At 35.3% G+C, this 116,214-nt stretch overlaps 2 protein-coding genes and 1 pseudogene across 4 annotated transcripts; all 3 read left to right on the top strand.

Annotated features, from left to right (window-relative positions):
* Window positions 1-15,701: 15,701 nt before the first annotated feature.
* LOC121241906 (ubiquitin-conjugating enzyme E2 10-like) lies at window positions 15,702-16,385 on the top strand. Its single transcript, XM_041139761.1, has one exon. It carries the CDS (start codon window positions 15,773-15,775, stop codon window positions 16,193-16,195), a length of 423 nt encoding a protein of 140 aa, XP_040995695.1. The 5' UTR covers window positions 15,702-15,772; the 3' UTR covers window positions 16,196-16,385.
* Window positions 16,386-21,459: 5,074 nt separating this feature from the next.
* Window positions 21,460-80,644, top strand: LOC121242723 (lupeol synthase-like). 3 transcript variants are annotated; one of them, XM_041140666.1, is made up of 19 exons: window positions 21,460-21,616; window positions 21,930-22,130; window positions 32,892-33,077; window positions 33,287-33,376; window positions 33,498-33,695; window positions 33,975-34,059; window positions 34,174-34,340; window positions 34,479-34,667; window positions 34,774-34,887; window positions 35,026-35,145; window positions 35,246-35,368; window positions 35,467-35,565; window positions 35,704-35,760; window positions 35,866-35,912; window positions 35,999-36,142; window positions 36,307-36,484; window positions 36,603-36,683; window positions 37,043-37,126; window positions 80,239-80,644. In XM_041140666.1, the coding sequence occupies exons 2-19, from the start codon at window positions 21,936-21,938 to the stop codon at window positions 80,347-80,349; spliced, it is 2,268 nt and encodes a 755-aa protein (XP_040996600.1). In that variant the 5' UTR covers window positions 21,460-21,616; window positions 21,930-21,935; the 3' UTR covers window positions 80,350-80,644. The 3 variants fall into 3 exon arrangements, with proteins under 3 accessions (XP_040996600.1, XP_040996601.1, XP_040996599.1); XM_041140667.1 differs by lacking the exon at window positions 80,239-80,644 and adding an exon at window positions 37,300-37,534 and having other exon boundaries at window positions 34,590-34,667; XM_041140665.1 differs by lacking the exon at window positions 80,239-80,644 and adding an exon at window positions 37,300-37,534.
* On the top strand, window positions 74,249-79,754 carry LOC121242725 (annotated as a pseudogene).
* Window positions 80,645-116,214: the final 35,570 nt, after the last annotated feature.

The following is a 116,214-nucleotide window of genomic DNA, read 5'->3' as shown; positions in this document are numbered from 1 at the left end:
GCACCCTATGGTGTTGGTTATGTGAAGCCTGATTTGTGAGTTGAGAAAATGCCAAACAGAGAGTTTGCTCGACAATTGCGCGATGAGTCGCTCAAGCGAAACTCAGGTAGAGAGTTTGTCTGAGGATCGTGCAATACGTAGCTAGGGCAAAGCTCAGGCAGAGAGTTTGCTTGAATCTCGTTCGACAGGCCACTCGAGCGAATGTCAGACAGAGAGTTCGATCGATAAGCGTTCAACATTCTGCTAGAACAAATAACCCAAAAATATGTTTTTCTAGGGTTTTTGTCGTATGGCTATATATATGTTATTATATGTGTTTTGTGTGTAGGTTGAGAAACGTGAAACATATAGAAAAAGTGAGAGAGGTAGCCCTTGTCTTAGAGGGAGAGAGAAAGTGAGGGAGAGACATTGTATTGCTCCACAATGGTCATACTTTTCTCTGAATAAAATCTTTTACAACTCTGTGAATGTAAGCACATTGCCGAACCACATTAATTTTGTATTATGTGATTGCTTGTTTACTTTCTTGTTGCCTGTTACATGTCTGTAGCATTGTTGGTGTGAACTTGGGGTGTATAAATTTCCCAACGTGTGGTGGCTAGACCCCACCTGAAAGACGATCGTCATGCCAGCCACCCATGGGTGAGGCTTTTAGGGTTTTGAGTCACCTCTCTTTTATACATTTTTCAGAAAAAAAATATAAAATTTAAAGTTGACGTATTATCTAGATGAGTAATGTTAAGTACAAATTTTATGTGTACAATTCTCGTGCTAGTCCTTTGTAAAAAGGTGGATCCTACTTGAATAAAATGACTTTTTTTTAATACTTTTTCACAATGGAGTCCACTTTCTTTTGTAAGCCTCGCACAGGCCCCTTTGTAAAACAGTGAATCCCATCATAAACTTTATTTATTTTTATACTTTTTCATGGTGGGATCCACTGTTTTACAAAGAGACTGTGTGAGGCTTGTATATTTGGATTTTGTACAAATCATTACTCATTATATATTATTAAGGTATGGACTTGATTGAATTATTTTAGCTTACCCAATTGTGGTGCATCGTGTATTATTAATAGGAATCATTTACGGTGTTTGAGAAGTTAAAAAGTATTTTAAAAACATACCCAATTGGCATGTTTGGACATAATGAGAATTCTCAGAATTCTCAAAACTTCTCATGATTTCATTTCAAAATATTACTAAAATATAAAATACTTTTCAATTTCGAATTTTCATCATTATCTAATCATTATTCAAATACAAATAGCAATAAAACTTTTATAATTTTAAAACAACATACAAAAATCAATAAAACTATTACAAACTTAAAAATTAAAATTATATTAAAAAATGATATTCAAACAATTTTTTAACTTTTTAATATTTTTATCCAACTTTTTCGCTCTCCTTTCTCAAAATCTAATAAAATATTTTCACTCAAACCATTTCACTACTATTCACAAAGTTCTGAGATACTCCAAGTGTCCAAACATGCCTAAGAGATACTAATAAGATAGTTAATGTATAGCTATACAAGATTAGTATCTAAGTCTGACTATGATAGATTTGGTAAATCGTCTTATTGGACTTTATATTGTAGAGTTGTAGTGTCGTGCTTGACAGGACCTTTAAGAGAGTCCTTAACAAGCCTCTGCAATCCCAAGTTTGGAGAAATGACACTGAGCTTGGTTCTGATTAATTAAAAACGAGCTTAAGACAATGGTTTTGTGAAAATGTCTACTAGTTGGTCTTTGGTGGACAGAATCTGAATGTCAATGATCTTTCGAGCTACCATGTCACGAACAAAATAAAAGTCTACTTCCACATATTTTGTATGCTGTGAAACACCAAATTAACTGAGAGATAAGTACCACTATTGTTGTCAGACCACATAATTTATGGTTTAGTGATTGAGATGAAAAGCTCTTTGAGCAATGAGAGTAGCCATTGAAGTTCCGTTGCAGTGTTAGCTGCAATCTTATACTATGCTTCCGTTCTTGAGCGTAAGACTGCTCATCCAGATCGAATTTTTTTCCAGCCTGGTCCGGAACCTGGAAAACCTGATTCTTATTTCAAGTTTTGGCTCGGTTTCGAGTTCCGGCTCGGATTGCCAAAACTCGGATTTGTCCGGTCTGGGTAGGGTTTGAAATCCAGGTGTCGGATTTTAAACCCGGTTCTTGGATTCCATCTTATTCATCTAAAGGCCCTACCATCACTTTCTATTCATTTTTCCCTCTCTCTCTCTCATCTAAACACTGCCCCTACTCTAGCCAAAACCCTCATTTTCTCCATCTTCTCGTTCTCCAATCGAAACCTAGAGTCCAAACCGAAACCTCTTGATATCTCTCTTTGAAACCCTTGCTCTTGATCTTGATCTTGATCTCTCTCTCTCTCGCCCAAAGTTCAAACCAAAACCTTAGCTCTCTCTCTAGCTGTATCTTCTACTCTCTGTCTCTGTCTCTGTCTCTGTCTGTCTCTCTCTCCCTCTCCAAAGCCATAGCCTTCGACTTTTTGAAGTATTTTCCCTCGCTGGAGTTTCTGACACTATATCAGAAGGCTTGAGCCAAGAAGACTTTGGGACTGAATCGTGGGTAAGTTGCTGCCCTTTTTTTTTGGAAAAAAAAATCTTTTTGAGGTACTTAGATGTTTTCAAAACTAATCTGCACTTTATTGATAAGAATCGACACTCTAGTTTCGTTAAGCTCTAGACCCACAAACAAAGGATTTTGTTTTGATGCAGAGAGATTTGTTAGTATTTGGAAGAATTGGGTTTTAGGATGTTGTATCTTTGAGTTTTCTAGATTTTTTTTTTAAAAAAAATCAATTGTGTTTCTGGGTGGAGTGTAAAATAAGAGCAACGAATTTATGGTGAAGGGGTTTCATGTCTTAGAAAAATGAGAATCCATTTGTGTGCTTGGATTGTGGGTAATAGTTGAACATACATGTTGCAGTTGGCCAAAGTTGCGCTTTATGCTTGTAATTCAATGGAACTAAGTACTGATGATTATATTTTTAAAGTGATAAACATTTTGGATTTCTATGTTGTTTCTTTCAAGGTTTTTGACGATGGTGTTATCTGGAAATGCAGGTAATGGAATTTCTCAAGTCACTGGTGACATTGAAAAAGTGAAGTGCTTTATAAATATATATATATATATATATATATATATATATATCTTGTTATTGGCTCTAAGGATGCCTTCATATCAATGATTCATTACTTAGAAACATTTGTTAATTCTTTTCAATATTAATATTTGAATGTTCATAAGATTTTCATGTATTATTATTAATGGGTTGTTAAGATATAAGTTTATGATTAAACAGTCCTTCATTTTGATTTGTCCTTATTTTCAAATAATTTATTTTTTGTTGTTTATGATACTGGTCCTATTCCCTAATGTCATTTTCCTCTGCAATTTGATTTGGTGGGGGATATTGGTTTTGCTTCAGATCTTGATGGTAAGTCTTTACAAAAGCACTTTATGTTTGTTTAGAAAATTACACTAATTAGCACCAAACTTAATTGCACTCATTTTTGTTTAATTAATTGCAAACATCCTTCAAAACTTATTCAGTTCTTTCTTCTGGTGCTGTTGCTAATTAAATGTCACCATGCATTGAGCAAGTGATTTTTGAGGTATGCATGCATGTCTAGCCCGATTGATTTGCTACAAGCAGGGGTCTGGGTCTGTTTGGTTCTATCCCTCCATGAGTCATTAATTAGTTGATTGCTAGCCCTAATTTCTAGAAGGATTAATTATACATCATCCCTAATTTCTTGCATACAAACAGTAATATTGTGAAATATTATGAGTAATTTTGCATAAACCAGTAATATTGTTTGTGCTTTTTTCGTTTTTGCTCAAAGGTCACATTAAGGAAGAAGATTTCATATTGCTTAAGCTTTTTGCTTTGTTTTTCTCTATGGGAGTCTTTTCAGAGTGGATTGAGATGGAGTTTGTTGGATGTTGAGGAGTTACAAGCTATTTATTTTTACTGATTTCCATGTCAATACTTGGTCATTGAGCTGCTTTTATATATTGTGTCTACTATCAATACTTGGTCAATGCATTTTAGAAACCTCTTCTTTGGAATGTATGCATGGAGAATTTGGTGTTCCTTTCCATGGTTTGTGTTTTTCTTTATTGAAGTACATTCTTACTCTTCAGTTTGGGTCGCTGTAGAGAATATACTAGGAATTCAATGTAGCGGTTGTCTTCAGTTGGGTGGCTACATCGAATAGGCTTGAAGTTTTATTTGGTGTGATAAATTACATGGAAGACTATGTTATTGATATGTAACTCATATATTGTAATTTTATATTTTGGTAATGTAAGTTTACTATAAGTTTCTTGTCCATTGTTCAAGTTATCATTTTGTATTTTGTAATAATGTAATATGTAGTGGATTGTATGCATTTTAGTTTTTGATTTTTATATATTTTATTATTCTGGACAATGTTAGTATTATGCTTTTTAACATTACCTCTTAGAAAAAAATTTCACATAATATAGGCTTTTATATATAAAAAAACAATTATGATTTTCAACATGGATTATTCTTGAAAAGTCTTTAATATGGTATAGGTTTTTATTAAACTAAAATTATGCTTTTAAAAAATTATGAAAAAAAGACTTCTTTAAAAAAAAAAAGAAAAGAAAAACGGGTTCAACCCGGAACCTGGAATCTGGGTTTTAAAAAACTCGAGTTCAACCAAGTTTCAGCTCGAGTCTGACCTGGCCTGACCCGGTCCAGGTTCTGGCCCAGGTTTGAAACCTGGGTTCTGGTTTGGGTATATCCGAGTTCCCTGGTTGGAACCCAGATAAACAGTCCTACTTAAGCGAGCTAGCTTGGCCCTACTTCTTTCAACTCCAAGAAATAAGATTGCACCTAAAGAAAATACAACAACCACTAGTTGGGCATCGGTTGTCTTAGGATCCAGCCCAATCTACATTTGAAAATGTTTGCAACTATGAGCATGATGATTTTTGTAATAGAAGACCAAGGTGAATGGTTTGCTTGAGGTAGTGCAGTAGGCAGTTTATAGCTTTCCGACGAGTGTGTTTTGGATTATGCATGAATTGAGAAAGTTTGTTCATTGTGAATCAAATATTTGGTTAGGTAAGTGAAAGATATCCTAGGGCACCTAAAGTGCTTCTGAAAAGACTAGGATCTATAAAAGCCTTACCATCAAAGGCTGTGAGACTCATGGATGTGGCCATTAGAGTCTGAATCGACATGGCCTTAGCCATTTTAGTTCGTTGGAGAATATCCAAAATATAACGTTGCTATGATAAAAGTATACAACCCTGTCCATGAATTAGCCTCAATACCCATGAAGAAACTCAATGATCCTAAATCTTTAATTGCAAATTCAGAATGTAAGGCTTGCTACCACTCTAGTGATTTAGTCATTATCGTGTAGCGATTTGGTTCGATATTGGTAGGTTCAATCTCTGCAATGAGGGTTGTGGGTAATGGGTATTAGACAGAGCCATTAATATAGTTTTTGGTCAAGATATGGTGTTCCTAAAATGAGTGATCATGGGATGTTAGGAAGATGAATAGTTTTCAATTGGGCTGGGGAGGGGTTTGAGTCTTATGTGGGTGGAGTGAGATCAGTGGGAGTAATGGGAGCTATTGATTGGTTGGAGGATTCACTTGCATAGAGTCACGTACTGCATAGGATGAACATAGTTGCATGGGCTGGATTAGTGGAATGGAGATGGGATATGGATTAAGAATTGGGTTAGATTTAGATTTGGGTTTAAGTTGGAAAGGAGAATCGGACTCTTGAAAGACTATGTATCTGGAAATGATTTGTTTTCCTATTTGAAGATTGTAACATTTATAGCCTTTGTATTTCAAACTATACCTAAGAAAAACACAGCGAGTGGAACTAGGCTAGAGTTTGTTGTGTTTATTGTACGGATGGAGGCTAGGTCAGCACGTGGAACTAAAGATCTTAAGAAAAGAGTAGTCTAGAGAAGCACTTGAACAAAAGTTGAAATGGAGAGACATGGTTCAAAAGAGGTGAAGGCATACGATTAATGAGATAACATGCAGTGTGAAAGGCCTAATCCCAAAACTCAAGATGAGTATGGCTATGATAAAGAAGAGCAAGTTCTATCTCAACAATGTGAGTATTTGCGCTCGACAAAACCATTTTGGTGAAGTGTATGTGGACAAGAAAGGCGATGGAAAATGCCGAGGGAGGCAAGTATTTTGGATAGAGGACGAAATTCACCACCTCAATCTGATTGAAGTGATTTGATTTTGCAGTTAAAAAAGCATTCACATAAATATTGGAATTGGAGGAAAATATTGGTGACTTCTTTTTTGTAAGAAATAGGGTAGAACCATGTGTAACAACTATAGAAATCCAAAAAGTAGCATAATAATAACGGAATTCAGTTTTTGAAGTAATAGGAGACGAACTTCAAACATCACTCAAAATTAATTCAACTGGGGTAGAGGCTCGATTACATGACTCAAGAAAATGAAGTTGTTTACTCTTAGAACTAAGAAATGCTGGACACAAAAAAGTGTGACAATCTGATAAGGTTGGAAGAGAAAATTGAGACAAGACATAATGAAGAACTCTAAACGTTGGATATCCCATTCTTGAGTGCCATTGTGAAAGAGAAGTATGCTCCCCAACAAAGGCAACATGTGGACAATCTTTATTGGAGGTAGATAATGTATGAAGCCCATGCTTACTCTACCCACACAACAGTGTCATTTTTTGTTGGTTTGGTCCTTCACAAAAAAAAAGTGGGGATGAAATTCAAAATAGGTGTTAGTATCGGCAATAAATTTTTGAATAGAAAATAAGTTTTTCTTAATGTAAGGCACATGAAGAACATTATGGAGAAGGAAAGAAATATTATGTGTGGTTAGTCGGGTTGTGCCAAAGTGTTTTATTGGTAAACCAGTACCATTACCTATATAGATTTGCTTAGATCCATTGTACTCTTCGGAGTTCACATTCGAATTGGTCAAATCTAATGTAAGGTGATGAGATGCATCCGAGTTAGGGTGCCAATTTGTTTTTTGATTGTTACGATGGAGCTTTAAAATGGGCCTGGACGTTGGAAGGAGAATCACTTTGATATGATTCATCGAAGTGGTGATAGCACTGAAGGGCATTGTGCCTTGTTTGACTGCACACCTAACATACAAGTTTTGGACTAGAGGATGAGGGTGGTCCACAACCACACCTCCGGCCTCGAGAAGAACAGTTGGAACCAGAACTAGAGCTAGAGCCACGACCATCACGAGAACCACCGGTCTGGGAACAACGTTAGCACCAACAACCAAGCAAAGCTCATGAGTGAGCATATGGCCATAAAGATCTTTCAATGAAATCAGATTAACTTTGGTGGTGATGAACGTAACAAACAAGTCATATTCGGGTCCAAGACCTGCCAACAAGAAGGAAACAAATTTGAGATCATCTAAGGGCTCATCTACAACGGCTACAGTATCTACCAAACTGGTAAATTTATGAAAATAGTCTGAGATAAAGGTGTTTCCTTTCTTGAGGGTTGCGAGTTGGTAGTGTAAATTCACGGAGCATGGGGAAGAGAAGGAGATATATATGCATTCATGGGTGCTCCTTACTTGCCTTGACATTGTGCATTTTGTAACATGTATGAGAATGATTTTCAACAAGGAGGAGTTTAGGGCATTGAGAATAAGTTGATCTTGTATAGTCCATGTGGTAAAGGCTTGATTAGGAATAGGGTGTGGGTAGAAGAGGAGGAGGGTAGGGTGTGGTTCCGTCGACGTAGCCAAAGAGATCAAGACCCTTGAGTTAGGGGTGACCTATGCCTTCCATAGAAGATAGTTGTCACGAGTAAGTTTTATGAAAGTGAAATTTGAAAGGGGTTGATAGAGGGAGGGAAGGTGTTTGATGATATGACTGGCTGAGAGAAGAGATGATGAAAGATGTGATTTAGAGTATCAAGAGGCTTGGTCCTCCATAGGAAAGAAAATAACATGCGTCAATTGGCTCTTGATACCATATCAAGGTATGAATTAGATTGAATAATTTTAGCTCACTCAATTGTGGTGCATTATGTATTATTAATAAGAATTATTTACAGTGTTTGACTAGGAGTCCCTATGATACATTTGATTTTGATTGAATTTGATCTTGTAGAGGTGTAGTGTCATGCTTGACACGATCTTTGAGAGAATCCTTGACATATATAGTATTTTTGATCTTGTCAACATATATATAATGTATAATTCGTAGGTGTTGTAACCTTGTTTACTTCTTAAAACAAGTGCTATTTAGCTAGAATGGGATGATCGAGAAGTTAAGCATGTACTATTTAGCTAGAATGGGATCAAGCTTTCTTCTATTATTGTTAGGGACTAAATTGATAGGTCCAACCCTCTGAAAACCTATAGCTAATAATAAGAGAAGAGATAAAACCAATAGATAAGGTATGGAAGAGATAAGTCAGAAGAAGTTCACTCAGACTCTTAAAAGGAAAGAGATTCAAACTCCTAAAAGAAAAATGGTTCACAAGCCAAATTATACTTAAATCACTTTAAGGAAATAGACCTCTTATAAGGAGGGACTCTCCACATGCTCAAGATGACTTTCGTACGCCTAGACTAAATTCATCCATTGTATTGAGCGATATGTGAGGCCATGATAGATTGTAAAATATCAATCATGGTGAATTTTACTCTTAAACAACCCATGGACGTAGGATTTTATGCCGAACCACATAAATCTTTGTGTCTCTCTTTATTTATTTATTTTTTCTTATTTGCTATTTATTTCATTGAACGCGAAGATCATTGTATTGAAGTCTGAATCACCATTGTGGGTTGAGGAAAATTCTTGCCTCCATTCCAGTCTATCATGAGAATTTAGGCATTAGGAATTGGCGCCGTCTGTGTAATCGATTTATTATCTAGACCGAAAATGGGAGAATGATGATTCCTTGGTTCACGAGTTCTTCTCCAGAAAATATCAGATAAATTCCTCTATCTTTCATTTATTATTTTATTTTTTTTTTTAAGGCGTAAGTCTTGGGAAAACTCTAAACCCAGGCAGGAGTCGGGCCTGTTTACGAAACGACATCCAACGTAGAGACAAATGCCATGTTTTGGAATAAATAAAACGGGGCGTTAAAGTCTAGTTGAAATGGGGTTCGGCTTCGACGCAAACAAAGCGTTGCTTTTTACATTTCACCCTGCTCGATCTCTCTCCCAAGCACTCTCTCTGTGCTACGACATTCACCACCTAACCTTTCTTCTTCGTTTCTCTCCCGTGCTCGATCTCTGTCCCACGCATTCTTATAGATGCGACTCCATCTTTTGTTCTCAACCCCATTCTATTCACAACCCCATTCTTTTACATTTTCTAAATTGGTTTCTCTCCCCTTGTTGAAAATTCCAAGATGATCATAGGTGTTCCCAGCCTACCTTTTGCATGCAGCGCCATCTTTCACAAATAATCAATACTTGCCTGATTAACATCTCTAATCACTGATCACATGTTAATTCCATGCATGGAATTATAATAAAATCAGTAATTTTCATAGTATATGCTCAGAATTAAGGATAGTACCCTACCAATTTAGTCCTAATTAATTTTCATAATTTGTGCTTCAAGCAGACCCACAAACATATATAAGTTTGTAATTAATATGATCATCAATTTCCAAATTAATTATTTCATCCTCCATTCACTTATAATTTGCAGCTTGTGATGACACATGCATGCCATAAGATATATATCTATATAATTCCATTACAGTTTAATAAATAATCTGATCTGACTATGAGAGATTGATCACCCTAACAACTTTACCTTCGAGTGTCTCCTAATGGCTAGAGGCACAATGATGTTGTAGGTGAGAACCCTTAACTTCTCAGTACTATCTATAAACTTCTGGCCATCAAGAAATCTAGAAACTTTGCGTCTCACTGTAATTAGATATAGAGTTAATCTTATTTCATTGGAGTTAATCTTATCCCATTATGACTCATCAATTAAGTGATAACTATTGAGCTATTTTAAACCCATCAGGATATAGATATGTGGTATGTGGGACATAGTGTTTAAATAAAACTCTTACATTTTCCTACTTGGCCCATAAGCCCATAAAATAGTATTTTTTGTTCATGGGTTTATTACAGGAAATTAACCATACTGCGCAAATTCATTTCCAGAAAACTTTCATAACTCAAAATACATTACATGAGTTCCAGAATATCAATGTTAAACCAGCTACCAATGTGAGTCATGACAGTCCTCTGTTATATGACTAACAAATTTCTTTCCATATACCACAACACTAATAACTTAATTTAATACGATATTTAATTGAGACAATTAAAACTAATATTGTAATGCCTTGGGTTTCAATTCATGTCTATTGTAGATATTATCTTGTCAGCATTCATCTACACCATTTAATGTACATATAAAATGGAAAGATAAAGAAACAGAAACAATCATAATAGATATCTTTTAATGTCCAATAACAAAATACTTAGCATATCAATGATCTCTTTAATATGTTCACATAATGGGTATAAGCATATGATACATCATTTCAACATGTCATTTAAAGTATAATCATTAACACACTATTATTATGGACATATTTATTTCTATACTTTCTGCTTAACATTTAGGCATTTAAATTTTCATTAAATACTTATCATTCGGAGAAGAATATTATGAGAAATTCTTGCAATACTTTCTTAGCAGCTTGGCTATAGGTCGACAATTCCAAATCCTAAAATACATTTCCTCAATCAGATACCATACATTGTGGCCTCAAAATATACCACAAACTTAATCACTGTTGCACATGAAGTAGTAAGAGATTTACCTTATACTTTTTCATAAAATAACTCTACTAGATAGCAAAATATATAACCATAACTGTATTTTTCATCGTTAGAATAATCTCACAAAATAGGACCTGAATTTCTAGTTACCTTAAGAGTATCAGTTTTTCTTAAAGCAACAATATAATCTTTAATTTCTTACAAATAACCTTGCATTTTTTTCACAGCTTTTGGGTCAAACATCTTTGGGTTACTTTGACAACAACCAAGAATGCCAACTGAAAAATTGATATTCAACCTTATACAAGTTTGTGCAGCATCAGATTTATTATAACAATCATATACAGAATTTCCTTAACAACATAATCAATTTGAGGATACTGTAAAATACTGAACATGTCACATTTTATTTTTAAAGCATATATTGAACAACAATTTTTCATGTAAAATCTTCCAAAACTTTATGCATCTATACTGAAACAATCCTAATAATCATCGTCTTGTTATTACAATTCAATCTCAATTACAAATGATGTCTCATTCATAAATTTCATTTTCAAAGCTATTTAGAGACATAACTTTAATGTACTACAAACCACGGTTTATATTGGCCAAAAAGTCATATATATGCATGACCATAAATATAAATCTACTCCCATTGATCTTAGGGTATATACATTAACAATAAATGTAACACCCGGGTCTAGCAACAAGTCGGTTTCTAAAATTTTTATTTTTGGATTTATACGTAGAAAGAGCCTAGTTAATTTTTTTCAAGTATTAATTTTAGAGATTGAATCGAAGCCTTTTTTTCTCTGAAAAAACCCAAACCTCGTACGCCCAAAAACCCAAGGCCTACACCTGTTTGTTTTAAACTATGAAAACCAACTATCGTTTATGATCAGTTTTCCCCATACCGCATGACTCTACTCCTATGCACGTGCACGTCTTCTTTTGTTTTTTTTTCGTTTTCGCTTGGTCCTTAATCACATATATAAATACACCTTATACGCTTTCATGCACTGTTGCCTCCTTTAAGTCCTAGGGTTACAACAACCCATGCTTTAACTTTAGAAAGCTGTAGCACCTCCTCATAGTCACACAAGGGAACCCAGACCAACCATCATTTTTCTTGCCATACGCAGATCTGCCTTGCACCACCACTAGCCACCGAGACTACCTCCCCAAATGACCTGGCCATGAATCAGTAACTCTCCACGCATGCCCAACGGTTTTAGCCACCACGTCGCAATCGCCTCTACCTTACAATGTCAAGATCCTCCACAAACCATCGTCCACCACAAGCTTCCACCCTCCACAACCTCCATGCAGTCACCGACGCTGCCTTTACACCTCCACACCCACCACGTTAGACCTCGCCTGCAGCCCAGTTGTACGATCGCACCATCACAAAAACCCAAGCCCGTGTGCGTTCAGCCGAACGGAAACCACCCTTGTGCGAGTTTCCCCCCTGCACGACGAAAGCCTCTGGCCATTGCCCAGCCCCTTGTGAAACCGTAAGCCACCGTAGCCCAGCCGTGTATCATCCCCAACCCCTTGGAATACTCTGTTTTCTATACCAAAAACAAAGCATCCCAAACGCCTCCTCCCTCTGCCACCATGCACCACCAAGCAACGCCATCGGGTACAAGCTCCTTTCACCACCTAGAACCTCTCTCGTGACCACTACTGGAAGCCACCATGGCCCTGTTTATAGGAAGCGAAGCGGAGTGATTTTTCTTGCTCCTTCACACTGTACTGCACCAATCACAACCCAGGCCACGAGGATTCATGTAGAAGCCACCGCATGTGGGGCCAACCACCATGCTCGGTCCTTCACCCCTCTCAGTTCCCCTCCCCTCTCGGTTCCCCTCTCATGCTCTACCGCTCGGGACAACCGCAGTCACTCAACTATGTCGGAGATTCATGGCCGAACCCACAACGCACGTCGCATACATACACTGCTCATGAGTAAGTCACTCTCCTCCATTTCACTTGTTGAGACGTTAAGCCCTTTGTAAGTAAATTACATGTATGCCCCTCTTAGTAAGTGATCTAGTAGTTGTTATTTATAATATTTTTGTAATAAGACGAGAAGTTAGATGTTGGACGTTGCAGGTATTTTAGGTGTTTTTAAAGTATTTCGGAGAGTGATGATATTTTATGATTTGGAGGATTTGTAGACAATAGGAAAATTTAGATTTTGTAGAACTCGGGTGTTGATTTTGAAATATGTGTTCAATTGAAAATTTACGAAAGTTATGTGTAACTGTCTTATACGTGATGATCAATTTTCTTTTCCATTGGCACTGTTGTAAGAAAATTCAAAGAATTTAAAAAGTCCATGTAAGCGGGATTCCTATGCTAGACTTTGCACAAAAGTCAAATGGGCTGATGTTGATTTAAAAAGTATTCATGTTTTGTTATGAAAAGAAATTTGAACTACCTCAGTTATTTGTTTTGCATTACTCATGAGATTCTATTTAAGGATAAAGTATTTTTCTGGCATGACTTGTGTAGACATGAGCTTATTTTTGACATTTTGTTTCTGAACTGTGCAAAAGAGAGCGAATAAGAAATTTTGTGCAAAAATTATGTTTTTGTGATGTGATTTTGTTCTGTTCTAAAGATGTTCTATACTCTGATATGATATGATATGATTTCTGAAAATCTCTGGCATAACATTCTGTTTTTGTTCCGTTCTAACCATACCACGGGTATAAAACTGTGATTTCTGTTCGGGTTAGTACCAACTTTTTTGTTTTCGGTGCACCCACTTTGGAAGCAAAGTGGTTTTCTGCGTGGTCTTTCCTGTGTGCACTCTTGGGGCTCCGAGAATAATAAGGGAGAGATTCACATTTTGTTTTTGCTATGTTGGCCGCCAGGGTTTGCACAACCCTACCACGGGGGTTAAACATGGTATCTATTCTGTTATGATACGATAAGATGTAATGTTTCAGTTTTTACTATGCCAAAGAGATTTTGATTATGAAGATTTTTAAATTTTCGCTCTGATATTTTTTATAATATTCTGATTATGCATTCTAAAAGAAAATGTTTCGTTTTGTATTCTGAATGAAAGTATTTTATTTTGCATTTTGAACTCTGTAAATGCTCATATTTATATATTAGTATATGTTCTTTGCTTACTGAGTTGTTGATAATTCACCCCTTATCTCCAGATATTTTTCAAATGAGTTTGAAAATTCAGTTGAAAAACAAGAGTATGAAGTTTTAGCAAGGTGTGATGATCGTAGAGGAATAAGTGCTCGAGAGTACAAGTACTTATTTGAGAGTAATAGTTAGTAAATTGGTTATTTTTGGATATTTTGATATGTTGGTTAAGGATATTTTCGAGTCTTTAGGAAGTTGCTAATTTATTTTATTGAGAATTTTTTTGTTGTTTCAGTGAAGAAACATGAATATTTTGGTTGAGCAAATGAATTAAGATTTTGTTGAGTTTTCTAGATTTTATAGTTGTGGTATTGGAATTGATATTAAGTATTAAGAGCTAACTCTCCGGACCTCTGGGATTGGAGCGTTACAATAAATATTTTTCTTAAATCCAAAAACAGTATTGGTATTATCAAATTTCATATACAATTTTTTTAAAAAAATCTGTTACCCTTTTCTAAGTAATCATTATTCGTTTCTTGTAGATTTCCTTAATGAGTTCTTTCGAATTTATTAGAAATTTCTTTTTAATCAATATTCATTTCTGAGTGAAATCTTTAATTACAAGTTTAACTTTATATTGTTCAACATTACCTTTAAAGTTAGTATTTTGTCTCCAACACCTATTTACATTCGACTTTTTGTACATTTTAGACAATTTAGACGAAATTACATACTTTACATTGATTCATGAATTTCAATTACTCTTTTATTTATCAGTCTTTTATAAAATCACTTATTTCTATAATTTGTGAAAACATATGTGAACCTTTATTTATTTCTATGTCAAATTCAAATTTTGAAAATACACCACGTAACCTAACCAAAAATCCAATCAAGAAGATTACATGAAGTTACCTGTTCTGATGTCACCATGGTCAATTCTTCAGCGGTGTTTCTCTTATGAGGTAGATGATTATTTACTTGTTATTCCATGTTATCATTAAGATAATCATAAAATAAACTATGAGTATTTTTAAAGTACAAGAATGCACTTCACAACAATCACATCTCTAGTTTCTATACTCCCACCGATTTTGCCAATCATAAGGAATTTGACATTTCAATTTTCTCAAAATTCAAATATGAATAGAGACAAGACAACATAAATCATTCGGATCTCCCTGAGTAATTAATAATGTATCAATTAACTATTATACGATCCAACTTTCTTTCATTTGGATTGTAAAGTCTTACTTTAGATTGACTATTCATACATTTATATGTTTTAAATCAAGTATCCTTTCACTCCACAACTCAAAATAAGTCTTTGAGACTACTTACTAAGAACACAATTTAAGATATATACCATTGTCTTTAATAATCTTCCTACACATCTTTTCAAGAAGTTAACAAAATAGGTCAGGATTATGACTTGACTCATAATACTTTTCCTGGCACTCATTACTTCAATCCAATTAAAACATTTTTACCTTTCTACCTACTTGCATTTCCTCCCTATGAGAATTACCTCAAGAATTACTAATGGTTTAAGACTTCTCATGTAGCATATAGATACATCCATACCATGAAAATTATCTATGAAAATAATGAAATACTTATATCTATCAAACATTATAGAGAAATTGTTTACATGCACCTATATGCATTATCTTAAAAAACTCTTTAATCCTTATATCATCTTTTCTTAATATGTTTGACTTGTTTTCCTTTTATACAAATCAACACACATCCACTTTCCTCTCTCTCTCTCTCTCTCTCTCTCTCTCCATTTCCTCTCCCTGTCCATCTCTCTAGGGCTTTTATCCATGGCTTCGAAGCGGATCTTGAAGGAACTCAAGGATTTGCAGAAAGATCCTATTGCTGAAGACATGTTTCACTGGCAAGCAGCAATTATGGGTTCTCCAGACAGTCCTTATGCTAGAGGTGTTTTCCTAGTGACTATCCATTTCCCTCCAGACTATCCCTTCAAGCCACCCAAGGCAACATTCAGAACGACGGTGTTTCACCCTAATATAAACAGTAATGGGAGCATTTGCCTTGACATCTTGAAGGAGCAATGGAGTCTTGCTTTAACCATCTCCAAGGTGTTGCTTTCAATCTATTCTCTATTTATGGACCCAAATCCCAACGATCCTTTGGTTCCGGAGATTGCTCACATGTATAAGATGAATATGAATAAATATGAAACAACTGCTCTGAGCTGGACCCAGAAGTATGCTATGGGCTAAACAAGTTAGGGTATGCGAGGGGGAGGGCACTTTTCCTTTTACTGAATTTCAGCCTATGTATCAATGTTTGTTGTCTCTTCTATCCTAAACTGAACCAAAGATGAGGTTCAGAACATGTCCGCAGTTAAAGAAGAAAGAAACACATGGTCCTGTCTTGTTGTTTGTATGGATAATTTGATCTTTAGAACAATGGAATGTGTCTGTATTAACGTTGTGGCCAAAAAATAAAAAATAAAAAATCAACACACATCTTGAGATTAGAAAATCTAAATGCAAAAAATATTTTATTTACTAACCTCTATAACTTTTCTTGAAAATATTTTCCAAACTTTTATATCACAAATTATATTTCAAATTCTATGCCACAAATAAATTGTAAAAAAATTTTCATAAATCATTTTTCATTTGATTCCAATTCCTCATGAGTGGAAAGGAAAAACTTTTAACAAAATCACTATTATGAAGGCATGAAAAATAAAATTTTATGGGAATGAAAACTAGAACAGACATAAATGGCAATTTGAAACAATTTAAAAATTTGAACATTTGAGCACGAGTTCAACCACTAAAATAATTATAAACATTTATAAAGTTTGATTTAAAACTTATACAGACAAAATAAATATGAACATTTACACTCAAGTTTAATCTAAAAAGAATGTATAAACATGTATAAGATCATATTCGAAACTTATACTGAAAATGATTTACCCTTCCTTTCGAATCATGTTTTATGCTTAGGGTACCTAAACGTTCATGTATCATTGTTTCTTTCAAAATTCAATTGATACAATTCTTATATTTTCATGACCATCATTTCCTTTCTTTCTCAAAAGATACAATTGATTTTCAATACAAATTAACAAAAGCAATCTAACAATTATGCTACCAACTCGTTCATATCTCGTTACTTTAATAAAATAATAATGCATCTGAAGTAAATCATTATGTACAAAACAAGAAGATTTCATCATTTCCATTTCTAAAGTTCAAAGTTTGATATGTAATAATTAATTTTATCTTCTTAAACATCATGTATTTCTTACTCTTACCACTATTCTCAATAATGATTGATTTTAGAGTTAAAATAAGTAAAAGAGGGTCTAGAACTATAGTCATTCCCAAGTGAGACCTTAGTGAAAATCTTACATACTCATATTTCTCTAAACTAGAGTACATTCTGTACAGAAAATATTGTAAATATATTTATATACTTACTGCAAGAAAAACATTTTAATCAAATTAATGTTTTGAGTTTGACACTCATAAACAATAACATAATTTAAACCATTATAGATGAACTAATAGTGTTATCGAGATCCCTCCTTTGGGAGTGAACCCCAACATACAAAATGTTCCCTCTAATTTTAAGTTATGTGAATGAATTAGTTCTATCATTAAAATTCTTCTTTGAGAGTAAATTCTAACATACAAAATGTTCATTCCAACCTTAAATTATTTTATTTTATTTAGTGATTAAGAATATATTTTTAATGATGTTGTGAATTTTTTTAAAAAAAATATTTATGATGATTAAAAAAATACATGAAAAAAAAGAAAAGAAAAATAAAAAATTAAAATATACTATTCAGTGACTTATTTGGGACCCAAATTTGGTGACTGTAGCACTGCTCAATATATATTGATATTCACCCTAAATTTGATACAATATTAATTATTAGTTAAAGTAATTAGTACTTGAAGTGCTATATTTTAAGTGATTTTTCATTTAATTGATTGAAATTATAAAGAATATTTGGCTGCATTCAGTTTCAGAAATAGTAACAATAATTATATCGAATCCATTTTCTATTTTGGAATTAACAACGACCAACACACACTTTTACTTTACTTTATAACTCATGATTAGACTCAGTAGTAGCTAGATAGGTTCATTAATTGCACATAATATCTCGGATGTGGCTCCTTAATAATAATGCTCATGAGTATGATCTTGATGATCTTCTCATTGACTTGAGGGTTATTATATGTGTTAGACATTTCTTTTGTGATATGATTCTTTTTTTTTTTTTTTTTTTTTCTGGATAGAGAGAGATCAGGGGTTAGGGTTTTTTGCCGGAGATCGAACTGCGGTTTCGTCTGCTAAAAAGCGCACAGGTTAGATGATGTCCAACCTGCATCTAATTTCAATTCGACTTTATCAGAGCTGGTCGGATAGATTTTATTAGGTGGGTTGGATCTATTGTGTTTTTGCACAAGCCAAGGATTAGCAAGCGTGATTAAAATTAAAATTATATATTAATGATTTAAGCTTGTGATCATGCTCAAAAAAATGTGCTCGTGCAATTGTCGATCCCCTAAATTATATAATGTATCTATCTTCAAGTGCACGCAAGACACGATCAACTCAAATTGGCTACACCAGTTTTTGTTGTTTCTTTTTTCCTAATTAACTACCTCATGTTGACTACCCAATAATATCAAGACAACTCCCTCGTGACACTTTAATATTATAAAAGATCAGGAATTCACAGTCTAATTAACCGATTATTAGCAACCACAAGTACTACCAATATTCTCACCCCAAAGTACTAACATTCAATAGATCACATGATGATATCAGTGCTCGTCCATTAATTCTAGCTCAAGCATATATGTATAATCACTACAAAAAATATGAGTCTTTGTAACGAGTTATTTGCGGTGAGAATATATTCATTTTAACAAGAAACAGTCGTTTTGATAGAAAATAACTAACAACAAATTAAGAATTTTCTTGTAGTGATTTTCCAACTCGATTGATCATTTTTTTCAAAGCAAGCATGGTAATTGTGTGCAAGCAATATTTCTAGGAGCTAGCTGATCTCAAGCTAGCGGGCATTAGTTCATGTAATTGCTTGGTGATCAAGTATATCCTCATAAACTAGGGCTCTCTCTCTCTCTCTCTCTCTCTCTCTCTCTCTCTCTCTCTCTCTCTCTATATAAATGCATCTCAAAATAAATGCATCTGCAAAGTGGCAATTTTTTGTAGTTGAAATGCGTACGTATTTCTATAACTTCGATCGTTAAGAATGTGAAGTGCAAAACTCATGATTACAATTTGGGGATGTAAATTAGAATTCTTTAATATATTTTACTTAAAACACTAAACGTAAATAATAACTAATTAAGACCAGCTTGCTGCATGTTGCTGGAACTATATAATATATATATATATATATATATATATAATTAGTCCAATTAAAACTATAATGGAATGAATAGAACTCATCATATTCAAATTAGTAGGTCGATCATATGAAGGGTCTAGCTACAGCTAACCAACTCCAGTATATAGCCTCCTTCTATATATACATACATGATGATCTGTGAGCCCTAAATTACTGTTAATTAATTAGGCAGTACATATATATTAATGTTAGTCAAGGATGTTGCATGCCTAGCTCAGTACGTACTGTAATAAAAATCTTCGGTCTCTGCACCATTAATGGCAATGAATCTCTTCATGCAACGTTGATCATAAGTACTATTAATTAGAGATATATTAATGTTTTTTGTAATTTCCGTGAAGAACTTACATCTATATAAATGTATATAGGCCGGCTCATTTAGAATATCTTAGAATTATGTAAATAGTATGCAGTAAAATAGTTTGTGAATATATATATATATAGTAGTCAAATGGTTAGAGTTAAAATATTTTATTGAATTTTAAAAAATGATAGAGAAAAAGTTGAATAAAAATATTATAAAATTATAAAATTTTTTAATATTGTTTTTCTTTTAAAATTTGAAAAAGTTGTATTGCTCTTTCTGTTGTGTTTGGAAGTTTGAGAAGTTATATTGGATTTTGTATTTAGATAATGATTAGGTAATAATGATTAAATGAAAAAAAAGTTGAACTAGATTTAAAATTGAAAAGTATTTTTTATTTAAGTGATATTTGAAAAAAAAAATTAAGAGAAGTTTTAAAAATAAATGTCATCTAACTTCCCAAACAATCTTTAAGATTAACAGCTGCTAAAAATAGAATATATATCTAAAGGAAAATTCCAAGAGTATAGTCTCCGGCCTCTTTCTGCAAGCTGGCTGGCCAATTATATGTTTGGGGCATGGAATGAGAAATAAAATTTCTGTCTCATCTCATCTTATTTCATTATTACAATTTTTTTAAATTTTTACATAAAATATAATAAATAATTCAATTTTTTCAAATAATAATTCAACTTTTTTTAAATTCTAAAATAATAATAATATTTTAAAATAATATTTTAAACTTTAATATAAAACCAAAAATTTCCATCTTACTCCCCAAACCTATCAAAAGGGCACAAACAGAGATAGATAGTTCTACTCTTAATACATTTTAAGGTACTCAAGAAGAATACCACTCTGCCAGTACTTTTTGTTGATCATTTTCACTCTCCAATTCTCTCAAGAAAATTATCATCAACTCATTCTTGTATTACCAGATTAGCTATTTTGGCAGCAAATTAACAAATTAGTCGACTTATTTTTGTCATTTAATTGATTGAAATTATAAAGAATATTTGGCTGCAATCTGTTTCAGAAATAGTACTAAAAATAATTATATCAAATGCATTTTCTATTTGTGAACGAACAACGACCAACTAACACTTAGACTTTACTTTAACTCATTAAATTCAGTAGTACCAGGTTCATTAATGGCACATAATATTTCGAATGTGACTCTTAGCTGTCGTTTAGATTTGAAGATGAGTTGAGATAAGTTATAAATAGTAATGAGATTAGTTGTGAATAATAGTAAGATTTATGAATTAAAATTATTGAATAATAATAAATAGTAATGAGATGAATTGAAATAAATTAAGATAAATTGAGATAGATTATGAATACAAACGAATCGTTAATGCTCATGGGTATGATAGTATTGTCTCCGGCCTCTTTCTGCAGGCCGGCTGGCCAATTAGTAGTAGTTGGTAAAATTAAGCCCCGCTGGATAGAAAAATAATTTTATCTCATATTATTTTATTTTATTATTATAATTTTTTTTAATTTTTTATAAAATATAATAAATAATTTAAATATTTTATATTTTTTAAATATCAAAATAATATTTTAATAATATTTTATTTAACTTTTAATCTTCATTTAAAATCATTTCGTTTCATTTCTAATCTGTTTAAACGGTTCATAAATTGGACTACTGTCCACCCAAATTTAGGGAACTGCATTCAAGAATGCATTAAGTGTGCGTCACAACAAATAGGGCCGGGGCTCCATTGATCGCTGACACATGTACAGACCGATCGATCACCACCCCCTCTCCCTCCCTCCCTCCCTCCCTTATAAATGGGAGGGAAAGCTAGCTACCATTATATTTCATTCCATTAAGTGATCTTTAAACTCGATAGGCGCCTCTTAGTCTGAGTCTGAGGGCACAAACAGAGATCGATCGTCTTCTAAACACATTTTAAGGTACTCAAGAAGAAGAGTACCACTCTGTCACTACTTCTTGTTCATCATTTTTTATCTCCAATTCTCTCGGGAAAATTATCATGAACTAATTGGCTATTTTGGCAGCAAACAAATTGGTCAACTTGATCCTTTTGCATGTAGTAGTTAAAGTTGCAATCATATATCGATATTTGAAAAGTTCAAAGTGTATTATATTTTCTCTTTCCATGTACGCTTGATCTCTGATCAACTTGTATATACGTACATATTTCAATAGCTTGCTAGTGATCATCTTGTATGCATGCATGTAGTAATTTATTTGTTTCACATGCAGAAGATCATGTGGAAGTTGAAGATAGCCGAAGGAGGTCCAGGATTGGTGAGCCTCAACAATTTCGTTGGACGACAACATTGGGAGTTCGACCCTGATGCCGGCACACCTGAAGAACGTGCTGAAGTTGAAAGGCTCCGCGAGGAGTTTAAGAGGAATCGGCTTCGGACGAAACAAAGTGCTGATCTTTTGATGAGGATGCAGGTTCCAGATCTCTCTCTCTCTCTCTCTCTCTCTCTCTCACTCACTCATATATACATGCTGTCATACATACATACATATTACATATATGGACATCTTCTATAATATAGACATCTTGATGAATTTTACTTAGGCATGAGAACATAGCATAAAAAGAGATAGCTTAAAGTATGTAGTATGTATGTGTTTCTATATATATATATACATACATATAATAGGGAACGGTCTCAGGTGCGTTAGCTCCGGAGTGCACCTGACATAATTTTTTAAATAAATAAAAAGTGAAAAAGTCAATAACTTATTTGTCTAGAAAAATAAAATACAAGGTTAAAGAAAGATAAAAAATCAAGATTAAAAAAAATCTAAATTTCAGTAAAGTATGAGCATTGGTCTGCATTCATATTGGATTATATATTTACTCTATATAATAATAAAATATTATTAATTTTTTATTTAAAAAAATTGAATAAAAAAAAAATTGAAACAAAAAGAAAGGAAAATGAGTACCCTGTCAGAACAAAAAGGACATGAATTATAACAAAAAGGACATGAAAAAGAGACGTCAATTTATGTGCGCCGCGGGGCTATTAAGAGTCTTTTAGTAAAACATAATCTTTCATTAAATTCTACAAGGGAGCTACACATCAAATGGTCAAAGGTCTTAAGGACCTTTTGGTAAAACATGATCCTTCATTAAATTCTATAAGAGAGGTACACGTCAAATGGTCAAGGATTTTAAGAGCCTTTTGGTAAAATATGATTTAATGGAAAAACAAACAAAGTTAACGGAAAAATAACAAAAATTACTATTCACAGTTAGATAGCACTTATTATAATAGAGTAAATTTATTTGTATGTATGTATGTATGTATTTTGATTTATAGGATGGAGTAGAGTAGCAAAGAAATTGTGTTTTAAGGTTACTAAATTTGACATTTTAATTAATGGAATGATGGTTCGCATAAAAAAAACAAATAATTAAGCACGGAATTAGACAATTAAAAGTCTTAGAGCATTGAGTTGTTTTCGGAGAATGATCTATATAGAAGATTATAAGAAAAAAGATTTTCTCAAATTCTTGTTCGAATTTGAAAGTCTAAAATTCATGTGAAAAAGGTCATACAATATTTATTATTGTCAATATAAATATTTTAGATATTATTAATTAAATGAGCTGTAAATATTGTAGGACCAACTTAATCAATATGTTAATTTATTTCTTGATCTCTCAGTACATGAGAGGAACCTTGATCGCTAACCATATTTTTTCCACCTTTTCCTAATTTCTTCCATACACTACAAGAAAAACAGATTTTTGTGGCCATTTAATTGCGGCGAAAAGACCATTTGTGACCAAAACAGACTCATTTTGTCTGTAAATAGTCATTTCGCTGGAATTAACTGACCACAAATAAGCAATTTTCTTGTAGTGATATTTTGTTATACGTATAATCAGATTCTCATCCAACAATAGAATTAATGGTTTATTCCTCCTTAAAGATTTAAATATGCTTCATTTTCTATTGATCTTGTTAAAAATACTAGATCAAAGTATACACAGCTTAGCGATATTACCTCATTGGAAATATCTTAGTTAGTGCAGTTGTTCCACAGATTCTTCGTCATTGTTGTTGTTCATCTATTATCTTCCTGGTGATGGTAGAGTGTGTTACGTGGAAATATACTAGAGCAACACTCAATATTCCATAGCCTAGATGTCGGGATTGGAGAGAACTATTTGAGAGTGAGCATTTGTTTGTGATGCAAGTGTCTAATCCACGAGGGGAGAGAGGTTATTTACATAGCCCCTCTAACTGTAACCTCTAACTAGCCATTAAGGGCCAGCTATCAAGGCTCATGAAGTAGTTTAAGAACCACTTCATAACTTCCTAGATAAGGGGAAGGGGTGCCCACTATGGGTGCCCATTTCTTACATCTCCCACTCGCACATAGTGGGAAAGCTAGACCCCAGGTTTGCTTCTTTCAATATGTTTTCAATCTTGTTCATATTGGCAAATAGGTTGTGCGACCATCGAGCACAGTTGTAAAAGAAAAATTGGAGCACTATACCAAATCTCTATAAGATAAGACTAACATAGCAACATCCCTAAAAGTGTCTCGTTATGCCCTGACTCATTTGGTCACATGAGACTAAGCGTCCTTAATCCCTTTCGAGTTTGAATGACTTAGAGCAATGCTCAATCTCTCTAAAACATGATGTACTCACAGCCATGTTACAACTCCCAAGAAGCAACATAACTTGCCGGCAGTGAGTACACACCATTATCGATAGGTTATCAAATAGTCTTCCCTTTAACCTCATGTCATTTAGTTTCAGTTTAGTCGTTTTCCCAGCAATGTCTCTTTAGACCGTATCACCCATGGTTATAAATAACATACCAAAGTAGTAGACACTAAAACACCAACCTCATGACATAGTCAAAAGTCTCCTAAGGGCATAATAAGTTAAAGTCATCAATTATGACCTGCAGGACTTACACAGTGAGAAAGCAGGGATCCATTCACCCACATCTATTGTTTGTCGCAAAAGCACATGTAGTATGAAATACAAGCTACGATGGAGTTCTCTTTACAAAGAAAGAGCGTATATATAATCTCAATTCACCATACAGATCTTATTCGAATCGTTATCTCAGCGCCTAACCTGAGTCCCTCCATTTGCTTACTATCTGAAGTGCCAAAGAGGTTCTCGCATCTAGATAAACCACATGCTACATGGATTGTGCGTAATCATCCACAGTCCTTTTAAACACGATGGATCTCATCATAGCTCACACTAAGACAACATATCTTTGTCTTTTACAACTTATCCTTCTTTGTATAAGTACCGAGTGACACATTGTCTCATCTTTGATCACTACATTTTTGTAGCGCCAAATACTATAGCTCGTGTGAGTGAGCCGATCTAAGGCTGTCGATATACCGTTTCCACCATAACTCCTAAATTTTGGGTGAATGTGTGTGTTTTCCAAAAATGTTTCCAATCACGCCACATGATCATAGAACACATCAGTATCATGTGCACAACGAGCAATACCATGAGGTAGAGAGAAATCATATGGTCAACTACAATTATTAAACCACAACTCTCAAGTGGTGTTTAATGACCATTTCTTTCCATGTGCATTCTAATGTATAGTAACTTTTCAAAATATGCTCCTACCAAAAGATTCTACTCTTACATATAAAAGGTCTTTGCACAACCAAGAAGTCGGCAATGACTCATCGTGAATCTCATTTAAGTCAAACTTACAATATAAACCTTAGATTCTTGCCAGCAAGTCTAACTGCAATTTTTAAGAATTTACAGGGTGACCACTAATGTCATTTAGCAAATTTAATTTGCAACTTTAAGGTTTTATATAAATCTCTGGTACTTAACAAAAGTATATTAGATAACCATAATTTATTTTTCATGAAAAGTAAAGCGATTAGGACCTTTGCCCTCAAAGACAATCATTATAGTCAAGTCATTACCTTCAACGATAATCACATCACAAACTCACTTAATCAAGTATGCCATATTTACCTTCTAACAAAATCTAAACCTCTAACTCCCATGAGCAAATCATAATAGAAACACCAAATAGTATAGATAAAACTAGATTCTTTGGTATTGTTTATCTCATTAATTGTCTATGGGTTTTGAACAAAAGCTCCTAAAAACTGATTTTCTTATATACAGTCTCACAAGAGGTGAAGTCTTAGCTACTTTTTACAAACCCATGTTCATCACCTCGTAGTATGGTAAACCTCTTATTAGGCGATAATTAATTATCTAAGACAACCAGTTCGCCATATCTCTTAGGATGACACTTTTCTAAGATTGTCAATAGCATTCGAGAAATCCCATTTTATTCAATAGGTCGTTAATAAAAATGACTAGGTACATTAGGCATTTTTTAATATGGTTTGTTTAGACTGCCTGTAAACAGCACAAACGACATTCATTTGCATTTTGTACCAAAATAGTACTAGCAACAATCATGTGCTTAAAGTACTTCATGCCTAAACATCACAAAAGCTAACCATCTAATTCTCCTAAGAGAATCAGCTATTTAACTTCTTCAAGAAAAGTTTCAATAAATATGCGATCAATAGCTATTTAAAGACAACTCAATTAGTGTTAATAGATAGATTTATACCTCTATCAACTTTACTTTTATTGTGTCAATCAGATTAACAACCCAAGTTGGATCATATAAGTGAAGTGAATTTAAAATTCTATATTGAGATTTCTACTATGTGAATTCAATACATTTAATGGAGCCATATTATAAATATTCTCTTCTAGTCTCTAAACGACGGGATATAATATTGATATATCGCTATCACGCAATTTATGAGGAACTTTGCATTCTATAACTTTTGGGAGTCACTGTCACTAGTGGTACACCATCACTCAAATGTATACTCACACTAGTTGTTAAATCACTCTCACTATTTTTGGCGATCTTTTATAAAAAAATTTGAAAATATTAATATTAAGGTAATGTGGAATGAAACTAAAGTAATGTGAAATGAAACATTCTTTCCAAAAAATAAGTGTCACTCAAATCCACAATTTCTCACCCTCGTCGAAAATACGAGCCTGACTCAACCAAAAAATGATCAACCAAGTTTTTAATAGAATTCACGTTTGCACAAAATAGTTATTCAACCTTTCTCAAAGGCACACGAACTTGATCAAAGGATGACAAATCAGAATTAAGGCTGCAACCCTATATTACATCAACCCAAGTGTGATGTAACAACTAATTTGTGCCATAATTAATTTATAATTCCATTTTAGCAAGTTATTAAACTACGAGACAATTGTTCTCATCATATAATTCATACGATTATGATTTTGAAAAAAAATATTTAAATTGAAAATATATATATATTTTCCTTCAAAAAAATTTGGAATTGCATTTATATAATGAAACTTCATGTCCTTAGTGTGCATGTATAGGAACTTTCACATAGAAAATGTTCACATTGCATTTTCTTTGTTGACTCTGCTAAATAAAGGAGAGGGATCTCATTAGCAAGCGAGAAAAACTTCAATTTCTCAAACTTCACACCTATCATCCTATGCCTCAACGACATATTTTAGCATATCATCTCTCCACTCAAGAAATAATATCACTGAGTCAACGAGTGACCATCCAATTCCCAAACCTCTAAGAATTCTCACTAACACTACTACCTTCAATGAGTTTTAAATTAAATTAGGTCTAAACTTCTCTAATATCGCATTAAAAGTGTTAATAAAAAATATTACTTTGTGCAACAAATACAGTATGTGACGTTTTATCCGTTAACTAGCGATATATCCCAATTTCTTATTTACTCAATATTTTTTATATTCTTCAATCCACAATATGAGAGAAAAGAAAAACTTTGTAAGAAATCATCATAGCCTAAAATCTATCTTGTATCAGTACAACCACGAGTAAAAGTTTTAGGCTTAATTAAGTCATTCTTAATTATTACTTTTGCTACAGTTACCATGCAAACCTCCAATGTGCTTGGCATTATGTTACTCTCAAGAGTGCTCCTAGGTTCATATATATGCAAGAATCTATTCGTTCTCACTAGAGAGAAATAAAACTTGAGCAAGATTTTCAGTGCTAATACTACATAGAGGTGCACTGATAAAAATTTTTTAAAAAATGAATTTGACAATCAAGAATGTCCTAAACACTCTTACACACTCAGATTTTAATATCCTTATTTGCATATATACTAGTAAGTTTTAGAAAGTATGTACTTATTTGTGAATTAATCTAAATTGTTTTAAGATTATAATGCTCAACCTCAAATATAGGAGCAATTAATTTTTGCGTTACAAAAACAACGCGCAACTTCTGTTATTACTCACAAGTTCTCATAAACAAAATAGTGGTTTAGCTCTATCTGATAGTTGATCTCATCAATTTCTATGAAAACTTGTAATGCATGTGTGCCACGCGCACTTTCAATTTTACTCTAGACCTTTCAGAGGTTTATACAATAATGATAGTTTAAGACTCTCTGACATTAATAATAATCTTCATTCATTTCTAACTACTGCTCATGGAGGAGATTAATGAGACAACTAAGTTGCATAAATAATCTTCACGCTTTCTTTTCGGTTATCTCAAAGTTACTAACCTATGCGCATCTAATTGTACACACAAATAAGAAATTTGCCACGTTAATCTAAGTTATAACAAAAATAATTAATACAAGTCGCAAGATCAAAAATTCGTTAAGTTTCCTAATCATCTCTTGCGCCTCAATGCCTAATTATTAATTTCTAATTTAATTTTTACGTAAATCTATATCATATAGGAGATTAATTCTAAATCAATCACAACTATACTCTCACTCGATAAGTAATCTACCGAGTTAGTCACATGCAAAAATGATTATCTCCTAGATCGGAGAAACCGATTTTAGCCAATCATAAGCATGGACTAATCAAACTCGAGCTACTTAATTATTTATTTTATCACATTCTAAAAAAGATCTAAAAACTAACTCCTAAAATTAGCCTAGCAAATACTAGTGATTAAATAAAATTCTACTTTGAAATGTACAAAAAATTATCACATTTCTTCCAAATATTATTCACAAAAATAATAATCTAAACAATTTAGAGCATAGAATAAAATGCCTAACAAATGCGATAAAATATCTTATAATATCATGGCATGTATGTATTAAATAACCATGATCACATGAAAAATAATTTTAAATAAATATTTTGTGCCACAGTGACATACTGATTTAAATCAAATCAACAAACACATCAACAATAACTTCTACGCCAATGGTTAAGCTCATTGCCCTTAAAAAGTGAACTTGGTAGGGTGTGCGCACTGGGCTGCAACCATTATGCACAATGGAGGTCTTTGGGCTACTAGCGGATCATGGGCCCTCTTGTTTGTTCGGCCGAAAATAAGCATGATGGGCCAAGCCCGAAAACCTGTGGGCTACCCTACTAGGCGCCCTGCGCCTAGCCCTTACGGGAACTTTGCTTAGCCCAGTTGTCTAAAATAACATATATAAATTTTTTAAACAAATGGGTTCTGTTAAGAAAAACATATGGGTCGGGTTCAAAGCTTGATTTAAAAACATACCCATCTACATTTAAGTCCAAAACCAGATTATGCAGCCCACAATCCATATATATATATCACCCAAAAAAGAAACGCACTGTTCATCTTCCCCACCCCTTCCAACTACTGTTCATGTAACGAAAGAGCAAACTTAGCATATAACCGCCGCCACCACCCTTTCAGCGTCACTCAGTGGGGCTCCTGCCTTCCTCCTTCGCTCTCTGGTGCGCGCAGCACTTGGACCTCGCTGTCCTTGGTGCGCGCAGCACCTGGCGAGCAGTAGTCCTCCTCTATGAGCACGCCATCAACGGCACCTCTCTGCCCCCGGAAGAGCTGGCTCGCAGATCCGGCATGGTGCGCGCTGTTCGAAGATAGCGCAGTGCACCGCATATTACTCGCTGCTCTTGGCAAAGCATATCTCTCTGCGCACGGTAGAGCAGCATCAGTGGCCACTATAGACAGATCAACGCAGCAGCCAATGACTTCTTGTAACCGCCTGCTGCCATGATTTCAGCCACTGCGCCACCTTTGAAAGCAACCAAACTGTGCATGGTTCCGAAATCTGCTGCTTCACGGCAGCTGTTTAGCACCGGCCTGGTGGTTGGCTCTGCGCGCGGCAGAGTTATTTCACCGGCCTGGTGCGCCGCTCTGCTCCTACCAGAGAATTTTGCATTGGCCTGGGGTGCAACTCTGTCCGTAGCAGTGCAGTGTCTCCATCGTCTGCGAGGTTCGCTTATGACACCAGTAGCCGCAGCGCCGAAGGTTGCGGAGGTGCAGGTCGCACCGTGATTTCTTACCCTGCAACGGTGCCGCCACCTGCAAGAGAGCATGTAGCTCTGCGTGCGGCCCTACACGAGGACCTGCCCGCAGCAGAGCAGCCTGCTGCACTACCATGGTGCATGGCTTTGCGCCAGGTGCGCTTTTGATGTTCAAGCACCTTACGCGTGCACTGTAGGCCACCTGCTTGCACAAAACAAAATTTGGCTGCTACACCATTTTCTGCAGCACCAAGACGGACACAACACCACTGTTGTGCACAGTTGCTGGGCACTGTGCAACACCCAGCAGGTGTGTATAACGACCTCGTCAGCGCATCACTAGTGGGCATAGTGCCATGGGCAGCACTGCCACCGTCATCTCTTGCCCAAGGCATTGCCTGCGGCACTAGTGCCGACACCTGCAACAGCCCGCCGCACCTAGGAGCTTCCTTCACCTCCCGTGAACACTACAACCTCATATGGCACAACGTCGAGACCTGGAGCATCTCCATGTGTTGGGGGCCCGCGCTGCTTTGCGTGGGTGGTTACAACCATTGCTTGTGCAGCACCGCAACGACCAACCTTGGCAGCTCGTGTTTACAGATAAATAGAATAAAAATTCGCATCACAGAAACATATTCCGTAAAAGAAATCACTTCATGCACGACAAAATACAAATCGGGAACAACCGATAATTTTCTCATGCTAATGTTAGAAATATTAGATCAAAGTATATATCAAAAGCGATATTACCTTATCAGAAATATCTTAAATCTAGTGCAATTGTTCTATAGATTCTTTGTCGTCGTTATGTTCATCCGTAATCTTCTCGACAATGGTGGAGTGTGCTATGTGGTAATACACCAGAGCAATACTCACATATTTCACAGCCTAAATGTCAGGACTAGAGAGAAATATTTGAGAGTGAGAACTTGTTTGTGATGTAAGTGTCTAATCCACAAGGGAGAATGGCTATGTAAATAGCTCTTCTAAGTGTAACTCTTGGCTGACTATTAAGAGATAACCATCAAAACTCATGAAGTGGTTTAAGAGCCACTTCACAGCCCCAACTGAAGTGAAGGGGTGCCCACTATGCAGGGTGCCCCTTTCTTACAGTTCTTCTTGTCCATTTTCCGTAGTTGAGAACATCAAATAAAAAGTTTGAAAAAAAAAACCAATTTCCCTTGCATGAATGCATTTGAAGTTTGAATATTTAAAAAAAAAAAAAAAAAACAATCGCGGTAATTGCAATGAATAATGATATTCATGCATTTATAATTCAACTCATTTTTAGGAATGTAATCGGTCCGGTTTGGTTCGATTTTGAACAAAATTTAGGACCGAATCAGTATACACCGGTTTTACATTTTCAAGAACCAATTCCGCATCAGTTACCGCCCTAAACCGGTACTTTCGGTCTGGTTCAATCCGGTTTTTCAGTTTTAATATACTATATTATATATTATATAATATATATAATTGTATATTATAGTATATAATACTATTGTAATAATATAGTGTAGTATATTATAATATATATTATAATTGTATTATAGACTATAGTGATATATTATATTATAGACTATAATGATATATTATAATATATAATATAGTGATATATTATAGTATATTATAATATATAGTGATATAGTATTAGTATAACTATTAAAACAATAGACTATAGTGATATAAGATTTTAAAATTTAATATTATATTAATTAGTAATTTATCATATAATACTAAACTATTTTATATATAATTATATATAAAAATTATATACAATATAAAAAATTATAATATATATATGAACCAGTCTGGTTGTGTCCGATCCGGGTTTAGAAAAGAAAATCTAAACCAGATCAATTTTGACCGATTTTAAGAAAAATAAAACTGATACCGAACTGAACCAAACTTGGTACCGGACCAAACCCATCGGTTTGATCCTGTCCGGTTTGGTTCACCGGTTCATCGGTTTTTTTTTTTACACCCCTACTCATTTTACAATCAATTAATGTAAAAAAAAATTAAAAAAAAAATCTATTCACAATTCATTTTCTTATCATCCTCTCATCATCCTATGATGTAGCATTAGATAATAGGTTCATAAGTAAAATATAATTAATAGTATCCAATTATCTAATGTCATTTCATGGGATAATGAGAGAATGATGAGAATTTGGATGATAAGTAGCATTACTCTTAATGTAAAATGTCACTAAATGAAAAATTCTAATATTTTAAAGAGAAATGCTACTCTTACGTACAGGGGCTCCCTTCAATTTTTTTTTAAATGGTTAAAAAAGTGATTTTTAATGATGCTGTGAATTTTTTAAAATATTTTAAAGAGTTACAAAATGCATGAAAAAAAGCATTGTCGAGAGCCCCCATGTGTGGCTGTAGAGCCACTCTATTTTAAAATTGAATTTCAAATTTTACACAATCATCCTCTATTTAAAACAGTGTTATAAAATATATTTTTAAAAAAATTTGTATGTTTATCATTTAATGACAAATTCTATATCCACAAAGAGATCTAAACAAAACCTATAAATTGACGTGACTTCGTATAATACATCAAATTTACTTTAAACGAAAAGTAAGCTTACAATTATATGATATATCATATCAAGTTACGTTAGTTTGTAAGTTTACTTTTATGAGATCTTTTTGTTGATGAAGTATTTCTCTTTTCAATTGTGATTAGAATTATGTTATTGATCATGGACCTAACTCGTAGATATTAATAACCACCCAAAAATGCTAACAAAATATCTTAGGATCATGTTAAATTGTTCATGTGCTTTGTTTTGGAATCTAGAAAATTTTTATTGAGGGCTTTGAATTAGTTTTCACTAGCAAGGATATTCATCTCACTAACTGATATGAAAATCTCACAGCTTAGGAAGGAGAACCCATGTGGGCCAATTCCACCACCAATCCAAGTGAAGGAAACTGAGGTGATTACAGAGGAAGCAGTCATCACAACATTGAGAAGAGCCCTAACCTTTTATTCGTCCATTCAAGCCCACGATGGCCACTGGCCTGCTGAATCTGCTGGCCCCTTGTTTTTCCTCCAACCCTTTGTATGTATTTTTTGCACCAAACTTATATATATATATATATATATATATATATATATATATAATTTTTTTTAACTTCTCTCTCCCTAAAATATAAAATGTTGACAATAAATGTTTAAATTTTTTTTAACTATGATATGTATTAGCATTTAAGACTAATGCTCTACCATTGAACTAATTCTAACATAATTTCATATTTTTACAATATGCAGGTAATGGCATTATACATCACTGGAGCTCTGAATGCCATTTTTTCACCAGCACATCAGAAAGAAATTATTCGATACTTGTATAATCATCAGGTATTCAAACAGCTAAAAATGCCCTCAAAAACTAAAAACTTGGCAAAATTTAACCTTATGTACAAACAAATACACTTATCTATATGTAAATTTGTATATTGACTTTTTATTTGTTGGACAGAATGAAGATGGAGGTTGGGGCTTCCACATAGAGGGTCATAGCACAATGTTTGGTTCAGCTTTGAGCTATATTGCCTTGAGGATACTTGGAGAGGGTCCTGAAGATGGTGAGGACAAGGCTATGGCCAGAGGACGAAAATGGATCCTTGACCATGGTGGTTTAGTGGCAATTCCATCTTGGGGAAAGTTTTGGGTCACGGTATGTATAACCGGTTGGAATATGAAATATTTTGGTTGTCAAGAATTCATGGTAATATTACATGTATATGCCAAGAAAAAAGAAATATAAAGTAGCATATTCTAGTGTCCAACTAGAAGTATCACCATATTGAAGTGTATATACTTGAGTTTGAGAGGTGAGATTGTAGCTCAAAAGTCCATTTGCCTTAAAAAATGATGAAAGCATTTTAATTTATCATTCAACCGTATATAATCTTTACTATATTGTGAAAACTTAGAGTCTTACTAACATGGATAGGTACTGGGATTATATGAGTGGTCTGGATGCAATCCATTGCCCCCAGAGTTCTGGCTTCTTCCACAAATCTCTCCAATTCATCCAGGTTCTTTCGTTTCACACCTTTTTGTTGAAAAGCACAATTGTAATTTATATGAGATGCGGGCAAAATGCAATGATATTGTCTCATACTTGAGGTTGTTATTTATATGAGATGCAGGCAAAATGATGTGCTATTGTCGCTTGGTTTATATGCCAATGTCTTATTTATATGGGAAAAGGTTTGTTGGTCCAATCACTGAGTTGATTCAATCACTAAGGCAAGAGTTGTACAACGAGCCTTACCATCAAATTAATTGGAACAAAACCCGAAATACAGTTGCAAAGGTTGGTTAAATCCTTAGTCTCTATATCTTGCATTTGATTTTTATGTCATAAACCTCCATCTTAGATCCCACTTAAGCAAATATAAAGATTTATGACGAAATAATGTATACATGAAACTTATACAATGTGCTAATTTAGGAGGATCTCTACCATCCACATCCGCTTATACAAGATTTGCTATGGGGATTTCTTCACCATGCAGTAGAGCCTCTTCTGACCCGCTGGCCCTTTTCATTGTTGAGAGAGAAGGCACTTAGAGTTGCAATTGATCATGTTCATTATGAGGACGAGAACACCAGATACCTTTGCATTGGAAGCGTGGAAAAGGTTGTCACTAATTAGTGTTACAACTATAATCAAAATGCAATCATCTAGATCATACCAGTTGATGTGTGCTCTATGAACTAATTTGTCAAGGTCATATGTATTATAGGTGCTATGTTTGATTGCCTGTTGGGCTGAAGATCCGAATGGGGAAGCATACAAGCTTCATCTAGCTAGAATTCCCGACAACTATTGGGTTGCTGAAGATGGGTTAAAAATTCAGGTGAAGTGAGCATGTCAGTGCAAATCACATATACCTAAAGCATGTACTCGTGCCTAAAGAATTGCCAAATTTTGATCCATTTGAAATCTTATCTTTTGTCTAGAAATGCAGTAATGATTCCAACCTTATGTCATGCAGAGTTTTGGCAGTCAGATGTGGGATGCGGGTTTCGCAATCCAAGCGATTCTCTCATGTAATTTGAATGAAGAGTACGGACTAACATTGCGTAAATCACACGACTTTGTGAAAGCTTCACAGGTCAGAATACATGTCAAATACCCCTTACAAGGTTTGATGGTAGATAATGCTTGAACATAATCATGATATTTGGCTTTAACAAAATTGTGTCATTTTCTAGGTTCAAGAAAACCCTTCTGGTGACTTCAAAGCTATGTACCGACACATAAGTAAAGGAGCATGGACATTCTCAATTCAAGATCATGGTTGGCAAGTCTCTGACTGCACAGCAGAAGGGTTGAAGGTAATGCCTCACGTCTACTGAAATATGTGCATTCTAAAGTCTTAAATTCTCATGGTTCGTTTAAAGGAAAAAATTTAGCAAAACATTTACTTTTGTAGGTTGCTCTGTTGTTGTCACAAATGTCACCGGACCTAGTTGGGGAAAAGATAGAGACAGGGCGATTTTATGATGCTGTTAATGTCATTCTCTCTCTACAAGTAAGGATTCTACAATACATATTCAATTTTTGAATTTAACAAAGAACATTACTTGTTTCTTGTCAGATTTTCCAATTCACTTTTTCCATTTATTATGCTGCTTGACTTGAATAATTGACCTTATATTTGCCAATGCAGAGTAGAAATGGTGGTTTCCCAGCTTGGGAGCCTCAAAGAGCATTTGGATGGTTGGAGGTAACTTATCTAACAAGCCAATTGATTTGGTCTATTCATGATTAGTACGAGAAAACATCGTGTCAACCCAATACTCACTACTACAAAATTTGTATCTATTTGCAGAAGTTCAACCCGACAGAATTTTTTGAAGATACTCTTATTGAGCGAGAGTAAGATATCTTCATAATAAAAACAATGGCCACATAATTGGTCGCTCTTTGCTTCCTAACATCAAAATTGTGTCACCTTATAATAGGTATGTAGAGTGCACTTCATCAGCTATTCAAGGGTTAGCGCTCTTTCGGAAATTCTATCCCAAACACCGTAGAATAGAGATAGACAACAGCATTTACAAGGCAATTCAATACATTGAAGATGTTCAAGAACCTGATGGATCTTGGTAGTTTGTTTTTTCAACATGACATTCATGAAAATGGAAAAAAAAAATGTTCTACATATTCCTGCAGATTGTAATTTTTTTATTTTTACTTTTCTTTTGGCTGATGTTCTTGTTATTAAAGGAGATTACATAAAAAGATCTAAGCAAGTTTAGCACTAATACAGGTATGGATATTGGGGAATTTGCTACACCTATGGTACATGGTTTGCTGTAGGGGGACTGGTAGCTTGTGGCAGAAACTACAAAAATTGTCCAGCATTGCGCAAAGCTTGTGAATTTCTACTATCAAAGCAGCTACCCAATGGTGGATGGGGAGAGAGTTACCTTTCAAGCCAAAACAAGGTACATAGGCAATTGATTTTCCAATTTGAATGTGAATTACTAAAAAACAAGAGAAAAGAAAAAGAAAACGAGGGTGAAGTGAAAAGGGACAACTAAAGTAACTTGCTCTTTGGAACAGGTGTGGAAAAATATTGAGGGAAACCGTGCAAATTTGGTTCAAACTGCATGGGCTGTGTTATCCCTCATTGAAGCTGGGCAGGTTATCCATCCATCGTTGTCTCTTAAGTTATTCTATATATTAGCATTAATGAATTACATCTTGAAATTATTCATGTCAACATGGGTGTAGAAATGGTTAAAAAACTTAAGAATCTAGCAAATAGTGGATGACAGTGGAATATATTCAAGAATATAATGCATGTTAAAAGAGAAATATGCACATAGATGTCATTTTGGAGCTTAAAAACTGAATAGAACCCAAGTTGAGTTGGAACAATATATGCATATGAATAGAAAAACTAGGACTTAAAAAAAAATTTACAGGGATGAAAGTTAGAAACTGCTTTATTAGGAAGCATGATCAATATGCTGATTCTAAATGTTTTTATAAATTTTTAGGCCAAGATAGATCCAACACCAATCCATCATGGGGTAAGGGTGCTGATCAATTCACAAATGGAAGATGGTGACTTCCCTCAGCAGGTAATTCACGTTTATTCAGAATGCAACACTTTCAGTTATTTTTTGTGTCATCTTAGTTGTGTGCTTTTCTTCTTTTTTCTCTCTTTTATCGCTTCGTTTCTTTTCTAACAATATCTTTCTGCATACCAAATTATAATTTCAGAGATAACATAATCTATGGTTATTGGCAACAGGAAATCACTGGAGTATTTATGAGGAATTGTACATTAAACTACTCATCGTACAGAAACATCTTCCCCATATGGGCTCTTGGAGAATATCAGAAGCGAGTTCTGCTTGCATAATATCTAAATGATCTGATCAACAGAGTATAGATCGATCGATCATTCTTGCACCTAAATAAAGTTTATACGTAGTTCTCAAGCACTTTGCAAGATTGTAATATGTGTGTAATGGTGCAGTTGCTTCGTGTAAGCACGATCTCTATGAAAAGACCAAATTCCTACAACTTACAACTCAATAAGGTACCATAATATTTGTGAATATTAGATTTTATGTACTGTGTGGAATAGAATTTCAATGTATACTTCCTTTGTGAGAACCAGGAGTATATATAAATAATTAATGAATAATAGTTATAAATGTGGCACCCATGACCCTGACATACAAAAACTCGGGAATCGAGACGCCCGGATGATGACAACACGGTCATGCATCCCAGCGATAAGTGCCAAGTGTGTGTACATACAACAGTGTACAACAAAGCAAAGCATCGGATAATTTAAATAAGTTGATTAAGTACCAAAATTGTTTAATACAAATTCGCCTAAAACAAAATGCTTTAAAGAGTAATACAATTATCCCATAAAAACTTAATAATTCTAAAATACATAATTCAACAAGCGGGAAACAAATCCCAAAAACGAGTGAGTGATCCCAAATCACTCCTCTGGCGGAGCCACATCCTCAGGCTCAACATCAGCATCTGTAACAAAATCTACAATACCATAAAACGGTACCACAGGGTAAGGAATACCACATGAGGTGTGAATCTCAGAAAGTAACAATCCAAACAACCCACGAGATAAAAATATATTGATACAACCAACAATTATGCATGCAAATGATGGAACATGCATTAGACTCCAAAAGATCATTTTTCCTGAAAATAGCCCAAAACAATAATCCACCATTTTCTCAGAAAATGATTCACATAAAATCCTTTTATCCAACACACGTCATTTTCCCAGAAAATAACCTAATAATCAATTTTAACCGTATGCACCATGATCTCCCCTAAGGACCATCCACAAACCCTAGCTCCCTTGTCACACCATAGGTAATGACCGTTTTAGTGACTTTATAACCCGCAAGCAAGAGAGGCCACAAAGTTGGCATGAGAGCGTTACCGTCCCGTCTGATCCCGTTGTCGTCCAGCGACAACCTAGGGACATCACTCAGTATATTCTGCTCCCGAGTGACCAAAGGAGCTCCACTGAGATAATATCCCATCTTAGCTTGGGGTCATGATACACACGTACCCAAAAACCATTTCACACATGAAAACCTAGTTTTCAAATATACACATGAACATGTATGCAATTATGTGAAAACCCAGTTTTCATTTACAAATATGAACATGCGTGCAATTATGCAATGTATAAGACATGACACAAATATCTAATAGCCAACAAGTCTCAGCATAATCCACTCACACAACAACTCCATCCACCAATCCAACCGACCCCCTTACTCCTCGGACTCAGTCCGGCACAACCAAACCAATTCACAGTAAATTTGAGTTAGCATAAAAATACATTTAAATCTCAAAAGTTCTTTAGAAATATACTTACAATGCTATAATATAATTTTTGAAGGATCACAGAGGTGCTCGAAGTGGTGGTACAGTAATGTAACAGTGCAAAATGGACAAGGGTCATGAGTCTCAAAAACCCAACTTTTGAATGGGAACAAACGAAGACTTGAGATGGTTAAGGAAGGGCTTAGGGGTGATGGTGAAGCTACTGGTGGTGGTGGTTGGCCGTGGGTGGTGGCGTGGGCGGCAGTTAAAGGCCAAAACACCCAAATCGAAAATGGAGATGGATGGGCTTTACCGGTGGTAATTCAGAGGAACGTCAAGCAACTAACAACATATTGGTTGTTTCACGCATGTTGCCATGCACCACCCTTCATGTGCTTTCACCAATCCAGCCATGCGTTCCACCATGTGATAGCCACTGCCCGAGCCTCACGAGAAATCGCACAACCACCACCGAAGGGTAGTTACACTGCCAAGCTCTTCCACGCCACAACCCACACGATTGGCCCTTGCACGACGGAAGACACTAGTTCCGAACGGAAAGCCGCCAGCCATTGTCCTCTGTGAGCTTGGGTGGGATAAGTAGCTGGGAGGCCGCCGGTGTTGTGGTGAAAAGGTGGTGGCCAATGGCGGCGTGACGGCGACGCTGGAATGAAAAATGGCTGCAGCTTGAAGTCGTGCGTGGGGGCTAACAACGGTGAGGGAGGAGCTGAAAATGGAGGGGGAAGGTTGCAGGCCGGAGGGGAAGAAAATGGGAGGGGCAGTGACGGCAACAGACGGCGCAAGGCAGCGCATTAGGATGAAGAAGAAACAGATGGGGAGAGAAGGGAGGGGTGTCGCGTGGGGGGGAGGAAAATGTAGAGGGAAAGAGGAGAGAAAGGAAAATAAGGAAAAAGAGAAGAGAAGAAAGAAAAAGGGGAAAAGAAAAAGTGAGGGAAAGAAATGAGATCCAATCCTCACAACTTGGGTCACAAAATTGATCCAACAAAAAGAATTTCAAAACAGTAAGTTGAATAAAATAATTTAAACGTAGCTAAAATAAATAATAATAAAAATCCAACAACACAATAATTTTAAAGCCCACAACAAACTAATTTAAATTAAAGAGCAATTTAAGTGAAAAATAATAATTAATATTAAGAAAGCATATCAAAATAAATTTCACAACTTAAAAATCATAAAAATAAACCAATGAGAAATCCGATGAACTTAAAACAAGAGAACCAATATTTAAATTAATTAAAATAATCATTCAATTAAAATACACTAAAATACGGGGTATCACATATAAGCCTTCTAGTTTTTTTTTTTTTTTTTTTAATTCCTTATAAGGTAGTGTTCATAACTTTTCTGCATCATATGCTTTGCAAACTCATTAGATTGCACTCCCCAGGTTTATTTAGGGTATGTTTGGACACTTGGAGTATGTTTGGATTTTGTGAATGGTAATAAAATGATTTGAGTAAGAATATTTTTTTTTTCAGTTTTGAAAGAGGAGAGAGAAAAAGTTGATTAAAAATATTATAATGTTAAAAAATTGTTTTGAATTTTGTAAAATTTGCATTGATGTTTGTGTCTTGTTTTGAAATTTGTAAAAATTGCATAGGTTTTTGTATTTGGATAATAATTAAGTAATGATTAAATGAAAAAACTGAAAATTTGAATTTGAAAAATGTTTAGTTTTTGTGTGACGTTTGTGAATAGAATTATAAGGATTTTGAGAATTCTTTACCTCTCCAAACATGCTGAGAAACTTCCCACCTTGTCAAGATGTTGTTGTGATGATACTATCGACCTTTTTGTTTAGTAATGATATATATACAACTATTTTTGTTCAATCTCTTTGCAATGGTGAGAATTGATTATCCAAAATCGAAGAATTATAAGGACAACTGCTCCATACCTAGCAAATACTTCCTTATGGATAACTTTCGCACACAAAGACCATTAATATGTTATGGCCATATTATTTTGACAAAAAATTAGATTTGGATGCTAGATTGAAGTGGGCTACACCTTGAATGGAGTGAATTGCAATGCTTGTGCGGGATACAACCAAGTTGAAAGCAACGACCTTGATGGTAGAGAGAAACCAAGTTCTGCATCCTTGTGAGCAAAACAAGGATTTAATGGAGAAGAGAACTAATATGTATTTATTTAAGAAACTAAACTAATAGAAACTAAATTAATCTACATCCCATTAATTTATTTAAGAGAACTGCTATTATGTCGTCCCAATTATACCGTTCACTTTGTCCTATTAATATGGCGCCACCATTTGGTGCCACATGGTATATTAAAAAAATAAAAAATTTGAAATAAAATAGCATTCGAAAATACAAAAAGATAAAAAAATGAAACTCTAGATTTCTCCTATCATTTTTATGTTTGTATTTTTAATACCACACATCAATTAATGATGCAAAGTGAGCGACTATTAACCACATTTCATTAATGTTTAATTGTTTACTCATTCCTCGGAAGCCACAGTTTATGTGACGTGAGCAGTGGAAATTAAAAACAAGCTAGCTGCTATGATCATGTCGAGTTACTCGAATATATTCATATGATGGTGCAAGAATATTAACAGACAAGTGACCATGATCTTGCACGTTTGCTGGTTTCTAATTAACAAGCTATCTATATAGCTAGCTGACAACGCTCATGTACAACCAAATTGCAAATAAAAATGATTATGGTAGAAAAGTAAATGGGGCTCCATTTATCGTTGACACCAATGCTCCAAAAAAGGGTCCAATCGGTTAGAAATTGAACCCATTTTAGTAAATTTTTTGACCAATCGTTCACTAAATCGTTTCAATTGATCGATTTAGGCCAATTCTAACGTCAAACGAAATTTAGATTAATTATGGTAGATAGTTTCAACAGATAATCGAAATAGGGAAGACAAGATATTCGCTCAAAACACAAAAGAAAAAAAAATTCAATTGAAAATTATCAAAACTTCAGAATCTCCACCCAAACCCACAAGCCAGGTTGAAATAGCTGTAGATTCAAAAAGTCAGGATTTTACCAAAAATAGAAAAGTCCTAATAAACACACCAAAAACAAATACGTAAATAAAAAAGCAATCTGTCAAAAATCTGCCAAAGTCAGAATCAAAATAACTTGCTGACCAAGAAACGAAATATTACTATAACAGGCAAAAAATATCTAAACTTGGAGATTTGAAGGGGAAAACAATTGAATTTGGGCTCGAAAAAGATGCACACCGAGCATAGCTGGGTGACCATAGCATGCCTGCACCGAAAAAATCTTTTTGAATTGGGGTCATATGTGCGACTCCGATATCTATGCCCAAAGTTATGCTCAAAATACCATTACATGGTCAAAACTCCCAATCGTCTTGAGGTAGTTTAGTGCCATCAACGTGTAATTTAACTGCTTAACATCATCTAACTCAGATCCCCCTACATCAAATTCTAATTGATTTTAGATTGATTTGAGCCAATTTCAATCGATTCAAAACTATATTTATTTTTAATTTGTCTAATAACTGAGTTTTTTTTTTTTAATTTTTGTACAAAAATATGATGAAACTAAATATATAATAACTTTTTCATCATTGTATTCAATAAAAATCGCATAAAATTGAAAGATAAAATATATAGTTTTTTATTTTCTTTAGTTGAACAAAACAATTAGGAGAAGAATGCATATTTTGTATTAAATTTATGGTTGTGTATAGAATACTAAATTTGCCATGTGCTTATAACTTGATGATCTTTATCTTCTTTGTATGAGGCAAAAAAATGTCAACAATTGAAGTTGAATATAAAAATTACATGCTCAATGAAATTATTTAGATTCATATCATATTTTGATTCAAATTAGTCAGTGAGTTTATATTTTATACTCTTTTTATACATGATATTAAATGTTTGAATATTATTATGTATGATTTTTTAATAATTTTTATCAACATTAAAATAATCGATTGAAAATTGTTATAAATTGCATGATTCATTGAATTGGATCTTATTCGATACTTCTGAACAATCTAGAACTAGAGAAAGAGTTATCCTTAGCCCATGATGGACGATAATAAATTGGATGCAAAATCCTGGTTTTCCTATAGTTAATTAATCGATTCAGTTCAGCCATTACTAATTACGTTTTAAATAAAATAAGAACTCAAGTTTTATTATGTTTTCTAAGGTGCGAGTCTTGAACCCACACTTTAATTGAAAGTCAGTGTTAAGCTCACCTCTCTCGAAAAAGTGAGGAGAGAGAAAAAAACAAAAGTGAGATTTTTAGGTCTCCTCATTTGAGGGACCTCATGCCGTCATGGCTATTTCCATGGCCCTGCCTGGAGGCACCACGCCGGCAAGAAGACCAGGTCCTTCGTTGACCTGGTCATGGCTATCCCTCAACTTTTGTCGAAAGTTAACCTCCTGATGAGGCCCCCCAAAATCATTGACGGTCAGGTTTTTTTTATGTTTTCAAAGGAGGAAATGGTACTTTCAACGACTCTGTGACGCCCCGACTACCACGTATAAAAACGTGAGAATTGTGACGTCGAGATGATGACAACACAGGTCACACATCCTAACGAAATATGCTCAAGTGTGTGCAACATGCAAAAATGCACACTGAAAGTCGCAGCGGATAAATTAAAAGTAGTCAACTAAGTACCAGAATTGTTTAATACAAATATCCAAAATAATAGCCGTTAAAAAGTACAGTTATCCATTAAAAATATAATAGAACTCATATACATACAAGAGTGGGAAACAAATTCCATAATCCAAAAGCAAACACATGTCATTCTCTTCACGGAGCCGATCCCTCAGGCTCTTCGTCCTCATCTGCATCAAAATCTACGATACCATAAAACGGTACCGCATGTAAGTAATAACCCAAACAACCCACGAGATAAAAGTGCATTAATGCAACTAACATGCATGCATATGATAAAATCATACGCCTTAACCTCAAAACATCATTTTCCCTGAAAATGAATATTTTCCAACACACGCCAAAATCTCATTTTGGCCCAAAAATATAATCCGTCATTTTCCCATAAAATGATTCACACAAAAACCAACCATTTATTGGACACTGTAGGTGGGAATCACAGGCAAGACTATACCACCATCCTTGCCTACCACCATCCCTACCGTGTGCACCATAGGCTGGAATCACAGGCAGGACACAACCAACATCCCTGCTTACCACCATTCCTATCGCGTGCACCGTAAGCGGGACTCTACCACTATCCCTGCTTACCACCATCCCTACAATTCATTTCCACACAATGAATACTTATCAGAGCACTGTAGGTAGGAATCACAGGCGAGACTATACCACCATCTCTACTTACCACCATCCCTATCGCGTGCACCGTAGGCAGGAATCAAAGGCAGGACACAACCACCATCCCTGCTTACCACCATCCCTACCGCGTGCACCATAGGCGGGAATCGCAGGCGGGACTCTACCACCATCCTTGCTTACCACCATCCCTACAGTCTCTTTCCTTTTTATCACATGAAAATCTAATTTTTAATAAATACATGAACATTAATGCAATTACACGAAAACCCAGTTTTCATTTACAAACATGAACATGCGTGCAAATATGCCATGTACATGAAACAACACCAATATCCAATAACCAACTATTGACAACACAATCCAATCACACAAACAACTTCATCCTTCAACCATCCGACCCCTTTACTCCTCGGACTCAGTCCGGCATAACCAATCAGTCCACAGTAAAATGAGTTAGTGCAAAAATACATTTAAATCATGAAAGTTATTTGGGAAAAATACTTACAGCGCTTTAATATAATTTTTGAAGGATCACGGAGGTGTAAGAAGTAGCGGCTCAGTAACGTAATAGTGCAAAATACATTGTGGCCGTGGGTCTCAAAAATTCACTTTTGAACGGGGACAAACCAAGACTCGAGATTGATAGGAAAGGGTTTAGGGATGTCGGTGAAGTTAGTGGTGGTGGTGGTTGGCCGTGGGTGGCGGCGTAGAGGGCGGTCGAAGACCACAAAGCCCAAAACGGAGATGGAGATAGATGGGCTTCACCGGTGGTAGATTGGGGCTAAGGATGGGTACATTGGGTTACTAGGAGGTCGAGGATGAAGTGGTGAAGAGATGGTGGCCAGAGGTGGCGCGATGGCGGCGCTGGAGAGAAGAGAAGGCCGCGGCTTTGAGCTGTTCGTGGGGACTCACGGCGGCGCGAAAGGAGCTGAGAATGGAGGGGTGTGATCGCCGGCCGGAGGGGAAGAGGTTGGCAGGGGAGGTGAGGCACACGGCGGCGCTGCGGCGGCAGGCTGGGTGAGGCGACGCAACGCATGGGGAGGGAGAGAGGAGAGGCCTTCGTGCGGGAGAGGAGAGAGAGAGAGGGAAAAAAAAAAAGAAAAAGAAGAAGGAAGAAAAAGAGAAGGAGAAAAGAAAAAGGAAAAAGGAAAAAGGAAAAAGGAAATATAAAGGGAAAGAAATGAGGTCCAATCCTCACATCTTGGGTCACAAAAATGATCCAACGAAAAAAATTTCAAAACAGCATCTCAATTAAAATAATTTAAACGTAATGGTAAAATGAAAATAAAATAATTAAATCCAACAATCAATTAATTTAAAAAGAAGAACAATTTAAATGCTTAACAATAATTAATATTAAGGAAACATATCAAATTAATTTTCACAATTTAAAGATCATAAAAACAAACCATTTAAAAATCTGACAATTTTAAAACAAGGGAATAAATTTTTGAATTAATAAAAATATCATTCAATAAAAATACACTAAAATACGGGGTGTTACAGACTCCATTAGGTATTCACTGGTCTTGAAGTTTCTCAGGTAGAGGCCTACACTAGATGCAGTAAGATTATTCATACATAATAGATGGGGATTAGGGGGGACCGGGGTCGTCTCCTCAATGAGAAAAAACAGATGGTGCACGATCGGAGGACGACTTCAACAACGATTTTTCACGGGAGACAAGTGAGATAAATGGTGTGCCTTATAGAGTTTTCCACTGGATGTCGGGTTACACAGAAGAGGAGGAATCTTTGATAGTCCCGGTCTGGGTAATGCTTCTAGGTTTACCACCAAAATTTTATCATGATTCTATTCTCAAGATATTGACAGCACCACTTGGGAGCTTTATTCGATTTGATAACTCTACGCGATGTGCGACCAGAAGGGATGGCACACGATTTTGCTTAGAAATGGATGCCTCTCGGCAGCAGATGGATCACTTTTGTATAGGGGCACCGGGGTCTAGTTTTAAGCAGGAGGTGGAGTTTGACACCCTGCCAATGTTCTATCTGTCCTATAAATGCAAGGCCATAACTCACGGACTTGTAGGAAAGGCAATAGCAATAGAGACCTTGAAAAGGCAGAGAAACAGAGGGTTGTCAAGGAGTACCGTGAACTCAGAAGGGGTCCAAACGTTGTAGGGGTGAACGATAACACGGTAGGAAGAAATGTGATAAAGACTGGGGCGGTGGAAGTAGAGGGGAACTTGGTAGAGAAAGAAAACTAAGATAGGTAAGGTTTAAATGATATGCAAGATGCACAAGGAAGAAATGATTTACAAGATGACATGCAAGAGCAAGTTGGGCAGGAACAAGAGTTTCTTAGCTTGAAATCCCCTGCTAACAAGGAAGATTGTGTTATGGAAACGCAAGAGATTATACTAGATAGTTTGAAACAATTGTTTGGCATGGGCATAGAGGGGACCATGAAACACAAGAACAAGACGAAAGGGTGGAGGATGTTGTTCTAATTAAAGACATGCCTTTGGAAGATTCGGGGCATGAGAAATAAGATGGGGAAATCATGGAAGAGTTCCAATCTTTGTCTGGTTTTGAGGGGGATGGACTAAAAACAGTAGTAGGGAAAGAAAAGGATTATTTGTCAGAGGAAGGAAATATTGGAGCAAAGAAAAGAGAAGCTAAGGGAGAATTGAGCACATCTAGAAGCACAAAACAGGTAATTACCCGCCCCTCAAAACTTAATTTATGATAGGTTCAATTTTGTACTGGAATATCAGAGGCTTGGGCACATTAAGGGGAAGGTTGAAGAAGCTAATTAAAAAGTTTAATCCCAAAGTAGTAGTGCTAGCAGAGCCTTTCATTGATGAGAGGAAGATGGGCAATCTAATGAAGTACCTATGGCTGGAGAATGGTTGGTCTAACCAAGCTAAGGCTGGGCAACTTTGGTTGTTATGGTATAAAAGTGTAAATGTGAGCATCGAGTGAAAGAGCAATCAATTCATTTTGGTAAAGATGTTGGAGGGGAGAACGGAATTCCTAATTATATTCGTATATGCTAATGTAATTATGGGCTTTGTAGACAGTTATGGAGGGACTTAGAGGAGGAGGCCAAACTTACCCCGAATGGTCCTAGGGGACTTTAATGTTATACGAATTGATGATGAACGAAGGGGAGGTGCTCCTCGTCCTCTGAAAGCGATGGAGGAATTTAATTCCTGGATCAATGGCTACGAGTTACTGGAATTAAATTTCCAAGGTAAGAGGCTAACTTGGTGTAACAGGCAAGAAGGATTAGCAAGGAGTTGGGCTCGGCTAGATTGAGGTTTTTATAATACTAAGCTCTTAGACTTGCTCCCTCAAACGTTATTGATTTACTTGGGGCGTAGCACCTCGGACCACTCGCCAATGATAGTCTCCTGTGATAAGAAGTCCCAAAGGTATGGGTCATCCCCGTTCTGTTTCCAACAGATGTGGGTGGACCACAAGGAATTTTTCCCATATGTCAAACAATGATGGAAAGAGGAAGGGCGTGGTAAAGGATTGGAGAATTTGACATTTAAACTGAAGCGAATGAAGCAAGCCTTTAAAACATGGAACAAGGAAATATTTGGATGTGTGGAAATAATGATCTGAGATATGGAACTGAAGATTGAATTACTAGAAACTTGCCTACTAGAGAAATATGAAGAAACAGTGGAATAGAACCTTTTAATCTCAAAAATTGAGCTGGATATCTTGAAGAACAAAGAGAAGTCTATGCTTGCGTAAAAAGCCAAGTTAAATGGCTAAAAGAAGGTGATAACAATACGCGTTTTCTCCACTTGGTTTTGAAGAGAAGGCAGCAAATTCAAGTAAATCAAATGATCAAAGTCGATGGAACTTCATACGATTCTCCAGAGGCAGTCCATGAAGGAGCTGTCCAATATGTCCAAGAGTTATTGAGTCACAGAGGCGAGGGGGAGCTTCCAGAGTTGAGCCCGTTAATTGACAAAGAAATAACGGTAGAGAAGAACAAATAAATCACCAAGTGCCCAGCAGTGGAAGAAATTCGGTAGGCCCTTTTCAGTATTCAATGGAAAGTAGTCTGGGACCAGACGGATTTGGTTCAGGTTTTTTCGGATCATGCTGGGAATTTGTACAAGGGGATGTGCTGGGCGCCGTAAATGAATTATTTGAAGGAAAACAACTCCCAAGGTTTTATATAGCATCTTATGTGACTCTCATTACCAAAGTACAGCAGCCCACCAGGTTTGAGAAATTTAGGCCTATAAGCCTATCTTCTGTGGTTTATAAAATATGTTAAACTTGGGAGCATTATTAAAGTTGCAGCAACTGTTTGGTAATTTAATTTTCATTAGCCACTCACAAAATGTAACTCTTTTGTTCCTTGACAATGTATACTACCCAATCGGCAAGTAGACAGACAAACCACTTTGTGGCAAGTGCATTTTCGGTCTTATCCCCAACCGCTTCAGAATCTTCCGTGAGTTTAATGTATCCTTCGTTTTGCCTTCAATTGACATTAAAGTTCCCAACATAGACTAGCTTGTTTTTTTCTCAACAAGCGTAACATTGAGTCTAGCCACAATTTTAATGTCGACCAATATAGGAGTTTGAAAAATATACTCTTTTTTGTCCAACTCAACTCATTTGCAGTTCGTTTTCTCTTCCGTTACTTTTTACCAAATTCATTACAAACAACATCTACCAATTGATCAAGTACATCTTGGCCAGACAAGTATGGTGGAGGGTGCCTCCATTCAACAATACCATCAAACATCCTAGAATTTCCACACAATCTATGGTCACAACGTAAAAATCGACAATAACCCATCACGCATACTTTCCTCCCATACGTAAGCCGTTTAGATTGGGTATGTTTGTTACAAGCTGAACATGCCATTTTCCCCTCAGTACTCCAACCTGATAAGTTTCCATAAATAGAAAAATCATTTATTGTCCGTAACACGGCAACATGCATCTTGAACGACGTGTGTTGATGAATCAAATGTTAGGACCTTATTCTCGCGCCCACAAATCTTTCAATTATGCAATCAATGGCTGTAAGTGTACTTCTATATTATTTCCCAGTGATCTTGGACCTGGAATAGGCAAACTCATAATGAAATGTGGATTCTTCATACACTTCCAAGGTGGTAAATGATACAGTATAAGTACAATTGGTCAAGTACTATGACTAGTACTCATGTTCTCAAACCAATTAAATCCATCTGTTACCAACCCAAGCCTCACATTATGAGATTCTTTAGCAAATCAAGGGTTTTTCAAATTAAATTCCTTCCAAACTTGAGAATTAGCAAGATGTGACAAGACACCAACATTCCTGATTCTGGATGATGAGTGTCATGTCATGTCTACAATCGTTGCAAATGACATAAATAACCGTTGTAATCTAGGTATCAATGGAAAACGAGGTACGACCTTTTGCAGCACATTCTACTTCTCAGATATCCATATTGATTCATGAAAAATGGGACACTCGTTCAATTGCTCATTCTCTCGCCAAAATAAGACAGTGATTTTTACATTCATGTATTACGTTGTAATCAAACTCGAGTCTTTGCTTCAACTGTTTTGCTTCATAGAAGTTACAAGGTAAAATATTATCTAATGGAAGTGCCTCTTTAAATAGCTCCAGTAACATATTGACAGCCTTAACTATAAATTACAACTTATAGTGCATTCTGCATCCTAGATTTAACTCATACTGTGAATCATTCCAAATGCGTGCAAAAGTCCTGTTATGGCCTACATCATCTGAATTTTATGTGTCCGTATCACCTTAATCCATAAACATTCCCACACTAATGTCATTTAGCATTTCCTCCATATCCTCATCGTATTCATCACCAACAATCTCTAGATGTATATCTTCATTGATATCTTCTTTTTTTCATGTGGAGGCTCAAATGACGTTGAATACGGTTCAACGTGTAAGACTCAATCAATATAAACTTGGTCAGTACCTTTGACAAACAGATACTCTCTTACCAAGTCTATCTTATGAGAATGCAAATTCTTGCATTGTTGACATAGGCGTTTAATACGCCCATCACTATTAATTGTACAGGATGTGAACTCCAAGAATTTCTTAACACATTCAACAAATACATTGTAATCCTCACCCAAGCGATCTCTAACTCGCATCCAAATCTTATCCATGCCTAATACCCTATTACAAACAATCACATGGCCATCAACAAGCATACATGTATCTAACATATTGTGCAATTTCAACAAGCAAGAATAGTGGTATAATACATCGCACCACACAACAACCTAAATCACCCATTTTCAAGCTCTATACGGTTGTTCCCCACCGTCACTAATTTCCTATGTACTGGGAAACTCAACTAACCATGTAGTAGATCAGTTACTTCGAACCAGACAACAGATACTAAGTGTGCTAAAATAAGATTTACATGCTTCAAATAACATGATGAAAACTTATGTTGAAAAGAGAAGAGTTGAAAGGGAGTTTCAAGTGGGGCATTTGGTGTACCTCAATTTACAACCATATCGTCAGATGTCCTTGATGAACCGTCGTAATCTGAAATTGTCCCCAAACTTTTATTGGCCTTTGAAGGTGCTATTGGCCTTTTATTGACCTCAATTGAAAGGGACTTTTATTGGCCTCATTTTACAGTCATACCGTCCCCAAGCAATAAAAGTCGTTGCAATAGGTTACAAGTTTTGAAAAAAAAATAATAATAACACCCCAGACAAGTCTGGGGTGTGTTTAAGAAATGGGGAATGTTGTTTATTTCCCATTTCGTGCTTGAGAGAGAGAGAGAGAGAGTGCTTGTGAGAGAAAGTGATTGTGAGTGAGAGTGAGGGACCGACAGAGCCATAGAGTGAGAGAGAGAGTGGCATGAGAGAGAGAGAGAGAGGGATAAATATACACCTAGAGAGAGAGTTTCTGTAGAGAAGTGAAGGGTAAGACCCTGTGAAAATCAAGCCCTAGCACAAGCACTAGCTCAGCTCCATCACCTCTCTCTGATCTGCGCCTCCTGCAACTCCTTTGCTTACTCTGGAAGGTCCAAGTATTTCTTTGTGTGAGGGGTTTGTTGAACTCAATCTTTGGCTTCAAAACTTGTATTTTTTATTTGTAGTTTATAGTTTAGATGTTAAGGTTCTTGTTTTCTTCTTGACATTATTGGTTTGCATAGATTTGTATTTTTCAGGTTTTTTTTAGGTTTCTTTCACGGATTTTAGCTATTTGGAAAAACATTATTCAAAATATAAATTTGTTATATCTTGTTTCCCCAATATGTTTTTTAGTTGAGAAAGATAAGTTGAAGCAAACAAGAAAAAAATGATAAATATAAATGACCCTTTATATTTTGATTATATTGTGATTATATTATGATTTGTTGGATTATATTGTGATTTGTGGGATTATATTGTGTTTATGTTGTGATTTATTTTATGATTATATTGTGATTTATAGGATTTTATTGTGATTGTGTTGTGATTTATTAGATTATATTGTGAATTGTGGGATTATATTGTGATTTTTGTGATTATATTGTGATTTGTGAGATTATATTGTGAGTGGCATATGTGTGATTTTTGTGATTATATTGTTATTTTTGGGATTATATTGTGATTTGTGGGATTATATTATGTTTATGTGGTGATTTAGTTTTTGATAGGAAATTATAGGAATAATTAAATTACATAAATTAATTTTTTGAAATCAGAATATATAATTTCTTAGATTTTGAATAAGAATAACATACTAAGATCAAAATAAATAACTAATTAATAATGTATATTAAGATTAAAACCTTATATCTAATTAATAATCTATACTAAGATTAAAACAAAGAAGTAATTAATAATATATACTAAGGTTAAAACAAAAAAGTAATTAATAATATAAAGCACAACTTACATATCTAATTTAAATCTAAATAACTATATCAATTTAATTAATAGTAATCTTAAAATGCTAGGAAATTAAAACAATAACCAATTAAACAAATATCTAAGTCCATATACTACATTTAGGACAAAACATACTGTCACCGAATATAATTATGAAAATAAGGTCATTTTGTGTTAATAAATTATGTCAACATGCAAATGGATATTTTATTTTCTTACTATTTGTTTTAATATGTTATTTATTATGTGTTTTCTTCCTAATTGTTAAAAAAAATAATTGAGATGCAGTTAACTTTTAAAGAATCTTTTGCCAATGATATGAACATATTTACGCAGTTCCTTGACTAACCCTATCATGAACTAATTCTTGTAGTACTGTGTTAGAAAAGATGAGACCGTCTATTTCCTATCAAAAAAATAAAAAATAAAAAAAATAAAAAAAAATAAAAAAAAAATAAAAAGAAAAAGAAAAGATGTCTCCGGGGTCTCCATGGGATTAGCTACTTTGGCAGCAAACAAATTGGTCAACTTCTTTTTGCATGTATGCTTGATCTCTCACCTTGTACGTACATAATTTAATGGCCTCGACATTAGTTATCATCTTTAATGCATGTGGTGATTTATTTGTTTCACCAATTCTGTTACGTACAATCGCCTCTTGCATAACTCTATGCAATCGGCGTCTTTTTTATGAAAAAATTTATTTTTTTAACATTTTCGTCTTCTTATCATTTTGTTCCTTCTCTGTTTCTTTATCAATTTTTTTGACCTTTTTCTTCCTCTCTCTACATTTTCAGCACTTGAGCTTTCTGAGATTTGAGCCCTGCATATAGTCTTCACTACATCTTTTTTTAGCTTTTCCATCCTCTCAGGCCTCAGCCTCTTGAAAAGCTTCTCATCTAGCCTTCCCAGCCTCTACCATGGCTAATGTTGGGAGGGAATTCAGAAGTTTCTGCGCTCTTGATAATCCAACTTGTCACAAAACCAAAACATTTTTTTAGGCACAATAGGCCGAAGTTATGATTCAAACCCTCTGGTAAATGAATGGGTTCAGATCACTAGTACTGAAGAAACAACAGCATATACACCAAAGATAAAGGTTCCGGAAGTCGAACTAACAACTGCCTGAGCAATAATATATATACCAATCAAAGCAAAAGATACAACAGTCCAACACATCAACTCAGGATATATATTTGCACAGTCGGCAACTTCTTATTTCATGCAATGAGAACAGTCAGGACTAATTAGGTACTCCTGTGTATGTCAAAGTGTCACACAGTATACAGAAGGGGATTCACATCTCTTCTAGATTCTTCTGAAGTTTGTAAACCTACAAAAAAATCTCCACAAGGAAAACCCGGATGGGTACAGCAGGTCTTAGTAGGCAGCAACTCCTCTGACATAGAGTTGTTGATTGCTGCAACTTCAAGAAAAAGGTAGAAGTGTTTTGAATCCTTGTGTGAACCAATCAATAACACCTCATAAGTCAACATGCCAACCAATCATCTCGCCTCGAAATCTGGAAGCAGAATACAACAACTATGAAGAAGTGCAGAAAGGACTAAGCATGAGTGTAAGTAATGGTGTCTATGGGGGCAATCTAACAAAAGTTTTTATCACAAAGCAACTGATTGGCGAGCTTGGTATTTTCTCATTTACAAGACAGCACAAACCAAAACGGCTAAAAGTAATATCTCTAAAAGAGAAACAAACAATGTCAGTTTATTATAGCAAATCTTAGTTAATGTTGTTTGGGTTAAGATCTAAAACCCTTATCGGTTTGACCACACACAACTTGGATTTTTTTGGTCCTTTTGTGGACATATACAAGAGTATCACCTATGCGTGCCGGTCAATTTCTTTAATTGCATGAGCTTTGTTTTAGTTTTTTCATAAGTCATTGCAAGCTTGATAACATGGTATCTAGCGCATGCTCATTGCTAATGGAAGGGTTTACTATCTTTTCACGTCAGGAAAGTTGGGCCTCTGCATCTTCTCTAACTGGCGTAACTACTGTATAGAGATTGTTATGAGGTGGCTTGAATTCTGATTGAACAGTGCAAGTGTCGTAGGTTCGCTCGAGCGGAGGTTCACTCAACTCGAGCGAAGTCAGACAGAGAGCTTCGCTCAACATTCGCTCGACATTCAGCTCGAGCGAATTCAGACAGAGAGCTTCGCTCGACATTCGCTCGACATTCAGCTCGAGCGAATTCAGACAGAGAGCTTCGCTCAAGTATCGCTCGACATTCAGCTCGAGCAATATCCAAGTCAAAGAGCTTCGCTCGACACTCGCTCGACACCCAGCTCGAGCGAGTTCAGGCAGAGAGCTTCGCTCGACTCTCGCACAACTGTTGGCTTGAGCGAAATGCAGAATATCTACGTTCGCTCGACACTCGCTCGACGTTCGCTCGAGCCAATGTTCACAAAAGTGAATTCTCACTTTTCCTATAAATATCAAACGGCGCCTCTCACTTCCTAAGGACTTCAGAATTCATTTGGCTTTTGTTTTAGTGTTTTCTTGAGAGAGAAGTCTAGAGAGAGTTTGAGAGATAACTTCCTTGTGAAGTTTTGTTGTATTGATCTGTACTCCATCTCTGTTGATAGTAAAATCTTCGATACCGACCCCACCAGTGGACGTAGGCTCGTTTTGAGTCGAACCACTTAATTCTTGGTGTTCTTTCTGTGTGATTGTCATCAATTTCTTTCGTTTAGTTCCGCTACTATACTTCGTGTTAGTCTTAGCTACACTTATTCCCAACAGAGATGAACCTTAAAGGTGGAATTTCCTATTTTCATGTAGAACCCTTTTTTTTATAGGATTATTTTCACGTAGAACCCTTAACAGACCTTGCAAGTAGAATCGAAGAGGCTACAATTAGTTAAAATGCATCCAGTTTTCTAGTTTTTCCATCTTTGCTTCTCTCTTTTCTTTTAATGGAAGGAAACAGGCAGGGTTTTTTCATGAAAAGGGAGAGGGAGGAAGAAGAAGGTCAAAAAAATTGATAGAGAAACAGAGAGGGAATGAAATGATAAGAAGACAAGATGGAAATGTTAAAAAAAAAAAAAAATTTATGAAAAGGGGCGCCGGTTGCATGGGGTTACGTAAGGGGCGGTTGTAAGTAGAATTTCTCTTGTTTCACAGAGGATCATGTGGAAGTTGAAGGTAGCAGAGGATTGGTGAGCCTCAACAATTTCGTTGGACGACAACATTGGGAGCTGGACCCTGATGCTGGCACACCTGAAGAACGTGTTGAAGTTGAAAGGCTCCGCGAGGAGTTTAAGAAGAATCAGCTTCGGACGAAGCAAAGTCTGATCTTTTGATGAGGATGCAGGTTCCATATCTCTGTCTCTCATACATACATGCATACATATATATAATATTATATATATATATATTATATATTCATAACCTTCATGAATGTATTCAGCCAGCAAATTAATATATACTTTTCTCAGTCCAATGTGGATTACAAGATATCAACAAGATATCAACTCTGTCAACCGGGTTCCTAAGGTTCAGTTCTGATCATGATTATATATGGACATCTTGATGAATTTTACTTAGGCATGAGAACATAGCATAAAAAGAGAGAGATAGCTTAAAGTATGTAGTATTTATGTGTCTATATATAATATCTATACTATATATAATAAGTGTGGATAGCCATGAACAATGATTTTTGTCGTCCTCTGTGTTGCTGTCTGGTTTTTTGTGTGTTTTCTCCTTTTTGTCCCTCGATTTTAGCATTTTTGTCCGTTTAATTGGGGGTATTTTAGTCTTTGAAGGTATTTTGGTATTTTGTTTTTTTTCTTCCCGAGATATATGTCTCGGTTTTAACTTAGAACCCTCTCTCTTTCTCTCTCTGCCTTTATTCTTCAGTTTTAACTCTCTTTGCTTTTTTTCCCTTCCCGAAAGTGACGCTCTCTCTTCTCTCCCTTTCCCTGCATCTACGTCGTCTTCTCACTGCTTCTCTCTCTGATTTTTATCTCCGAAAGTGATGCTCTCTCTGGCTTCTCTCTCTAGTTTTTTTTTTTTTTTTTTTTTGCGATTTTTTTTCCTTTTCAGTGTTGTTGGTTTGGGGATTTTACAATGGTTTGTTGGTTTTTTTTTTGGAGTGCCGTTCATTTGGAGATTTTACATGGGTATGCATGTTGGGGTGTTGTTCGTTTGCGAAGAAACAAACTTTTCTCTTCACATTTGCAGGTTGTGGGTTTGAATGTTATGGGTTTTTTGTATTTTTTGATTTTTCGCAAAAAAATTAACTTTTTTCCTTAGATTTGCATGTTGCGGACTTGCATGTTGTGAGTTTTTGTGTTTTTTGTGAAAATATATATTTTTTCATGAGTTTGTTAGGTTTTTATTTTTGTTGTTTGCTGTTTATTTTTTCATGTTTTTCGTTTCATTGATGGTTTTTTTTTTTTTTTTGTCATTTTGTTATTTACATATTTTTTAAGAGATGCATTTTTTTGGTTGTTTGATTTTTTTTTCCTTCAGATTTGCTTGTCATGAGTTGTCTTGTGGGTTTACATAGTTGTTTGAACTCGGTTTTTTTGCTTCTGATTTCATTTTTTTTAAAAGATATAATGTTTTTTGGTTGTTTGAAGGTTTTTTTTTTCTTTTTTTGTGTATTTGCATGTTTGAGTTCTCTGTTTTGGGTTTTCTCTCTTTGTTATTTGTAACATTGGGTTTGTATTCGTTGAGTTTTATTTTTTTATTTTTATATAGATTTGCATGTTGTGAGTTATTTTTTTCTCTTATTTGATGGCTTGTCTTCGGTTTTTTTGGTTGTTTGATGTTTTTTTTTTTTTTTTTTTTTTTTTGTGGATTTGCATGTTTTGAGTTCTCTGTGTTTGAGTTTTCTCTCTTCACGTTTGTTATTTGCAGCGTTGAGTTTGTCTTTGTTGATATTTTCCCCTATAGATTTGCATGTTGTAAGTTATTTTCTATTCTTTGTTTTTGTTATTTAAATGTCTTTGAAAATATATATATATATATATATATATATATTATGTTTGATGGGGTTTTTTTTCCTGTAGATTTGCATGTTGTGCGTCGAAGTTTTTTTTAGTTGTGTATTTCGGTGGAAGTCTGTTTATGTTTAGTTATTTGCTTTCCTTTTGTATATTATTTGCTTGCATGTTGTGATTTTTCTGTTTTTTTCTGCACTGCATGTATGCTATTAATTTTCTACGCTACATGTAAATTTCTTGGGCTATTTAGTTTGAGGATTATGTTTGTAGATTTTTTTTCATTTTTGTATAAATCTTTAGTATTTTTTGTTATGATTTTATAACTGCATTTATAAAATTAATATACAGTATATAACTGATTTTAATAAATGGATTTCCTGTATATAACTGATTTTTATAATTGATTTTATAGCTTATTTTTGGATTTCTTGTATATAACTGATTTTATAATCTTTATTAAGCTGCAAGTCCAGTTTAATAAATGGATTTAGATTTATTCTCCTTGCATCTTGTGGTTTTTTGCAGCGTTGAGTTTATCTTTACACAAATATTTTCCTCTAAGACCCACATTTTCTTAGTTTCTTTTAATTTTAATTTTCAATGAGAATTTTTTGTAAGTATTGTTGGGTCATGAAACCTTGGATAGACAATGACATAGAGCATTTACTTTCACTTTTATCATTTGTGGATTTCTTGTATTTTTTGTCCAATCTGGTTTTAATATTATGTATTGTTTTTTTTTTCTTTTTTTCTTTCTTTGTGGTTAAGGACTGCAATTTTTTTTTTTTTTTGTTCTCATCTCGTGGTCGATGATGCGCACAAATGATATTTATTTGTTTGTAAAAGAAATACATGGGTTTTTTTTTTCTTTTGTTGTGTTGTGAAATATATGGTTTTGTTTCAAGCTTCAAAATTGATTTTCTTTTTTTAGGTGGTGATGTGGTAATGCATGATCATCAGAGATGTAATTTTTTCCCCCCTTGAGTTTAAGTGGGTGTGTTGGTGTGGCAGATCTGTTTTGTTTTTAAAGGCTGGTTTAAGTGAGTGCTTTGTTGCAGCTTCCTTGTTACAGTTAGTTCTTATGAGAGGTTTACATCTGAGACACGAGAATTTTTTTTTGTATTTTATTGCTCATTATTATTATATTGGTTACATGATATGGTTTTTTTTTCTATATTTTTTTTCGTATGTTTCAAGATTTGATATGTAATATATATATTGAACAAATGTAAAATATATATTTTGTTTATTTATTTATTATTAAATTGTTGTCTTTTTCATTTGATGTTATGATGACTAACTGGTTTTGGCCTTTATTTCAGGTTGGTATCCCCTTTTACAACCTTTTGGAATTTGTTTACATTATTTTATTATTTTTTATTGTGAATATATCCATTGTGTGACATTAACTTTTTGTTTTCTGTTTTCTGTTTTTGTTTTTTTTTTGTTTTTTTATATATATATATATATTTTTTTTGTAGAGGGTTTCTAACAATAGCATTCACATTGGAGTTTTATTTTAAGGTTTGCTTTTCTCAACTATTTCGTTGTAACATTTGATTATTAATTTATCTATATCTATACTATATATAATAACTGTGGATAGCTATGAATAGTGATTTTTGTCGTCCTCCGTGTTATTGTCCATTTTTTGTATCTTTTCTCCTTTTTGTCCTTCTGTTTTAACCTTTTTGTTTGTTTAACTGGGGGTATTTTGGTCTTTGAGGATGTTTTGGTCTTTTAGTTTAGGGTTTAGTTTTTCCTTTCATGCATTTTTTAAGTTCTACTTCATATATTTTTTTATTCAGCTGTTCATACTTTTTTTCCCCTCTTTGAATTTATGCACTTGATTGTTTAGTTCTTTGAAAGAATTTGGGTTGTGTGTTGTGGATTTGGATATTATGGGTTCATTTTTGGCGGATTTACAGAGGTTGGGAATAATGCAACAAAAAAAGCCAATGTTGGATGTTAACATATACTATAAATATATTTTTCTGTAGTAACTATAGAAAATATAATTGTTAACTATGGACTAGAAAAGACATATTCTATATTTTTATTTGTTAGTAAAGATAATTTTATAAATTGTAATTCTATTGTTGGTTTTTGTTTCTCTTTGAATTTATGTACTTGATTGGTTTAATTCTTTGAAGGAATTTCTTTTTAACTTTCATTCATTTTGATTCATTTTGGAGTGGTTTTTTTTTATATTTTTGTTCTTTTCCCGTGGTCAATGATGCGCTTTGTTTTTGCAAAAAATAGTGTATGGATCTTTCTTCGGCTTTGTGATGTTTGTGGACTGAATTTTTTGGGGGAAGTTTGGTTGTGGAAGAAATATATAGATTGTTTTCCTTTGATATGCCATGAAAGATTATTCCACTTGGTTTTGTTTCAAGCTTTAAAGCTGAGTTCTTTTTTTCACATTGTGTCCTACTTGAAAATTGAAATGATATTAGAAAGTGGCTTTGGACTTAGCGGACACAAATATTGTTTTTTGTTTTTGTTTTTTACTATTTTCTTGGCAGGCAACGATTAACAGGAAAATGCCTTTTTATGGATGTTTCTTTCTTTTATTGCATTTAAAAAAACTGTTGGCAAATATATTTAGAATAATTCAAGAAAACAATTCCCTTTATCATGCCGATATACTCAATTGTGGATAGCTTTAAAATAGAACATAAATAATGGTAGTTCAGTTGGGAATGTTTAGGCCAAACCAAGTGATAATGAAAAATAATATACCATATTACTGTAACTCCAATTGAAGAATATAAATAATTAAAATAATCTGGTATCTGTAGTTGGTTAAATCAATCAAGTTATACTTTGGATTAAAATCAAAGGCCAGTTATAGTGAATGTTTTGATACGCTTCACTTGTTACAGTCAGCTCTGATGACATTGTCATGTCTGAGACACGGAAACTTTTTTTGTATTTCATTGCTCATTATTATTATATTGGTAACATGATGTGTTTTTTTTTTTCATTTGTATATTTTTTGTTGCAGTGTTGCTTTTTTTTTACTATTATTATTCTGTGATTTTTTGCTGTCTTTCTTCTTGTAAACAATTTTTTTTTTATTCTGTGATTTTTTCAGATGTATTTTTTGTATATTTTGTGATAGATCAAACTTTTTTAAATTTCTTTTGTGGAGTTTGAGTTATGTGAAGTTAATTTTTTCAGGTACAATGCAATGTTGTATTTTTTCGTTTATGTAAGGATAGTTTGGTCTTTTTAGAGGGGCTATAGGTTTTGCTTTAACAGGAACCCATCGATATGACAGGGTAATCCTCACTTTGTTATTGTTTAGGACTTTGGTTATTGTTTAAGACTTAAATCAAACTACATTTTGTAAGCTTATATATCAAGCTTCTTTTGCATATATTATTTGTTTTCTTTCACATTTGATTTTTTTTTTTCCAATTAGATTATAACTTTTTATTGTTATATGATTTATAAACTTGTAAGAAAATATATATTTTTTTTTTATAATGCAATTCTGTTATTTTTATTTCTATCTATATATATTTCATATATATATATATATATAATAATCATATATATTTTGTCCCCATTGGGCAAACGTCCCTTGGACATTTCATCACTACTAGTATATATATATATATATATATATATATATATATATGTGTGTGTGTGTGTGTGTGTGTGTGTGTGTGTGTGTGAGTGTATATATGTATGTATATTTTTTGATTTATAGGATGTTTTCGGAAAGAAATTAAGGAGTAAAGTAGCAAAGAAATTGTGCTTTAAGGTTACTAAATTTGACATTGTTAATTAATGGGAATGATGGTTCCCATAAAAAAAAAAAATGCATGGAATTGGACAATTAAAAGTCTTAGTGCATTGAGTATTTTATTAGCTGGCCAATTATCAGCTAACCAAACTGATTATGATTCAATATTTTTGGGTATTTATCATGAATTAAGAATATATATATAATTGATCTTCAATATATTATTCAAGTCATCAGTTTTGATTAGTTGAAGATAGGGGTGTTCACCCGGGTATACCCAGACTGGAATCTGGGTTTCAAAGTCGGGCCGGAACCCGGACTGGGTTGGTCCAGGTCAGACCCTAGCCGGAACTCGGGTTGATCCGGGTTTTTGAGGCCCGGAAATCCAGGTTTCTAGTTGTACCCAGATTTTTTTTTTTCAAACTAAAAGCCTTTATTTTATTAAAAAAAATTTCTAAGTCAAGTTCATGAAACGTTATAAAAATACTAAATGCATGTAAAATAATAAAACAAATCCAATATTCATCTATACATAGATCACAATACAATCCACTACATATTACACTATTGGTATTTATAAATTACATAACCAAACACAAAATTACAAGAAATGAGTTACAAAATCAACAGCACAGTTTTTCCATCAGTGATTTAATCTCACACCAAATAACAATCCATTGTCAATTCCTGCAGCCAAGAGATCAAAAAGGTCATTAACTAGTTTGCATTTCATATTCAAATAGAATATTAAAAGAGATTACAAAAAATGAGTATAGAAATTGATGGTTTTATGGCCATGAGATCTAACACTGATTTAAAAGCTTCAATTGGGTTAATTATGATTTTCCTTCTAGAAGGACAAAAAATGGCACATACAAGTTTCAAGAATTTTGTGCACAAGCTGGACTAGATTTGAAAAAGCAGAAGGCAAAAATAGTAGGGTAACTGCACTGGGAACAAAACAAAAAGGAGAGTTTCACTAGGGGTGGGCAGCGGGGCCCCGTCCCCGCTGCCCCACCCCGCCCCGCATGGAGAGGGCCTAGCGAGGGCGGGGAACGGGATGACACCAGCGAGGCACCGCCCCGCCCCCCGCCCCCGCTTCCCATATATATATTTTTTTATTTATATATATTAATATATAAATAAATATATTGTATATAGATATATATAATTTATTAAAGACTTAAAATTATATTCAAGTCATTGGATTGTCTTGGCCTCCTAGGCCAACCTTTCTATAGGAGGCCAAGGCAATATAATAGTCATTCTAAACCAATGTAGAATTTAATAGTAAATCTCACATTGGTTAAGAATGACTATTGTATTGCATTGACCTCTTATAGAAAGGTTGGCTTAGGAGGTCAAATCAAACCAAAATCTGACTCTAATGAGTTTAAGGTTTTTTTATATTTATAAATTTTAATTTATTATTTAAATTATATTATAATTTGGGTTTAAAAAATATTTTTAGACCAAATTTTTTTTTTAAACACAATGGGGTGGCCTAAGCGGGGGCCGGGGCCGAGGAAAAACCCCCAACCCTCGCATGGTGCGGGGCAGGGTGCGAGGGAGGGTACCCCCGCCCCGCACCATGCGGGTATCACCCCTAAGTTTCACAATAAAAACGATATTTTTTAGAAAATGCAGGCATGGACTCGAATTAGCAGCGTACAGATAAGTAAAAAAATTAAACATAACCAAAACATCAATGATAAAGAAAAAAAAAATGAAAAAAACAGAGTTCTTTGACAAAAATTGTTGAACCCTTAAATCTACACATAACTCATAAGTGTCGTAAACAAAATGTGGCAACACAAAACATGTAATAAAACTTGAACACCTCTTTTTATTTTACTTGAACATGTAATAAAAAAAAGGAGTCTATAACAGTGTTGTACTTAGGCGATGCCTTTTATATCAATAAAACTTTACTTTTACTTATAAAAAAAAAAAAAGTCTATAACAGTTGTCCAAAGAAACAAAGTATTGAAGAAATAAGTTTTTCTTCCATTGTTCTCAAAAATTCTATCATTCTTTTTCCTCCAAATCACCAAACCGAGAGGCACAGTTCTAAAAGCTCCAAAACTAAATACTCTCTTCACTACCTTATTAATATGATCTACGCCATCTCCAAAAATCCAGACTTTAAGCTTAAAAGCAACTTATAATCAAGTAAGATGAGAGGGTCTAGAACAGTGCACACATTAGCCTCAGGAAACGTTTGCACTTTAACTAAACATCAGACTAACCTCCCTCTCTTTCCTTTCTATGCTTACCTTTTCAAAACTATTATATAGGACCCATATGCAGTCTGGGCACAGAGAATGAGAAGCAAGCACACAAAATCCATCTAAACAAACATTGAATGACACCAATATCTCTCGTGTGTAGGTATAATTTTCTCCAGAAATACCCAATCCACACCGAGAAATAAAAATAACAAGATACACATGTGCAAAGTGCAAGGATAAAAACTAACCGATTCAGTCATAGAGCAAGCAAAATAACACGCAATAATATGAGGACAGGAAATGGGGAATACCCTTTCCTTGCGTGCGGCTTTCTTTTGCTCCAACTCTTCGAGGGCGGTACCATTTTACTAGGTCTAGAAGGCTCGGATGGATGTCAATGAGAGATGGATTTGAGAGCTTGATGAGTATGAGTGTGTTGGTGGGCGAAGAGGTGTATTGTGACCTTGGGTTGGCTAGTTTGGCCGAGGAAGAGATGATTCTCAAAACTGAGCTTCCGCAAGCCATTTGTACTCGAATCAGCTACTCCTCTCCATCAAGTAACCATCGAGATCATCACAACGGCGGCTAGGGTTTCATAGCTTGGGTTGAAAGAGAGACAGAGAAGGGGGTTTCCGGGGTCACGGGCCAAAGTATTTTTTTTTTTTTCCTTTTAAACAAATCTGGTTATACCAGGTTATGAATACGGAACCCGGGTTTCATACCTGGATCCGGACCGGATATATCTGGTTTTTATAATACAGGTTCCGACATGGATGAACCTGTAACCGGAACCAGGATAATCGGGTTCCGGACTAGGCCGGGAAAAAATCCGGCCCGGATGAATAGTCCTATCTCTTGGTATGCTTTTTGAGTAGATGGATCATCTACTTCTTCATTTTATCCATCCGCCTCATGGATAACATCATATATATTTCTTAGAGAAAAATTTTATACTATTTGCCATTGATTTCCTAACTGTCGGGGGCTCTGAATAACATTGATCAAGGCCCAAGTCGACTAGTAGGTCAGGCATGACTCTCATTATGTCTGTTGTGCGATTTTTTTCACACCACCAATGACTCTTTTTTAAAACTTAAAACAAAAAAGAAAAGAAAAAACTATTCAGATCACCACAAATCTGGCATCCCATACTGTTACTAATCACGACAAATTGTATTTTTTTACAACCCAAATCTCGTAACAAAGTAACATTACTAATCACCTATTTTACTATCATTCTCTTACCATCCTATAATGTTATATTAATGATTAAAAATTATTTATTAATCATTTGATGTGACATCAAGTGATACTAAGAGAGATGATAAAAAAATGACGACAAATAATATAATTTTATGTTATAGCAAATCATGCTACTATCATGCCAGTACCACTATTTTTTTATGACACCAGCCACCAATTGTTTTTTCTAATTAATTAATTGTTTATTTAATATGCCACTAATCCTAAATCACGGGCTTGGGTCCTTAGGATGTTAGTACACCATTCATGTCTCGTGAATCAAAATTGGAAAAGTAATGTTATATTTCTATAAGAAAAATAGATTTTTGTGACCATTTGTTCAAGACAAAGAAACTATTTGTGATCAAAATATATTTATTTTAATTATAAATAGTCATTTCGTTAGAATTAACTAATAACAAATAAATAATTTTCTTGTAGTGTATATACAGTTGTATAATACGTAAGCATCGCGTGACCTTTTTGAAAAAGAGACAGAATATTCATTGCTTTCAAATTAAATTTTTTTTTATATATAAATCTCGTATTTATTTATTTTTTAAAAAAAAATTACACGACATTTACGCATTTTATCAATGTAAATATTTTTTCTCAAACTGAAATCGGAGTTGCGGATGCACGCAGCACTTTGAACTAAACCCACGTAGCAGAAATTATTGGGCAATTAAACAAATGAGAATCTGAGATCCATTTTTCACTTGGGCTGGAGTATGGGTACATCATGAATCTTTCAAAGGGCCCATTGGGGGTCCAAACAACTTCTTCTCACATGCCACTTCATAAAAACATGATCTGAAATATTATCACTCGAAGTCGAAGGAAGAAGTCTGAAATATTCTTCAATTAAGTGAGAGTTTGTGAAGGGGACATTTAATGCGAGTCAAGTCATCACCTCATTTTGGTTAGATATTGCGTGCAGGTACAATTTAGGAGGGTGACCATTCGTGTTCGCGAGTCATGTTAAGTCATGAATATTAGACTATATAAATCAATTTGAATCCAATCCGTTTAATTAACAGTTATATAATACAATCTATTTAACCGGTTTAGTAATAAATTATTATTGAATTAACTTGGATACGACTCATTTAACCCGTTTCATATAAATGGGTTAAGCCGACTTGTATATTTATTTTCTTATCTAATTAATATAATTTCATATCTAATACAATAATAACTATGTAAATAATTTACAATCCCGACTGTATTCATGATAAAATATTTTATTATCAACATCCAAACCAATAATATATAAGAAAAGTAATATTTTCATATAATAAAATTATATATTAACAAAAAAAAATTAATAGTTTGAGATATAATGTAGTCAAATACTAATATTCCCAATAATAAAAAAAAGACACATAAGACTAAATATTTATAATATTAAAAATAGAATTTATTTGTATTAATATACGAGTTGATTGTCGGTTTCGCAATTTAACCTATAATTGATCCGTTTATTAATCATATCTTATTGAGTCAACTCATTTAGATCCAAATCCATTTATATCAAATACAAACTCATTTATTTATATTTTGTGATTGATGAACATACTCTTTTCTAACTATATGTTTTGCTTGCCTCATTTTTGTTTATATTGTCCTTGTCACCCTCACATCGTTTTCTTTCCACTTTGCTCCCCAGCTTACTCATCTTGTCAAGTTTTCCGACTTTGGTGGGCTCAACTGAATTCTCAAAAAGATGATTGTTAGAGTTGCACGAAAATCTATTTTTACTTGTGTATCTTACATTTTTTTATAATACGTGCACGAAATTTATTTACCCTAAATTGGTATTTACTTTACTCAAATAATGTATTGGAACTCATTTTTCAACTTCAAGAATTTTGAGTTTCGATGGATAAAGTCCAAATTCAAATGAAATCCAAATCAAAAGATTGCAAAAGGTTGTAATATTTTGTTTCAAGGTTGGAATATAAGGAGATATTTTTTGTCATATTCATTGTCCAAATGGAAAGGGCATTATGGTAACTTGATCACCCCCAAATTTTCTATATACTTGAACAAGATACATGATTTGCATTAATATCTTTGATTAATGTTTCAAGCTAGCTAGCTAGTGATCTTGAAGTTATGGGTGAAAATTAGTAGGGGTACCATATTTTTCATCTTAATCATGATGAATCAGCTTGCATGTTGCTGGAACCAGGGGCGGATATATATGGTTTTTTAAAGATGTCCTAATATAAAGATATCCTCTATCTCTCTCTCTCTCTCTATCTCTCTCTCTCTCTCTCTCTCTCTCTATATATATATATATATTATGAACACGCATGATTAATATATAGTTCAGGAAAACTGCATGCATGGGGCTGGAAACAATTGCAAATTAAGAAGCTACTCTAATTTGAGTGCACGGGGAAATAGATTAATATGATGATCACGTGTTACAACTCTTGTGTATATATATATATATATATATATACAGCCTCCTTCTATACATACATGGTGATATCCCAGAGAATATAATACAGAGCATGACTTGATATTCCGAATGCATGCATACGTGATTATTTATATAATAAAAATGGCTTTTTCTTATAAGTATTCTTATTTTGCAAGCACGATGTGTACGTACGTGCATGCGTGAGCTGTTGATACATGTGTAAGCTAAAGAAGAAACACGGAAAGATCACGAAAATTAAAATTATGCAGAAAGGAAGATAGATGATCGATGGAGTGATCAGCCATTCAAACTCTTATCTGTCGCTATTTAGGGAACTGCATTCAATAGTACTGCATTATTTTAGAGATCAGACTTCTTTTGCAAGCATGATGTGTACGTGCATGATGCGTGAGCGTGCTAGCTGTTGATACAGAAAGTCGAAACCATTCTTCAATTTAGTCCTAATTATATATTATTTTCGTGAAGATGTGCTTATCACCATCGTGGGCTGAGGATAATTCTTACCTCTGTTTCGGTTTGTTATGCGAATTTAGGCATTAACAATTGACACCGTTTATGTGATCGATTTATTATCTACATTGAAAATTAGAGAAGGATGATTCCTTGACACACGAGTTCTTCTCCGGAAAACATTAGATAAGTTCCTCCACATTTCATTTATTGTTTTATTTCAAAGTACTATTAAAACAGATCAGATATATATATATATATATATATATATATATATATATATTTACATATGAAGGGATTCAAGAAAAGGGTGGCATGCACTGTGAACGTGCACCAAGCACTCAGTACGTCTGCGATGTATGCCATGCACAGGCACGTAACGTGCATGGTCTCATGCACCAGCTTGCGAAAGACACGACACGGCCCCTCACTGTGCATGGCAGGCTTTTTGCCCACCACCTCTGTGTGTGGCTTGACAAAGCCCAGCCACTAGGCCGAGCACCAAAACAGAGCCAACGGGGGTTTCCCTGCTGGTATCTTGCCGCCAAGAACCCAGGAGCATGCGGGAAACCACCCATCACCCGCCAAGAAACTCTCAAGACCACTCGTGGCCACATCTGAGCCTGCTAGTGTTTTCTATCACATGAGAGGTGCTTCCCGCCCGGTGGCTCGACCGGATTCGACAAACAAAGGCATGCATTACTACACACTGTGGACAACACCACTCGTCAGCAACTCGCTAGCGAGCGAGCCAGTCAGCAACCGCCACACGGCTCACAGGTGGCTTCTGTCACTAGCACAGTGGCCCTCTTCCCCATAACTCCGCCCACAACGTCACCCCACAAGCTGTTGTCAACTGCACCATGTACGCTACTGAAAGTTAGAAGCCAAGTTTCTGTGTGCCAGCCGAACCGTTGCCAGCCACCACCTAAGACGCCGACTTCTTCTATTGTCGGCATGGTGGTTCCAACCACAACGACATTCCTCAGCATTCCTCCTCGCTGCAGTAGTGCACCGTGTACGTTGTACACGTTGCCGAGCACCTTGAGAGAACCAGCTTGACCAAACCCAACTCGCCGACTTATTCTATCGTCGACATGCCGACGATCCTGGTGGTCCCCAACCACGGTACTAGCCATTGAAGTTTCTTGCCCCCAGTACTCGCCCACAAAATGTTCCTTGCCATTCCCTCGTTGCCAAGCACGGTTCTATACGAGCTCTTGTGACGATCTAGAGCTGATGAGGTCAACGACAATCATCACCTAGCTCGTCGGCTTTTTCTATCGCCGGCGTGATGGTTCTTGACCACGGTGAGGTTACTCGCCAGCGTACAGATGTGTTAACCGCTAAAGAAGCTCTTTGCCAACACTAGGATACTTTACACATCCTAGATGCTTCATCGTCCACATAAACAACCTCAAGCAACCCATGATAGCGGTCAATCAAGGGGAGGTGAGCAAAAACACACGAACAGACAATGCAACTGAATGTGGCTAGCAAAGGTGGCGAGCAAACAACCTTGGTGAGAAAGAGTTCAGATGCAAGATTTATTATTTGATGGAGCATGGTGAGCAACAAACGGGTGGACAACCATTCCATGATAGGGAACTAGTTGTGGCGAGCAAAGATGGAGAGCAACCAATCTTGCATGAAAAAAGAGTGCAAAAAAATAATATTCAATGTGATGTTACGCCCCGACTCTTACGTATGGAAACTTGGGAATCGTGACATCGGGATGATGACAACACAGGTCACGCATCCCAACGAAAAGTGCTCAAGTGTATACAAAATGTAAAAAGTGCACAACAAAAGTCGCAGCGGTTAAATAAAAGCTAGCCAACTAAGTACCAGAAATTTAAATACATATATTCAAAATAAATTGCCTTTAAAAAAGTTATACTTTGGATTAAAATCAAAGGCCAAACCAAGTGAAAATGAAAAATAATACATCATATTACTGTAATTCCAATTGAAGAATATAAATAATTAAAATAATATGGAATATATAGTTGGTTAAACCAATCAAGTTATACTTTGGATTAAAATCAAGGGCCAGTTATAGTAAATGTTTTGATACGCCTCACTTGTTACAGTCAGCTCTTATGACATTGTCATGTCTGAGACATAAAAAATTTTTATATTTCATTGCTCATTATTATTATATTGGTTACATGATGTGTTTTTTTTTTTTTTGTATATTTTTTGTTGCAGTGTTGCTTTTTTTTTTTTTTTTTTTTTTTTTTTTTTTTTTTATTCTGTGATTTTTTCAGATGTATTTTTTGTATATTTTATAGGTATAGGTCAAATTTTTCTAAATTTATTTTGTGAAGTTTGAGTTGTGTGAAGTTAATTTTTTCAAGTACAATGCAGTGTTGTATTTTTCCATTTATGTAGGAATAGTTTGGTCTTTTTAGAGGAGTTGTAGGTTTTGCTTTAATGAGACCCCATCGATATGACAGGATAATTCCCACTTTGGTTATTGTTTAGGACTTTGGTTATTGTTTAAGACTTAAATCAAACTACATTTTGTAAGCTTATATATCAAGCTTCTTTTACATATATTATTTGTTTTCTTTCACATGTGAATTTTTTTTTTTCAATTAGGTTATAACTTTTTATTGTTATATGATTTATAAATTTGTAAGAATATATAATTTTTTTTATAATGCAATTATGTTATTTTTATTTCTATCTATATATATTTCATATATATATATATATATATATATATATATATATAATAACCATATATATTTTATCCCCAGTGGGCAAACGTCCCTTGGACGTTTCATCACTACTAGTGTGTGTGTATATATATATTTATATATGTATATATATATATATATATGTATGTATGTATTTTGATTTATAGAATGTTTTCACAAGGAAATTGAGTAGAGTAGCAAAGAAATTGTGTTTTAAGGTTACTAAATTTGACATTGTTTATTTATGGGAATGATGGTTCGCATAAAAAAAAATAATAATAATTAAGCATGGAATTGGACAATTAAAAGTCTTAGTGCATTGAGTATTTTATTAGCTGGTCAATTATCAGCTAACCAAACTGATTATGATTCAATATTTTTGGATATCTATCATGAATTAAGAATATATATATATATATATGATCTTCAATATATTATTCAAGTCGTCAGTTTTGATTAGTTGAAGATGCAACGAATTATTTATTAATTCTCTTACTATCCCATACTGTTATATTAAATGATTAAAAATTATTTATTAATTATTTAATGTGACATCAAGTGATACTAAGAGAGATGATAAAAAAATGACGATAAATAATATAATTTTATGTTATTGCAAATCATGCTACTACCATGCCAGTACCACTATTTTTTTATGACACCAGCCACCAATTGTCTTTCTAATTAATTGATTATTTATTTAATATATATGCCACTAATCCTAAACACGGGCTTGGGTCCTTAGGATGTTAGTACACCATTCATGTCTCGTGAATCAAAATTGAAAAAATAATCTTATATACAGTCATAAAATATACAAGCTAGCATCGCGTGATCTATTTGAAAAAGAGAAGAAATATTTATTGTTAAAAAATTATTTTTTTTTTATGTAAATCTCATATTTACTTACTTTTTAAAATAAATTACATCTTATTTATGCATTCCATCACTGCAGATATTTTTTCTCAATCCGAAATCGTAGTTGCGGATGCACGCAGCACTTTGAACTAAACCCACATAACAGAAATTATTGCGCAATTAAACAAATGAGAATCTGAGATCCATTTTCCACTTGGGCTGGAGTATGCGTACATCATGGATCTTTCAAAGGGCCCATTGGGGGTCCAAACAACTTCTTCTCACATGCCACTTCATAAAAACATGATCTTAATCGGTCACTCGAAGTCGAAGGAAGAAATCAGAAATCTTGACAATTAAGTGAGTTTGTGTGCAGGTACATTTAATGCGAGTCAAGTCATCACCTCATTTTGTTAGTGATTCAGTTTTTTCCCACTGGATGGAGACTCCCCAAGTTTTGCGTGGCCTCATTCGCATGGACTATTATGAGATGCCTTCGCTTCATATTATGTAGTTTTGTTTTGACTTATTCTTGTGGTTTTGTTTGTTTCTTGTTTTTATTTCTTCTGGTTTGATTTTCTTTAGGCATGCTGGGTTGAGTTTGTATCCCATATGTTTGATTTGTAACCACAATTTTTCTTCTCCACAAGTGAGGGTTATTAATAAAATTAGAGATGGGCCACTATTGGACAGGTGACCCTACCTCTTTAAAAAAAAAAAATGGTCATCACCTCATTTTGGTTAGATATTGCGTGCAGGTACAATTTAGGGGTGGTCATTCGTGTTCGCAAGTCATGTCAAGTCATGAATATTAGACTATATAAATCAATTTGAATCCAATCCGTTTAATTAACATTTATATGACACAATCTATTTAACCGGTTTAGTAATAAATTATTATTGAATTAACTTGGATACGACTCATTTAACCCGCTTCATATAAATGGGTTAAGCCGACTTGTATATTTATTTTCTTATCTAATTAATATAATTTTATATATAATACAATAATAACTATGTAAATAATTTACAATCACGACTGTATTCATGATAAAATATTTTATTATCAACATCCAAACCAATAATATATAAGAAAAGTAATATTTTCATAAAATAAAATTATACGAGTTGATTGTCGGTTTCGCGATTTAACCTATAATTGATCCGTTTATTAATCATATCTTATTAAGTCAGCTCATTTAGATCCTAATCCATTTATATCAAATACAAACTCATTTATTTATATTTTGTGATTGATGAACATACTCTTTTCTAACTATATGTTTTGCTTGCCTCATTTTTGTTTATATTGTCCTTGTCACCCTCACATCGTTTTCTTTCCACTTTGCTCCCCAGCTTACTCATCTTGTCAAGTTTTCCGACTTTGGTGGGCTCAACTGAATTCTCAAAAAGATGATTGTTAGAGTTGCACGAAAATCTATTTTTACTTGTGTATCTTACATTTTTTTATAATACGTGCACGAAATTTATTTACCCTAAATTGGTATTTACTTTACTCAAATAATGTATTGGAACTCATTTTTCAACTTCAAGAATTTTGAGTTTCGATGGATAAAGTCCAAATTCAAATGAAATCCAAATCAAAAGATTGCAAAAGGTTGTAATATTTTGTTTCAAGGTTGGAATATAAGGAGATATTTTTGGTCATATTCATTGTCCAAATGGAAAGGGCATTATAGTAACTTGATCACCCCCAAGTTTTCTATATACTTGCTAGTTAGCTTCTACATACATATATAATCTTTTACTTGAACAAGGTAAATGATTTGCATTAATATCTTTGATTAATGTTTCAAGCTAGCTAGCTAGTGATCTTGAAGTTATGGGTGAAAATTAGTAGGGGTACCATATTTTTCATCTTAATCATGATGAATCAGCTTGCATGTTGCTGGAACCAGGGGCGGATATATATGGTTTTCTAAAGATGTCCTAATATAAAGATATCCTCTCTCTCTCTCTCTCTCTCTCTCTCTCTCTCTATATATATATATATATATTATGAACACGCATGAATATATAGTATATAGTTCAGGAAAACTGCATGCATGGGGCTGGAAACAATTGCAAATTAAGAAGCTACTCTAATTTGAGTGCACGGGGAAATAGATTAATATGATGATCACGTGTTACAACTCTTGTGTATATATATATATATATATATATATATACAGCCTCCTTCTATACATACATGGTGATATCCCAGAGAATATAATAGAGCATGTCTTGATATTCCGAATGCATGCATACGTGATTATTTATATAATAAAAATCTTTTTCTTATATGTATTCTTATTTTGCAAGCATGATGTGTACGTACGTGCATGCGTGAGCTGTTGATACATGTGTAAGCTAAAGAAGAAACACGAAAAGATCACGAAAATTAAAATTATGCAGAAAGGAAGATAGATGATCGATGAAGTACGTGATCAGCCATTCAAACTCCTATCTGTCGCTATTTAGGGAACTGCATTCAATAGTACTGCATTATTTTAGAGATCAGACTTCTTTTGCAAGCATGATGTGTACGTGCATGATGCGTGAGCGTGCTAGCTGTTGATACAGAAAGTCGAAACCATTCTTCAATTTAGTCCTAATTATATATTATTTTCGTGAAGATGTGCTTATCACCATCGTGGGCTGAGGATAATTCTTACCTCCGTTTCGGTTTGTTATGCGAATTTAAACATTAATAATTGGCGCCGTTTATGTGTTCGATTTATTATCTAAACTGAAAATGAGAGAAGGATGATTCCTTGACTCACGAGCTCTTCTCTAGAAAACATTAGATAAGTTCCTCCACATTTCATTTATTGTTTTATTTTGAAAGTACTATTAAAACAGATCGGATATACATATATATATATATATATATATATATATTTACATATGAAGGGATTCAGGAAAAGGGTGGCATGCACTGTGAACGTACATCATCAACAACAAGATTAACTTAGATCAAATACATCATCAACAACCACTGAATCCAAATGCAATTATTTAGCATGATCAGGAAATTATCCCCTACTTCAGTCTCAAGATGCATGGGTTTATCTTGTGCATTAAACCTTACTTGGTGCGTGGATCCTCGAAGTAGTGTTGCTGTTGACACATCACATCATCCCATTAACCAAATCACAACGTCCGTACATACTTGACCTTGAGCAGAAGTACTCGTGTTTATCTGGCACATATAACCACCACATGATAATTAATGTCAACATCTGTACTAGTACTTTGAGTTTATAATACCTTAATAGAGGATATTTTGAGGCTACTTGCCATCCAATTCCTACCATATAATAGTACTATTAACCATGGGAAGTAAGCTGAGTCGGGTTAACATGCAATATTTAACTAGAGCATAACATACGTATGTGAAACAAGGCTGACACATGGGGCCGGGGCTCCATTGATCGCTGACACATGTACAGACCAATTGATCACCACCCTCTTTTTTTTCCTACCACCTGTGTGTGTGCCTACTTATAAATGGGAGGCAAAGCTAGCATTATATTTCATTCCATTAAGTGATCTTTAAACTCGATAGACACCTCTTGGTCTCAGTCTGAGGGCACAAACAGAGACCGATCGTCTTCTAAACACTTTTTAAGGTGAAAAGTTCTTTCTCTTTGCATGTACGCTTCATCTCTCACCTTGTATGTACATACTTTAATGGCCTCGATGTTAGTGATCATCTTGTATGCATGTAGTGATTTATTTGTTTCACAGAGGATGTGGAAGTTGAAGATAGCTGAAGGAGGTCCAGGATTGGTGAGCCTCAACAATTTCGTTGGACGACAGCATTGGGAGTTCGACCCTGATGCCGGCACACCTGAAGAACGTGCTGAAGTTGAAAGGGTCCGCGAGGAGTTTAAGAGGAATCGGTTTCGGACGAAGCAAAGTGCAGATCTTTTGATGAGGATGCAGGTTCCAGATCTCTCTCTCTTTCTCTCTCTCATATATACATACTGTCATACATTATACATACATACATATATATATATGTAGATTCATGATATTGAACATTCCATCACGGACCTAGCTTCATGAATTATCATCCAGCAAATATATATTTTGCAGAAGATAGATATTTTTTTTAGTTCCTTTTCTCGGTCCAATGTGGATTACAAGATATCAACTCTCTCAACTGGGTTCCTAAGGTTCAGTTTTGATTGGTTGAAGACTCAACGATCAGTTCGTCAAGAAAACACTTCCAACTATAAATTCTCCGTTGCACGATTCCAATAGATTTCCATGGAAAAATTTTGTTCTAATATTTCTTTGATCTGCTTTTGGGCTAAGTAAAAATGCATCAGTAACTTGAAAGTATACATATAACTTTCTAATCCCATATTTCTGTTGGCTCTTGGCCTTTTTAATTTAATTTGCTTCTTTTTATTATAATATACTTTGGAAAAAAATCAAGCAGTAATTGCAATGAATAATGATATTAATCATGCATTTATAATCAACTCATTTCACAATCAATTAATGTAATAATGTCACTAAATGAAAATACTAATATTTTAAAACTGAATTTCAAATTTTACTCAATCATCCCCTATTGAAAACAGTGTTATAAAATATATTTAAAAAAAAAAAAAAACTTGTATGTTTATCATTTGTGATCAGAAATGTTATATCCACAAATAAAATTTTAAAAAAACCTATAAATTGACGTGACTTCATATAATACATCAAATCTACTTTAAATGAAAAGTAACCTTACAATTATCTGATATACCATATCAACCTAAATTTATTTGTGAATTTATGGGATGTTTTTGTGGATGAACCATTTCTCTTTTCAACTGTGATTAAAATTATATTATTGATCATGAGCCTGGCTGGTAAATGTTAATAACCACCCAAAAATGCTTGAAAAATATCTTAGGATCATATTAAATTGTTCATGTGCTTTGTGTTGGAATCTAGAAAATTTTAATTGAAGGCTTTGGAATTAGTTTTCACTAGCTAGGGCATTCATCTCACTAATTGATATGGAAATCTAACAGCTTAGAAAAGAGAACCCATGTGGGCCAATTGCACTACCAGTCCAAGTGAAAGAAACTGAGGTGATTACAGAGGAAGCAGTCATCACAACATTGAGAAGAGCCCTAACCTTCTATTCATCCATTCAGGCCCACGATGGCCATTGGCCTGCTGAATCTGCCGGCCCCTTGTTTTTCCTCCAACCCTTTGTATGTAGTTTTTTCACCATTCTTTTATATATATATATATATATATATATATAAATATACTTTTCTTAACTTCTCTCCCCCTAAAATATAAAATGTTGACAATGAATTTTTTAAATGTTTTAACTATGATATGTATTAGCATTTAAGACTAATGCTCTACCAATGAACTAATTCTAACATAATTTCATATTTTTACAATATGCAGGTAATGGCATTATACATCACTGGAGCTCTGAATGCCATTTTTTCACCAGAACACCAGAAAGAAATTATTTGATACTTATATAATCATCAGGTATAATGTTTTTGGTTTTTTAATACAAATTAACACAAGTTTGTTTTTAAATAATTACCTAGTATTCAAACAGCTAAAAATACCCCCAAAAACTAAAAATTTAGGTAAATTTAACCTTATGTACAAACTACTACACATATCTATATGTAAATATGTATATTGACTATTTATTTGTTGGATAGAATGAAGATGGAGGTTGGGGCTTCCACATAGAGGGTCATAGCACAATGTTTGGTTCAGCTTTGAGCTATATTGCCTTGAGGATACTTGGAGAGGGTCCTGAAGATGGCGAAGACAAGGCTATGGCTAAAGGACAGAAATGGATCCTTGACCATGGTGGTTTAGTGGCAATTCCATCTTGGGGAAAGTTTTGGATCACGGTATGTATAACCAGTTGAAATATGAAATATATTTCATTTTAGTTGCCAAGAATTCATGGTAATATTACATGTATATGCCAAGAAAAAAGAAATATAAAGTAGCATATTCTAGTGTCCAACTAGAAGTATCACCATATTGAAGTGTATATACCTGAGTTTGAGAGGTTAGATTGTAGCCCAAAAGTTCATTTGCCTTACAAAATGATGAAAGCATTTTAATTTATCATTCAACCCTATATAATATTTACTATATTGTGAAAACTCAGAGGCTTCCTAACATGGATAGGTACTGGGATTATATGAGTGGTCTGGCTGCAATCCATTGCCCCCAGAGTTCTGGCTTCTTCCACAAATCTCTCCAATTCATCCAGGTTCTTTCATTTCACACTTTTTTGTTGAAAAGCACAATTTGTAATTTATATAAGATGCAAGGAAAATGCAATGATATTGTCTCATACTTGAGGTTGTTATTTATATGAGATGCAGGCAAAATGTTGTGCTATTGTCGCTTGGTTTACATGCCAATGTCTTATTTATATGGGAAAAGGTTTGTTGGTCCAATCACTGAGTTGATTCAATCACTAAGGCAAGAGTTGTACAACGAGCCTTACCATCAAATTAACTGGAACAAAGCTCGGAATACAGTTGCAAAGGTTGGTTAAATCCTTAGTCTCTATATCATGCATTTGCTTTCCATGCCATAAACCTCCATCGTAGATCCCACTTAAGCAAATATAAAAATTTCTAACAAAATATTGTATATATGAAACTTACACAATGTGCTAATTTAGGAGGATCTCTACTATCCACATCCTTTTATACAAGATATGCTATGGGGATTTCTTCACCATGCAATAGAACCTCTTCTAACCCAGTGGCCCTTTTCATTGTTGAGAGAGAAGGCACTTAAAGTTGCAATTGATCATGTTCATTATGAGGACAAGAACACCAGATACCTTTGCATTGGAAGCGTGGAAAAGGTTGTCACTAATTAGTGTTACAACTATAATCAAAATGCAATCATATAGATCATACTAGTTGATGTGTGCTTTATGAACTAATTTGTCAAGGTAATTTGTATTACAGGTGCTATGTTTGATTGCCTGTTGGGCCGAAGATCCGAATGGGGAAGCATACAAGCTTCATCTAGCTAGGATTCCCGACAACTATTGGGTTGCTGAAGATGGTTTAAAAATTCAGGTGATGTAAGCATGTCAATGCAAATCACATATACATAAAGCATGTACTCGAGCCTAAAGAATTGCAAAATTTCAATCCATTTGAAATCTTATCTTTTGTCTAGAAATGTACTAATGATTCCAACATTATGTCATGTAGAGTTTTGGCTGTCAGATGTGGGATGCGAGTTTCGCAATCCAAGCGATTCTCTCATGTAATTTGAATGAAGAGTACGGACTAACACTACGTAAATCACATGACTTTGTGAAAGCTTCACAGGTCAAAATTCATGTCAAATGCCCCTTACGAGGTTTGATGGTAGATAATGCTTGAACATAATCATGATATTTAGCTTTAACAAAATTGTGTCATTTTCTAGGTTCGAGAAAACCCTTCTGGCGACTTCAAGGCTATGTATCGACACATAAGTAAAGGAGCATGGACATTCTCAATGCATGATCATGGTTGGCAAGTCTCTGACTGCACAGCAGAAGGCTTGAAGGTAATGCCTCACCTCTACTGAAATATGTGCATTCCAAAATCATAAATTCTCAAGGTTTGTTTAAAGGAAAAAATTTTGCAAAACATTTACTTTTGTAGGTTGCTTTGTTGTTCTCGCAAATGTCGCCGAACCTAGTTGGGGAAAAGATAGAGACAGGGCGATTTTATGATGCTGTTAATGTCATTCTCTCTCTACAAGTAAGGATTCAACAATATATATTCTATTTTTGAATTAGTTAACAAGGAACATAACTTGTTTCTAGTCAGATTGTCCAATTCACTTCTTCTATTTATTATGTTGCTTGACCTGAATAATTGACTTTCTTTTTGCCAATGCAGAGTAGAAATGGTGGTTTCCCAGCTTGGGAGCCTCAAAGAGCATTTGGTTGGTTGGAGGTAACTTATCCAACAAGCCGATTGATTTGGTCTGTTCCTGATTATTATGAGAAAACATCGTTTCAACCCAATACTCACTACTACAAAATTTGTATCTATTTGCAGAAGTTCAACCCCACTGAGTTTTTTGAAGATACTCTTATTGAGCGAGAGTAAGATATCTTCGTAATGAAAACAATTGTCACATAATTAGTCGCTACTTGCTTCCTAACACCAAAATTGTGTCACCTTATAATAGGTATGTAGAATGCACAGCATCAGCAGTTCAAGGTTTGGCGCTCTTTCAGAAATTCTATCCCAAACACCGTAGAATAGAGATAGAGAACACCATTTATAGGGCAATTCAATACATTGAAAATGTACAAGAACCTGATGGATCATGGTATTATGTTTTTTCCATATTATATTCTTGAAAAAGGGCAAAAAAAACAAAATTGCTCTACATATTTGTGCAGATTGTACTTTTTTTTTTTTTTTTTACTTTACTTTTGGCTAATGCTCTTGTTATTAAAGGAGATAACATAAGCATGTTTAGCACTAATACAGGTATGGACATTGGGGGATTTGCTACACCTATGGTACATGGTTTGCTATAGGGGGACTGGTAGCCTGTGGCAAAAACTACAAAAATTGTCCAGCATTGCGCAAAGCTTGTAAATTTCTACTATCAAAGCAGCTACCCAATGGTGGATGGGGAGAGAGTTACCTTTCAAGCCAAAACAAGGTACATAGGCAATTGGTTTTCCAATTTGAATCTGAATTACTATGCAAACAGGAGAAAAGAAAAAAAAAAGTGAGGGTGGAGTGAAAAGGGTTAACTAAAGTAACTTGCTCTTTGAAACAGGAGTGGACAAATATTGAGGGAAACCGTGCAAATTTGGTCCAAACTGCATGGGCTGTGTTATCCCTCATTGAAGCTGGGCAGGTAGTCTATCCGTCATTGTCTCTGAAGTTATTTTGTATATTAGCATTAGTGCATTACATCATGAAAATTATTCAGGTTACCATGGGTGTAGAATTGGTTAAAAACTCAAGAATCTAGCAAACAATGGATGCAGTGGAATATATTAAAAAAATATAATGCATGTTAAAATAGAAAATATACACATAGATGTCATTTTGGAGCTTAAAAAAAATGAATAGAACCCAAGTTGAGTTGGAACAATATATGCATATGAATAGAAAAAATAGGACTTCAAACAATTTTTACAGGGATGAAAGTTGGCAATTGCTTTATTAGGAAGCATCAATATGCTAGTTCTAAATATTTTTGTAAATTATTAGGCTGGGATAGACCCAACACCAATCCACCGTGGGGTAAGGGTGCTAATCAATTCGCAAATGGAAGATGGTGACTTCCCTCAGCAGGTAATTCGCATTTATTCAGAATGCAACGCTTTCAGTTATTTTTTGTGTCATCTTAGTTGTGTGCTTTTATTCTTCTTTCTCTCTTTCATCGCTTCGATTCTTTTCTAATAACATCTTTCTGCATACCAAATTATAATTTCAAAGATAACATAATCAATGGTTATTGGAAACAGGAAATCACTGGAGTATTTATGAGGAATTGTGCATTAAACTACTCATCGTACAGAAACATATTCCCCATATGGGCTCTTGGAGAATATCGGAAGCAACTTCTGTTTGCATGATATCCAAATGCTTAAGCAAGCAAAAGATAACATGTTAAAGTAATTAGCTAGTCCAAATAAGCTTGAGAAATTAATAGAATAGTATGTTCAACAATGTATAGATCGATCGATCGATCATTCTTGTGCCTGAAAAAGGATATTCGCAATTCTCAAGCACTTTGCAAGATGTAATATATGTGTGTAATGGTGTACGCGTGTAGTTTCTTAGTGTAAGCGTGCATCTCCTTAAAAAAACGATTCCTACAACTCAATAATGTACCATAATATATGTGAAAATTAAATTTTACGTACTGTATGGAATTAAATGGATTTCAATGCATGTATACTTCCTTTGTGAGAACCAAAAGTACATATCACTAATTAATGGATAATAGTTATATAAGCCTTCTAGGGTTTTTTTTTTTTTTTTTTTTAAAGGGAGTTTTTGTAATTTTTCCGCATCGAATACGCTTTGCCAAATCTCCGTGAATTTTTAGGCTCATCTAAAGAAACTTCCCAACGTGTCAAGATGTTATTGTGATACGTAGAGAGAGTACGTATAATATATCTACCTCCGATCTCTTCCACATGTTAATCTATAAGTGTTTTCCCTCTCAAAACAGTCTTCATGCTAATCTATACTCTATTAATCCAACACAAGAATCTCCTTTAAGTTTTTTCCCTTTGCCATTTATTAGAATTTGAACTTCGTTCATTTTGCCAAATTAGAGTTGTCTTTAGTAAAAAATCTTTTGTGAGGGCGCGCGAACTTCCCGCTGAGAAAAACTAAAAAAAGCACTCCAATCGTTCGTTTTCTACGTTGATTCAATTTTGTCCACAAGATTATGTTCAGATCCCTCACCTCCGTCTCTCCAACACGTTTCTTAAATTCTCTCTCTGCCTGTGCCCCTTTAATGGAGGTCTACTGTATCGCTGTTGCTTCTTCGAAACTCCTAGGCAATCTGGAAATGTCAGTCCCTGCAGACCATACCGACCAAGGGATTGCATGCAACAGTTCCCAAGTCAGCTATGATACCAAACTGGATAATCAATGTTTCAGATGTGAGGAAACGAAACTTTGGCATAGAACTGGCTACCGCTATTGACATTAGAGCTGTTGTTCCTGATCCGGATATGTGTAGTAAAGATTTGATTTTCTTTTTGGATTATGGAATGCAAATATTTTCTATTAGAAATTTTCAAGAACATCATGCTAGAAGTAGTTCCAGCAATAGAGTAGGACTAATTATAGTAACATTGGCTTCAAATTCATACAAGGTCTTTTCAGGTTATATTAATGATTCAGGAATTTGTTTCCTTTATTTACCGTTATCTTTCAAGAACTTAGTTATATCCTGATGAGCCAATTCTCAAGTATGTCAAGTGTTTAACTTGAGTCAGTGTAAATAGTCAAAACTTGATTTTTGGTGCTGTAGGCCCTTGGGGGAAAAGTAACCAAATTTACATCTTCCTTTACTCCATACATAGATATATAAGAATAGTTGAGGTCAGCAACATTTCACCAGCTGTTTCTGTGAGAGAAATGAGAGAATTCTTTTCATTTTCTGGTAATATTCAATGTGTTGAAATGCAAAGGGAAACTTATGGGACACAGCTTGCTTATGTTACATTCAAGGATTCACAGGGAGAAGATACAGCAGTACTATTGTCGGACAAAAGGCCAGCTGCTACTGGTTTTGCTGTTCAGAATGTTGAAGATATGGTGAGCACATGCTTGCCAAGGATTTTGTCTGGGGAAAAGATGCCATTAGCAAGGCTAAAGCCTTTGACGAACAGCTAGCAATATCACTAACCAATTTGTGGCGCCCCCAATCCCCCTTACATAAATACACAGGGATCGAGACGCCAGGATGGTGACAACACGGTCACACATCCCAACAAAGTGCCAGTATGTGTACATGCAACAGTGTACAAATAAAATAATGCAGCAGATAGTCAACTAAGTACCAGAATTTATTTACAATCAAACATCAGTAAAGATTTAAATAGCAGTTATACAGTCATCCATAAAATATATTACAATAATTTCAAATAAACAAATGAGTGATCCCAGATCACTCCTCAGGCGGAGCCGTCTCCTCAGGCTCGCCTCCTCCTCCTCATCTGTATCAAAATCTGCGTTACCACAAAATAGTATCGCAGGTAAGTATGACCCCAAATAACAACGTAATATAAAATGCATTAAATGCAACTAACATGCATGCACATGATGAAATATGCATTTTTCCACAAGACATCATTTTTCCCGAAAATGATAATTTTCCAACACACGTCAAAATCCCATTTTGGCCCAAAATATCCGTAAAATATTTTTCCAGAAAATGATTTACCCAGAAATCCAACTCGCACTATTTTCTCAGAAAATAGTGCATTAATTCCAAATGCACCATGCATTAATTCCATATGCATCATGGCCTCCCCTATGGACCATCCGCACGTCCTGGCTTTGTAGCGGTACTCAGTTCCGCGCCCAGCACGTACATGGCCAAGCACCCACACTACGCAACGAGCGATGCCCAGTTCCGCGCCCAGTGCGTACGTGGCCAGACATCCTCTAGTCCCCGCCAGCAGAAGGACCACTCAGTCGGCATGAGACCATCTCGTCCGATCCCATTGTCGCCCGGCGACAATCCAGGGGACGTTACTCAGTATATTCCGCTCCCGAGTAACCAGAGGAGCTCCACCGAGTTAATGCCCCATCTCGGCTTGGGGTCGTGATACACACGCACCCAAAATCCATTCTCACATGAAAACCCAGTTTTCATAAACACATGAACATGAATGCAATACACGAAAACCCAGTTTTCTTTACAAACATGATCATGCATGAAATAATGGTATGAACATACACCAACACTGATCCAACATCCATCCAGAACCAATCCCCACAAATCCAATCAAAACAACTCATCAACAACCAAACCAAATAAACCAAACAACTCCAATCACAAATCCATCCGACCCCCGAACTCCTCGGACTCAGTCCGGCATGCCAAATATACAGTGAAATGGGTTAGTGCAAAAATACATTTAAATTACGAAAGTTCTTTGGAGAAATACTTACAATGCTATATAATAATTTTCCGAGGATCACGGGTGCGCTCGAAGTGGAAAAATAGCTGTCGAACAGTGTAAAATACACTGTGGCCGTGGGTCACAGATACCCACTTTTCAACGGTGACAAACGAAGACTCAAATTTGATAGAGTAGGGCCTAGGGAGGTCGGTGAAGCTAGTGGTGGTGAAGGTTGGCCGTGGGTGGCGGCATGGGCGGCGGTAGAAGACCAAAAAGCCCAAAACGGAAATGGAGTTGGATGTGCTTCACCGGTGACAGATTGGAGGTGGGGTTGGGTCCAATGGGATGCCAAGAGGTCGAGGATGAAGTGGTAGGAAGATGGTGGCCGGAGGTGGCGCGACGGTGGCGCAGTGGTGCATGGAACGCCGCGGCTTCAATGGGTTCGTGGTGGTTAACGTCGGCGCGAATGGAGCTGGAAACGGAGGTGTGGCGTCGCCGGTGGCTGGGGGAGCCGGGCGGTGTCGCCAACCGCCGGCACACGGCGGCGGGCTGGGGGAGAGGAAGAACGGACGGAGAGAGAGTGAGGGAGCTGGACGTCGCGCGGGAGAAAGCCAGGAAAGAAAGAAAAGAAAGGAGGAAAAGAAAAAGGAAAGAAAAAAAAAAAGAGGAAAGAGAAAATGCAGAGAAAGAAATGAGGTCTAATCCTCATAACTTGGGTCACAAAAATGATCCGACGGAAACGATTTCAAAACCTCAAGTTAAATAAAATAATTTAAACGTAATGGTAAAGTCAAATTGAAATAATTAAATCCCACAGTAATTAATTAAATATGAAAAACAATTTAAATGCACAACAATAAATAAATATTAAGAAAGCACATAAAAATTGATTTTCACCAATTAAAATCATTGAAATAAACTCATTAAAAATCCAACCAATTTTAAAATACGAGAACAAAATTTAAATAAATAAAAATAATCCTTTAGTAAAAATACACTAAAATGCAGGGTGTTACATCCTCCCCCCCTTAAATAAAATTTCGTCCTCGAAATTGGCAAGGTCAACATTAGGACTAAGACAGGAATAAGATTCAACTAAGAGCAGACTAAGAACATACCACCAAAATAGTCCGGCAAGGCCACTCTATAAGCAACAAACCCAACCTTCTCTACGATCTGAAAATGGCCAACATATCTTGGACTAAGCTTTCCTTTCTTACCAAAGCGCTTAACGCCTTTCATAGGAGAGACTTTAAGATAAACCCAATCACCTACTTCAAAGGATAGGTCTCTTCTTCTTGTATCTGCGTAACTTTTCTGGCGACTTTGCGCTTTAGCCATCTTCTTCCTGATAACTAAACTTGATCCTTCATTTCTTGAATTATCTCAGGCCCAAGCAATTTGTTCTCACCAACTTCATCCCAACATAAAGGCAATCTGCACTTCCGTCCATATAAAGCTTCATACGGGGCCATCTGAATGGAGGAATGAAAACTGTTATTATAAGAGAACTCAATAAGCGGTAAGTGATTCTCCCAACTTCCTTGAAATTCCATGACACAAGACCGCAACATATCCTCCAGAGTCTGAATAGTACGCTCTGATTGACCGTCTGTTTGGGGGTGATACGCCGAACTAAACTTCAATTTAGTGCCTAATGCTGCCTGCAAACTCTTCCAGAAATGGGACGTGAATCGCGAGTCCCGATCTGACACGATACTCTTGGGTATTCCATGCAAACGCACTATCTCCTTGACATATAACCAAGTCAACTTACCCAACGAGTCAGTATTATTAATGGGCAAGAAATGAGCACTCTTGATCAACCAATCAACAATCGCCCAAATTGAGTTCTTCCCACTAGGAGTCCTCGGCAACCCTAGCACAAAATCCATAGAAATATCATCCCACTTCCACTCTGGAATAGGGAGAGGTTGAAGTCTACCTTGATGCTCAACCTTAACTAGACGGCACGTGGTACATTTCTCAATGAACATGGCAATATCCAATATACTCGTTTTAGTCCCCCAATGACACATCACGACCAGTATTCCTAGAGTGACTGCTATCCAAAAATCTCATTTCCTCGAGAACCTTAATACAACATCCAATAAATTCCAATGATCAATAGATCCATACAATAATATGTGCCAACTGCAATCAACTTCTATGCTCCAACTTCTAAACCTTCATTGAATTATACTTTTGGTAACCTAATAGCCACTTCCAATGTTAACCATCAGTAACAGATTTTGCACAACCAGATGATTAATCTCCAATTACAAGTATCTTGTCAAAATTCAAGTCACCATTAATTCTTCAAATCAGCACAATTTGAACTCCTGACTACAACAAAAATACCACGCTTCTGCTGCGCACTCTGATATTCGCCACATGCATAAAACTTACGTCCTCATGAAACTAACACCATCGAGTACAAGGTGGCTCCATTCCTACTAACCAAAACTCTTATCATAATTTGGTAGAAAAATACTCTCTCCCAAAACCATGAGTTATAACTCAAATTCCTCAATTAACTCCAGCTGCCTTGATCAAAATCAAATTCCATAAAATACACCCATGATCATTGACAGAAAATCAATATCAAACAACCTCAACATCTCAAATTGAAAATAAGCAACGTCAACCAAAAATACATTCATCTCCTCTAAGATAAGAAACATACTTTAAAAGACTCAATTCCAATCCAACCAACCAATAAGAGCGCCTATTAACTCCTACCTAACAACCTAAACCCAAAAGCTAATCACCTGCATTCTGAACAACATCTAATCTAACGGTGACTAAACTCATTATGAACCATTATTGACTTCACCAAAACATTAACAAAACCTCATTGGTAACTCGCCCAGCTACTTCTACTCCTATAAGCTAGTATTAGCACGACTAGCTCATTCAATAACACATCACTATTAAACCTCAAGGCAAGCCCTACTGCTCAAATCATCAATCCACCAAAAGCCAATGCAAAGCACCCAAGGATCCTAATGCTTTATTAACTCACATACTTGATCATATTATTCATCGCTAATGTCTAAACTTCAACTTTCAAGATCTTATCATACACCAAATATGACGACCCATCAATCTCTCTTCAAGTTAAATAACAATGTCCTTAATTCAACCAACTGGATGCTCAATCTCCAAAAGAAAGTATAGCCTCAAAAATTTAAATTCCTAGGTAACCTCAAGTCACAATTAATTCCTGAAGATAATTACAATAACTATTCCCAACCATGATTCATTGAGTAACCCACTTCAATTGCACACTTCGATCGACTCACCAAAAACTCCAAGCCAAGGTCTCTTGAATTACTACTATTGTGTTGACTCCTCTTCCACACCAACCAAAACCACTTCTTCCAAACCAAATGAGACTAGGACCTATACTCTCCGAAATCCATAACCACTCACCACTACTATACATCAATCTTACGCACCCTTAGCCAAAACCAATAATCCTCCAAACGTGCAGGTAATCATCCTTACCATATCCATCACTAGACATATATCCTCGAAATCAATAAGAATCATTTCCTATATCCGCACCATCTATTATCCTTAAAATTGATATGGATTAAATCATTAACCTGTCACTGTAACACCAAGCTAAAAATAATTATTTAACCAAATTAGATCAACATCTTCAATCCTCAGAAAATAAACAAACTAGATCATTACTTTCCATCTCCAAGAAAATTCTCGCCTGAAAAAATATTCTCATATCAGTAACTCAACTCTCATCAATCCTATTTTAATTCAGCCTTTCAACTCTGCAATTCTAAAACCTTAACCCAGATATAAATCATTTCCTGAAATCCTCAAGATCGATGATCTTAACTCTAAAACATTCGCCTTATAAAACTTGTAAATTCTAAAACCCCAAATGTTATCAAATTGCTTATCGAGGTCGACAAGATCAAAAACTTTTAATCTAAGTAATCCCTTAATTGCTTGTTGAACCTACCAGCTTAAATCCCATTAACTTATTTTCTAAAAACTATGGGGCCACAAACCTTAGATGAACTTCTCATAAATCTAACATTGACATTCGTTAAACATACAACCTCCTACCCATAGACTCACTACATAAATTCTACAGAATCTAAAACCTCAATTATTCTAAGCAATTAAAAAAAACTATTCCCCTCCTTAGCAGCAACTTGAGTACCTAATCCAAAGAGTTCACCCAGACCCTTATGTTCAAGCCTTGATATTAAAACAACCAATCACCAAGAGTTCAGGCCTACTATACCAATGTTTAAGCCTAACAATGGCCTTCTCAGTCGTACCATCTTCCTGTCATAACATAACCCTTAACCCGCCTTTCAATTTCGAACAAAATAAAATAAAATAAAATTCCATAAATAAAATAACATACGACAAAATGCATAAAACCAATGAAGTAGTTCACAATAAAATAAATAAAACAATAAAATAATCCGCCATAAAATAAAACAAGTAAATTAAAATGACATACAATAAAATAGATAAACAACAAAATTATTATACAATAAAATAAATAAACAACAAAATTATTATACAATAAAATAAATAAAGCCAATAAAACCATACCCAACCAAAGGTAAACACTAATTAAAGCAATAAAATAAAATAAATCAAATAACATCAATTAACATAAAATAAAATAGCAATAAACTCATAATATAAAATAAATAACTTAACTTACACCACTTAAACAAAAATTTTATTATTTTAAAATAATAATAAAAATAATTTTCTGGTACTATCCTAAGGGACATCTGGTTTTACCCAGAGCCGAACTGCTTTGATACCACCTGTGGCGCCCCCAATCCCCCTTACATAAATACACAGGGATCGAGACGCCAGGATGGTGACAACACGGTCACACATCCCAACGAAGTGCCAGTGTGTGTACATGCAACAGTGTACAAATAAAATAATGCAGTGGATAGTCAACTAAGTACCAGAATTTATTTACAATCAAACATCAGTAAAGATTTAAATAGCAGTTATGCAGTCATCCATAAAATATATTACAATAGTTTCAAATAAACAAACGAGTGATCCTAGATCACTCCTCAGGCGGAGCCGTCTCCTCAGGCTCGCCCTCCTACTCCTCATCTGCATCAAAATCTGCGTTACCACAAAATAGTATCGCAGGTAAGTATGACCCCAAATAACAACGTAATATAAAATGCATTAAATGCAACTAACATGCATGCACATGATGAAATATGCATTTTTCCACAAGACATCATTTTCCCCGAAAATGATAATTTTCCAACACACGCCAGAATCCCATTTTGGCCCAAAATATCCGTAAAATATTTTTCCAGAAAATGATTTACCCAGAAATCCAACTCGCACTATTTTCCCAGAAAATAGTGCATTAATTCCAAATGCACCATGCATTAATTCCATATGCACCATGGCCTCCCCTATGGACCATCCGCACGTCCTGACTTCGTAGCGATACTCAGTTCCGCGCCCAGCGCGTACATGGCCAAGCACCCACACTACGCAACGAGCGATGCCCAGTTCCGCGCCCAGCGCGTACGTGGCCAGACATCCTCTAGTCCCCGCCAGCAGAAGGACCACTCAGTCGGCACAAGACCATCTCGTCCGATCCCATTGTCGCCCGGCGACAATCCAGTGGACGTTACTCAGTATATTCCGCTCCCGAGTAACCAGAGGAGCTCCACCGAGTTAATGCCCCATCTCGGCTTGGGGTCGTGATACACATGCACCCAAAATCCATTCTCACATGAAAACCCAGTTTTCATAAACACATGAACATGAATGCAATACACGAAAACCCAGTTTTCTTTACAAACATGATCATGCATGAAATAATGGTATGAACATGCACCAACACTGATCCAACATCCATCCAGAACCAATCCCCACAAATCCAATCAAAACAACTCATCAACAACCAAACCAAATAAACCAAACAACTCCAATCACAAATCCATCCGACCCCCGAACTCCTCGGACTCAGTCCGGCATGCCAAAAATACAGTGAAATGAGTTAGTGCAAAAATACATTTAAATTACGAAAGTTCTTTGGAGAAATACTTACAATGCTATATAATAATTTTCCGAGGATCACGGGTGCGCTCGAAGTGGAAAAATAGCTGTCGAACAGTGTAAAATACACTGTGGCCGTGGGTCACAGATACCCACTTTTCAACGGTGACAAACGAAGACTCAAATTTGATAGAGTAGGGCCTAGGGAGGTCGGTGAAGCTAGTGGTGGTGAAGGTTGGCCGTGGGTGGCGGCATGGGGGGCGGTAGAAGAACAAAAAGCCCAAAACGGAAATGGAGTTGGATGTGCTTCACTGGTGACAGATCGGAGGTGGGGTTGGGTCCAATGGGTTGCCAAGAGGTCGAGGATGAAATGGTAGGAAGATGGTGGCCGGAGGTGGCGCGACGGTGGCGCAGTGGTGCATGAAACGCCGCGGCTTCAATGGGTTCGTGGTGGTTAACGGCGGCGCGAATGGAGCTGGAAACGGTGGTGTGGCGTCGCCGGTGGCTGGGGGAGCTGGGGAGCCGGGCGGTGTCGACCACCGCCGGTGCACGGCGGCGGGCTGGGGGAGAGGAAGAACGGACGGAGAGAGAGTGAGGGAGCTGGACGTCGCGAGGGAGAAAGCCAGGAAAGAAAGAAAAGAAAGGAGGAAAAGAAAAAGGAAAGAAAAAGAAAAGAGAAAAGAGAAAATGCAGAGAAAGAAATGAGGTCTAATCTTCATAACTTGGGTCACAAAATAATCCGACGGAAACGATTTCAAAACCTCAAGTTAAATAAAATAATTTAAACGTAATGGTATAGTCAAATTGAAATAATTAAATCCCACAGTAATTAATTAAATATGAAAAACAATTTAAATGCACAACAATAAATAAATATTAAGAAAGTACATAAAAATTAATTTTCACCAATTAAAATCATAGAAATAAACTCATTAAAAATCCAACCAATTTTAAAATACGAGAATAAAATTTAAATAAATAAAAATAATCCTTTAGTAAAAATACACTAAAATGTGGGGTGTTACACAACTAAACCCGCTTTAAAAAATTTTTAAGTTTAAAGGTAAGAAAAATCCACTTCAGATTAACGAGTATTTTTTTTATGGACTACGAGCCCAGATTTCTTTTTTTTTTTTTACTTTGGTGGAATATGTTTTTTTCAATAGATTTGATAATTAGATTTTAAAATCTTTTAATGGATCAAGTGGATTTTCACCCAAAAAATTTATGAGACAAAGATAATTTTTTTTAAGTTGAGTCGACACCTAAAATTTTTTTTAAAAAAAGCTCATGCATTAATCCTATACAAGATCCAATACATGGGCCAAATATTTTTTTTAGACTAAAGATCCCAGGCCCGTGAAATCGATTCCACGGTTTCACGTCCGTTTGCCCTTTCATGAACGTCTCCTCTTCCTGTTTTCTCTAAGGTTTTATCTGTTTCATGTATCTCATACATGTTTTAAGCATTCTCAACCCTAGAATAAGTGCCGCTCATCCTCCTCTTCACAGAAGGTCAAACTAAGACCTCCACTCCACTACTGCTAGCGAGGCCAGCGCGAGACGACTGGTGGCACGACCATGGTGCTGCTGCATTAGAAAGCCATTTATGTGCGTCTCAGCCACCCAAACTCCTTATGATTTCACCACTCCAGCCGTGCACCACCTACCCACTGCACCTCCACGTAGTTGCCGCCCAGTTCGTCCACCCCACGCAAACCTCTGTCCATACCGCACCGCCATAGCCAGCCGTGAACCCACGACGGAAAACATCACCCTCAACCCCACCAAAGGACCCCTGGTTTTGCATATCAAACAGAGTACCTTTCAACTCATTCGGGGCAATTAGCCACGGCAAGTGATGTTAAATATTTTAACATGAACATTAATAATTGGACCTTTGATTTTCTATGATCCACAATAATAAAACAATGATAATTAAATACGTACATTTCCCCATCTATTTGATGAAGAAATTAATCTAACTATGAGAGAAAGATCATTCTAGCAACTTAGCTTCCTAAGTGTCTCCCGATGGCTCCCGATGGCTAGAGGCACTCTAATATTATATGTGAGAACCATTTAACCCCTCAGTGCTATTTATAGACTTCTGACCATCAAGAAATCTAAGACTTTGTGTTTGACTATGATTAGGGATATAGAGTTAATCTTATCTCTTAGGAGTTTTTTTATCCCATTATAACTCATATATTAACTGATAAGTTTTGAAATATTCCAACTCTATCAAGATGGGTGTGTGGGACATTGAGTTTAAATAAAACTCTTACATTCTTCCACTTGGCTCATACGCCCATTAAATAATATTTTTCGTTCATGAGTTTATCATAGGAAATTAACCATACTGCGCAAATTCATTTCTTAAAACTTTCATAGCTCAAAATACATTTAATGAGTTCCGTAATATCAATGTCAAACCAGCTATCAATGTGAGTCATGGCGGTCCTCTGCTATATGATCAACAAATTCCCTTCCATGTATCACAATACCAGTAACTTAATTTAACACAATCTTTAATTGTGATAATTAAGGCTAATATTGTAATACCTTGGGTTCCAATTCATGTCTATCGTAGACATTATCTTGTCATCATTCGTCCACACCATTCAATGTACATATAAAGTGAAAAAACAAGAAAACAGAAACAACCATAATAGCTATCTTTCAATTTCCAGTAACAAAATACTCAGCATATCAATGACCTCTTTAACATGTTCACATCATGGGTATAAGCATATGACCCATCTTTTCAACATGTCCCTTAAGTATAATCATTAACATACTATTGTTATGGACATATTTGTTTTTGTATATTCTCCTTAATACTTATGTATTTAAATTTTCATTAAATACTTATCATTTGAAGAAAAAATATTCTGATGAATTTTTACAATATTTTCTTAGTGGTTTAGCTATAAGTCAACAATTCTAAGTCCTACGATAAATTTCCTCAATCAGATACCATACATTTTGGCCTCAAAGCATACCACAAACTCAGTCCCTATTGCACATGAAGCAGTAAGAGATTTGCCTCATACTTTTCCATAAAATAACTCTACTAGATAGCAAAATACATAACCATAATTGTATTTTCCATCATTAGACTAATCCCACAAAATAGGGTCTGAATATCCAGTTACCTTAAGAGTATCAGTTCTTCTTAAAGCAACAATATTGTCTTTAATATCTTGCAAATAACCTTGCACTGTTTTCACAACTTTTGGGTCAAACATCCTTCGGTTACTTTGGCGACAACCATTGAACAACAACTCTTCATGTAAAATCTTCCAAAACTCTATGCAACTATACTGAGACAATCTTAACACTCATCGTTTTGGTATTAAAATTCAATCCCAATTACAAAAGATGTCTCATTCATAATTTCATTTTTAAAGTTCCTTAAAGACATAACTTTAATACCATACTATAAACCATAATTCATACTTGCTAAAAGTCATATACATGCATGACCATAAATATAAATATACTCTCACTGACTTACGGGTATATACATTAACAATATTTTTCTTAATTCCAAAATAATATTGGTATTATCAAATTTTAGATACCAATTTTTTAGAAAATCTGTTACCTTTTTTAACTAATCCTTTTATTCGTTTCTTGTAGACTTCAAACTTTCATTCTACAATTGTTTTCACATCTCTTTGATGTAACTCTAAATTATAATGAACTACTCATGCCATAGTGATTCTTAATGAGTTATTTCAAGTTTATTAGAAATCTCTTTCTAATTAATGCTCATTTCTAAGTGAAATCCTTGATTACAAGTCTGACTTTATATTGTTCCATATTGCCTTTTAAAGTCAGGGTTTTGTCTCCAACACCCATTTACATTCGACTTTTATACATTTCAGACAATTTAAACAAAATTTCAGACTTTACATTGATTCATGGATTTCAATCACTCTTTTATGCATCGGTCTTTTATAAAATCACTTATTTTTATAACTTGTGAAAACATATATGAACCTTCATTTATTTCTATGTCAAATTCAAATTTTGAAAATACACCATGCATTCTAACCAAAACTCAAATCAAGAATATCATATGAGGTTACCTGTTCTGATGTCTCTATGGCCAATTCTTCAGTGGTGTTTCTCTGATGAGGTAAATGATCATTTGCTTGTAGTTCCATGTTAACATTAAGATAATTATAAAATGAATTATAAGCATTTTCAAAGTACAAGAATGCACTTCACAACAATCACGTCTCTAATTTCTATACTCCCACTGATTTTGCCAACTATAAGGAATCTGACATTTCAATTTCCTCAGAATTCAAACTATGAATAGAGACAATACAACTTAAATAATTTGGATCTCCGTGAGTAATCAATAATATACCCATTAAGTATTATACGATCCAACTTTCTTTCATTTTGATTGTAAAGTCTTACTTTAGATTGACTATTCATACATGTATAAGCCTTAAATCAAGTTCCACAACTCAGAAGTGTTTGAGACTACTTACTGGGAATACAATTTAAGATATATACCATTATCTTTAATAGTCTTACTACACATCTTTTCAAGAAGTTAACAAAATAGGTCAGGATTATAACCTGACTCATAACATTTTTCGTGGCATTCACTACTTCAATCCAATTCGATGATTTTCACCTTTCTCCCTAGCTGCATTTCCTCTCCATGAGAAGTGCCTCAAGAATTACTAATGGCTTGAGACTTCTCATGTAGCAGATAGATATATCTATACCATGAAAATCATCTATGAAAGTAATGAAATACTTATATATATAAAATATTATAGAGAAAAGATTTACATGCGTCTATATGAATTATCTCAAGAAACTCTCTATTCCTTGTACCATCTTTTCTTGATATGTTTGATTTGTTTTCCTTTTATACAAATCAATACATATACTGAGATTAGAAAATCTAAATGCGGAAAATATTTTATTTACTAATCTCTACAACTTTTCTTGGAGATCTTGTGACATACCAGTTTTGGTTTTAGGGTATATAAGTAAATTTTTTCTAGTAAACTTATATTTTAGAATTTATATTTTTATGATTATAGTTTTATCAGAATTTATATGTACTTTATCTTTATATTTTCTATTATAGTTGCGATTTATGATTTGTTAGAGTTTTGTTTTAATAAGGATTTCTAAAGTGTATCAGATTATGTACTACGGTTTTGTTTTGAAATTTAAAGTTTAAATTTTTTTTCTTCTAGTCACCGAACCTCATCACTTTGTTAGCCTCTGTTGAGAACTTCAAACCACCCAACCCGTATGTTTCTCTCGGTGATTTTGTTTGTTTTGCTAGCGTCCTAGTGGAACTCCAACTCTAGTGCCGTGTATTCCTCTACTCATGCCGTCTATGCTCTTCTAGGGTTTCTATAATTCTCTATCATCTACCATTATAAAACGTGCTTACCTGTGCATGAGAAGACAAACTTGTGAGTTGCGAAAAACCCCTGTTGCCGAACCAGTGCCGTCGCCCCTTCCCCTCGGTGGCCACCTCAAGAGGCGCCGAACCTCTCCTCGACGACACAGAAGCCGCCGACCCATAACCCCCCGTCGAGCCACTCATTTCTCCGGTAAGGCCTCGGCCGCCACAGCTCTCTCTCTCTCTCTCTCTCTTGGTTTCGGTTTAGTAGTTTCTCTCTCTAAACTCTCTCTCTCTTTCTCTCACTCGGTGCCGCACCATCGTAGGAACCCCCAGTCGCGCCGCCGACCACTCCCAGCCACCAGAACTGCCGTCGAGTTAGCCCCTCTCCCTCGGTGAGCTCCTCCATCGCAGACCCTCTCCCTCGCTCTCAACTCTCTGTTTTCCTTTGTTTGTTAGCCAGGTTTTCGGATTCTTTCAAGAATCCGTGGGTCTTATTGGGCCATTGGGCCCTAAGCCCTTGTGCGTGCGTGTGTTGAGCCTGTTCTTTTGATTGGGCTCTTGTTGCAGTATTATATTTATGGGCCAGAGTTTTGATTTTTTTTGCAGATTATAATAATGTTTAATTGAATTTGATCTTATTTTATTTCAATAATTATTTTAGTGAAATTTATTGAGTTTAATATTACTAGTTGAGTTATTAAATAAATGTAGTTAATTAAAGGTTCATTTTTTTTAATAAAAAAATGTTTAAAGAATTAGAAATATGTTTTAAAGTATAATGTTAAGTCTAATGTTTGAGTTAAATTTCCTTTGTCAATTTAGTAAGATTTTAATAAAATTTCTATGTTAAGAATTTAGTGGAATTGGTTAAATTTCTTATAAGATTTAATAATTGTGTTGAGAAATGAAACTTAGTTTAAGAATTTAAGTTTTTGTGAATTATTTTAAAATAGCTCGAGTATTTCTACTAAATTATAAATTAGTATTTTAAGTAATATAAATACTATGAATTATTGATTTTAGTGTTAAACAAATATTGGTTTGACTATATTTTAGAATTTCGAATTTAGTTAAGTAAGATATTAGTATTTATTTATTTCCAAACAATTTAGTGATAGTTATTTATTGAATATAGGTCTCAAGTTACGAAGTATTATTCAAGAAGACACGCAGCGAGGTAAGTAAATTTGATCATAAATTAGGATAATCACAGTTAGCTTATATGTATGTATTATCCAAGCCAGTTCATTGACAGCCACTATTTATGAACCGCTCATGTCATGTGCAAGCATGTCATCTAGCATAGGATACGACCATGTCATTCCGCATCATGTTTAAATTCAGAATTTATGATTATGTATGTAGTATGTCATGCATCTCATGTGTATAAGACACGTAAGCCATCTTAATTTTAAGTGTAAGATAAGATCAGATCAGTTAATAAGATGGCCATTCAGATGCATGGTACCAACGCAGTTCAGTTCAGGGTGGATGTGCAAGCCACGAACTCAGTCGTGATCCACCATAGTATGCCAGAATACTATCAGCGGCTCCCCTTGCGGCCGCGGGATGTGGGGCCGGTGCACAACCTTGCACACAGGGTTAAGTGTGTTGGCCAGTCAGATAAATCAGTTAAATCAAATAAATCAGTCAGATCAGTAAGTTAAGATAGTCATACATAGCATAAGCATCAGCATGAACAGTCATGAATTTTTTTTTTAAGCTCAGCAATGAAAGTTGTTATGAAAATCTTATGTTCATTACGTTTACGTTGTGATAGATTTCTTACTGAGTCATCGACTCATTTTAGTTTGTTTTTATGTTTTTAACCACCCAGGTGAAGATGATGATTACGAGCAGGCAGGCCAGGAATAGAAGGAGCATTTATTTTTTTAGTTCAGACTTTCTAAAATAAACATGTTTTTATGACATGAATTTATTTCAGTTTATTTCATTTAATGTTTTGGAAGACAGTTTTATTAGACATTTTTTCCGCATAATAAAAGTTCAGTTTTTTTTTTAAATTATGAAATTATGGGATCTATTACCGGATTATTTCTATGGAAAATACGTGGCACTCCTAGCCTACGGAAAGGGGGTGTTACAATTTGGTATCAGAGCCAGGTTGATTCTGTAGACTTTTCAAAAAAAAAATTTGTAAATTTTTAGTTAAAGTTCCTAGGATGCTCCTAGCCTGCTCGCGAGTAATCCAGGTTTGTTTACGGTTGAATACATTATAGTTTTTACTAGTTAGAACCATCAGTGTAGGATTGTTTCATTGTCATTATTTTTTTTTTTACGTTCTTATCAAATACTAGATAATTGTTATTATGACATCTTAACGTAGATCATGGCCCCCGGCACTAGAAATCACCCAAACCGAGAGGGATCCTCTGGATCTAATCAGAATGATACTCCAGACCCTCTTGTTGCTGCTGCTACCCAATTCTTCCAGTCAATGGTTAGCGGCCAATTTATGGCGCCTAGAGCTCCACAGGCCGGTTGTACCTGGGAGCAATTTTCCCGCCAGCATCCCTCTACTTTCGATGGCAGACTGAATTCCTTGGATGCGGAAAGCTGGATTGAGCGTTTGGAGCAGATTTTCGAAGCGCTCTACTGCACGGATGATCAGAAGGTGAAATATGCCACTTACCATCTGACTGACATGGCAAACAAGTGGTGGAAGTCGACTCGAGTTTTAGTGCAGCTGGAATTAGGGGAAGCAGTCCCCATTACTTGGGATCATTTCAAGAGGATCTTTCTAGATCACTTTTTCCCACGGACCCTTCGGGAGTCGAGAGCTCGCGAATTTATGGACCTTACTCAAGGAACGATGACGGTAGCACAGTATGCTACGAAATTCATGGAGCTTTCTCGTTTCGCCAGTTACTTAATTCCAGATGAGGAAAAGAAAGCTGAGAAATTCGAGCGCGGACTGGATCGTAGGATTCGAGAACGTGTGCGTACTCTCAGGATTCGGAGTTTCACGGAGCTAGTCACCCGAGCTACCATTGCTGAAGAAGACCTCCAAGAGAGCTTTGAGTACAACAATCAAAGGAAGCGCCAGCAACAGCAACAACTCCAGACAGTGTCGCATAAGGACAAGAGGCCTCACATCGAGAATCGTCAAAGGCCACCACCAGCAGGGCAAACTTACCCCACGTGTGCAACATGTGGAAAGCGACATTTGGGAAAGTGTATGTATGGCCAGAATGTGTGCTTCAAGTGCGGGAAGCCAAACCATCTAGCTCGGGACTGCCCAATTAAGAAACCTGGGGAACCAGGTAGGAGTGGAGGACAGAAGATGCAAGCTACGGCAAGAGTTTATACCCTCACCCCTGTTGATGCTGAGGCATCAAATGATGTAGTCACAGGTACCTTTCGTTTTTCCTAAATTTAGATATCTTTTTAGAATGATGAATAAATTGCATGATCCTGATAGCTCTAAGTTGTTATGACATTCATCTAGGCACATTATCATTGTTTTCACGTCATGCCTCCATTTTATTCGACTCTGGTGCTACTCATTCTTTCATTTCAAACCATTATGCACCTTTGACTGAGAAGATACCGGAACCACTAGAACCTAGCATGTCTGTTGCTACGCCCTCGGGAGAGTACATTATTTGTGATTCTGTACTAATTGGATGTCCGATAGAGATTCAAGGGAGAATTCTTCCTGCGGACTTGATCGTTTTTAATATGTCCGGATTTGACGTGATTTTGGGAATGGACTGGTTATCCCGGAACCATGCCTGTGTGGATTGCTTTAATAAGAGAGTAGTCTTTAAATCCGCAGATGGGGAGGAGTTTAGTTTTCAATCAGTACGAGGAAGTTCCCCTCCTCGTGTAATCTCAGCTTTGCAGGCCACCCGACTTTTGAGACAAGGGTGCACGGGATTTCTAGCAAGTTTGATCTTACCACCAGAAGATGGACTCAAGATTGAAGACATAAGCGTGGTTAGAGATTTTAAAGACGTATTTCCTGAAGATCTTCCAGGGTTACCACAGGATAGAGAAGTTGAGTTCGCGATTGATCTCACTCCAGGAACAGTGCCTATATCTAAAGCACCCTACCGTATAGCTCCAGTTGAGTTAAGGGAACTCAAGGATCAATTGCAAGAGTTACTAGAGAAAGGTTTCATACGCCCCAGTGTTTCTCCATGGGGTGCTCCAGTACTTTTCGTGAAGAAGAAGGATGGGTCTATGCGTTTATGTATTGACTACAGGGAGTTGAATAAAGTAACTATCAAGAACAGATACCCTCTACCCCGGATTGATGACTTATTTGATCAACTTCAGGGAGCCCAAGTCTTTTCTAAGATAGATTTGTGATCCGGTTATCACCAGTTGAAAGTTAAGGAGACAGAAGTGCAGAAGACAGCTTTCCGGAAGCGGTATGGACACTATGAATTCCTTGTTATGCCGTTTGGTCTAACTAATGCCCCCGCAGCCTTCATGGACCTTATGAATAGGGTATTTAAGGATTATCTGGACCAGTTTGTGATAGTTTTTATCGATGATATTCTTATTTATTCTCGGAGTAGCGCTGAGCATGAGGAACATTTGAGGATTGCCCTTCAAACACTAAGAGAAAAGAAGTTGTATGAAAAATTTAAGAAATGTGAGTTTTGGTTACAAGAGATTTCCTTTTTGGGACACGTGGTATCAGCAAAAGGAATTTCAGTGGACCCAGCAAAGGTTGAGGCAGTAGTAAAGTGGGCAAAGCCTAGTAATGTCAGTGAGGTACGAAGTTTCTTAGGCCTCGCTGGTTACTATAGAAGATTTATAGAAGGCTTTTCAAGTATTGCAGCTCCGATGACAAAGTTGACACGAAAGGATGAGAAGTTCCTATGGACAGGTGAGTGTGAGGACAGCTTCCAAGAATTGAAGAAAAGATTAGTGTCAGCACCAATTCTTACAGTTCCTTCGGGAGATGGAGGATTTGTTATATACAGTGATGCTTCACTAAAGGGATTAGGTTGTGTTTTAATGCAGAATGGGAAGGTTATTTCATACGCTTCCCGACAACTAAAGAGTTATGAGCAGAATTACCCAACCCATGATCTGGAACTTGCAGCAGTGGTTTTTGCCTTGAAGATATGGAGACATTATCTTTATGGTGAAAAGTGCGAGATTTATACCGATCATAAGAGTCTGAAATATTTCTTCACGCAGAAAGAATTGAATATGAGACAACAGAGGTGGTTGGAACTTCTGAAGGACTATGACTGTAATATTAACTACCATCCTGGTAAAGCAAACGTCGTAGCAGATGCTCTTAGTCGGAAGTCATCCTCTGGCACCCTGGCTACGATGTTCACTCCTCAGAGGCATATTCTACTAGACATGGAGCGAGCTGGCATTGAGGTAATTCAGGACACTCAAGCTAAGATGAATAGCTTGACACTAGGTTCAACATTGATAGATCAAATTAAGGACGCCCAAGCAAGTGATACAGAATTGATGAAGATTAAAGAAGAGATAGCAGAGGGTAAGAGACCTGATTTTCTAGTGTCAGATGATGGCACTTTGAGATTTAGAGGAAGATTATGTGTACCCAAAGATAGAGTAATCAAAGATTTGATCTTGAGAGAAGCTCATCGTTCACTCTACATAGTTCATCCGGGGAGCACCAAGATGTATCGGGATCTGAAACAACACTTTTGGTGGTGTGGGATGAAGCGAGAGATAGTGGCATATGTAGCACAGTGTCTGACATGTCAACAAGTCAAGGCAGAGCATCAGAGACCCTCGGGTACACTGCAGCCACTCCCTATACCAGTGTGGACTTGGGATGAGATTGGGATGGACTTTGTTTCAGGGTTTCCAAAAGCATTAGGAGGTCAAGATGCAGCATGGGTGATTGTTGATCGACTATCAAAATCAACCCATTTTATTCCCATTCAGATGACGTACTCTATGGATAGACTGGCAGAATTGTACGTTAGAGAGATTGTCAGATTACATGGGATTCTATCTAAGATCATCTCTGACAGAGATACCCGCTTCACTTCGGTTTTCTGGAGGAAGGTACAGAAGGAGTTGGGAACTCATTTGACCTACAGCACGGCTTTTCATCCTCAGACAGATGGTCAATCAGAGAGGACGATTCAGATCCTAGAAGACATGCTTAGAGCGTGCGTGATGGAATTTAAGGGTAGTTGGATTAAGTATCTACCCCTTATTGAGTTCGCTTATAACAACAGTTATCAGGAAAGTATTCAGGCAGCACCGTATGAAGTTCTCTATGGGCGTAAGTGTAGGTCACCACTCTACTGGGATGAAGTAGGAGAAAGGAGGATTTTGGGACAAGAGATTATACAAGACATGTGTGAGAAAATATCAATTGTCAGAAAGAAGCTCGCCATAGCACAAGAGCGACAGAAGAAATATGCCAACCAGAGGCGACGAGAACTAGAGTTTGATACAGAAGATAAAGTATTCTTGAAAGTTGCACCGATGAAAGGGGTAATGCGTTTTGGTAAAAAGGGGAAGCTAAACCCGAGATACATAGGCCCCTTTGAGATCTTAGAAAGGATAGGTGCTGCAGCCTACAGACTGGCACTTCCACCTCACTTATCGACAGTGCATAACGTGTTTCATGTCTCTATGCTACGGAAGTATGTCCTCGATCCTGCGCATGTTTTGGAGTATGAGCCACTTCAGATTCGTGACGACCTCAGCTATGAAGAAGTTCCAGTGAGAATATTAGCACAGAAGGCCCAAGTGCTACGGCGCAGAACCATTCCAATGGTTAAAGTACTTTGGAGTCACCACAGCGAGAAAGAAGCCACTTGGGAAAACGAAGAAGACATGAGAGAGAAGTACCCCGACTTATTTAAATCAAGGTACGTTCCATCTCGAGGACGAGATTTTCTTTTAGGGGGGAGATTTGTGACATACCAGTTTTGGTTTTAGGGTATATAAGTAAATTTTTTCTAGTAAACTTATATTTTAGAATTTATATTTTTATGATTATAGTTTTATCAGAATTTATATGTACTTTATCTTTATATTTTCTATTATAGTTGCGATTTATGATTTGTTAGAGTTTTGTTTTAATAATGATTTCTAAAGTGTATCAGATTATGTACTACGGTTTTGTTTTGAAATTTAAAGTTTAAATTTTTTTTCTTCTAGTCACCGAACCTCATCACTTTGTTAGCCTTTGTTGAGAACTTCAAACCACCCAACCCGTATGTTTCTCTCGGTGATTTTGTTTGTTTTGCTAGCGTCCTAGTGGAACACCAACTCTAGTGCCGTGTATTCCTCTACTCATGTCGTCTATGCTCTTCTAGGGTTTCTCTAATTCTCTATCATCTACAATTATAAAACGTGCTTACTGTGCATGAGAAGACAAACTTGTGAATTGCGAAAAACCCCTGTTGCCGAACCAGTGCCGTCGCCCCTTCTCCTCGGTGGCCACCTCAAGAGGCGCCGAACCTCCCCTCGACAACACAGAAGCCGCCGACCCATAACCCCCGTCGAGCCACTCATTTCTCCGGTAAGGCCTCGGCCGCCACAGCTCTCTCTCTCTCTCTCTCTCTCTCTCTTGGTTTCGGTTTAGTAGTTTCTCTCTCTAAACTCTCTCTCTCTTTCTCTCACTCGGTGCCGCACCATCGTAGGAACCCCCAGTCGCGCCGCCGACCACTCCCAGCCACCAGAACTGCCGTCGAGTTAGCCCCTCTCCCTCGGTGAGCTCCTCCATCGCAGACCCTCTCCCTCGCTCTCAACTCTCTGTTTTCCTTTGTTTGTTAGCCAGGTTTTCGGATTCTTTCAAGAATCCGTGGGTCTTATTGGGCCGTTGGGCCCTAAGCCCTTGTGCGTGCGTGTGTTGAGCCTGTTCTTTTGATTGGGCTCTTGTTGCAGTATTATATTTATGGGCCAGAGTTTTGATTTTTTTTGCAGATTATAATAATGTTTAATTGAATTTGATCTTATTTTATTTCAATAATTATTTTAGGGAAATTTATTGAGTTTAATATTACTAGTTGAGTTATTAAATAAATGTAGTTAATTAAAGGTTCATTTTTTTTAATAAAAAAATGTTTAAAGAATTAGAAATATGTTTTAAAGTATAATGTTAAGTCTAATGTTTGAGTTAAATTTCCTTTGTCAATTTAGTAAGATTTTAATAAAATTTCTATGTTAAGAATTTAGTGGAATTTGTTAAGTTTCTTATAAGATTTAATAATTATGTTGAGAAATGAAACTTAGTTTAAGAATTTAAGTTTTTGTGAATTATTTTAAAATAGCTCGAGTATTTCTACTAAATTATAAATTAGTATTTTAAGTAATATAAATACTATGAATTATTGATTTTAGTGTTAAACAAATATTGGTTTGACTATATTTTAGAATTTCGAATTTAGTTAAGTAAGATATTAGTATTTATTTATTTCCAAACAATTTAGTGATAGTTATTTATTGAATATAGGTCTCAAGTTACGAAGTATTATTCAAGAAGACACGCAGCGAGATAAGTAAATTTGATCATAAATTAGGATAATCAAAGTTAGCTTATATGTATGTATTATCCAAGCCAGTTCATTGACAGCCACTATTTATGAACCGCTCATGTCATGTGCAAGCATGTCATCTAGCATAGCATACGACCATGTCATTCCGCATCATGTTTAAATTCAGAATTTATGATTATGTATGTAGTATGTCATGCATCTCATGTGTATAAGACACGTAAGCCATCTTAATTTTAAGTGTAAGATAAGTTCAGATCAGTTAATAAGATGGCCATTCAGATGCATGGTACCAATGCAGTTCAGTTCAGGGTGGATGTGCAAGCCACGAACTCAGTCGTGGTCCACCATAGTATGCCAGAATACTATCAGCGGCTCCCCTTGCGGCCGCGGGATGTGGGGCCGGTGCACAACGTTGCACACAGGGTTAAGTGTGTTGGCCAGTCAGATAAATCAATTAAATCAGATAAATCAGTCAGATCAGTAAGTTAAGACAGTCATACATAGCATAAGCATCAGCATGAACAGTCATGAATTTTTTTTTTTTAAGCTCAGCAATGAAAGTTGTTATGAAAATCTTATGTTCATTACGTTTACGTTGTGATAGATTTCTTACTGAGTCATCGACTCATTTTAGTTTGTTTTTATGTTTTTAACCACCCAGGTGAAGATGATGATTACGAGCAGGCAGGCCAGGAGTAGAAGGAGCATTTATTTTTTTAGTTCAGACTTTCTAAAATAAACATGTTTTTATGACATGAATTTATTTCAGTTTATTTCATTTAATGTTTTGGAAGACAGTTTTATTAGACATTTTTTCCGCATAATAAAAGTTCAGTTTTTTTTTAAATTATGAAATTATGGGATCTATTACCGGATTATTTTTATGGAAAATACGTGGCACTCCTAGCCTACGGGAAGGGGGTCTTACAGATATTTTCCAAACTTTTATGTCACAAATTATGTTTCAAATTCTATGCCATAAATTGTAAAAAAAATTTCATGAATCATTTTTCATATGATTCCAATACATGCCTCACGTGTGAAAATGAAAAACTTTTAACAAAAACACTAATATGAAGGCATGATAAATACAATTTTATTTGAACAAAAATTGAAACAAACATAAATGACATTTTAAAACAATTTAAAAAATTTGAACATTTGTGCTCGAGTTCAACCACTAAAATAAGTATCAACATTTATAGAATTTGATTTGAAATTTATATAGACAAAATACATATGAACATTTGCACTCAAGTTCAATCTAAAAGAACTTATAAACATGTATAAGATCTAATTTGAAACTTATACAAAAAAAAAAGCTTACCCTTCCCTTCGAAACATGTCTCATGCTTATAGCACATAAACCTTCATGTGTCATTGTTTCTTTCAAACTTCAATTGACACAATTTTTATATTTTTATTACCATCATTTCCTTCATTTCCAAAATGTTACAAATGATTTTTTATACAAATTAGCAAAATAAATTTATATCTAGCTAACAATCATGCTACCAACTTTTTCATATCTCATTACTTTAATGAAATAATAATGCCTTTAAAGTAAACCATTATGTACAAAACTAAGAAATTCCTATAATTTGATAAAATATTGTACTTTTCTGACCCTTCTCACTATTCTCAATAATAATTGATGTTAAGACTTAAAATTGATAAACTAGGGTCTAAAACTCTTAGTATAAATGCTCATGTTTCTCTATATTAGAGTCAATTCCGTACAGAAAACATTGAAAAGATATTTGTATACTTACTGCAAGAAAATCATTTTAATCACATTAATGCTTTGAGTTCGACACTCAAAAACAATAATCAGAATTTAATCAATTATGGATGAACTAATAGTATTATCAAGACCCTATTTTGGGAGTAGATCTTGATACATAAAGTTCTATCACCAATATTATATTCTGTAGATGAGCTAGTTATATCATCAGATTTCTCCTTTGAGAGTAAACTCTAACATACAAAGTGTTCCCTCTAACTTTAAATTATATGGATGAACTAGCTGTATCACCAGAATTATCCTCTGGAGTAAACTCTGGCATACATAGTGTTCCTTCTAACTTTAAATTATATGAATGAACTAGCTGTATCACCAGAATTCTCCTTGGGGAGTAAACTCTGGCATACACAGTGTTCCTTTCAACTTTAAATTATATGGATGAACTAGTTGTATCACCAGAATTCTCCTTTGAGAGTAAACTCTAGCATACAAATTGTTCACCCCAACTTTTACTTTAATAAATGAACTAGTAATGTCATCAAGACCCTCCTTTGGGAGTAGATCTTGACACATAAATTGTTCACTCCAATTTTATCCACCTTACTATGGAGTTTTATGATTTTTCACCAAAGTTAATAAAATCTTGTACCTTTGGGCAACCAATCTTTTCTTTAATTTTGATGCAAATTATTTGCCCCATATTAGATAAACAAATATACATGGCATGATAATGAGAGCCAAAATAAACAATTCATACATGTATTTAAGAATAACATGTATAAAAGATTTAATACATGTATTTAACAATAATAACATGCATATGACATTTAATAAAATTTAATATATGTATTTGACAATAATAACATGTATAACATTTAATTTAATACATGTATATACCAATAATAACATGTATAGAAAACTTAATAAACTTTAATACATGTATTTAACAATAATAACATGCATATAAAAGAAAAATAAAATTTCAGATTTTTTTTAAATAAATAATATTAAAATAATATAATATAATTTGACCAGTCCGGGTCTGGACCGGACCGGTCCAATAATTGAGCTGAAACCCGGTTCATTGGTTAGACCACTGGTCAACAGTGGCCCTATTATACCGGCCCAATTCTGTGTAAAGGCCCGATTTTTTTTTTTTAATTCTCTTCCAGGCGGGCCACATCAATGGCCCGTTTCTTTTCTCTTGGACTGGGCCAAGACCCATCGCCCAAGCCCCTTGAGAATCAGAAACCACAAATAGGGTTTCTTCTTCTTCCTTACACACGCATACCGCTGCATTTCTCTTCTTCCCTCAACAGTCAACACGCAACGCCGCACCTCTCCTTCGGTTTGGCGCGAAAGTGGACGTCTTCGGCGAGGAAGAGACGGCATGGCTTCCCCAGCCTCCTCCCGCCGCCGAAGTCCATCTCCACTCACGATTTTCCCTTTTTTTTTTTTTTTTGGTTTACTATTATTGCCTCAAACTGTCGCGGCCAATGGGCTTGAGAGCCCTCTGCCGCCGTTACAGAGACGCTGGCGAAAAGGTTCACTCCTCCTCCTAGTGTCGACCTCACCATATGTAGCCAACGAGAATCATGAATAGGCAAGGCGGCACCCATTCGAGATTTCACGGCCCCACTATGCCACCAGCCACCTCCTTTACAGCGCCGTGTGTTGAGCTACCGGCTACCATATGCGGTGCTCTACCCCACACCCAGCAGCTACCCTACAGCTCACTATTACAAGGCTCTTTTCTCCAACACAGAACCTCTAAATTTCCATACAACACAGCCCTCGACGACTCATGGTTTCTCAACACACAATAATGTAAACAATACACAGGAAAGTAAAATAAAACCCAAGCAAGGAGTTGGAATCGTGAACAATTATGAGAGTTTTTCTCTTTCCCCAACATAGATACAATACGGCAAAAAGGAGAAATAGATGCACTGGAAACCGAACACATTAGTAAATGTGTATCGTTCTAGATTTTTGAGAAACAAAAAATAAAATAGAGTATATCGTAATTTCCCTTTCAGATAAACAAGTCAATCTTTTATTCTTTCGCATGATAAAATCACAGATGCGAAAGTACATATGAAATCAAATACTGTATATTTATCAAGATCATAAAAAATTTACAACCTGAAGCTCTGATACCACATGTTAAATATTTTAACATGAACATTAATAATTGGATCTTTGATTTTCTATGATCCACTATGATAAAATAATGATAATTAAATACGTACATTTCTCCATCTGTTTGATGAAGAAATTAATCTAACTATGAGAGAATGATCACCCTTGCAACTTAGCCTCCTAAGTGTCTCCCGATGGCTAGAGACACTCTAATGCTGTAGGTGAGAACCCTTTAAACCCTCGGTACTATTTATAGACTTCTAACCATCAAGAAATCTAAGATTTTGTATTTGACTGTGATTAAAGATATAAAGTTAATCTTATCTCTTAGGAGTTTTCTTATTCCATTATAACTCATCTATTAACTGATAAGTTTTAAACTATTCCAAACTCTATCAAGATGGGTGTGTGGGACATTGAATTTAAATAAAACTCTTACAAGGGAAGCACAGCGATGCCGACAACCCAACCACTCTGTGATCTGCAGCTGCCCAACCACTTTGTCACGCCGCATTGCTGCCCTCAGCATGAGTCCTTCACACACTGCTCTCCTTCTCTCGCTCACTCGTTCTCCGTCCTCCCTCTCCCTCATCTTTCCCTCTCACTCTCTCTCCCTCTCGTTCTCGGCCGCTCAGCTCGACGGCGTCTTCGCCACACCGCACCTAGCTCCGTCACAACTGCTCCTTTCTCGATGAGTGTCTCGCGTTCCCTTCCTCGCCATATGTACGTAGCCTCTGAAAGACTGAAACTGGGTTCTTTTGTTTAGCCTTTGATTCTTTACCCACTATTACGCATAGTTACTAAGATACCCTTAAATCCTTTCAAAGTTGTGTAGCCTTCCGAGAAACCTTTTGATTAAATTACAGTCCTTTTTAAAGAAACCATGCTAAAATGCCATTGGTTTTTTTTGACTTGTCTTTCCCATAAATATTGAACTCGACTTTGTTTTACATAGAAGTTTTTAGAAAGAGAATAAATGAAGTTTTAATTGTATTGTTAACTATTTAAAATTTTGGCTGAGGTCGTTTGAATGAAATTTTGACAACTGGTATTTTTTTTAATATATTACACGAAAAGGTTAAGTGATCATCGATGAGTTTGGAGATTAATGTTTAAAGACACCAGGTTATGATAATTTTAGGGTTTTGGGAAAAATAGGTTATTTTAATATTCTAGGCTTAAATATTGAAATACTTGGTTGATTGAAAGTTTACGAAAGTATGTAAAAATTTTATAGGTAACGATTGATTTCTCGTTTAGTACTGTTGTGGAGAAATTTTGATAAACTAAGAAGTTCAGGTAAGCAGGGTTCCTATGCTAAACTTTGCATAAAATAAAATGATTTGGGGTTAATTTTATGAAAACATTCATGCTTTGTTATGAAAAGAATTTTGAAATAATCTCAGTTATTTGTTCTGCATTACTCACGAAATTCTATATAAAAATAAAGTTTTTTTCTGGCATGACTGGTGTAGACATGAGCTATTTTGACATTTTGTTTCTAAATTGTGCAAAAGAGAGCGAATATGAAATTTTATGCATAAATTATATTTTTGTGATCTGATTTTGTTATGTTCTGAAGATGTTTTGTACTCTCATATGATATGATATGAATTCTAAAAAACCTCTAGCACGACATTATGTTTCTGTTCCGTTTTGACCTTACCACGAGTCATGTAAAACTGTGGCCTTTGTATACATGAAACTTACACAATGTGCTAATTTAGGAGGATCTCTACTATCCACATCCTCTTATCCAAGATATGCTATGGGGATTTCTTCACCATGCAGTAGAACCTTTTCTGACCCACTGGCCCTTTTCATTGTTGAGAGAAAAGGCACTCAGAGCTACAATTGATCATGTTCATTATGAGGACAAGAATACCAGATGCCTTTGCATTGGAAGCGTGGAAAAGGTTGTCACTAATTTGTGTTACAACTACAATCAAAATACAATCATATAGATCATACCAGTTGATGTGTGCTCTATGAACTAATTTGTCAAGGTCATCTGTATTAGAGGTGCTATGTTTGATTGCTTGTTGGGCCGAAGATCCGAATGGGGAAGCATACAAGCTTCATCTAGCTAGAATTCCCAACAACTATTGGGTTGCTATAGATGGGTTAAAAATTCAGGTGATGTGAGCTTGTCAGTGCAAATCACATATACCTAAAGCATGTACTCAACCCTAAAGAACTACAAAATCTCTATCCTTTTGAAATCTTATCTTTTATCTAGAAATGTACTAATGATTCCCAACTTATGTCATGCAGACTTTTGGTTGTCAGATGTGGGATGCGGGTTTCACAATCCAAGCAATTCTCTCATGTAATTTGAATGAAGTGTACAGAATAACCCTGCGTAAATCACACAACTTTGTGAAAGCTTCACAAGTCAGAATACATGTCAAATGCCCCTTACGAGGTTTAATGGTAGATAATGCTTGAACATAATGATATTTGGCTTTAACAAAATTGTGTCATTTTCTAGGTTCGAGAAAACCCTTCTGACGACTTCAAAGCTATGTATTAACACATAAGTAAAGGAGCATGGACATTCTCAATGCAGGATCATGGTTGGCAAGTCTCTAACTGCACAGCAGAAGGGCTGAAGGTAGTGCCTTAACTTTACTGAAACATGTGCATTCCAAAATCATAAATTCTCAAGTTTTGTTCAAAGGAAAGAATATGGCAAAATATTCGCTTTTGTAGGTTGCTCTCTTGTTCTCACAAATGTCACTAGACTTAGTTGGAGAAAAAATAGAGACAAAGCGATTTTATGATATTGTTAATGTCCTTCTCTCTCTACAAGTAAGGATTCACCAATAAATATTTTGTTTTTGAAATAGTTAACAAAGAACATAACATGTTTCTAGTCAGATTGTCCAATTCACTTCTTTGAATTTATTATGCAGCTTGACTTGATTAATTGGCATTCTTCTATTTTCCAATGCGGAGTAGAAATGGTGGCTTCTTAGCTTGGGAGCCTGAAAGAGCATTTGGTTGGTTGGAGGTAATTTATCAAACAAGCCAATTGATTTGGTCTATTCGTGGTTATTAAAAAAAATTAACGTTTCAACCCAATACTCACTACTATAAAATTCGTATCAATTTGCAGAAGTTCAACCCTACATAGTTTTTTGAAGATACTCTTATTGCGCAAGAGTAAGATATCTTCATAATGAAAATAATTGCCACAAAATTGGTCATACTTTGCTTCCTAATAGCAAAATTGTGTCACCTTGTGATAGGTATGTAGAGTGCACTTTATCAGCTAATCAAGGGTTGGCGCTCTTTTGAAAATTATATCCCAAACACTGTAGAATATTGATAGACAACACCATTTACAGGGCAATTCAATACATTGAAGATGTAAAAGAACCTGATGGATCCTGGTAGTATGTTTTTCCACATCACATTCTTGAAAATGGGAAATAAATAAATAAAATTGCTCTACATATTCTTACAGATTTTACTTTGTTTTTACTTTTATTTTGGCTGATGTTCTTGTTGTTAAAGGATATAACATAAGAAGATCTCAGCAAGTTTAGCACTAGTATAGGTATGGACATTGGGGGATTTGTTATACCTATGGTACATGATTTGTTGTCAGGGGACTAGCAGCCTGTGGTTGAAACTACAAAAATTGTTCTGCATTACGCAACACATGTGAATTTCTACTATCAAAGCGGCTACCCAATTTGTGGATGGGGAGAGAGTTACCTTTCAAGCCAAAACAAAGTACATGGGCAATTGGTCTTCCAAATTGAATGTGAATTACTTAAAAAAAAGCATAAAGGAAAAAATGGTGGGGAAAGTGAGAAGAGAGAACTAAAGTAACTTGCTTTTTGAAACAGGTTTGGACAAATATTGAGGGGAACCATGCGAACTTGGTCCAAACTGCGTGGGTTGTGTTATCCCTAATTGAAATTGGGCAGGTTGTCCATCCATCATTGTCTTTTTCAGTTTTTTTGTGCATCAAATTACTAGATTACATCTTGAAATTTATTCTGGTCACCATTGGTTTAGAAATAGGAATAAAAACTCAAGAATCTAGCAAACAATGGATGATAGGGGAATATATTCAAGAATATTAGGCATGTTAAAAGAGAATATATACACATAGATGTCAATTTGAAGCTTGAAAAAGGAATAGAACTCAAGTTGAGCTGGAACAATATATGCATAGAATAGAAAAACTAGGACTTAAAACAAATTTTACAGAGATGAAAGTTAGAAAATGCTTTATTAGGAAGAATCAATATCCTGATTCTAAATGTTTCTATAATTTTTTAGGTCAAGATAGAGCCAACACCAATCCTTCGTGGGGTAAGGTTGCTAATCAATTCACAAATGGAAGATGGTGACTTCCCTCAGCAGGTAATTCATGTTTATTTAGAATGCAACACTTTCAGTTCTTTTTGGTATCATCTTTCTGCATACCAAATTATAATTTCAAAGATAAAATAATCAATTGTTATTGGCACAGGAAATCACTAGAGTATATATGAGGAATTGTACATTAAACTACTCATCATACAAAAACATCTTCCCCATGTGGGCTCTTGGAGAATATCGTTTTGTTGAATGATCGATCGATCTATACATGATCGATCATTCTTGCACCTAAATAAAGTTTATATATCGTTCTCAAGCACTTTGCAGGATGTAATATATGTGTGTAATGGTGTAGTTTTTTCGTGTAAGCTTCTCCTTGAAAAAAAAAAATATTCCTACAACTTACAACTCAGTAATGTGCCATAATATTTGTGAATATTAGATTTTATGTTCTGTGTAGAATGCAATTTCAATGTATACTTCATTTGTGAGAACTAGGAGTATATATCAATAATTAACAGATAATAGTTATATAGCCTTCTAGTTTTTTTTTTCGATTCCTTTTAAGGTAGTGTTCGTAACTTTTCTACATCATATGCTTAATTTGCAAACTCATTAGATTACTCTCCGCGAGTTTATTTAGAGTATGTAAAGTCACTTGGAGTATCTTTGAATTTTGTGAATGGTAATAATTAAATGGTTTGAGTAAGAATATTTTTTCTAATTTTGAGAGATAAGAGAAAAAAAGTTGAATAAAAATACTATAATATTAAAAAATTACTTGAATATAATTTTTTATTTTTATTTTTATTTTAAAGTTTATGAAATTTGTATTGATTTTTGTGTTTTGTTTTGAAGTTTGTAACTACTACATAGGTTTTTGTGTTTGGATGATAATTAAGTAATAATTAAATAAAAAAATTATTTAGTTTTTGTGAGACGTTTGGGAATAAAAATTGTAAGGATTTTGAGAATTCTTTACCTATCCAAACATGCCGAGAAACTTCCCACCCTGTCAAGATGTTGTTGTCATGATTATATACAACTATTTTTTTTTAGTAATGATATGCATATAACTATTTTTGTTCGATCTCTTTGCAATAAAACCTCCATAAATTTGGTCTTTTCCTTTTTTTGTTGTCATTTTTACATGTATTTTTTTATACTTTTAAATCTTTTTTAAAAAAATAAAAAAAATCACAATATTATTAAAAAAAAATACTTCCTTAATACTAAGTAAAATGAAAAATTAAAAAATAAAATAAAATAATTCCAGTGGTAATACCTTAATTTTCACGGGGCACCACAGCTATCGCGTGCTCGTTCCCGCTAGTTATTTTGGTATTTTTTTTTTTATTTTTTTTACATGTATTTTTTTAACACTTTAAAAAATATGTATTTAAAAAAAAAAAATCACAAAATCATTAAAAAACACTTCCACCTTTTGCACCAGCTTTTACAAAATAATCAGTAATTACTTGATAAATAATAACTTCTCAAATCACTCACATGTTCCAGGCATGGAATTATAATTAATTAATAAAATCATTAATTTTCATTGTATCATGTGCTCACAATTAAGGATACCCCACCAATTTAATCCTAATTAATCATCATAATTTGTGCTTCGAGCAGCCCCCACAAACACATATATGTAAGTCCGTAAATAATATGACCGGAAGGGACTTAATCCTCTCTATAAAGCCCGCTGAGTATTGTTGTGGGCCTAGGCCATGGTATGGTCCAGTGGGCTAGTGAATACTAGGTCTAACTCCAGGCGAGTCTAATCTGAATAGAAACAAACCCATAACTGTCCAGGTATCTCAGGATGATGGGTGATCGGCTCATTTAAAATAGGATAAGCCATAATTCTCCAAGACTTGAATTTCAAATAACAAGTGGGCCGATTACTTGAAATTATCTAATCACAAAACTCTATTTATAGAATCAGATATGATTATGATCTCAAGGAATAATGGGACTAGGAAAATTATAATATCGTTGGCTAATTTAGGCATCGGAGATATCCCATCGAACCCTCCAAGTTAGCCTCTTCATTCTTTGGTTGCAGTTGATCGCGTGTGGAGCACTGTGAAACATGTCCGCAACAATGATCATCAATTAACTTAATATATATGAATGCCAGAAGATATATATCTATATTCTTAATGATGTTAATATTTGTTCTCCTCCACTCGATCGAAAGACAGATCATCATGTGATGAATTATTAGGCTGTGAATTAAGGTGGGAACAAAAAAGTCAAATAAACCAGCTAGCTAGATGATGAGGATAGTGGTCAACAAATTGCAAGAATATTGTTCATGATAATCGTGATATGAATTATATATTGCATGTCGAAACGCTCAAAGCATGCATGCTGCATGCATTATATTAAACGACACGAGTAGTGCTGCATGTTTATTATTTGATCATCATATTATATTATATAGTATTTTCTCCTGTACTTTAGCGCGCGTGTAAATGATTCTCTTAGACTCTTGGTTTAGCCGTATATAATTAATTTCCTTGAGCGTAATTAGATTAACACTAATCACTGGTCTATTTCTTTTTTGGCCGCGGATCTCGCTCCACTACAACAGAAAGCATGTTTTGTGAAGGACGAAACTGTCACATTAAAAAAGATAAACCGTTATAGATGCTTTTTTTTTTATGGTTAGAAACCGGTAAGACTGGCACAACAAAGGCATATGGATCAATATATTTTGTGACGATTTACTATCCAACCGTTGACAACTTTTTTTTTTTTTTTTTTTTTTTTTCTGTGACGGTCGATAGCTAGTCTGCAGTTCATTCTTTCGTGCAAACGTGATGACAATCAATTTGTGACCGTCAATTTTTGTCACAAAAAGTACATTCGAACGTACGTTTTGATGTTCAAACGTCATCCCGACCGACTAACATTTTACTTGTTCTAACGTTCAATTATATTAGTTTGGATGGTTAAAAAATATGTTCACACATTCTTCGTTCAAACATTTGAAATCTGACATTAGAATTTTATATTCAAACATAAGTTATTGGTATTTTAGAGGTGAAGAGATAAATGTTTGGACGGTTAGAAGGATATGTTCCAACATATGATTCGTTCCAACATATGGTTCATTCCAACATTTTAAATCTAACGTTCGAATGATACAGTAATTTTAGTTCAAACATCTATTTATCATTAGTTCAAACGTGAAGAGAACATAACGCCATATCTGTTCTTGGACTTCAATACGTATTCTTTCCTCCTACCCTCTTTGCTGCTCCTGTAGACGCGTCTCTAAATTTGAATATCAAGACAAGAGATCCTCTAACTCTCGCTGTCTCAATCTATTAGCACCCAACATCCAAATCTTTGGTAAAATTATTCACTTCTGAACCTGAGACCATGGAGGATGATCCAGCATACTTGAAGGAACATCCAAGCCCTCTGAAGAAACCAAACTTGATCCTGAGGATTTGGGTAAGATTGTCAATGTCACTAGGAGAGGAATTCTTAGAGGCAGACTTCAACACAATCATTTTCTCCTACAAGAATTATAAAAACTACAATAAGTTACAAACAAATTAAAAGTAGTAGAAAAACATGCAAAAGAAATGATATTGACATAATGCTTTGAAAACTAAATTTAACATGTAATTCTCTCTGGCTATGAGATTGGTCCACTCGTAGTTGGTATCGATATGGGAGCTTACACGCGAGTGAGAGAAAAAATTTCAAGATCATTGAGCTTCTAGTTAAGCTAAATTAGAAAAACTAAATCAAGTTAGCACTTAATTAAAAAATACCACAAAAAGATATATATAACTAATTACCATTTTCTCTACAAGACTTTGGAATGACCTTGAATCTGCGTGATAGTAGGCTTTGTTCAGGTTTGTGAAGTCTACACACATCTTCTATTTTCCGTTCGCTTTCTTAACCGAGACCACGTTTGGAGAGCCACTCCAGGTAGTATGTTTCCCTTATAAACCCCTCGGCCAGGAGGCAATCTATCTCCTTGGCTATGGCTGTGCACTTCTCCCTACTGAAGGTCTTATGTTTTGGCATATCTTATTTACCGTTGAATCAACACATAGTTTGTGCTCTATGATGACATTGTGAATTTCTGACATGTTTTCATGACTCCAAGTGAATACGTCTCCGTGTTCAATTAGCAGTTATTTTAACACCTCCCTATATTCGCACAGGGGGGGACCTTGTACTCACATCATGGCGTTCAGCCGATCTGGGTGTAGCGTTACTATCTCTAGAGGCTCGTTCGCCTCTGCCTACATTAAATTGTTCTCATCCCTAGCTTCCATGTCCTGGCAAGCTACAATTAGTACTAGGGGTGGCAGTTTCCCTTCCAACCTTTCTGCAACACATACACCTGCCGCCCCTACTTTGAGTTGTTGCACGTAGCATTCCCGTGTCAGGATTTGCTCCCCCCGAACATCTTCGACACCTATCTTCGTTGGGAACTTCATTTTTAGATGGTAGGTAGAAGTGATAACTTTTAAATCATTCAAAGTTGGGTGTCCTGATATGGCGTTGTAGGATGATGCGGTTTTAACAACCAAGAATTCTATCATTGTTGTAACCATGTGTGCCCCTTGGCCGACCGTAGTTGGTAGTGCGATGGCGCCCATTAGTTGAACAGCCTCCCTAGAAAACCTATTTAGGGAGTAGGTGGGGCTAATGTCCAACTTTGCGAAGGCGTT

This window comes from Juglans microcarpa x Juglans regia, chromosome 8D (genome assembly GCF_004785595.1).
Source record: "Juglans microcarpa x Juglans regia isolate MS1-56 chromosome 8D, Jm3101_v1.0, whole genome shotgun sequence".
Taxonomy (NCBI): Eukaryota; Viridiplantae; Streptophyta; class Magnoliopsida; order Fagales; family Juglandaceae; genus Juglans; species Juglans microcarpa x Juglans regia.
The sequence above is the reverse complement of the archived record's forward strand: the minus strand, read 5'-3'. Positions and strand labels throughout refer to the sequence as shown.

Excerpts from the sequence above, each read along its gene's own strand:
- LOC121242723 (XM_041140666.1), top strand. The coding sequence starts at position 21,936 with ATGTGGAAGTTGAAGATAGCCGAAGGAGGTCCAGGATTGGTGAGCCTC. Across the intron at positions 34,668-34,773 it reads GCATTGGAAGCGTGGAAAAG|GTGCTATGTTTGATTGCCTG; the intron begins GTTGTCACTAAT and ends TATGTATTATAG. Across the intron at positions 35,146-35,245 it reads ACTTTGTGAAAGCTTCACAG|GTTCAAGAAAACCCTTCTGG; the intron begins GTCAGAATACAT and ends GTCATTTTCTAG.
- LOC121241906 (XM_041139761.1), top strand. The coding sequence starts at position 15,773 with ATGGCTTCGAAGCGGATCTTGAAGGAACTCAAGGATTTGCAGAAAGAT.